The following is a 144,179-nucleotide window of genomic DNA, read 5'->3' on the forward strand; positions in this document are numbered from 1 at the left end:
GAAGCCGCTAAATGGATAAAGAAATATGGAAATTTCTTCATCCAGTTTCCGAGATTTACCTATCTTCGAGTAGGAGGATTTGAAGGTTATCCACACAAGCTACCCAGATATGTTGATGATAAGCTCATTTTAGTTGAGATTTGTCGGCAATTGGTTTTAGTTCAAAAGAAATGTAGAGATAGAAAGAATAAAGGGGTAGCCTTTCCCATTTGTCTCGGGCACTATAGATGTGAGTCAAGTTCAAGAGCAGATGAGACAGAAAAAGCTTTATCCAAGGTCAACTTGTATCCATATCAGATGAGGTTTCCTTTTGATAGTAAGGATTATGTCAAGAAGAGCTTAAAGTTAGGTCCTGGCTATTTTCATTTTCCTAATCTCGAAGACTTTTGGGAGGATTGCGAAGACGAGTTCGAGGTTAGAAAAAGAGATTGGACCAGGTTAACTTTGAAGCAAAAAAAAGATTTCAAGATGGATTGGACCATAGAAGGCATTGAAGATGATGGATCTGATTTGATTGATCCTATCTATTTTGAGCAAGTCCAGTCCCAGCCACTTCCTAGTTTGAATTGGGCAGATCCGGAAATGAGAGATGTCAAAGAAAGAACAAGTTTTGTAATCAAGAATTCTGAAGCCTGGATTAAGAAGAAGATTACTCAAATGACTGCTACCAGACCAACAAAGGAAACTCCAAGAAGGAAAGGAAGTCAGCTTGAGAGCTCTACGTCACTGCATTCTTCCCATACTCTAGCTAGGGATACTCCTTCTTACCAGAATACTCAAGGAAGTGATGGAGATGAAGACCCTCCAAGGAGGAACAATCTCAAAACACATGTGGTGATGAACCCCGACAAAAGAGGAAGAAATCCAGAGTAAAAGACATATAAGAAAATTCTATTGCAAGTCAAGTAAAGGATCAAGTTCCAGTGGAAATTCTGGATGACACAAGATTTGATGATGGAATGCATTGCATATCTCCCTCAGTTCCTATTGAATCCCTATGACAAGAAGCACAACAAAATACTTTAGTCATGGATTCATCATTTCCAAGCAATCCAAGAAATCAATTTGAAGAAATCAGAGAGGTGACAACAACACTAGTAGCAAGACAAGAAATCATCCAAGAGTCTACAGGAAATTCTTCTTTCCCATGGTTAGAACAAAGTCTGTTGAAGAAGAGGAAGGTAGAAAAGCTAGTGGTACCTGAATTTAGTAGCATATCTGATCTTTTTGGAAGAGCTGAAAAACTAAAGAAACTCAAAGTATCCTCAAGAATAAAGACTGGTCCAAATTCAAAGAATATGTGCTTAGAGATTGCTCAACCCATATCCGAGAAGGATACAAATGAGGCCACCTCTGTGGACTTTGTTGTGACAAAGATTGATATGGGACCTTCTTCTCATGAGTCTGATATTCAGAACTTTAATGTGATGGCAGCCAGAATGGTGGAGAGAAGTGAAAAGGATAAGCAATCCAAGGATCAATTGAAACAACAAGTGCACACTTTGTCTTCTTACTTGAGATCCGTAGTTGATACCCCCACTATGCCACTAAGTGTAGATCGCCAGCCAATTATATTTACACCAGAAGGAGTAATTGAAAGGAATGTTATGGATAATCTTCAAAAGTACCAAGCCTATGGAAAGGTAATTGAAGGTTGGGTAGAAAAGGTCAAAACTCTTGCATGTGATTTCCTAGTCCAAGCAAAATCTATCCATGATGAGGCCTTAATAAAGAAAAATACTATTGAGCAAGACTTGAAGAATGTCAAGAAAGAGGAAACAGCTTGGAAGGAAATTGTGAATGATTTCAAACAAATGATAGAAATTGGAATGGACACCCTTGCAACTGAGAAAATCATGCCTAGTAATGAAAAAGATTATCTAGAAATATGGATAGAAAGCATTAACTGGAAACTAGTGATCATAGATCAAGTTTCATCAGAATTAGAAAAGCTCATGCTTTTATGTGATCAAGTGTGTACCAAACTCCAAGGACAACTCACTACTCTTCTCCCAGATGTGACATTGATGGAAGATTTGCAGGTGTTACAGAATAGCTTCCAGAACATGGTAGATCAACAGCTTTTTAACAGGACAAATTTCAGTGAAAATACCATCGAAAGGTTGATTGATATTTACTATTCCTTGAGAACTTCTATGCCTCAGACACTCAGCATGGTGACAAAACTAAGTGGCATTCATAGAAACTTGAAGACATGGAAAATGAGGATAGCTAACATCCTAATTCCCAAAGGAAAATCTGTCACTTCGGCCATTCGGCTTTTCAGAATCTTCAGAGACAAAGGACCTGGACAACCTAATGTGCCTACAGAAGCAACAGCCTCATCGGCAATGCAAGGAGTTAGCTTAGAATAAGTGCAGAGTTGCACTTTGTATAGTCTCCATTTTTGTTGTGTTACTCGCATCATGTTTTTGTATTTCTTTGTAAATAACTCTCATGATCGAGTTTCCTTTCTCTCATCTCTATTTCTGTATTGTAATAAAAGATAATCTTGGCTCTTTTCATATGAGGTAGTTATCCTAAGTTCTCATTTTGGGTAGTTATTCTAAGTAGTTATTTTTCCCAAAGTTGAGGAAGTTATTTCAAGTAGTTGAGGAAGTTATAAAGTAGTTATAAAGGTGGTTACCACTTCACCTATATATACCTCATTATTATTCAATGGAGGGGATTCCACTTTTTCACAAGCTTTGTATAAGAGACTTGGATAGTGTTATTCAAGCAATTAAGCAATAGAGATCAATTTGGATGTGTGTTCAACTTATTCTCATGGGTTATTATCAATGTTCTTATGTTTAATTGATGATTACCTAATGCTTTCCCTTTAACATTGAATGTGAAGAAGATTATTTCAAGTTGTGGTATCTCAAACTAGATTATATGGAATTTATTTTAAACTAGATTCATACCTTGTATGGCATTCAATCTTTCTTTATTGTTCGTTCTTTAAATTTTTGAAAAATCCAAATACCCCCATTATACGAGGGAGCTGCCCCTCTCAAACGCAGAGAAGAATTACCATTTCTTTATGATTCTTCAACTGTTGTGAACGTTTTGTTGCTAATTCCAGGGCAAAACAGAGTTTTTCAAGAAAGTTTCTTAAAGCAACAAATCCGTTTACCAACACATATACATATAAATATACATATATGCATGTGTCAATAGGGTTATTTCCTAAATTATTCCATTGTTGGGTCATTTTCACATCTTATATATATATATGTACATATGTATGTATATATATATATATATATATATATATATATTTATATGTATATATATGTATATATGTGTATATATATGTATATATGTGTATATATATATGTAGATATATATATGTGTGTGTGTGTATATGTATATGTATATGTATGTTTATGTATATGTATATGTATATGTATGTATGTATATGTGTGTGTGTGTGTGTGTGTGTGTGTGTGTGTGTGTGTATCTATATATACATATACATATATATGTATGTATATATATGTACTATATATATATATGTATGTATATATATGTACATATATATACATATATATATACATGTATGTATGTATGTATATATGGACATAGATATATGTGTATGTATATATATATATATGTGTGTGTATATATATATATATGTACATATGTATATATGTATATGTATATGTATGTATATATATATATGTGTATATATATATATATATGTAGATATATGTGTGTGTGTATGTATATGCATATGTATAGGTATATGTATATGTATATGTATGTATATATATATATATATATATATATATATATATATATGTAGATATATATATGTATATATATGTACATACATGTATGTATATATATATATGTACATACATGTATGTATATATATGTGTGTGTGTGTGTGTGTGTGTGTGTGTGGGTGTGTGTGTGTGTGTATGTATGTATGTATGTACATATATCTATGTACATATATATGTATATTTATATGTACATATGTATGTATATATATATGTATATATGTATATGCATATGTATGTATATGTATATGTATATGTATATATGTGTGTATATATATGTAGATATATATGTGTGTGTGTGTATGTATATGTATATGTATATGTATATGTATGTATATGTATGTTTATGTTTATGTATATGTATATGTATATGTATATCTTTATATATGTATATGTGTATGTATATGTATGTGTGTGTGTGTGTGTGTGTGTGTGTGTGTGTGTGTGTGTGTGTGTGTGTGTGTAGATATATACATATACATATATGCACGTGTCAATATGGTTATTTCCTAAATTATTCCATTGTTGGGTCATTTTCACACCTTATCACTTAAGTTTACTTAGGGCTCTTTTAGGGAATTTTTACTTTGTCTCATATCATAAGAGTAAGACACCTTCCATAATCTTATGTTTTCCTATGTCTCGCCTCAATCTATATAACTAAGAGTCTCTCATACATTGAATATGAATTCTATTTATATTCTTTGATATGAATATATAAGTTATTCTTGTCATGTTGATCTTCTATGTACTTTGTGTTTTTCATTCGGCCTTTAGATCTTGGGTGGTTATCTTCATAGACAAACCTGACATGTTATCAAAGCTTATTGAGTGTCTTTGGTTAGTTTTTTAGGAGAACTTGAGTGTTATTGTATTTTTTTAAGCATTGAATATTATCTTCTCTTCTATCTTGGATGATCTAGAGAATAAAAAATATGTGATAGAAATATTAGATTTTGGGAGTTTTTATCGTGACTTTGTATTATAGGTATATTCAAGGGATTGGCAGAATGAATCAGAGCTCACCATTGTGTCTAGAGTGCTTGAGTAGGTCAGATTTCTATTTGTTTTATCTCAGTTGACATTAGACACCAAATTCACAAGGCTTTTAAGTTGGGAATTAATTGCTAGATCCAAAAGGTAGCCATGATTTTGAAGCGTTTTAGGTCAAATCTAACCTTGTCATCAAATATAGAAGGCCCAGGAACCTAAAGATTAATTGTCAATTTATCAATTTTAGAGAAATCTCTCTTTTGAGACAAAAAATTTACTTTTGATCCATATAATCTAACCCCTACAGAATTTGGTACAAATTTATAAATAATTTTTTTTTAAAAAATGTTCTACAAAGATTTTTTTCCAAATAAAAACTCCAAGGGTACCTAATAGGTACCCTACATGGACTCCTATCAAAACCCATACCATAAGGACCGACCTCCAGTGGTGTAGGCCCCATCTTAGAGACCACAACCCTTTCAAGAGTCTAGAAACCCCTATTAGGATCATGATCTCTTAAGACAGCTCAACTCCTCTTAAAGAAGTCATGGGGAGTGGCCATAGGGCCCATCCACTAAGCAAAAAAATAATATTTTTTATTTATATAAAAAAAAAACCCCATGTTACAACTCACCAAATTTGATGACTAATTCGGTAGTTTGACTAAATTTGATAGGCCTTGTCCAATTAGAAGATCCTTAACTAAACTCAATTGAGTTCTAGAATTGAAAAAATTTTAAGTTTACTTTGTGGAGACATATATTTAGCAATGACTTCATGCTTATGTCAACAAGTGAACTTTGAATTTTGCCCCCTTTTGGTAGGATTAAATTTTCAATCCAACTTTAGAGGCTCATAACTTGGACTCCAAAACTCTTTTTCTTTAGTATTTTTTCAATTTAGGTTATTCTTTTGCACTCTACATGGTGGTACAAATGGTTTCAGATTCCAATACATATATTTTAAGGAAATTATATATTTTCATACGTGTTGGTGAACAATTATAATTTTGGTAAGTTTTTGGGCTCCATTTAGGCTAATACAAACTCTTTTTCAAGTGTATTTTTTATAGAAGTGTATAATTTTTCAAGTACTTTATAGTGGTGTTATTTGTTTGTATCCATTGTGGTAAAAAAATTGACATTTTCATCATATAGCCTTATTTTGGCAATTATAAATCATTGCAGTAAAAGACCACTTTGTATTTTTTAGCAAGTGGTAATTGTAACTACCTTAAGTATAAAGTTTCAAATCATTTTCCTTTGAGGGGGGGGGGGGGCGCGCACGAGAGGGGGGTTATTTGATTGAATAATTTGGGGGGGTTGTTTTGTGTGGTTGTGTTCATTTCCTTTTTGAGTTACTACTTGTGCTCTCATAATCTTGGCCATGGGTTAACTTAATTCCCTCATTTGACTCCACATAATTATGCAACTTGTAAATCACATGCATGGAATGCTTCAATGAGTGAAGGATTAACTCAATGCATTGATGGAACCATTCTAGAACCAATTGATCTTAAATAGAAAATGAATTGGCTCATTAGAAGTACTATGATACTTGGATATCTACGTGCATATGTTTCTCTAGACCTTCTTTTTCACACTAATAAGTGTAAAATGCCTAAGGAGGCCTAGGAGTAAATTTCCATATTGTATGGCCAATTGATAAGGTTAGAGGATATCAAATTGATAGCGATCTCAATAATCTTGATAAAAAATTTGACAATATCTAATATTTTGTAACTAAAGCTAATGATAGTTTCACGGAAATTCCTTTAAAGTCCTCTACAAGTGTTGGCCAAAACTTGTGTCTTTTCTTCAACTTACTCTATTTTGATTAACAAAAGCCCTTGAGGATATTTTCATGCTTCCCACCTACATTCTATCTCTCATCAATAATTCATAGATGACATTTTATTATTGGGGGGAGTTTCTATAGTTGAGGCCACTAAATGGGTTAGGATTATCAAATATTATGCTTAAGTTTTTGGAAAAAAAATCAGCATTGAAAATAGTGTCATTTTTTTCCTAATTTTCCTTGTAACACTACAAAACAAAAATGCTAGATTTATCACATGTAATATCCAACAAATTCCTAATTCATACCTGGGTATACCTCTAACCCTTGAAAGTTAATAACTTTGTTTGGACTAATCTAATTGGAATAGTTCAAAAAATATTTCAACTTGGAAAGTGTTCTTTCAAGAAATGCAAGTAAACTCCAACTTCTTCAATCCTCTTTTCAAAGTACCTCTATTTACTTTCTTTCCCTCTTCAATATACCCAAGGTCATGGTTGATAAGTTAGAAAAAAAATACAGAAAAAATTCTCTAGTCAAGTACAAAATGAAAAATAGGGTCTAGATTTGGTGATCTGAGAGATCATCTATCCTTATAAACAAGATGGAGGTCTCAATATTAGAAAAACAAGATTAATGAATACGTTCCCTCTAACCAAATCCAATTGGAAACTATTAAAGAAAAAATATGAATGGTCTACCATTATGAAGCCTAAATATCTAAATAAAAAATACAATATCGCTCTTGTTCAATATCAATAATTGCTAAGAGGTTTTGATATTTGGAATAATCATGTGAAGACAAAAGTGACAATAAGTTTTGTTATGAGATGGAAAATTGGAAATGGTGAAAAGGTTAGATTCTAGGAAAAATCATGGATTATTGTTGTTTGTATGGAGCTCTAACCAATTTTTTTAACTATTCAAATTGGTCTAAACAAAAGATTAGGAAGCCTAGCAAAAGACTACCAAAATACTACTTCCAACCCTCCTTAGAGGATTGATCCAAATTGTTATGATCCTCCTCTCAACCTCACTACTTTTGAACTTCTCAAAGTTATTTCCAATCATAGGTTCTATAGACTACATTTAATGGATAACTTTCTTTGTTTGTACTCTCAAGATGGGGATTTCTCTATTAAGTCTAGTTATATTAATTTGGTTGTTCCTAAATTTTATGCCCATCTCAACTAGATGAAATGATGGTTAAAAATAAAAATTCTCCCATAGTTGGCTTCTTTTAAGGGACTATCTATCATTGAATTTTTTTACTATTAATAATCTTTGGAAAAGAGGCATGCAACAAGTGAATAGATGTTTTCTATATGAACAAAAAGGAGAAAGTATTGATCATCTCCCAATTCACTTTATTATGCCTAGAAAACCCAACAAAAAATCTTCAACAATTTCATTATCAATTGGGTTTGGCAAGATAATGTTAAAAGCATAATGGATAGTTGGGTCCACACTTTTTCCCACCCTCCACATTGTGGAAACATGGTGGTAGGTTTTTTTTTATTTCAATGAGGTCTCTCAAAAACAATACAATAACAAGATATTTAAAAGCAAACACAAAACTTGGGAATCCCTAGTCGATTCTATTCTCCATAACATTAAGGATAATATTAGAGAATTGATACCAAAAAAACCTAGAATAAACCCATCTAAGTTGGAAATAAGGATAGATCAAATGTGGGACATCCTAGAAAAAATTGCTAATGTTGATCCCCCATTAGTTAATCTCCCATAAATATACTATTTGGGCCCCCATTCTACAAATTGGTTCAAACTCAACTTTGATGGTTTGATTCGACTAAAGGAAACTTGGGCCAAGAAGGAGGGTGTGGAATTCTAAGAGATTCAAAGGGGTATGATGATATTTTTCTATGCTATCAATCTAAGGATTTGATCTTCAAACTATGTTGAGGTTGTGAGTGTCTTCCATGATTTTCAAATTTCCATAAATAAGGGTATAACTAAAGTGATAATAGAAGGGGACTCCAAAAATATAATTGATATTTTGACATCTAAAGAGAATCCTAGCTACTCTTATCAAGGGAAAATTAGAACTAATGCAATGTAAGAAGCGTCAAGTTCACCAAAATGTAAGGGAATGAAATAGGATTCAAATAGGGCTCACTAGTTTTTCCATGCAAACTAAGAATCATAGACCTATTTTGCTCTTACATTGGAAGGAAGATGATCCACTAGGCTCAAGATGGTTCAATTAAAAAGTGGATGCAACAATCCTTCGCTATGAGTTGAAATATGACTATGCAAATTGAAGAAAAGTTAATTAGGGTGAGGAATTGACCCTTTTTTGTGTGTATAGGATTGTAACAAACTGATAACCCGATTCTATAAAAGTATGTGGAATTACAAACTATAACTAACCTACAATCCAAATTTTAAGCAAAAGTGTAGGGACTCAATCAACCAACTTTCCCCACTCCGAGGACTCAATCGGCCGGGGTGACCCACTCCCATCAGTTTTGGCTCTGACGAATTATAGACTATAAATCTCTATCTAAGATTTTGCACCTCTTTCTGTAGCTTTACCACCTATTCCTACACACAAAAAAGAGAGGAAATTATTGGGAAGATAGGGGTTTGACTAAGTCAATTGTCGATTTTGGAATCAACCTTAACATTGAAATTGAAAGAAAAGTGTGTTGTTAGGTAGCAGAGGCTAGATCTTAAAATAGAAGTGTCTTATACCTATTAGACTTGTGCGAATATTGTTGTCATTGATGTCAAACTAGCTATCAAGTTTGGAGTAGATAGCCGAATACTATATGCAGTTAGTATGTGCATTTTTTTTTGTTATGGATAGATGTTATGATGCAATTAGATAGGAGGTGATATGATGAGGTAATCTTTGGAAGATCTTTGTTCCAGAATTTTGAGTTCTCATTAGTCATGGTATTAGTTGTTTTGGTCATGACAATAGTATCTCTTCAAGTTACATTTTATGGTATTCTTGGTATGCATGGAGTCTATATCTTTGGAAGATTGGAGATGTTATGCTTAATTTTGTAATAATGGGTCAATATCTTTGGGTATGAATGACCCTACCCCATTCCGGTAATATCAGTATATGCATTGGCAAATGAAGTATGAAAAAGGAAGTGTGTAGAGATCTTGCGGAGGCCAATGTGAGTGTCTTGTTTATGTTGGATAATGTGTTGGGATTGGTCGATACACTATTTTGTGTTTGTATCCTCTAGTGTGTGTGTGTGTGTGTGTGTGTGTGTGTGTGTGTGTGTGCACCGGAGGATACAAACACGAAATAGAGTATCGACCAAGCCCAACACATTATATATATGTAGTAGCATGTGTGTGGTAGAGAGAGTATGTTGAAAAAGAGATTAAGAAAGTATATGAGGTGTGTATGCGGAAGATAGAAATGAAGTAGAGTGTGTTGTGTGAGTTGTGAACAAGGAAGACATATAGTGTTATAGTGGTGTAGTAGTTCTTCACCGGATCTGCTACAAACAATTATACGGAGATCTTTAACCAGATATATTATAGGGTTTGTGAATTGTGAGCTTAATCTTAGAAGTGATCTCATGCATTTGAAGATGCAATCCTTTTTAGTTCAACCTTTTCTGTTGTAGTGAGCATTCCGACAGTGAGTCGTTATTTTATATCTTTACAATGAGCAATCCGATAGTGAGCCATTTTTGTAATCTGGCAGTGAGCCACTCCTTTGTGAACACCATATAAGTATTTATATTCTCCTGATAGTTAACACTCTCTGTGGTTTTTCCCATTTGGGTTTTGCACATATAAAATCTGGTGTTTCTCTTGTGGTTGTGTTCTTCATGATTATTCTACTTTTGCAATTTTATATCCGTTAAGTATGATAAATAAAGTTTTATATTTATGCAAAAGGTTAAAGAATTGATAAAATTTCCTTTTTATATATATCTGTGGGAATACTGGTTCAGCCCCCCCCCCTTAGTATTATACTCCGTTCAACCAAGTCAACAATTAGTATCAGAGCTTTGGTCCCTTGCTTGAAAGCTTAACCACTTGAGGGAGATCCTAAGATTTTCAGTTATATGAAGATCTGAAGACAACCCTTGAAGATTTGGAAAGTGTTGAATCAAAGAATGAAGAATTGAAAGAGAATTTGAAGATACCAAATGAATGTGTGTAGAAGTTGAAAGAGAAAATTCAGAAATTCAAACTGGGGCATAAGAAGGTTAACAATCAGATGAAGTGGGTGAATGAGACTATTAAAGATCTTATGCAGAAGATTGAGGAGAAAGACAAGACAGAGAAATCCTTGATATAAACAATCAAGAAGAAGTCTGAAGAATGTGAAAAGCTAGAGCAAGAGGTGAAGAATCTGAAAGCAGAAAATAAAATCCTTGATAGTAGGAAGCTCTTGGAAGATTTGATCAGCATGCAACAAGTTAACTTGGATTAGACTGGACTTGGCTTTCAACCTGGTATGTATTCGGATCAAAATGACAAAAAGGAAAACAAAGAAGTCAAAGCTGAAGTGGAGAAGAAGTCAGAAGATGAGAGAAAATCCCAGAATCAGAATTCTAATGCAAGAAGACCACCAATTCGATAGCCTAATGCAAAAAGGTACCCATCTTTTAATGGCTATTATTTTCAATCAAATAAATTTGGACATAAGGCAGTAAGTTGTAGAAGCATTTAGTGTTATAGTTGCAACAGGTTTGGTCATAAAGAAAATCATTGTAGAAACCATGGTATGACTCAAAATCATAATCTAGTTGAAGAAAACAACAAGAGTTACAACTTTCATGGATACTGTTATATTTGCAATAACTATGGACATAAGACTAATCAATGGAGACATAGATCACATCTGGTAGGATCAAAAAGCAAGGATATCAATTGTTTCAAATGAAAATCAATGTAGAAATGGAAATGTAGAGAAATCTATTGAGAAAAGTGTAATGAAGAATGGTGAATGAAAGAAGAAAGAAAATTTGGTCTGGAGAGAGAAGAGTGAGAACAAAGGAAGTGAGCCTAACGTATCAAAATCCGATGCAAGCACCTCTTCCTCCAGTAACTAAGTATAGTGCTTTGGGTCAGGGGGAGTTCCTTTTGAAAGAAAAATATTTTATCCTCCTTGTGTGAGTGGATCACATCATTGATTCAACATGACTATGCTTTAAGTGCTTTAAAGGTTGTCCAATAATCGAATAAATTTTGTTGACATCATCGATAAGATAGTTCTTGGCAGTAAAACCCTATGGGAAGTGTTTTTGGTAAGATAAGTATCAGCTTTTTGAATTCATGTTTTTATTATCATTTATTCGTGCTTAAGAATATTGCGAACAATAGAGGAGTAGCAGAATAAGAAAGTGGTGCAAGCAGTTATGAAAGGAAAAATGATTGTGTTCCTAGATGAATTTAACTCGGAGAAAATCAAAGCGGTTGAAGCTGGTTTGAGTGATGTTGAGTTGCAAAAAGTCAAAAGATTGGAAAGCAAAGGTCTAAATATTTGGACAAAATTTACTCAGTTTGATAATGTGAGGTTATTAGGATGATCATTAGCCATGTACGGAATGAAAACATTATGTTGGATAAACCCTACCCCATCTCAATGGAGGTTATCTCTATGATCACCGGTTTGTGTGATAATGTAGAAGTTCTGACAAAGAAGTCAATCTTGAACAAAGAAGTGGAGGCCCTAACCGGAAAGAAGGGTGATCAACAAACATTTTAATCATTAACACTATCATCAACGGGTTGTGGTGAGGTATGTAGCCTACAACATTTCTTACAAAATCTATTTTAGGAATAGGGAAGGAGCCACCTCGACAATTGCAGTATATATGGCACATATGCTTGCAATGGAAAATAAATCATTCAACTTGTGTGAATTGTTGAGAGCATTGTTGTTAGAGAATGTTAAGATGGCAAAAGAAAGAAATTATCCTTTCTGATTTGGTTCATTACTTGGGAGTTTGGTTATGTATTGTTTGGGATCCCTTCCAACAAAAGACAATATTATAAGGGAGTCTAGTGTTCTGATTGCAAGACATATATTTAGATATTTGAAAAGTTTGAATAATAAAGAGGAAGTCTATGATGCCTATTTCAAATCCTTTATGGACACGTGGAGTGTTGGTCCGATATATTTTGTTTCCCATTTTGGAGGCTCTTCCTTTGGAAAAAAGAAAAGAAGACAATTTGTTCCTGTCAGTATTTTGAAGTAAAAGAAAAGAAAAGTAGAGGATATTGTAGTGATTGAAGATCTGGAGTCTCCTGTAGTTGGAGGAGATTTAGTAGTTGCAGAGCAGGAAGCTAGAGAATTCGATGATGAATCTAATTTGCTGAAATTAGTAGACAACGTGGATGGAATCAAGAAAATTGGTGCAATGTGGATGACTTCAATTGATTCAGATAAAATTTAAAGCATTTTGTTGAATCATTTTATCTTGAATGACATGGGCATTGAGAATATCAATAATTTACTTCTAGAATCCTTGAATGAGGTTCTAAGGGAGAATTTCTCTGAGCACTCTATTGAGGGTAGAATATCTGAAGAAAAAAGATTTAGATATGCAAAATCTATTGAATGAATGTGTTGATGTGCAAAATATCTTATTAGCATGTATTGAGGAATTGAGGAACTGTATCCGCAGTGCTAGCAGAGTCTATAGGTATTGTATTTCTTGGCTGGCAGTTGTAGTGAAGCACAAAAGAAAAATTGATGCTATTGAAAATGAATTGATAGCTTTAGGCAAATCTTTTTATTTTTAGGATGATAAGGATGTGAGCAAAGGAAAAGAATCAACTTTCTTCAAGCTAAACTCTTATTCTTGCAAAGGCAAAAAGAAGACTTTGTGAACATATTTTGGAAGGTGAAGGATATTGTTGAGGCTAAATTGGAGCATTTTTTAGTGTTGCTTGGAAGTGTAGTTGAGTATGAGCATAACCCATTTGCTCTAGATAATTTTTCTCAAGTAGTTGATTTGTTGGTGGAATGCAGAAGCCTTTCAGTTAGCATTAAACTGGCCATAAATTCTTGGGAAGTTCTTCTTCCAGATTTGAAGGAGAAATACAAGCTTATCTTTCCAAAGAAGAACAGCTGAAGGTTCTTGTGTGGTATTCAGTTTTTGATATTTTTGCAGTTGTATATATTATGTCTTTTTCTTCCTTCTTTTTTTTCATCAAAGACATCCTTTGTCCTTGATGTCAAAAGGAGAAGGAATGTGGTTTCTTGGACTTGAGAAGATGCATAAGAAAGGAGGAGTTGTGTCATACATAGATATATTTTGGATATGTTTTTTCATCAATGATAAAGAGGGAGATTATTAGATTTGTGTGAATATTGTTGGCATTGATGTCAAACTAGCTATTTGGTTTGGATTGGACAATATATGTAGTTTTGTGTTATCCAGATTGGTCCGGATACTATATGTAGTCGGTATGTGCAGTTTGTTGTTATAGACAGATGTTATGATGCAGCTAGATAGGAGGTGATATGATGAGGTAATTTTTGTAAGATCTCCGTTCCATAATTTTGAGTTTACATTAGTCCTGATATCAATTATGAGTTTTGGTATTAGCTATTTTGGTCATGGCAGTAGTATCTCTTCAAGTTTTGTGTTGTGATATTTTTGGTATGTGTGGAGTCTATATCTTTAGAAGATTGACGATGTTATGCTTAATTTTGTAATAATGGATCAATATCTTTGGGTCAAGATGACCCTGTCCCATTTTGGTAATATCAGTACATGCATTAGCAAATGAAGTATGAAAAAGGAAGCACATAGAGATCTTGCAGAGGTCGACATGAATGTCTTGTTTATGTTGGATAATGTGTTGGGCTTGGCCAACACACTATTTCATATTTGTATCGTCCAGTATGTGTGTGTGTGTAGTAGCATGTGTGTGGTAGAGAGAGTATGTGTGAAAAAGAGATTGAGAAAGTATTCAAGGTGTGTATGCAGAAGATAGTAGTGAAGCAAAGTGTGTAGTATGAGTTGTGGACAATAAAGGTAGATAGTGTTGCAGTGGTGCAATAGTTCTTCACCGAATCTGCTGTAGGACAATTATACAAAGATCTTTAACCGGATCTACTATAGGGTTTGTGAATTGTAATCTGAGCTTAATCTTAGAATTGATCTCATGCATTTGGAGATGCAATCCTTTTCAGTTCAACCTCTTATTTTGTAGTGATCATTACAATAGTGAGCCATTATTTTGTATCTTTGCAGTGACCAATTTGATAGTGAGCCATTTTTTTAATCTAGCAATGAGCCACCCGATAGTGATCCACTCCTTTGTAAAAACCATATAACTAGTTATATTCTCCTAAGAGTTAACACTCTCTATGGTTTTTCCCATTTGGGTTTTCCACATATAAAACTCGGTATTTCTCTTGTGGTTGTGCTCTTCATGATTATTCTACTTTTGCAATTTTATATCTGTTAAGTATGATAGATGAAGTTTGATATTTCTGTGAAAGGTTAAAGTATTGCTAAATGTTTCTTTTTATATATATCTATGGGAATACTAATTAACCCACATCTCAGTATTCTAGTCCTTTCAACCAAGTCAATAATACCTTGATGATGCAAATGATTGTTAGATGATGATGATGAATGTTGATGCAATGTCATGACTCCACACAAAAGACCTACAAGGACTTCACAAAAGGCATTCTTGCATGAAGGTTGTTGAAGGTTGTCATAGTGAAGAATATGGTAGGATGAAATGCCTTGAATATTGAATTCTTGATCTTGAAATTGTCTTATGGGTTGATGTGAGATTCTTCTCCTTGTTTCTTACCCAAAATGAGGAGGATGCCTTGCTTATATACCTCTCAAGAAATTTGAGGTATAAAACTCATAGCAGGTCAACACGGGAAAAGATATCCTATCCAATCCAGTTGATCATTATGTGATTTCAATTTGGGGCCAAACTAAGGGGAGTGTGGCACCCTAAGTATCATGATCCCTCCAAAGCAGGCTCAAATTGGGAATGAGGTCCTAAATGAAGAGGAGATTCCATAATGATATGCTAAAATAGTTTGTGATGAGCGAAACCAGATGCAGGAGGTCATATATGCTAAAATAGTGCCTAGTTGAGCAAGAAATTACATAGGGATACAATTTATGACGCTAAAAATATAATAAAGGGGACACTTTACAATATCATTAACTTTGAGGATCACAAAGTTAAACATGCCTATAAAGAGCACGACTTGAGGAAGAACCTACTTGCAAATATGGGATCCCAAATTGATTTGATCATGATATGGAATGATATGAATTCTCTCCCAAATCATGTTAAAAATAATATTCAAAATGATATGAAATATTTTAAAGTGAGAAGAAGTGATGGAATGTCCTATTGATATGATTGATCAAACACTTCAATTTTTTCCTTATTATGAAATATTAGAGAAGGGGAATGATTATCCCTTCTCTAACTATCATGAGAAATTAAACAATACCCTTGCCTCATTTTTGTCACAAAGAAAAGAAGCTTCTAGATATCTACCTTACCTACCAATTTCCACCCTCATTATCTTGCCACAATCTTTTTGTAACCATGGGACGAGACCTTCTACAAATTTAGCTGAAAGACTGAAAAAGTATCCAAAGTGATCTTGAGCAATATAGACTACTCTTCAAAAAGAAAACCTCACATACTACATAGAAGCCATGAATTGTTATGAATGTTCTTTCAAAAAAAATTCCAATTTTTAGAAAGTTGGCATTATTTATAATTGTGGCATTTCCTTTCAAATCTCTATGGATATGATCACCACTATAATGATGCTATCTATACATAGTGTCAAGATTCCAAAAAAGGTCAAAAGTAATTATTGGGAGGTGATAAATATGTTCCTAAAATGTAGGGATAAATTGAATAGGTTACGTATCAACTTCAATAGCGATGATCTACTTGGCTTGTGGAAGAAGATAGTAGAGGTGTTGATGAGGTACAAAACCTTGGAGGACCGTATAAGTGATTCCATGCCTATATATTTTCAATACTAAATCGCCATTTTCATAATGTCAAATTGAAATTTTCTTTTTGTTTATTTTCTTTGATTTAAGAGTTTATCCAAAAGGCTCTAATCACTAGTAAAACCATGCCCCTTTAACAAAGGCTTATTTATTTTTTATCAACATACCTATGTTGTTCATCCCAACATCTATAATTCTTCCCTAATTCAAAAGAAAGAGGTTCTCACCCTTAAGAAATGAAAATTAAATATTTTTTCCCCTTATAAGAATCATAGTATCCCCCACGAGGATCTTGTCCCCATTGTATACCCATTTCTTTCCTTGTTTAGGGCCAAAAAAAATTTCTTTAAAAGACCCCTTGAAGGGTTTTTTCTTATCTATTTTTTATGATGATTCAATTCTTTCAAGCTCTTTGAGGTAATAATATACTCCAAATTCCCTCCAACTAGTTCTAGTCCATGTTTTATCCCTCCCTCTATAGATGTGCAAATTAAATATCCCTAATTGGAGTTATTTTGAAGTCTTTTTCAATAACTATCTGAGAGCACTCAATCTTGTAATCTTTTCATCCATCTCAAGGATGAATTAAACAACCTCTTCAAGGCACACAACATTCAAATTGATATTTTTAAGTGGAAACTAACTCAATGGAATATTGTCGATAAGAAGATTCACAAATTGGAAGCCCTTTCTTTGTCAAAGTCATCAGAGTGACATGATGAGAACATTGATGAAAAGATGTGGGATTTTTTCAAAGATGTTTCTACCTTGTTTGAAAAAGTTGTATTATCTAGATATGGAGGTGGAGAAAATTAAAAAAGTGACTAGGAGTATAAAAAATAAGATAAATTTAGAAGAAAAAAAGGTTGGGATTCTCAAAGCTAAGTAGAAAAATATCTATAAGAACATGCAGGAGATTGTTTCTTATTGCAAAAAGTCTATGAAAAACACAACTACTACACTCTAGGTGTTTCAATTAGAGCTTAAGAAGAGTAAAACCAAACATAGGAATTAAGAGAGTACATCTTAAGCTCTACCTTATAACTTTGTTGACAAATTCAACATCAAAAAGAAGAAAGACAAAGAGATAGTTTGAGTCCAATATATTATCCCCTAGTTTCTATTGAAGCCAAAAGTATGGTTCCCAAAGAACTACCTCTAGGGAGAATATGGACTTTTTGAATTAAAAATGATAGGCCACAAAAGGCTTAAAACTACTTGGTAATTCCTAGCTATTATCTACTATCCATCTATTGGTCTTTTGGCGATTGTTGGTCTTTCTTCCTTTTTTTGTTGCCTTTTACTTTGTCTAGTCTCACTCCTAGTGAGACTCATCCTACTAGCCTTCATGGATATTTTGTAATGGGTCTAGGCCTTTTCTCATGTTCATCTTAATCAAAACCGAAGGTAATGAATTAAGATCATAACTTAAAGAATGTACCATTAAACATAAATGTGCACAATTGGTCTTCAATTTATTAAGCAAGTTTCCTTCAAAATATGCAACACTATTTCTAGTTTCCAAACTGATCAGTTGGCTATGAGAAGGTTTACACTATATAATAATTTAATTTATTCATAGATATGTTGTTATTGGATAGATAAATTTAATCTCCATGGTTATTTTCAATCCACCCAAATCACAAGCTTTGGTGATTAGTCATCCAAAGTGAGAAAGAGTCTAATAAGAAACAAAAGAAATCAAAGTTAAAGCCATGAAAAGATAGAGCACAATCATCTTCTCTTTCACAAGAAGAGTATTTATCCTTTTATAAGAAATATAATTCACAAAAGGAGAGACAAATGACAATCACTTGTTGCAATGGAAAAATATTCATAGTAGTGGATACTTGACTCAAGTACTACACATCATATTAGTTTTGATTGAAATATTTTCCTTCCTTGGAGCATTATACATTCTGAGATATTCTTATAGGTGATGATACTTAGGCATAAATTTAAGAAAAATATTTAGTTAACATAGATAATGGATCAGTTAAAAAAAAATTGTGTTCCTAACTTATGTGTCAACCTTGTTTCAATCTATCAAATCACTCATATTGGTAGTGGTAAAAAATTTGAGTTTTCACGTGACTCAATTGTGATTAGAGATCTTAAGGTTGATTCCTTGGTTGCAATGAGGAAGGTTGACCATGAATCGTAGCTCTATGAATTATCCTACTTTGTACCTCAATTTCCTTGTATAGCATTATTGACTCATTTAGAGTTTTGATTAGTAAGTTATGAAATGAGTGGTTTGACCATCTTAACTATCACCATCTTTAATAGCCCGGTTTGTAGGGTATGGTTAAGGGACTCCCACATATCATTTTTTCAAATGGTGAGTATTCAAGTTGTGCAATGGAAAAATATTCAAAAGATAATTTTGATAAAGAGAGGTCTTGAAGGGCTCTAAAAGTCCTTATTTTGTTCATAGTGATCTAGTGGGTCCCTTCCAACCTTGTCTTTTAGCAAGTCCCACTATGTATGCACCTTCATTGGTGACTATTTTAGATATGTTTGGGTCTACTTTATTTTCCAAAAAAATGACTTCTTTCAAAGGTTACAAGATTTGAAGGTTTGTGTTGAAAAGAAATTCAAAAGTTATAAAAAAAAAATTCATTGACAATGGTTTGGAATATATGACCTTTTTTAAAAACAATTATGTATTCTTGATGGGATTGACCTTCAACATTCAACCACATACAAAACACATTAGAATAGTGTTTCCTAAAGGAAGAATAGGATCCTAAGTAAGATGGTTGTCTCAAGATTCATGATCATTCTCTTGCTCCAGAATATTGGGCTGAAACCATTAATTATGCTACACAAATTTAGAATTGAGTTCCCCACAAAGCATTAAAAGGTATGAATCATTTTAAAGTTTGGTGTGGTAGGAAACTAGTTGTGGATTATTTTTTAAGTTTTTGTCTCTCCTACTTGGGCATGCATTCCTTTAAATAAATGTAAGGATTCGGAACCTCAAAGGACTTGCATATTTTTTTGGTATACATGATTTATGAAAGGTATTAACTCTTGGATCTACAAATAGATGGAATATTTATTAAAAGGAGTGTCCATTTAGAGGGAATTTCTCTTAGATTTTCCTCTCATCTTGCTCATCCTTCATTTACAACAAACTCAAAAGATAGTGATTCATATGATTCTACTCCACGTCAAATGTCTTCTAGGGGTGGACAAATGTCTTCTAATTCCATGTTTTTCACAAAATTACTCAAAATAATTTAAGTAAATTCTCCTCATCTATCATATCTCAAACACTTGACTTTAAAAAATGTTTGATTTTCAACCATTGACTTGAACACTTTTAATCTTTCAAAAGCTTCATATTTCTCTTTCAAGAATGTAACCCATGCCATCTTAGAATAATCATCAATAACTAACATAAAATGCCTTTCTCCATTGAGTCCTCTTGTCCTTGTAGGTCCATAAAGGTCTGTGTGAATCAGCTCGAGAGGTTTGGAAGTATAATACTCCTTGTTCTTGAAACTCCTCTTTGTCTATTTTCTAAGTTGACATTCCCTGTACAAAGTATCAGTAGGTTTAACAATCCTTGGTAAATCTCTCACAACTTTAGTGTTACAAATCTTTATCATATTGCCAAAGTTGACATGTCCCATCCTTTTATACCATAACTGGGATTCATTGCTCCAAGTCAGAAAACATCTATTTCCACTTATGTCCTTTATATAGCAATCATTTCCACTTGTCTTGATGCCTTTTGCTTCCAACTTTCTAGTCCTTTCTTTTCTAATTACACATCGAGTATTACTAAATACAACTTCATAACTATTATTTCACATCTGACTAACACTCAATAAGCTATGTCTAAAACCTTCAACATAATAAACATCATCAGTCCTATGCTTACCATCAATCGAGATACTTCCTATCCCACAGATAGGTGCAAGTTCCTCTTGTGCAAATTTAATTGATCCACCATCACACTTCTTAAGATTAATGAACTTATCTTTGTCACCTGGCATGTGATTTGAACATCCAGGGTTAAAGATCTAGGCTCTTGGTTTCACATTTGCATGAAGTGCAGTCTTCTCACTATTTTTATTTCCTTCTGGTCTTCTGAAAATATCCTTATTCTTCTCCTCTATAGCCAAAAATAAATATTCTTCATTCAAGTCTTCACATTTTGCATCCTTTAATGACTGTGTCTCCATAGAACATAGTCCTTTCTTTCCTCTATCATTTGTCCTCTTCTTAAAGTCATGTTTTCTATATCCACTTTTCTTATCACAATTTTAAATCACATTTGGGTCTTTGCCTTAGTGTTTTCACCCCTCAACCTGATCGAAGACCTAATTATGCTCACACATGTCAAAAACACCATTCAACTCAAAGGTGCACCACATTGCCACCTTGATCCTGCCCCAAAATAGGGCAGAACTAGGGCATAGCACCATGGTTCTCCCTAAAGGGGACCTAAATTGGACCTCTTGACCCATCTCAAAGTTGAGTGGGAAACACCCCTCTATGTCAACTTATGTCAGAATATTAATTAATTCATCCTACTGGCAAGTATATAAGAGGGATTTCCCCTCTCATTTGATAAGGAAAAAGAGAAAAGAAGAAGAGGTCGTCAAGCATTCAAGAGATCAAGAATTCAAACATTCAAAAACAATTGAGCATTTTTAGTATTCCTTCAAGCTTTGGAGCAACAATAGAGTCAATATTTCAAGAATTGAAGAAGAGATCGTCATTCTAATTCATAAAGTCATAATTCCATGTGGAGGCAAACAAAACTTCACAAGGAGGTATATCATATCATTTTTAGTCAAATCAACATTCCCTTAAAGAGGATAATTTCTATTTTCAATCATTTTAATTACATTATTTCAACCACTTGGTTAATTCCAAAACTAAGGTTTGACCCAAAGGTAAACCCCTATTCCAAACACATTTCCCTCTCCTTTTGTGTGCAAGAAGCAGGTATGCAGTTGTACCTCTAGAATTAAGCTTTATTTGCAGAGACAAAAGAACCCCTTTCAATGCACAAAAATTTTAGAGGACCAAGAGGGTAGGTGTCTTGGTCCGAACAGATGGTTCCTGGTACTTTTGACAAATTTCATAGAGCAACTCCAAATCATCTTAAACTTCTCAGATCCAGGTGCATGACGAAATCGTGAATCTATAGCTCACCGTTTTCTCATATTTGTCTTCATTTCTAGCACTTAGTTTTAATTCAACTAGTCAACTTGTACAAAAGAGGTCAAACATATTCCATTTCAATCAATCTAATTAGTATTCAATCCTAATCTGATTAGTGACTGAATCTAGTGGATTTACCCTCACTTTTTGTGTAAGGAAACCTGTAGCCATCTTTATGAAAATTTCCACATAACCCATTATAGATTTCAACAAAATAATCACATAGAATCCACATGCAAAGAATAGACATAATACCCATGAAAATATGACACAAGATATATCTTGAGAAAACCCTCATGAGGGAAAAACCCAGCCTCCAAAAGCATCATCCACCATGCATTATCAACAATACAACTATGGAAAGCCCTTGAAAACCCAACCATAACCAAGCAATCCATGTCACCAATAATGAATCCACACATCCTATGCCATGCTTCCTCCTTCACAAATGCTAACCTGGCTAACTGACCAACCCAAACAACTACCCTTGCGGTTGCTTTTATTAACACAAGCTCCCACAAAACCACCAAGTGGTATTACATAGTAACCATGTGTACAAAACCATGTGACAATAAAATATAATATTTTTCCTACCTACCCTTTGTTGGCAACAAAAATGAGGGAAAAATGAGAGGGGGGGTGAATCAGTTTTCCCCAGATCTACAAACTTAATCACAAAAACAGATCTGATGAACTACAACAATAACAAAGATAAGCCAATTGATAACACAACACTCAACACCAAGATTTTGATACGGAAAACCCGGTTAAGGGAAAAACCACGGTGGGAACCTACCCATGATAAGATGATACTTTGTAGTAGTATGTCTACATATTATAATGGGGAATGCATGTGCATCCAGGCACACTGCCTAGAGATCACTGCTCAAAGGATAATAACCTGGAAGGATACAACCCTTAGGGAAGTCTCAATGACTTACAACAAGATTCAAACTACAATCCGAAAGAACTGAACTGCAATAATGGCATCTGCAAATGCATGTTGATAGTTCCAGTTAAGCTCAATTGTTTTCTTTGCAACACCAATCTTTGCTCAATACACTACATCGAAAGATGAATCCTTGTTCAAACATACACCACTCTTTGATAATACAGACACAACCTTGACACCTAAATTACATGACAATATCACCTATTTATACAATGCATCAACCTTGACAACAAGGTTGGCTAAACCCTCAACTCACAATTACAAAATTATATTACATGATATAAAGATTGGCCACCAGACCAATATAGTGATATAAATGATATAACATGGACCTAAATCAAATCTCTAAACACGCAACACCACCAAAAATCACACTAGGATCAGCCGCAACACACTACACCACCAAGAAAACTGCATAGCACGAAGAACGATACTAGCTCAACAAAATCACCAACAACTCACACAATGATCAATGCGGATCATCAGGACACAATTAGGAAACACCAGCAAGAATGTTAGAATCATCAGTAACAATTACGCCAACACCACTTATCAAATCTTCATCTGTCAATGTTTGAAACTCAAGAACACTCAAATAACAACAACTGTCACAAAGAAAGATAACTTGTGGAGCACCAAATCAAGAGCCATCTAAAAAGAAGATACACAAGACCATCATAAACAATCTCCCAAAGACTCAGCTCAAGATCTAATCACACCGGAATATATTTGAGGAAATTATGAACTCTACAAAGCACTGATTAGAAAAACAAATTGCAAAACTGGATCATATGCTATGATCAATTAAGCTTTCTGGATCACCAAAACCAATATAGAAGAATATAGTGATACTATAAATACTCCATATACCAAAGAAAAATATCAATAAACCAATGTGCAAGCACCAGAGTAATAAATCACAGGAATATGTTGACATCAATGGCAACAACATATCTTAGCAACAACAATGTCCAACAATCTCCCCCTTTTCCATTGATGGCAACATATGAATGTGAAAAACAATCAATGCAAAGAAAGAAAAATATCTCCAATAGACTCCCCCTAAGATCAAGCAGATAAAACAGTTTTTCAGATGCTTCTCTCCCTCTTTGACAGTAATGCCAAAGATAGAAAACCAAACTCTCCCCCCAAAAAATAGATAATCAATCCAATAGACTACTCTACCAGAGGAGCAACACCAACTCATCAATCTAGACAAAGAGATAATACTGTGAAGTCCACCAGATTGATGCAACTCAATGCATCTATTTCTCATCAAGAGGGGTGGATACCCCTAAATTGTCTCTCAAATAGACAAATGTATTTGCAAGCAAAGGCTTAGTGAAAATATCAACAGTCTATTCCTTTGTAGACACATATTCCAACTTCACTTACTCTTCACTAAATTTTTCTCTCATGTTTCATTGACACATGTTTAATTTTTGAATGTTGCACCAATTTCTTTGACATGTTAATAGCACTAGAATTATCATAGTTTATGATAGTAGGATCATCGTACAAAACTCTGATATCCTTCAATATTTGCTTCATCCAAACTCTTGAGTGCATCTACCAACAACAACAATGTACTCAGCTTCAGCAAGAGATAAGGATATTGAATCTTGTTTCTTACTAACACATGAAACTAATCTCTTACCCAGAAAGAAATCACCACCAAAGGTACTCTTCCGGTCATCAACATAACCAACCCAATCAACATCAGTGTAAGCACATAAGATGAAATCATCATTCCTTGGATACCACAAATCATAATCCATAGTCCCCTTCAAGTATTTGAATATTCTTTTTACAGTAGTGACATGACTCTCTTTTAGATCAGCTTGATATCTAGCAGCCATGCACACAACATGCATAATGTTCGACCTAGTCTAAGTAAGATATAGCAGTCCACCAGCCATAGATCTATAGAAGCTCTAATTAGCTTTCGGAGATTCATCATTCTTAGACAATTTGCAGCCAATCACCATAGGACTTCCAACCGGTTTGGAGTCATCTAATCCAAACTTCTTCAGAAAATCCTTCACATATTTAGTTTGAGACATAAAAATACCTTTTCCAGTTTGTGAAATCTACAAACCTAAGAAAAATTTCATCTCTCCTATCATAGACATCTCAAATTCTTTCTGCATATCACTGACAAACTTCATGCTCAAGTCATCATCTCCTTTAGAGAAAATATCATCAACAAAGACTTCAACAATCAAGATGTTATCATTCTCGATCTTAAAATATAGATTAGTGTCAGCAATCCCTTTATTCAATCTTAATTTCAACAAATACTTATCCAATCTAGCATACCAGACTCTAGGGGCTTGTTTCAATCCATAACTTGATCTTTCTTCAATTTACATATCATGTCTCCATCATTTGATAATGAAAATCCATTAGGTTGCTCAATGTAGACTTCTTCCTCAAGATCACCATTCAGAAAAGCAGAATTGACATCCATCTGATACACTTTGAAATCTTTATAGGCAACATATGCAAGCAACAGTCCAACAACTTCTAGTTTGGCTAGCAGAGCAAAAGTATCCTCATTATCAATTACTTCTTTATGTGAATATCTTTTATATACCAATATTGCTTTATTTCTGACAACTTCAACAGTTTCATTCAATTTATTCTTGAATACCGATTTAGTACCAATCACATTCTTATCTTTAGGTCTAAGCACAAGCTCCCATGTGTTATTCTTTTCAATCTGATTTAACTCTTCTTCCATAGCTCTCATCCAATTTTCATCTTTACAAGCCTCAACAACATCTTCAGGTTCAATTTTAGAAATCAAACATACCTCTTCAGTAACGAGCCTTCTTCTAGTCATCACACCTTTATTTTTATCTCCAATAATCTGATTTTCAGAAATATTCAATCTTACATACCTTGGAGTCTTCGGATTGTTCTGATTTTCAGGTTCCTGCACCTCTCCACCGGCAACAACAACATCCAGATTAAGTGTCTCTACCAGATCAATTTGCTTCAATTCTTCATTTTGAATAGGATTTAGAACAATGTGTTGACCATATCCACAAGCTCTGATTTCTTTTCCAAGGTTCTCATCCACCTTCACATTTACACTTTCCACTATCTTTCTCATTCTCTTATTGTAGCACTGGTAGGCTTTTCTGTTTGTTGAATATCCCAAGAAAATTCCTTTATCACTTCTTGCATCAAACTTTTCTATGTCATCATATCTCTCGATATAACATTTGCTACCAAACATTCTGAAACATCTCATAGTAGGAACATGACCAAACCAAAGCTCATAAGGAGTCTTACTGGTATCACCTTTAATATGAACTAGATTGAATGTGTAAACAACAATGCTAATAGCTTCTCTCTGATAGATCTTCGAAACATTCTCTTCAATCAGCATAGTTCTTGCAGCATCCAAAACAGTCTTGTTCTTCCTTTCAACAACTCCATTCTGTTGTGGGGTTCTAGGAGAAAATAATTATCTTCTAATCCTATGCTTCTCACAGAATGAATCAAACTCACCGGAAAAAAATTCTCCTCCCCTATCAGATCTCATAGATTTCACCTTCAATCCCGACTCGGTCTGAAACTTTTCTTTGAGTATCTTGAACTTGTCTAATGCTTCAGATTTCTCCTTCAAAAAGACAACCCACATCATCCTAGAATAATCATCAATTAGCCACATAAAATATCTATCACCCTACACACTTCTAACATTTATAGGTCCACATAGGTTAGTATGCACAAGATCTAGCAATCCATCAGATGTATACTACTTGCTCTTGAAATAAATTCTTGTTTGCTTACCCAATTGACATTCCTTACATACCAGATTAGCAAGTTTAATAACCTTAGGTAGATCTCTAATAGCTTGAGTAGAACTGATCTTAATCATTGAATAAAAGTTAACATGACACATTCTCCTATGCCACAACCAACTTTCATTAATCTAAGAAATCAAACAACTTTTTTCACCAGCATTCAAATGAAAAATATTACCTTCAGTCTTAGTTCCAGATGCAATCACTATACCAGATGCATTTAGGATCTTGCATTTACAATTATTGAATTGCAAATCATAACCTTTGTCGACCATCTGTCCAACACTCAAAAGATTATGTTTCAAAGCTTCAGTTCATACAAGACATTAGCAATGTTATGCTTACCATCAAAATAAATTGAACCTCTACCGTGGATCACACAAGCTTTGTCATCTCTAAATCTCACTATTCCACCATCATACCTTTCCATACTCATAATTTTTTTTTATCACCGGTCATATGATGTGAACTATTGGAATGCTTTGATACCAATTATTAGACAACATTGATACCGGGAGATAACTGAGAGGAGGGGGGGGGGTGAATCAATTATCTCACAAGTATAGCAATTAATTCAATTACAAACCTTATACTGGAGCACAACATAATGAAAGATATAACATTAAAGCACAACACATAACACCAATATTTTGATGTGGAAAACCTAGAAAGGGAAAAATCATGGTGGGAAGCCCTACTCGCAATCAAATGAATACTCTATAGTAGTATTCTGAACAATTACAATGGGGTCTGCACTTCCAGAAAGGCCAATAGCCTAGAGCACACTGCTCATCACAAAGGGAAGTCTCACTGACTTACATAAACATCAGACTACAATCCGGAGAGAAATGAACTCTGAAAGTAGCATCTACTAATGCTTGATACAGTTCCAATTAAGCATTGATGTCTACTCTACAATACAAAACCTTTCCAACCTTCACTGGAATGATATGACTCTATTCGCACATAATCCTTACTCTGATAATGTAAACATAACCATCCCATAACCATACCATCCATGAAAATCACATGAATAAGTCACCTATAATTACAGATCATCAACCTTATTGAAAAGGTTGGCTAAACCCTAAACCCATAAACCCATAATTACAAAAATTACATCACACAATACCACCGAACCAATATTATAATTTACATTACATAGCATGGACCTAATTCAAGTATCCAAACAATTATATCCGCCAGAAATTCCGCTAAGACCAAAATCCAACACGCTTCACCAACCGGTAGAAACCCTCAATGAAATAACAGAAAGTTTAACCGGATCCAAATAGGACCATCATAGCAACACGTCATCCAATGCATAGTCACCAAATACTCAGTTTATAGTCAAGAAACACCTTCAACATGATAGAAACCAATTCCATAAGCCAGACCCAAAATCCACTGACCAAATCACCAAATATTGCTTACTGGTAAAGCTAACCGGGAAATCTAGAAGCTAGTCAATAAAGCCAAAAGCTAACTGGTGCCAATAAATACCAAAAGAAATAGTAGCCAAAGAACCAAATCATGAACCAATAGAATATAGCAAGCATATAACCATCCAGAATAAGAATCCAAAATCGATTCTAGAAATCTGATCATACCGGATCAGAATTACAGCCGAAACCAAGAAGATCACCAAGACTAACTGGGATAGTCTCCAACCGAGATACAATGTTGACATTAATGAAAAAACTTAACCAAACCTAGCATATTGCCAACATGAACAACCATTGTCAATTACCCATTCATCTTTCTCTTCAACTTTAGCATCTAAATCTTTCTCCTCAATAGTGCAGCTTGTGGAATTAACAGGTACGGGTTTTTCTTCTTTAATAACAATAAATACAACATCATCTCCTTCTGATTCTTCATCTGTAACACCTTCATCAACAACATAATAGTAGTTATTCTGATGCTTATACTTCTGATTAGACTTGTAAGGCTTATCATACTTCTCATATCTATCATTTCTATCATGCTTATCAATTTTATCATGGCTATCATATTTAGCCATTCTTTCCGGGCATATAGAAGCAAAATGTTCTATTTTATTACAAGAGAAACATTTCAAAGACAATTTTCCATCATACTTACTAGCTCCCTTAGGAAATCTCTGGGAAATCAATGCTTCAAGCTCATCCAATTCTATTTCTTGCTCTTCCATCTCACTCATTTCTCTTTCATATCTGGATATTCTACATTCATCAAGATCATACTTTTTCTTCTGGATACAGATGCTCTAAATGTTGTCTCAAACTTTCCATGTGATTTGCCGAATTCGCTCAGCTCAAATGCAACAATCTTTCCAACCAACATATCTCTTGTTAACATAGTCACACTCTGGATCTCATCAATAGCAGCTACCTTATGTTTATAAGCAAGAGGAAAATATCTCATCACCTTAGCAACAATTTCATATTCTTCAAGGGTTTCATTGTCACATCTGATACCTAGGACAAGGTCATTCACCTTAGCCATAAAGGTATTTATGTTCTCATCTTCTCCCATCTTTAGTATCTCATAATTTTATTTCAAACTCTGAAACTTAGCAACATTCACTTATTTATCTCACAATATTGGTTCCCACTTTTTCATACATCCTGATTTTTGCTGAAATGATACATTTTTTAGAAAACATATTGATTTAAGCTTTAAGAGGTCCCATTTGAAGTAATTAATTGAAGAGAGTTCGATCAAAATTTCTTGGATAGAACCTATCTACTTCTAAATCATACTTGCAATGGAGTCTCATTTGCATCTATCAAATGTTGATAAAAAACCAATTTTACATTAGCTTTTGGGGGATCAAATGAATTCATTTAGATGTTTTGTTTTTTTAAGTATTTATCCCTTATTATAATATTTTCAAATAGTATAATTTTTAATATATTTAATTTTATTAATATATTTTTATTTTATTTCTTATGAATGTAGGGTTTTCACCGAACATGAAGTTCTTTGTTCAATGCTTATGGAAAAAATAGTAAACGTCACCCAAAAAATTCTGAAAAATATTTACGCACTAGGTATTGGAGTCCTCTTTCCAAAAAAATAATAATAATTAATTTTTGTTACATATACAACAAGTTATGTAATATCAAATGGACATATGTCAAAATTATAGTTAACTCGACTTCAAATCTTAATAAAATATGAAATATTGAAGATAATGTTACAAAACCAATTGAAAACACTATATATGGATGTTACAAAATCAAATTCGAAAGAATCATGTTCATATCTATTATAAAAAAAGTTATGCTATACAAAGTGAGTGTCACTCTTTAAAAATGTTGTTTTTTTGAAAAAAAACTAGTTTTCAAGGGAGATAGAAAAATGGAAGCAAATTGATTCCAAAAATTATAAAAAAATATTTTTAGAATCTACATACAAAATGATGCAAATCACTAGTTCATATCATCTACAAATTCCTTATGGTTTAGAAGTAATAGGTGTTTGAATATAAAGTTTTTTCTGAAAATGAATATTGCAGTGTCAAAGTTGGCAAAAAAATGTAACCCACTATTGTGGGTTCACTACTAGTACTATTACAAGGTCTCAATATTTTCCCAGATCTCATGTGCAATATGAAGTCCCATTACATTAGTCATCTCTGAATCAGTCAGGGTATTCAACAATTCTTCCTTCCCTCTAATATTATGTTCAACTTCCTTGATCTCATCAGTAGTAATCGGTCCATTCGGAGGAAGAAAATAGGCATTCTTTGTAATCTTCCAGTAATCTTCTCCAAGACATCTCAAGTGCACTTCCATCCGGTTCTTCCATATATCATAATTAATTTCATCAAATCTCAAACTCTTCTTCTTAAAGATAACACCTCCAGTTCTAGTTGGCATCCTAGATCTCCTCAAGTGGTTAAGTTTGTTATAGAGGATCAAGTTCTGATACCAATTGTTGGCAACAACAATGAGGAAAAACTGAGAGGGGGGGTGAATTAGTTTTCACCAAATCTACAAACTTAATCACAACAACAGATCTGATAAACTGCAACAATAACAAAGATAAATCAATTGATAACACAACACTCTACACCAATATTTTGATGTGGATTACCTGGTTAAGAGAAAAACCACAGTGGGAACCTTCCCACAATAAGATGATACTCTGTAGTAGTATGTGTAACTATTACAACGGGGAATGCACATGCATCCAAGAATGTTGCCTAGAGCTCACTGCTCAAAGGATAATGACCTGGAAGGCTACAACCCTCAAGGAAGTCTCACTGACTTAGACAAGATTCAGACTACAATCCAGAAGAAATGAATTATTGTAATAGCATCTTCAAATTCCTGATGACAGTTCCGGTTAAGCACAATTGTTTTCTCGGCAACACCAATCTCTTCTCAATACACTACACTGAATGATGAATCCTTGTTCGCACATACACCACTCTCTGATAATGCAGACACAACCTCGACACCTAAATTACATGACAATATCACCTATTTATACAATTCATCAACCTTGACAACAAGGTCGACTAAACCCTCAACTCACAATTACAAAATTACATTACATGATACAAAGATCGACCACCAAACCATATAATGATATACATTATATAACATGGAACTAAATCAAATCTCCAAGCACACAACACCACCAAAAATTATGCCAAGATCAATTGCAACACGCTACAACACCAAGAAAATTGCATAACACAAAGAATGACACCAATTCAACAAAATCACCAACAACTCGCACAACAATCAATGCAGATTCTCAGGAAAAATAGGACACAATTAGGAAACACCAGCAAGCACATTAGAATCATCAATAATAGCTGCACCAACACCATTTATCAAATCTTGATTTGTCAATGTCTGAAACTCAAGAACACTCAAACAACAACAACTATCACGAAGAAAGATAATTTTCTTAGCACCAAATCACAAACCATCTGAAATGAAGATACACAAGATCATCCCAAACAATCTCCCAAATAGTCAGCTCAAGATCTGATCACACCAAAATATACCAGAGGAAATTCTGAACTCTGCAAAGCACTGATCAGAAAAACAAACCGCAAAACCGAATCATATGCTATGATCAATTAAGCTTCCCGGATCACCAAAACCAATATAGAAGAATATAGTGATACTATATATACTCCATACACTAAAATAAAATCCCAATAAACCAATATGCAAGCATCAGAGCAATAAATCACAGGAATATGTTGACATCAATGACAACAACATATCCTAGCAGCAACAATGTCCAACACCCTTGACCCACATTTAATATTGGGTACTTCATCACAATTACATTCACCAATATTAAATAAATATAATATAATAATATCAATGTGTTAATATAACTAATCAAGTGGTTACAAGAATATTCCAAGAGAATCTCTACATGTTGCACATCCATCTAGATGCTCCTAGGTGCAAGAATACAATATAATATTACAATATAATTCCATGTCCACCTCACACAATAATAAAATAATACAAAAATGAAAGATTATTATGCAAGTTGTACAACACCATTTCCCCAATATTCTCCCACTTGTTGTATACATTATATAAGGGTCAAGAATTAATCCATCACACAAACAAGAGATTGATCTCTCCATGCACGTATACCATCATGGAATCCAAGTGATCCATCAAGATAACTGCAACAAGAAACAAAGTGACCACCATCTCATACATGAATGCTCCCACCCTCCATCATGTGCCACTGCCACTCGACATGAAAAGGCTATTCAAAGAGAAAGCCACACAACCTATCACAACAATTGATAAGTCCTACACCAACTGATATCCAAACATAAACACAAACCCAAAGGTATCCAATGCAAAGGTAGTTGTTTACATAGCTTAAATAACACCCACAACAAGTACTAACACATCAACTATATATGCCTCCAAGGCATACAAACCAAGTGAATAACATCTCATCAACATATGCAACATGTAACATGCAACCATAAGCCCCAAGTGCAATACCTGCCACGTATGTACACCAAGGAACTCCCACTACATATGTAATGTCAATATCAGAAATGAATCCACTAACAACATATCATAGAAGTGTAACTATGTAGTATCAAGAGCATCCACATCAATATGAACATCATGTAAACCAATAACTTGCAAGTACCACTCTCACACCATGTCTCCAACATTCTCCCATGTTCTTCACACCAACAAAAGAAAGAGATAAAGGAACCACTATGTCATATCCCACATAGAAACACATGAACATAAAACCAGTGAACACATAGCTCTAAACAACCTCCAGCTAATGTAATGTAAATACGAACATCTAGGAAGATAACCAAAACAAAGAGAGAAACATTGCAAATCAAATCCTGTAGTATGTCCTTCTACACACACCTCTAAATGTTAATTGTGTCAAGTATGATCTCCTCCATAAAACCCCACATGAAAAGCATAACAACACCCAAAAACCGTTCAATCCCTTGGACTAAACCTGTTGACAATTGACACTCTTTCGGTGGATTCTAGTGCATGAATAATGGATTAGGGTTGTCATTGATGGCAACTCTTCAAGGACATCCTATTTGATAGTTATGGATTTTAGTAACCAGTAGAGGAAGTGGTTCGGTAATCTATCACCAGATAGTAGAGCACTTTTGGTTCAGAATCATTGCAGTGGTTAGATCCATGCATGGGATGATAGGGCCTACATGTAGAAATCATTTAGACATCATTTGGTTGATTTGCATATGTTTTAGAGGTCCAGTCTAAGCCGACACCCGATTACACGTTACATTGCATATTGTGCTTGGCCGACTTGATGAATGTCTTATTCTATGATTACGGATATATATGACCAATGTAGAAGATCTTTTTGGTGATGATATGAGCGAGTGGTGATCGAAAAACCTATTTGGCACAATTTCACATGTGCATTCTTGATCTCATAGTTGACTGAGAAGCATAACAGAGCAGAGCTGCAAATGTGTTACAGTCAGACTTATTTCACTTAACTGGAACTCATCTAGGCATTGTTTGATGCTATTTTGGAGTTCAATCATTATAGTTATCATTGTAAATGATCTATAAGTCATTGAGACTTCCATATTGTAATTGAGCCTTTGGTTCTAGGCAGTGTGCTTGAATGCAAGTGCATTCCTCTCATGTAATATTTACGTACTCTTGATCATAGTATATGAATATTATGGATTCCAATCCCAACGTGGTTTTTCCCTTTCCAGGTTTCCACGTAAAAATCTTGGTGTTATGATTTTGTTGATGGTTATCTTGTGTTTCTACATTTTACTTTCTTGCATTTGCTTACAGGGGTTTGAGAATAAGTTTGAAAATGTATTTTACTGATAGAACAGTAATTCACCCCCACTCTCAGTGTTCCCTGATTGCAACAATCGGTGTCAGAGCCTAGTTCCTCTAAGGAAGCCTAGCTGCTTGAGGAAGGTCTGGGAGATTGAATCAATGGATTCTGGTTTGTAGAGACAACTTTGTGTGGCACTTGAGGATCTTGATGCAGCAAGAAATGAAATAAGTTCCTGAAAGAGAAACTTGAATGCGGCTGAAGACTTCATTAATGATTTGAAAGATCAAGTGAACACTTCAAGAGATAAGAGGAAAGAGGTGATGGACAAGCTGAAGGAGAAAGAAGAACAAAGAAAGGAAAATCAATATAAAGTTGATGAAATTAATAAGATTGCTAGAGAAAATGTTGTACTGAAGAATGAGATGCAATCCATTGTGATGAAGTTGACTAAGGAGATTGAAGATCGGAAGAAGAATGAAGAAAGTTTGACTCAATCATTGAAAGATAGATCAGATGAATGCTTCATACTCACCTATGAGAATGATCAGTTGAATCTTGCATTTACATAATCAAGGAATAATGGTCAAGAACTTGAAAGATAGATTGTTGCCCTATAAGATGAACTTGCTACTGTAAGTGAATACAAAGAAAAATTCAATGCTAGCTCAACAAGGCTTGATGAGATGCTGGAAAGTTAGAGACATTGAAAAGACATGAGAGGACTTAGATTTGAGAAAGGAGAATCCTCTAGATCTGGACAAAGAAATGCAAAGCCTAATCATAAGAAGAGCAAGAATCCTCTGGTAAGACAACCTAATGCCTATAAATTCAATGGTAGATGTTTTACTTGCAATAACTTTGGTCATATAGAAAATCAATGCAGAAGTAGAGTGAATAATGGAATGAATAATATGAACAATGGTCCTACGTTTACCGGTCAGTGTTTCATATGCAATAATTTTGGTCACAAGTCAAACATGTGCAGAGCGGTAATGAAAATTTTTCAGAATAAGAGCTGTTATGCTTGTGGGATGTTTGGACATATCTCTAACTAAAGCAGGATGAGACCAAATTAGATGAATTTCAGACCTATGCAGAGAAATGTTTTTTGTCGTGCATGCAACAAAACCAGTCACATTGCAAAGTATTGCAGAAGCAAAAACAATGATCTAGTAAACAAAGGCAAATCAGATGAGAAAGGCAAAGAAAAGGTAGAAGAGATCATGATCAAGCATGAGAAGATGTGGGTTAGAAAAGATGAATCTAAGGCAAACAGTGGATCTGTACCTGAATCCGATGCAAGATCTTCATCCAGTTGTTACTATTTACTAATTTGTCATTAGTTTTATGTCCAAAGTCATTCTATATACTCTAGTCAGTTAATACCACCGAAATATTCAGTCGGTAAGCACAGAGCAGTCGGTTACAGAAGTTACAAGTCACAAAGTCCAGTATGCACCGAGCAGTCTACCGAGTAACGTTCTATGTCTACCGAGCAACAAAGATGGTATACCGAGTTAATACACACCGAGTGAAACGTGTTACCAGATTCATTGAACCTAGACACATGGGAAATGTGTTACAAAGATCGAGGAACAAGAAACCGTTATCACATTGGAAATTGCACTTATAGATTTTGTATGATTTTGAGGTCATCTATCCAATGAAATAATTTGTATGGTTATTCATTTAATGATCATGTTTGTAAGATCGAAGCATGGACAAGATCACAGTTACAAGAGATCTATTTATACAGCATGAATTGAGGATTAAAATATGTGTGTGTGAAGCAAGACTTGTGTGAAAAGCAAAATCATGGGGAAGCACAGAATGTTATGATTGTTACAATTAACAGAGATACACAGAGGTCACCGAGAAGGATTTCAGAGAACGGTCAAGGAACAGAGTAAACAGAAGGGTTTACCGAGTTAATTTATGGATTGCTGAGGTATGCTATAAGCAAGGTAATATCATTTTGAGCACATAGAATTTGCTATAACATTTCAGATGTGAAGTTGCAGACATTTTGTAAAATTTTGATTGTAATATTTTGAGTTGTAAGAGAAACCTTTAACAGGGTAAAAGACTCTAACAAAGTCTATAAATTATAAAGTCTTTAACCAGGTACAACATTCAGAATAAGTGTTGTAAAATCCTTTAGCAAGGTAGATCTAAAGATCTTGATACTCCTAACAGGGTAATTTATCAGAAATAGCTAAACATGTAGCTCTAACTGAGCAACCTTTATTATTGCAGTAGTGAAGTTGTGGGTGTCATCCCCACCACAGTTTTTCTCTCTAACAAGGAGTTTCTACGTAACCAAAATATATGTGTTATGGAGTGAATCATGTATGATTGTTATTTATTTGTTTTAGCATTATATTATGTTACAACAATATTCAGTTTATGCTTAACAGTAAAGTTATTATTGAAGAAAGGATTTGAAGTGCTGATTCACCCCTCCCCTCTCAGTACATTAGCTTTCCATATTGGGCCTAACTAAGGCATTTGTCCTTAGGGGGTGACATCTTCATGCAAAATCTTGCAGAACCCCTAAAAAGAGATCTATGATTGACAAGATTGATTGTAGATGCTTGGAGATGATTATCTGGAATTCATCATGTAGATCTTGGAATCTGGTAGAATGGATTATGCTGAATAGGACATCCGGTTGAACTTTACAGTTTCATTTATTTCAACTTAAAGTTATGATTTGCAAAGTTAAAAAGGGAAAAATGTGAATCATTTCTCAAATTGTGAATGAAGAGTTGAAGCTACAGAGCGAGGCAAACCGGTTTTCAAGGTGATCAGAAAGCTTGAGTTGATCTGACAAGGAGTTCTTGTGCATTCGACAAGAAAAAAGGTATTTACCAAAGCATGTTCATCCTTTGAACCTAAATTTCTTGAAATGGCGTCTTCTTCTCACCTTTGATAGGAGAAGTTTCTGAGTGGGCAAGGCCGCAATTCAAAAGACATCCACTTAAGTTTGTTGAGGATGATCCCAATGGTGATTTTTCATTCATGCCATATGGAGTTTTGCACGTTGATGATGTCAAGGCATACATTCACTGCATGATTGAGGAAACCAAAAATAAAGATATCTTAACCCTGTATACTAAGCATATAATGGATGAAGTTGGAAATCCCAAACTAGAATAGCACAATTACAGAGGAAGGGTTTCACACAGTTTGTTCACTTTTTGACATTCAATGAGGATGAATGGGTAAGATACATTTTGAGCCATATCCATGATGAATTCATATGGCTTAATATACCCTACAAGATAACCAAGCAGGCCATTCATACAGTCACATGTTTGTATCAAACTGGTGGAAAACCTAATTTGAGGAAGGTAGCGAACCCAATCGCCACAAAGCTAACCGGTGCTCAATTTGACAGTAGATCAATGATGATTGATGATATCTTGGAGCAAGATGTTAAATTTGCATCAATGATCATTGCATACAAATTTTATCAATCTAGCAAATTGAATTCGGTCTCCGCTACTACGATATATGCAGCCTATTAGATGGTAAAGGAGGATATGCAATATGACTTGTGCACTGTTATTCTTGAAGAGATCCTAAGCAATCTGAAGAAAATCAAAATAGACAAGAAGAATATTTTCAAATTCGGTTCATTGATTGGTTGTCTAGCATTGTACTTCATGAATGAAATCCCTAGGATGGGCAGGGTCCAATGGGAATATGACTTACCGGTAGCCACTCAGATCAAACGAGGTTTGCAAAGATTGGGAAACAAAGAGAATCAGACAATTGCCCTTTTGAGTTTCTTCAAAACCTTCCAAGGTAGAATGAAGAATAGGGAAAGGATCCCTAAGGAAGTGGTAGACAAATATGCAAACACTATCTACTTCATGGTTGACAAGGATCAGTGCCATATGGAGGCAGTAGAACCAAGGACAATATGGATAATGCCAATGGGTTATGAGGTTGATGCTCAAACTCTTGAAGGCTATGCTTAACATCTTTTGAGCAAATTGGTTGACCCACAAGAAGAAAAAATTAGCACTTTCGAAGAAAAAGATATGGAATTGCATAAGAAATTCACTTAGTCTGAAAGGAAAAGAAAAGTAACAAAAATTGTCGAGGCTGTAGCTAAACAGATGGGTTTTACTAAAGAAGTTATCAAGAAGGCTAAGGAGAAGAAGGCTCAGATGGAAGCAAAGATGGAATCAAAGAAGCCTAAGATTGAGCTGGTTCCCTCCCAAGAAAAGCCTAAGGAGGCTAAGTCTTCTCCCACTCTGGTGAAGTCATCAACAACTCAAAGCTCATCTAGAAAGGGAGTGTTGAAGCAAAAGAAGAAGCCAAAAAGAACTTATGTAGTTGTATCTCCTGTTGCATTTGAGACTAAATAAGATGAGGAAGAAAAGAAAGCAAAGAAGAAAGGAGAATTTGTCAGAGTAATTAGAAAACCACAGTCCGGTGGTGAGCATAGAAAGAAAACAAAATCAGAAGCCTCTCTAACAGGCAGTCCTAAAAGAGGAAGGAGGCTAAGGAAAAAGTTTGATAAGGATATTGAATCTGGCAAGGTGGAAGATAAATACACCATCATTCCCCCATTGATTGCAAAAGACTTGATTGATGAAATAGTTAATGATTATAATATCAAGAATATTAGTGCATACTATGATAATTTTGATGAAAATGATCAGAGAGAATTTGAGGAAGATGTTGTGTTGCATTTGCATAACTTCAACAAGTCATTAATTGAGTTAGAACATAGTATTCCGAAAGATTTATATAACATTGTTGCTGGTAGAAGGCTAATAGCAAGCTGATTAGATAAGGAAATGAAAGAGCATGAATTGATAAATATTAGAGCTTGCATCTCTCAAGAAGAAATTGATAGACTCATGGATCTAGCCAATAAGAAGGAATTCCTTAGCAAAAACAGAGTAAACAAGCTTATGGTTGGCAAGGTTGAAGAAGTAAGAAAATAAACTGAAGAGAAATGGAAAAGGTTCCTAAAGAACAATTGGGTTCCAATCAACCCTGAATCTCAGAAGGAAGACACTTCTCATCTAGAAGACCAAGTTAATACAACCCTTGATGCAGAGGACAACTAAAATCCTTCGGTTGATCACCAAGAGATGGTGGACAGAAAAGATGAAGAGGCCCAATAGACACCAAAAGATGATACTGCACCAAGTGGTGACACCAGTGCATAGATTGAAGAGAAAGAAAAGGATAAATAAGAAGTTCATATAGAGAAAGAACCAGAAAAGGATGTAGGAAGAGATGAGGAAGATAAGGATAAAGTATAAGATAAGGCAAAAGAGGTAAATAAGGGAAAGCAGAAAATTGATGATCTCCTGGTAACCATGGCAATTGACACACCAAAGGAAAAAGGGAAAAGGATATTTTCACAAATTTCCATCAATTTTGATAGACCTCTTGACATTGGACGGATATCTCTAGCTGAAAGGCCGATGGTTGCTGCAGCAGTCCAGGCTCAAGCTAGTCAGGACTTGGTTAAATCAGAGACTAAGGACAAAAAGTTGATTGAGATGTCTATGAGTGTTTTACAAAAGGTGGTACCAGAACTGCAACTAGATCCAAATTCCAACCCCTTCGACAAGCTACTATAGTTAGTTAACAACATCAATACCAATTTTGAATCATTGGAAAAGGCAACCACCAAGAAAGTATTGGACAAATTCAAGGAGGTGTGCATGCAGACTTTCCAGAACATGATTGAAGATGACAAAGTAAAATTGAACAAAGGACTATAGACTGTCTTCGAGGCATTGAGTGAAGGAGGAAAGATATAAAATTCATGCCTTATACTGCCCAAATTCACCTCAAATATCGATAAGCAAATCAATGTTTTCCATGGCAAGCTTGCTAGTATATCTCAGTCATTTGATTCCAATGTAGCCCTTACCAACAACATAGAAGGTTAGGTGATAGCTCTAACTGATCAAATCTTGAGCCTAAAGTCAGAAAAGGATAGGATACTAAGGTGGGTTGGTGAACTCTTGAACCTTATTGCTCCCTAGATGGACACCATGTTGAACAACAAAGTTGATTGCATGAAGACAATGGTACAACCAATTTCATCAGAATTGAAAGATGTAGAGATATATGCCTATGTTTTCAATGCTTTCATCATAGTTTTGGACAACTTGAAGAATGGGTGGGATACCCACTAAGGATTTTTGAAGACCATTTTTGCAAATATCTTCAAGTATGTATAGTATATCCGGTATGTACCCTTGTATATAAGTTTTTGAGCAGCACACCAACTTTGGCATTATTGTCAAAGGGGGAGAGTAGAGTGAAAAATGTACAAAGAATGATACAAGTTTTTGAGTCTTTGGTCTAAGGGGGAGCCTTAGAAATTTTGACCTGGTATACAAGTTTCAATACTTAAGTCATTTTTCACGAGTGTTGCTATCAATGCCAAAGGGGAAGGTTGTTGGTGATTAACACTCTTCTAGTGGATTCTAGTGCATGAATAATGGATTAGGGTTTTAATTGATGGTAACTCTTCATGGAAATCCTATCCCGTACTTATGGATTTTGGTAACTAGTAGAGGAAGTGGTTCAGTAATCTGTCACCAAATAGCAGATCACTTTTGGTCTGGAATCGTTGGGTGATTGCGGTGGTTAGATTCATGCATGGGATGATAGGGCCAACATGTAGAAATCATTTAGACATCATTTGGTTGATCCACATATGTTTTAGAGGTTCGATCTAAGCCGACACCTGGTTACACGTTACATTGCATATTGTGCTTGGCCGACTTGATGAATGTCTTATTCTATGATTGCAGATATATATGACCAATGTAGAAGATATTTTTGGTGATGATATGAGTGAGTGGTGATTGAGAAACCTATTTGGCACAGTTTCACGTGTGTATTTTTGATCTGATAGCTATCTAAGAAGCAGACCAAAGCAGAGTTGCATAAGTGTTACACTCAGACTTATTGTACTTAACTAGAACTCATTTAGGCATTGGTTGATGCTATTTTGGAGTTCAATCATTATAGTTATCAGTGAAAATGATCTGTAAGTCAGTGAGACTTCCATATTATAATTTAACCTTTGGTTCTAGGCAGTGTTCCTGAATGCAAGTGCATTCCTCTCATGTAATATTTATGTACTCCTGATCATAGAATATGAATATTGTGGGTTCCAATCCCACCGTGGTTTTTCCCTTTCCGGGTTTCCATGTAAATGTAGTACCCCTTCTCAATCGGACTTATTAGACTGATATTTTGTTGCAGTTTACTTTTCAGTTGATACATTACTGCTAAACATTATTCAGACGTATTTGATATTATTTCATGTTTATCTGGATATGAGATGTATGAGTTATTTTCATTATTTCAGTACTGGTGATTTGTGGTATTTTATGGATTATTGCTATGTACTAACACTTTACTTTATCTATGCAATGTGTAATTATATGTTGCATGTCTGTGATTATATTGGATGCAAGGGGATGATTTTCTTTCACTCACTTTGGTGAGACATGGAAAGTCGTGACTCTCCTTCATCGGTGTGTGTGCCATGTATTCTATATTTATATACATGCATGTGTGATTCGATGATGCAAGATATTGCACATACAAGTACCGGGTAAGTATGGGGTATCATCTCCACCTGGCTTCACAGGTCTGAGCGTGCTTTATATGTCCGATGGGAGTGGAGGAGATAGTTGTTGACCCTAATTCATACCCTCAGTCTACTCTTGTGAGTGTCGTCAGTCGGTTGTCCATTCCTTTTGTTTGACCTTCGAGTCTTGTTGTGTGACTTTTTCGGAGTCTTCTTGTATTTTCCTCAATTTGCGTGCCACAGTGGGTTTGATTCTTTATTTAAGTTTAAGTTGTCATTTCATAGTTGGTATAAGCAAGTTAAGCATTATTATGCCTTTGTGTTATGAACTTAGCTTATTGAGTTAATTTATTAGATTTAAATCAATAATTGTTTTATTTTGGAAAAGTAACTATATTTAAATCAAATGGAAAAAGTAAAATATATAAAGTTACTTCTATTGCTTTTAGATTTAAAGAAAAACAAAAAATAGAGTTAAATTATTGATTTTTACTTTTGTTGAAAAAGTTAATTAAATTTCATAATGAGAGAAATGTATTTTTTTTTTAAAAGAAGAAATTCCCAATTACTTTTGAAGGAAAATAAAAAAAAAGTCAATTTGTTTATTTAAATGTTTTCATGAGAAAAATATTTCAACCTAAAAAGCTTAGGTTAAAATATTTTCCCTATTTATCCCTAAAAAAATATTTTTGGAAGAAAGGCTTGTTTTGGAGGAGGATGCTTGTTTTGAAGGAGGAAACTCTGGAAAATTGGTTGGAAGGAAGATTTTGATTTTGGTTTGAAATTTTGTTGAGGGATTGAAGCTCACAAATTTCTTCTTGGAAGCTCCATAGGTTGGTTGATCTCTACTTGTTTATTTTAAAAATTCATGCTTTCTTCCCAATTTCTGGATGTTGTAGAAAGAATTAATTAAATGATTGTTGTGTTATGGGTTTAGTTTCTATGAGGTTTATTGAAAAATCTCAGTCCATTTTGTTAAAAAAATGCAACTTCAAGCTCTTCCTAAGTTACTTCATGGAAAAAAATTGTGGTTTAAATTTCATTCTTTCATTTTGTTTATGCAACGAATTTGGTTCCTGGTAATTGTAATTTTTTTTAATTTTGTGAGATTGGTAGAATCATGCTGGCAAAATTTGCCAAGAATTTCCGTTATGTCTTCAATTGTTAAAAAAAAATTCTTCCTGGTAATTTTCAAATTGGGGAAAATTCTGAGTTTAATTATTCTTCTCCCATTCTTGTTTGGCAAAAAAAAAAATCCAATTGGGGGATGGCAATCAATTTAGTTCCCAGCCAATTTGATTTTGGGAATGAATTTGTGTGTTTTGTGAAGCTAATTTTTATCTTTGTTTTGTCTCAGAGATTTTATTTGCTGGCAAAATGCATTTACCAGTGAATTATTTTGATGTGTGAATTTTGTTCAATTTTAAAAGAAAAAAAGAAAAATTAAATTGAAGTTGTTTAATTATACTCTGTTGTTTGTCAATTCATGTTTGTATGAATTGATTTGTTTTAAAAAACAAAGAATTTTAATTTTTTTTAAAAAAAATTTAAAAAAATTGTGATCTTGGGGTGTGGCGAGGAGCTGGGCTCAACCCAGCCACTCACCCCCCAGCAGCTTGTTGCTCTCCCCAAATGTGGGGATAGCAGCAGCGCTGCTACCCCATATATGGGAACAACAACAACAGCTTGCTTGTTTTTTTTTTGTTTTGTTTTTTTAAATTTATTTTTATTTATTAAACAATTTAATTAATATTTAGTTTTAAAGAAGTTTTTTTTTTAATTATTTTTTTTAATATAAAAAAAAAAGTAAATAAATAATAAAATCGCAATAAATAGATTATTATGTAATTAAATATTTCTGTTTAATTGTGATTTTAAAATATGTTTTGTTGGGATATTAAATCTTTATTTTAATATATATTTTAAATGTGGTATATTTATATAATATATATTCGATGAATAGATATTTATGTATTTATATTATATTATTATATATATAATTAATTTGGAATTTAATTTATTTTATAGAAATCAGTCAATTCGGGTTAATTGTAAATTAATCATGATCAAATGATTAGGGGGTTAAATTTTAAATGTGGTTTCAATTAATCTTATTAGACATGTGACTTCATCCTTTCCTTATATTAATATAGATGTGATTTCATTATTTCTGAAAATCTTTATTGCACGTATTTTATGCTTTCGATTGCTTAAAGAAAGATTGCCTGTTTTAGGATCTTGTGTTAATAGTAATTGCAGTCAAGTTTAAATTTCGTTGCAATTTTAGTGAGTTGTCATTATGTCGTATGATGTATTCCCCCTTAGTTAGGTGTCGTTGTATAAACCCTGTGGATGTGAGCCATTGTGTGTTATGTTTCCAAATGGTCAATCTTGGGTTAGTGACTGTGAATCCTTCACCTGAGTTATGTCAGGATTAGATATGGCTGTCAGTTTCGTCATAGAGTTCTCATAGAGAGACCTTTCCTGTTAGTGTCCTAGGAGAGAGAGTGGCTTTCGAGAGGGGGCTGCACCTGAAGTAGATGGCAGGATAACCCCTCGGAAGTCAGATAATATGTGATAACCTAACAATTGATTAGGGAGTGGGTAGTTATTAAATTAATTAAGATATTGCACCCCGCACACGGTTGAGTGCTTGTATAGGCTCAAGATGTGTGGGAAGGCCTGGAATGGCAAACCTACCACCTTGTCTTCACGAAAGGTTGGTAGGGCCCGCATGATGCTTAGATGGACCTGGGGGTTCGGGAGAGGTTACCAGGATAACCCAGGATGGGGGTCGGGACCTATGGAGACCACCTAGGGTAACCATCTTAAGCCATGTGATGACACTCTCTCTTTAGGGTCACTAGTGTTTTGTGAGTTGAGTCACTTGAGTTCTCCGGAGTCATGTGTACTGTTGTACTTGTCTTATTTCTTGCTTGAGGGTCTTCTTCTTTCTTCTAGCACGGTGGGGTGGTTCCGTTATGGGATCACATGGTCAGGTGGTAGTGCCACTTCCCATCAGATATCTTTGTTCTTACCTTCTTGCGAGGATTGGCTTCACCGGTGTACCTTGGTTTGTGCTTCATGTATCAACTCATGTTCTTGATATTGTGCCTTTGAGACCCGTGTGGTCATTGTATCAGTAACTTTGTAACCATATGTACTTTATTTGTTCTATTGAAGCCATATAATTTATGGAATGTTGTAATTTAAAGTTCAATGGAATGTATGTTATTTCAGTTATCTTTCATCTTATGTATAAATGAATCATTGGAAGTATATATTTTGTAACTCTTTAAACCTATCTATTTGGAATCAGTTTTTGAGTTGAGTTAGTTAACCGTAATTATCTTTCCCTAATTTAGATGGATAATTGGATTAACATTGTGATGTAGATTTAATTCGAAGTAATCTTCGTTGGTAACCCTTTAGGATGTCAATGATAGACTTCCGCTTGTGTTATTATTATGCAATGTTATAATTAATGCATTTAACCTTTTTAAAAAAAAAAAATTATTTCACCCTTTAGTTGCCTAGTAGCGTTGTATTCCTTTAGGGTTTCTGGTGGGGCATTACATTTGGTATTAGAACCCATATTTGGTATTAGGTCTTAGTGTTTGAATTTCCCTTGCTTTATCCTTGCCGTAGATCTGAACCATTTTCTCTTTTGCAATATTGGTCATGGCTAGGAAAGCTAAGGGAGTTGGCCGTGTTGGTGGCCGCAATAGAGGTAGAGGTGGGGGATGGGGTCGAGGTTTAGACCGCCATAGTCCTTCACCACCACCCACTCATGTGAGTATAGATCAGGAGCAATCTATCCATCAGGATTATCAGCATGTAGGAGAGAAGGTTCCCAAAAGGGAAGAGCTGAGACAGATGTTCCAAGAGGTTCTAGCTAGGCTAGGCCCCAGGCCTGAGGGTGAGCAACCCATCCATGCTCAGGTTGGGGAGTCGCATCAACAGGTTCCATAGGAGAGAGAGAGAGAGAGGTCTCCTAGAAGGAGGGAGGTCCCAGTTGACCAAGACCCAGCTCCCATGGGTCACATTAGGGACTTGATGAGAACCAACCCTCCCTTCTTCGATGGTTGAGGCACAGGTCTCGAGGCAGAGACTTGGATGATCAACTTGGATAGGTGTTTCACTATGTTTCCATATAGTAGCAACACCAGAGCGAGATGTGCCATCGATGATTTTGCTTCAATCTGGTGAAGGTTAGAGGAGGAGAAGATCGGTCTGAGTATCAACACCATTTCTTGGGAGATATTCTTAGAGAGACTCAGGGCACGGTTTCTCTCACTGTAGTGGAGGCAGACTTGGGCAGACGAGTTCTACGCTTTGCGGCAGTTTGGTATGTCACTTGACCAGTTCGAGCATAGATTTTATGAGCTGAAACAGTATGTCGGGATTGGTCACGATGAGGCTATGATCGTGCAACATTTCTTGAGAGGTCTTAATGACTGTATCAGTGGAGGGGTTAGAGTCTTCGAGCCAGCTTCAGTTGAGGTAGTCATGGCGAAAGCCAAATTGGTTGAGAAGAACCTCAGCCGTGCGCATGGTGGACAGTCGGGGGTGCAGATAGGGAGTGTTCCTTTTAGTGGGAACAATGCTCGTGGGAATCAGTCCCAGTCAGTTGCACTGTCTAGGACTCCTCAGTTACCTGTTAAGGGAGGACAGCAGCAATAGCAGCAGCCGTAGAGACCGAAATATTTCTAGGGCCAGCAGAGTGGCAATTCTCAACATAGGAGAAACAGGAACTGGCAGAGGAGTAGACAGGGTTTTCTAGGACAGTCCTCTTAGAGTGCTTCTCAGGCCCCTAGCAGGGGAAGCTTTCAGCAGTCTAGTGGGTCGACTGGAGGTAGAGGACCAGGTAGAGGAGCTTGCTACTCTTGTGGGCAGTTTAGCCATATAGCCGCATAGTGTCCTCAACGTTCTCACTAGATGGGAAGTCAGAGGCCAGCTGCATCAGAGCCTATAGTAGGGGATACTGGTAGATCCCATAGAGTGTTTGCAACAGTGGATGACCGCCAGGCTGAGCATCAGAGGAATGTGATTGAGACCGCAGGTGTGTTGTGTGATATCCCTATCTTGGTGCTTTTTGACTTCGGTGCTTCGGATTCCTTTATTTCTTTGTCCAATGTGGAGCGGTGTGGACTTGCGTCTGCTAAGCAGGCGGATAGGTGGCAAGTAGAGTTGGCTACCGGGGTGCGCATGTTCGTAGATGCCTTTGTTCCTAGTTGTGAGTTGGACCTAGGACCCTTTGTGACTTTTTTTGACCTTCGAGTCATTCCTTTGGGATCCTATGGAGTAGTGTTGGGGATGGATTGGTTATCATCTCATAGTGCTCATGTGGACTATCGTCAGAAGACAGTAGAGTGTTTAGATGACCATGGTAGGAAAGTGGGGATCGTTGGAGTTCAGAGATCGATATCCTTGCATATGATTTCCGCTATGCAACTTAAGCGGTGTATGCGTAGAGGATGTCAGCTTTATGCAATAACTCTTGAGGATATGGATGAGGGAGAGAGTCAAGAAATCACTCTTGATGGTCACCCTATTCTTCAAGAGTATGCTGATGTGTTTCTGTTGGAGATTCCTGGTATGCCTCTGAAGTGAGACATAGACTTTCACATTGCCTTGGTTCCTGGTGCAGAACCTATTTCAAGAGCTCCATATCGGATGACTACTCAAGAGCTGAGTGATTTGAAGTTGCAAATGGAAGAATTGTTGACCAAGGGATTCATTCATCCTAGTGTCTCTCCTTGGGGTGCATCTGTTATCTTCGTTAAGAAGAAGGATGGTTCTCTTCGGTTATGCATTGATTACTGACAGCTGAATAAGGTAACCATCCAGAATCAATATCCATTGCCTCATATAGATGATCTTTTCGATCAGGTGAAGGGAGCCAAGGTGTTCTCTAAGATTGATCTAAAATCTGGGTATCATTAGTTGTGCATTCATGATGCAGACATTCATAAGATGGCGTTTCATACTCATTATGGTCACTATGAGTTCACAGTGGTTCCATTTGGGTTGACAAAAGCACCTTCAGTTTTCATGTGCCTCATGAATGGGGTTTTTCACACCTACCTGGATCATTTTGTCCTTGTGTTCTTGGATGATATATTGATTTATTCTAGATCTATGGAAGAGCATGAGGGTCACCTACAACAGGTATTGCAGTGCTTGAGGGAGAATCAGCTTTATGCCAATTTGGCGAAGTGTGATTTCTTCCAGACTGAGGTGAATTATCTTGGTCATGTGGTTTCAAGAGAGGGTGTATTGGTGGATCCTTCAAAGATCCAAGCTATAGTGGATTGGCCAGCACCGACCAATGTTTCAGAGGTTTGGAGTTTTATGGGTTTGGTTAGATATTACCGTCGCTTTGTTCAGGGTTTTTCCCGGATAGGTCATCCGATTACTTCTCTTCAGAGGAAAGGGAAGAAGTTTGTTTTGTCAGAGCAGTGTGAGGCAACGTTTCATACCTTGAAGGAACTCCTTGTCAGTGCTCTAGTTTTGGCAGTCCCTGATCCATCCAGAGATTTTATGGTATGCACAGATGCCTCTTTAGAATGTATAGGTACAATGCTTATGCAGGATGGACGTGCGATTGCCTATGAGTCTTGCAAACTCAAGGACCACGAGTTGAACTATCCAGTTCATGATTTGGAGTTGGCAGCTGTAGTGCATGCATTTGGTTAGATGGTGACAATTTATGTTAGGGCGTCGGTTTGAGTTGCATAGTGATCACCGCAGTTTGCAGTATATCTTCACACAACCGAACTTGAATGCTCGACAGTGAAGGTGGATGGAATTCCTCTATGAGTATGATTTTGAGGTTTGATATATTCAGGGGAAAGAGAACGTAGTGTCAGATGCTTTGAGTTGCAGGCGGCATGAAGTTTCAGCATTGTCCCTTGGAGTGGACTTGAGAGAGAGAATTCTTGGAGTCCTTCCTTAGGATTCTTGGTATCAGGATGTTAGAGCCATGTTGGAGTCTAGAAGGCCTTTAGAGGGTAGATTTTCTAGTTTTAGTCTTGAGGCGGATGGTCTTCTTTGTCATCTTGGCCGGATCTACGTACCTCCTTTGGAGGGTCTTCGCACTCTGATCATGACTGACGCCCATCGTGCACCGTATTCGGCACATCCAGGTGTCAAGAAGATGCACGCAGATCTTAGACAAATTTATCATTGGGCTAGCATGAAATGTGACATTTTTTATTTTGTGTCGAAGTGTTTGGAATGTCAGCGAGTGAAGGCGGAGCATCAGCACCCGGCAGGGCTTTTACGGCCTCATATAGTACCGGATTGGAAATGGGACATCATTTCCATGGATTTAATTGTTGGGTTGCCTGTTTCTTCACGTCGTCATGATGCCATCATGATCATTGTTGATAGGTTGATGAAGGTTGCTCATTTTGTTCCTATTCGAGCTTCCTATACGGCAGCAGTGGTGGCTCGGATGTTCTTGGAAGATGTAGTGAGATTGCATGGGATTCCAAGGCGGATCATTTCTGATAGAGATCATGTCTTTACCTCAGCATTGTGAACCTCACTTCAGCATGCTTTGGGGACTCAGTTGAACTTCAGTTCAACTTATCATCCAGAAATAGATGGTCAGACTAAACGTGTGAATCGGGTTTTAGAGGATATGCTTCGCATGTATGTTATGGACCAGCAATCGCGTTGGGAGGATTATATTTATCTAGTGGAGTTTTCTTATAACAATGGATATCATAGCTCCATAGGTATGTCTCCATTTTAGGCATTGTATGGTCATCCTTGCCGTACTCCTTTGAGTTGGAATTGGTTAGAGGACAAGGTGCTTATAGGATCGAATATTCTTCGAGAGATGGAGCAGCAGATTGAGAGGATTCGTGAGCATTTGACAGTTGTGCAGGATAGGCAGAAGAAGTATGTAGATGCTCATAGGGTAGATCATCAGTTTTCTGTTGGCGACCGTGTGTTTTTGAGAGTGCATCCGTGAAAGAGTCCGATTTGTTATGGAAAGGGTTCTAAGTTGGCGCCTCATTTTTTTGGCCCTTTTGAGATCCTTGAGAGGATAGGACTTGTTTCCTACCATCTTGCTTTGCCACCGAGTCTATCCTGCATCCACGATGTCTTTCATGTTTCAGTTCTTCAACCTTATCACCCTGATGTGACACATATTCTTGATTGGAACACTTTGCAGGTCGAGGATGAGCAACTTTCCATGGAGCTCGTGTGAATTCTTCAGCGTCGGGATTTGACCCTCAGGGGTCGCACCATCGACAAGGTAAGGGTCCTATGGGACCCAAATGATGAGACCTTGGTGACTTGGGAGGATGCAGTGAAGATGAGAGAACTCTATTCTTATCCGTTTTAGGCTTCCAAGAGTAAGCCTAGTTTTGGGGGGGAGAATGCAGTACCCCTTCTCGATCGGACTTATTAGACTGATATTTTGTTGCAATTTACTTTTCAGTTGATACATTACTGCTAAACATTATTCAGACGTATTTGATATTATTTCATGTTTATCTGGATATGAGATGTATGAGTTATTTTCATTATTTCAGTACTGGTGATTTGTGGTATTTTATGGATTATTGCTATGTACTTACACTTTACTTTATCTATGCAATGTGTAATTATATGTTGCGTGTTTGCGATTATATTGGATGCAAGGGGATGATTTTCCTTCACTCACTTCGGTCAGACAAGGAATGTCGTGATTCTCCTTCATCAGTGTGTGTGTCATGTATTCTATATTTATATACATGCATGTGTGATTCGATGATGCAGGATATCGCAGGTACAAGTACTGGGTAGGTATGGGGTATCGTCTCCACCTGGCTTCACAGGTATGAGCGTGCCTTATATGTCCGATGGGAGTGGAGGAGATAGTTGTTGACCCTAATTCATACCCTCAGTCTACTCTTGTGAGTGTCGTCAGTCGGTCGTCCATTCCTTTTGTTCGACCTTCGAGTCTTGTTGTGTGACTTTTTCGGAGTCTTCTTGTATTTTCCTCGATTTGCGTGCCATAGTGGGTTCGATTATTTATTTAAGTTTAAGTCATCATTTTATAGTTGGTATAAGCAAGTTAAGCATTATTATGCCTTTATGTTATGAACTTAGCTTATTGAGTTAATTTATTAGATTTAAATCAATAATTGTTTTATTTTGGAAAAGTAACTATATTTAAATCAAATGGAAAAAGTAAAATATATAAAGTTACTTCTATTGCTTTTAGATTTAAAGAAAAACAAAAAATAGAGTTAAATTATTGATTTTTACTTTTGTTGAAAAAGTTAATTAAATTTCATAATGAGATAAATGTTTTTTTTTTTTAAAAGAAGAAATTCCCAATTACTTTTGAAGGAAAATAAAAAAAAGTCAATTTGTTTATTTAAATGTTTTCATGAGAAAAATATTTCAACCTAAAAAGTTTAGGTTAAGATATTTTCCCTATTTATCCCTAAAAAAATATTTTTGGAAGAAAGGCTTGTTTTGGAGGAGGATGCTTGTTTTGAAGGAGGAAATTCTGGAAAATTGGTTGGAAGGAAGATTTTGATTTTGGTTTGAAATTTTGTTGAGGGATTGAAGCTCACAAATTTCTTCTTGGAAGCTCCATAGGTTGGTTGATCTCTACTTGTTTATTTTAAAAATTCATGCTTTCTTACCAATTTCTGGATGTTGTAGAAAAAATTAATTAAATGATTGTTGTGTTATGGGTTTAGTTTCTATGAGGTTTATTGAAAAATCTCAGTCCATTTTGTTAAAAAAATGCAACTTCAAGCTCTTCCTAAGTTACTTCATGGAAAAAAATTGTGGTTTAAATTCCATTCTTTCATTTTGTTTATGCAAAGAATTTAGTTCCTGGTAATTGTAATTTTTTTTAATTTTGTGAGATTGGTAGAATCATGCTGGCAAAATTTGCCAAGAATTTCCCTTATGTCTTCAATTGTTAAAAAAAAATTCTTCCTGGTAATTTTCAAATTGGGGAAAATTCTGAGTTTAATTATTCTTCTCCCATTCTTGTTTGGCAAAAAAAAAAATCCAATTGGGGCATGGCAATCAATTTAGTTCTCAGCCAATTTGATTTTGGGAATGAATTTGTGTGTTTTGTGAAGCTAATTTTTATCTCTATTTTGTCTCAGAGATTTTATTTGCTGGTAAAATGCATTTACCAGTGAATTATTTTGATGTGTGAATTTTGTTCAATTTTAAAAGAAAAAAAGAAAAATTAAATTGAAGTTGTGTAATTATACTTTGTTGTCAGAGAATTAATCTCTGTCAATTCATGTTTGTATAAATTGATTTGTTTTAAAAAACAAAGAATTTTAATTTAAAAAAAAAAAAATTTAAAATTTGTGATCTTGGGGTTGCGTGGCGGGGAGCTGGGCTCAACTAAGCAATGCACCCCCTAGTAGCAGCTTGCTACTACCACGTATATGGGGCAGCAACAAAGTTGTTGCCACATATACATGGTTGCAGCAGCTTGCTTGTTTTGTTTTTTTAAAATTTATTTTTATTTATTAAACAATTTAATTAATATTTAGTTTTAAAGAAGTTTTTTTTATTATTATTATTTTTTTTATATAAAAAAAATAATAATAATAAATAAATAATAAAATCACAATAAATAGATTATTATGTAATTAAATATTTATGTTTAATTGTGGTTTTAAAATATGTTTTGTTGGGATATTAAATCTTTATTTTAATATATATATTTTAAATGTGGTATATTTATATAATATATATTCGATGAATAGATATTTATGTATTTATATTATATTAATATATATATATATATAATTAATTTGGAATTTAATTTATTTTATAGAAATCAGTCAATTCGGGTTAATTGTAAATTAATCATGATCAAATGATTGGGGGGTTAAATTTTAAATGTGGTTTCAATTAATCTTATTAGACATGTGACTTCATCGTTTCCTTATATTAATATAGATGTGATTTCATTATTTTTGGAAATCTTTATTGCAAGTATTTTATACTTTCGACTGCTTAAAGAAAGATTGTCTTTTTTAGGATCTTGTGTTAATAGTAATTGCAGTCGAGTTTAAATTTTGTTGCAATTTTGGTGAGTTGTCATTATTGTTGGAATTATGTGAACCGACAGGGCATTACGTGAACCGACATGAAGACATAACCATATTGTATGTTGTCATTGATGTCAATATGAGACATGGTGTGAACCGGCATATGTGATAGGTGAAGAGAGAGGAACTGGTATATGTATGAACCAGTTTATATGCCAAAGTGAAGCAGCATATTTGTTCACGGTGAACCGGCATGTAGTTATGGGAACCGGCATGTAGTTATGGGAATCGGCACATGGAAGCATTGTATGACTACCGGTTGGTAGGTAGCTTCCACTTTAGGGTTTCCGGTTGGAGTACCTCAAGTCTGTGTGACTCAATCGGTGATCTTTGTGTGATGAGTTAGCAGTATGATGGAGGATAGAACGTGTTTCCACGTAAGCTCTGTGCGCGTGAAGGATCTTGCCTGAAGAAGACTATTCCTATCTACCTCAGGAATGAGCGAAGTCTATCAAATGGTGATAACGCATAAAGGGTTATCAGCCGCCATGAAATCGGTGGATAATAGATGATGGAGAATGTCTTGAGATCGATTCAAGATTGTTGCATTTAATGCAGTATGATTCAACGGACAAGGTCGAACCGTTTGAATTGCTTAACCTAACAGGTTTAGGGTTTAGGGTTTTTGCTACCGACCTATATGTTTCCTATAAGGTCGATGTTGTGTTTCTTTCTGAAGTTGTTGGCAAAAGTTGTGAGTGTGTATCCAAGAGAAGTGATACATGATTCTTGCCAGACCAAAGGAGAGAAGATATATCTGCAAAGTGAATGTGCAGAAGGTGAAGAGGAGCCTAAACGGATCTGCATTAGCATTTAGTGTTGTTAACGGATCATTGTAATTCCTGTTGATCTCTAACCACTTCAACATATGTAAAATCCCCTAACAAGGTAGCCTTAACTGGCTTGATTCAAAATCCCTTAAATCGGGTGGTCTTAACAGGCTTGATTAAAATCCCTTAACCGGGTAACTCGAGGCTAATGAGTTCTAAGAAGCTAGAGAGCTTAGGAGATCCTTTCAGCTATTGAGTTCTTGAAATCCTCTAACAAGGTGACCCTACCGGGTTTAACCCTAAACCGGGTATTCCCTTAATTGGGTGATCCCTAATAGGATCGGTTCCTACCAGAACCTATTGTAATGTCTTTAACTGGACAAGGCTCCTAACAGAGCAGACTTCTAAAGAGTTCAAAAAGCAGCTTGTGGGTATTCATCCCCACCGTGGTTTTTCCCAGTTGGGTTTCCATGTGAAAAATATGTGTGTCATGTGAAATGCTTTTGTCTTGTGATGCTTTGTTTTACCTGTTAAGCATATGAAGGTTCTATGTTTTATGCCTATCTATAAAACATATTGAACTCACTGTTGTGAAGATCTGATGGTCAAGTTTACCTATTTAAGCATGAGAATATAATGATATAGTAGTATTGAGCTAAGAGGGTAGCTTATTGAGTGACCGGTTCATGACTGAGTGAGATGTACTGGATGTTACCGGTTGCACTATGTTTTACCGATATCCTTGCTGTTCAGTCATTTGGGGTATTTGTTGTCAAACTGGTTTTGGACTGTATTTGTGTTTGTACTGATTCACCCCCCCTCTTAGTACCGGTTTGGTACTCATGGTTCATCATTGAGTTATCAATTGGTATCAGAGCACTCTAGGTCCTCTGTGTTGTAAGCTTAACCTCTTGAGGAAAAGATCCTAGTCAAATGATGAAGAGGGAAGGTCCAAAGTTTAATAGGGACAATTTTGGTATATGGAAAGATAGGATGAAGATATTCATCAAAAGCATGGGTGTTCAACACTGTAGTTATGTTGAAAATGTATATGTTGTTCCTACCGGTACTCTCACTGATGACCAAAAGAGAGAGATACAAGAAAATGGGCAAGTCATGGAAGCCCTCATCAGTAGTCTATCTGACATTGAGTTTATTGATGTTCAGGACAAGGCAAATCCCAAAGAGGTATGGGATGCTCTTGAAAATATCTATGGTGGTGATGAGCATGTAAAACAGGCTAAGGAAGAGAGCCTGAGAGGGAAGTTTGAAGACGTGCAGATGGTTGAAGGAGAGACCATTCAGCAGTATGGAATAAGAATCAAAATAGTTGTTGGAGAAATAAAGAGTGTAGGTGGCAAAATAGAAGATTCCACTATGGTAAGCAAAGTCCTGAGATCCCTGTTGCCAGTCTATGCAATAAGGGTTGCTGCTATTCAGGAGCTGAGATCAATAGACAAGTCTAAGGCATCCTTGGACTCCATCATAGCCAAGTTGACAGCCTATTAGCTGAATAGTTTTGATGACAGTGTTCAAAAGATAGAATCAGCTTTTAGAGCCTTTGCTATACCTTCCAGAAAAGGAAAAGAGACTAGCACTAGTGGGGAACCTAATCAGAGCAGAGAAATGAATGATGAAGAGTTTCTGATGGAATTTGAAGCACTTCTTGCTAGGAAATTCTCAAAAGGAACTAGTAAATACAAAGGTAAGCTACCTTTGAAATGTTTCTCTTGTAACCGGATAGGACATATTTCTATGAATTGTCCTAATAGTGACAACAAGGATAAACCGGAAAGGTTCAAGAAATTCAAAGGAGGAAACTGAAGAAACTGTTTTGTGGTAGTTGATGAAAGTGTCACAGATGAAGAATCAAAAGATGAAGAGAATGAAGACATTGTGTTTGTTGCTGTAAAGGAAGATGTGGCAGACAAGAAGGCTCTTGTCTCCCGGTTTGATGATTCCAATGAGTGGATCATTGACAGTGGTTGTTCTCACCATATGACTGGTGACCGGAGCAAGTTTCTATCCTTAGAGGAGTATGATGGTGGTGTGGTTCGCTTTGCCAATGATGCACCATGCATGGTCAAAGGCAGAGGGTCCATCTCTTTGAATGGAAAGAGTAGTGCTGACAATGTGTACTGGGTTGATGGTCTCAGACACAACCTTCTAAGTGTTGCCCAGCTAAATGATAGTGGCCTCACTCTGCAATTCAAGAATGGAGTTTGCATAATCAAAGGAAAAGATGGTAAATTGGTAGCCACCAGCATGCAGACTAAAGGTAACCTATTTCATCTAAATGCAAATTTATTACATGTCTTATGGCTAAGCTTGATGATAGCTGGATATGGCATAGGAGATTTTGCCATGTGAACTTTGACAACATTGTGAAGGCTAGTAAGATCAAGGCAGTTAGAGGGTTGCTGGTGCTGAGCAAACCGAATAATACCTTGTGTAGAGAATGTCAATTGGGGAAAATATCTTCCACAACCTAAAGGTAAATCTTTCACTGCTGACAACTTGCTTGATCTTGTGCATACTGATTTACGTGGTCCTATGAAAACTAGAAGTGTGCAAGGTGATAGGTACTTCATGATTCTCAATGATGACTACTCAAGAATGATGTGGGTCACATTCTTGAAAGACAAGTCTGAAGCTTTTGGGAAATTCAAAGCTTTTAGAGCATTAGTGGAGAAGGAAAGCGGTAAAAGGATCAAATGTCTCAGAACTGATCAAGGAGGGGAATTCACTTCCAGTGAATTCAACAAGTATTGTGAAGAATTTGGCATCAAGAGACAACTGTCTGCCCCCCGGACTCCACAGCAAAATGGCCTAGCAGAGAGGAATAACCGGACTGTGGTTGAAGCAGCTAGAACCATTTTTATCCAAGGAAAGGTAGCTCACACCTTTTGGAGAGAAGCGGTGAGCACTATAGTCTACACTATGAACCGTGTACTCATCAAAAGGGGTAAGGACAAAACTCCTTATGAGTATTGGACCGGTAAGACACTTGTGGTTAACTACTTTAAGGTATTTAGTAGCAAATGTTACATCAAGAGGAGTGAACATCAGGGCAAATTTGAAGCTAAATGTGATGAAGGAATATTTCTAGGATATTCCACCAAGAGTAAAGCTTTCAAGTGCTACAACAATAGGACTTAGAGAATTATGGAAAGCATCAATGTAAGAGTTGATGAATCCTCTGAGAAGACTGAGGAAACCGGCAGTGAGCAAGCTATAAATGAACCGGTTGCAACCTTCTGGGAACCGGTTGTTAGCCAACCAAGTACCAGTAACAGTGTCCCTGAACCGGTGAATGCTGATACTGGTGAAGATGAGGATGAAGAATAAAAGCAAGAAGAACCAGTTAAGACCATTCCTCGGTATGTCAAGTTGAATCATGATCCCAAGCAGATCATAGGTGATAAGGATGCAGAAATCCTTACTAGAAGAAAGATCAGAGAAAACTCATGTATGATCTTTGAATTTGAGCCTAAGTCATTCAAAGAGGCTCATAAAGATGAAGACTGGATCAAGGCAATGGAAGAGGAACTTGATTAGATAGAGAAAAATGGTACATGGTCCTTGGTACCCAGACCTGAGCATAAAAATGTCATTGGCAACAAATGGGTGTTCAGAAATAAGTTGAATGAGGATGGCACAATGATTAGGAATAAAGCCAAATTGGTATGCAAAGGATATGCTCAAGAAGAAGGAGAAGACTATGGAGAAACCTTTGCTCTTGTGGCCAGGTTGGAAGGAGTTCGTATGCTTCTTGCATATGCAGCTTTTAAGAGGTTCAAGGTATATCAAATGGATGTAAAATCTTCATTCCTAAATGGTGTACTTGAAGAGGAGGTGTATATTCAGCAACCAGATGGGTTTGCCCTAGCTGAAGACAGTGATAAGGTATGTAGGCTACATAAAGCATTATATGGTCTAAAGCAAGCACCTAGGGCATGGTATGAGTGCCTACATTCCCATCTTATGAAGATTGGATTTGAGAGAACAAGTGAAGATAGCAATATCTACTTGAAGTCTGAAGGAGATCAGATCCTGATCTGTGAAGTTTTTGTTGATGACATCATCTTTGGTGGAGATGACAAGATGAGTCATGAGTTTGTTGATGAGATGAAGAAAGAGTTTGAGATGTCACTCATAGGGGAGATTAAGTTCTTCATTGGACTACAGATCCAGCAGATGAAAGATGGAATCTTCATCACTCAGTCCAAATATGTCAAAGAGGTGTTGAAGATTTTTGGCATGGAAGATAGCAAACCGGTTGGTACACCGATGGTGACCAGTTACAAATTGACAAAAGAGGATGATTTCGCACTGGTTGATGAGAAGGAATACCGATCAATGATTGGTAAGTTGCATTATGTAGTGCATAACAAACCGGATATTGCACATGCAGTTGGCATTACTGCAAGATTCCAAAAGAGTCAAAGAGAATCTCACTTGATTTCAATCAAGCGGATTCTTAGGTATCTGAAGGGAACAGTTGACTATGGATTGTGGTACCCATACAACAATAATTTCAATCTAAAAGTGTTCACAGATGCTGATTGGGCAGGTAATGTGGATGATTGGAAAAGCACAACCGATGGTGCATTCTTTCTCAGTGGTAGATTGGTCTCATGGATGAGTAAAAAGAAGAGCTGTATCTCTCAGTCTACAGTGGAAGCCGAGTATGTTGTAGCTTTCATGAACTACACTCAGACAATCTGGATGAAGCATGTATTGGAAGGCTTCAAGATCCTTGTATCTGAACCGGTAAGTATATTCTATGATAACACAAGTGCTATCAATATATCAAAGAATCTGGTTTTACATTCTAGAACCAAGCATTTTGAGCTTAAGTATAATTTCTTGAGGGAAAAGGTTCAGAATAAAGAGATTGCATTGGAGCATGTGTCCAGTAAGGAGCAGTTAGTAGACATATTCACCAAGCCTCTCCCAAAGACAACATTTGTGCATTTGAGAGGTGAATTAGGGGTATTGCCCCTTCAGGAGGTGAACTAAAAGTGATTGTTCCACATCAGTCAGGTACTGGAAAGACAAATTTTTGGTTGATTGGTGTGTTGAAGGATGCTACTCTTCAGGGGGAGCAGCATGATGAAACAGTGATGAATGTACCTCCACTTTGGCATTGTTGTCAAAGGGGGAGAAGAAGTGAAGTGAAAAGATATCTACAACAAATGGGGAGAAGATGTGAAGCAGAGAAGAAATCTTTTTGTATATTGCCATCAATGCCAAAGGGGGAGATTGTTGGCATTATGTGAACTGGCATGGCATTACCTAAACCGACATGAAGACAATGATATTGTATGTTGTCATTGATATCAATATGAGACATGGTGTGAACCGGCACATGTGATAGGTGAAGAGAGAGGAACCGACATATGTATGAATCGGTTTATATGCCAAAGTGAAGCGGCATATTTGTTCAAGGTGAACCGGCATGTAGTTAGGGGAACCGACATGTAGTTATGAGAACCAACACATGGAAGCATTGTATGATTACCGGTTGGTAGGTAGCTTCCACTTCAGGGTTTCCGGTTGGAGTACCTCAAGTCTGTGTGACTCAATCGGTGATCTTTGTGTGATGAGTTAGTAGTATGATGGAGGACAAATCATGTTGCCACGTAATCTCTGTGCGCGTGAAGGATCTTGCATGAAGAAGACTATTCCTATCTACCTTAGGAATGAGAAAAGTCTGTCAAATGGTGATAACGCGTAAAGGGTTATCAGCCGCCATGAAATCAGTGGATAATGAACGATGGAGAATGTCTTGAGATCAACTCAAGATTGTTGCATTTAATGCGGTGTGATTCAACGGTCAAGATCGAACCGTTTGAATTGCTTAACCTAACAGGTTTAGGGTTTAGGGTTTTTGCTACTGACCTGTATGTTTCCTATAAGGTCGATGTTGTGTTTCTTTCTGAAGTTGTTGGCAAAAGTTGTGAGTGTGTATCCAAGAGAAGTGATACATGATTCTTGCCAGACCAAAGGAGAGAAGAGATATCTGCAAAGTGAATGTGTAGAAGGTGAAGAGGAGCCTAAACAGATCTGCATTAACATTTAGTGTTGTTAATAGATCATTGTAATTCCTGTTGATCTCTAACCACTTCAATAGTTGTAAAATCCCCTAACAGGGTAGCCTTAACTGGCTTGATTCAAAATCCCTTAAATCGGGTGGTCTTAACCGGCTTGATTAAAATCCCTTAACCGAGTAACTCGAGGCTAATGAGTTATGAGAAGCTAGAGAGCTTAGGAGATCCTTTCAGCTATTGAGTTCTTGAAATCCTCTAACAAGGTGACCCTACTGAGTTTAACCCTTAACCGGGTATCCCTTAACCGAGTGATCCCTAACAGGATCGGTTCCTACCAGAACCTATTGTAATTTCCTTAACTGGACAAGGCTCCTAACAGAGCAGACTTCTAAAGAGTTCAAAAAGCAACTTGTGGGTATTCATCCCCATCGTGGTTTTTCCCAGTTGGGTTTCCACGTGAAAAATATGTGTGTCATGTGAAATGCTTTTGTCTTGTGATGCTTTGTTTTACCTGTTAAGCATATGAAGGTTCTATGTTTTATGCCTGTCTATAAAACATATTGAACTCACTGTTGTGAAGATCTGATGTTTAAGTTTACCTGTTTAAGCATGAGAATATAATGATACGGTAGTATTGAGCTAAGAGGGTAGCTTATTGAGTGACCGGTTCATGACTGAGTGAGTTGTACTGGATGTTACCGGTTGCACTCTGTTTTACCAGTATCCCTGCTTGTCAGTCATTTGGGGTATTTGTTGTCAAACCAGTTTTGGATTGTATTTGTGTTTGTACTGATTCACCCCCTCTCTCAGTACTGGTTTGGTACTCGTGGTTCATCATTGAATTATCAATTATGTCATATGATGTATACCCCCTTAGTCAAGTGTCGTTGTATAAACCCTGTGGATGTGAGTCATTGTATTTTATGTTTCCAAATGGTCAATCCTGGGTTAGTGACTGTGAATCCTTCACCTAAGTTATGTCAGGATTAGATATGGCTGTCAGTTTCGCCATAGAGTTCTCATAGAGAGACCTTTCCTATTAGTGTCCTAGGAGAGAGAGTGGCTTTCGAGAGGGGGCCACACTCAAAGTGGATGGCAGGATAACCCCTTGAAAGTCAGATAATGAGTGATAACCTAACAATTGATTAGGGGGTGGGTAGTTATTAAATTAATTGAGATATTGCACCCCGCACACAGTTGAGTGCTTGTATAGGCTCAAGGTGTGTGGGAAGGCCTGAAATGGCAAACCTACCACCTTGTCTTCACAAAAGGTTGGTAGGGTCCACATGATGCTTAGATGGAGCCAGGGGTTCGGGAGAGGTTACCAGGATAACCTAGGATGGGGGTTGGGACCTATGGAGACCACCTAGGGTAACCATCTTAAGCCATGTAATGACACTCTCTCTTTAGGGTCACTAGTGTTTTGTGAGTTGAGTCACTTGAGTTTTACGGAGTCATGTGTACTATTGTACTTGTCTTATTGCTTGCTTGAGGGTCTTCTAATTTCTTCTAGCATGGTGGGGTGGTTCCATTATGGGATCACATGGTTAGGTGGTAGTGCCACTTCCCATCAGATATCTTTGTTCTTACCTTCTTGCGAGGATTGGCTTCGTCAGTGTACCTTGGTTCGTGCTTCATGTATCAGCTCATGTTCTTGATATTGTGCCTTTGAGTCCCGTGTGGTCATTGTATCAGTAACTTTGTAACCATATGTACTTTATTTGTTCTATTGAAGCCATGTAATTTATGAAATGTTGTAATTTAAAGTTCAATGGAATATATGTTATTTCAGTTATCTTTCATCTTATGTATAAATGAATCATTGGAAGTATATATTTTGTAACTCTTTAAACCTATCTATTTGGAATCAGTTTTTGAGTTAAGTTAATTAACCATAATTATCTTTCACTAATTTAGATGGATAATTGGAATAACATTGTGATGTATATTTAATTCGAAGTAATCTTCGTTGGTAACCCTTTAGGATGTCAATGATAGACTTCCGCTTGTGTTATTATTGTGCAATGTTATAATTAAGGTACTTAACCTTGAAAAAAAAAAACATTTCACCCTTTAGTTGCCTAGTAGCGTTGTATTCCTTTAGGGTTTCTGGCGGGGCATTACAGTAAAAATCTTGGTGTTATGATTTTTTGGTTGATTACCTTGTGGTTTTGCATTTTACTTTGTTGCATTTGCTTCCTGGGGTCTAAGAATAAGTTTTAAAATCTATTTACCAGTAGAACACTGATTCACGCCCCCCCCCCCCCCTCTTAGTGTTCCTTGATTCCAACAAAACCAACATATATTATGTAATCAACATGGATGTAAGCCTCTCATAGCCAAGAAGATCAAACTAATATCCATTCCCAATCCCAAGGGAATATGCCCAATAAACCATCTCCCAAACTCAATAAAAATGAATGCCATCATAATAATAACTCAAATGCACAAGGAGTTAACTAATGCAAAACATCTCTCAAACGGAATCCTCCAGAACTACCCATCTATCCATAGCTCAAGATCCATATATATGAAAGATAAGCATAAACATAATGCACCTAAAGGAACAATGGGAAATATCTCTCAAGTAGTAAACCACTGAGTAGACCAAGGGTGGGGAATGAGAATGCTCATCCAGGATATCCAAATCATCATGACTCATCTAAGAACAATATCCTGTCAAGTCTGTACTATCTAAATTCTCCTCAGTTTTCCTAATGAAACTATTAACCATCTCAACACATGTCTCTAATCACAAGAGAATAACAACATCACCTATGTTTCCATGTATCCATGAGTACCTATAACCAATCAATCCATTCCAAACTCCTAATGCAACATAGAATCACCATGAAGTAATCAAGCAAATGATCATGTACCCAATACAAAGAGAACTACCAAGATCAATATCAAAGATCGAATCGTAGAATCGGGAACATAACATGACAACATTATTTAACCATCTCATCCAAAGAGATAACATGCTCCATATGAACATATAAAATAACCATATTCCAAAACTCTAAGTATGCAATCAAGAGTGTACCATGACATAATATCAGCCATCCTATCAATCAAGGATAACATACCAATGAAAACATAAAATACACCTCAACCAAAGAACTCTGTGAGTCCTCCAAGATGTCCACATCCTCAAATATCATGAAGATCACCATCTCCTACAAGTGCACCCACAAATGTGAAAGACCCTTCTACAACAACAGGATCTAAGGCATCCTCCAAATATCTGCACACTAAGAAGATCATCCAACATCCAATGGTGAATGCACATAACTGCTACAAGATCCTACTAAACTATGATACCAAGTTCTCCATAGCATTTTGATAATCATCTCCTAAATCAAGATCATCCAGGTCTACACACATACAACTAAAATGTCAATAACATCAAGTAAACCATGAAATCCAAGCCAATAAGATACAACATCACCAACAAACAATCAGGAATCCAAATCAAATCATCATCAATAAAAGAACCTGCAAATCCAATCATGTCATGCCAAACTCCCCAAACACAAGGAACAACCATGGCATCATGATCACTTCCACGAAACAAGCATCTAACTCCCAATGTGTCCAGCCTATTAGCATCACATAGTCAACCATGTAGGTCCCCCATCATGACTGTACCTGGTAACGACATCTCTCCTCCTCAACATGATAACAAATCAATGAACCAATGATTAAGCCAAGCCACCAAATTTGAATATGCATAAACAATGAAAGATCTATGGACATAGACAACCCATATCCAAGTCATAGATACAATCCTATAAGTAAAGATGACTCATAATACTACACAACTTGTAGACCAACCAATGCAACATACATACCCAAACCAAAATAATATCCATGTCATCATAAGACAATATGAGATACAAAATTGAGTGTAAAATGACATCAAATCCAAATCTCCAATATGTAACAAGACATAAACTCATACTGTCACCATAGTCAAAAGAACCCATAAACAACTCAGATCAAAATATCAACAAATAAATCATGTCAAAACTACTTCAAATCTGAACCAAAGTGTAGTGTTCTCCAAGATATTTTTGTCAACTATTCGAAGTCCAAAATCCGACTCCGTATGCTCAACTTATGACCTCTAAAAGCCATAAAGGTAACTGTCACTTACATCTGACATTTCGCTACCCAAACAACATCTAGAAAAATTGATCATATTACAATGCAATACACAGAATCACTTTTCCAACGACTATAAGAAGTCAAAAATCTGACATCATATGACCAAGATATGCTCCATAGAAGAAAATAGCCAATTAGGCTAAAAATGCAAGCATTGACTCCAAATAAAAAAAATAAAAAAATTCCAATATGCCATATAAAATAATTTTACATTTTCTCAAAATAAAATAGGTCAGCCCCTGGCCTGACCCATCGGCATATTACATGGCATATACATAATTAAAAATGGCATATAAATATTCCAAAGTGTTTATACTAAAACACTTAATAAAACAAATTTTATTTTAATTTATTTTTAATGGCAGATTTTTAAAAATTGTTTGTTTAAAATATTTAAACTCCCAAACGGGAGCAACCTATGGGACGCCACGGTACCCACAACACTGTGGTCCCACACGGGAGAACTTTGTCGGTACCACTAGTGTCGGTGGTACCGTGTGGTACCACCACCCAGGGGGTTGATAAGCTTGCAGACCTACGGGTCTGCAGGTATTGTCGTATCCTGCAAAACTTGTGGGGGGAAGGGGGTGGTGGCCCACCCCTCACCAAAAATAATGTTTATTTTTTTAAAACTTTTTCAATCCCCCTGCAGATAATTAATTTCTTTTTTTTTTTTCTGGATTTTATAGGGATTATTTTTTAATTCTTACAGGATTTAAAAAAATAAAAATAAAAAATTTGCAAATTGGGATGAAATTTGACGGTCGTTGGGTTGAGACCCAAATATTTTGCATTTTTTTCAACTGCAGCCAAAATAGGTTGAACTATATATTATTTTTCATCTCTCAACCAATCTGAATCCATCCATAAGGTTCTTTTTGTCCCACGGGGCCATTTGTGAAAATTCACCCCCAAAACCCTCATATAGAATCATAACCAGGGAAACCCATTTGACCCGACATTTTGCCAACCACAAATCTACCAACAACCCATCATAACAGCAAACCCAAAAGCCTCAGATTTGCAATAAACAACCTGAAAAACCCTCATATCTTGTATTGTCTAACATTCTTTCATGCATTCATGGATTCAACACCTAGGGTTATAACATCGTAAAACCATATAGCTCTGATACCACTTGTAAGGAAAGTTGCAACCATCTTTATAACAATTTTCACATAACCCATTATAGATTTCAACAAAATAATCACATAGAATCCACATGCAGAGAATAGACAACATACTCATGAAACTATGACCCAAGATATATCTTGGGAAAACCCTCATGAGGGAAGAACCCAACCTTCAAAAGCATCATCCACCATGTTTATTAGTAATGTGTCCATTACAATACAACTATGGAAAGCCCTCAAAAAATCAGTCATAACCAAGCACTCCATGTGACTAAGCATTAATCCACACATCCCATGCCTTGCGTCCTCCTTCACAAATGCTAACTTGGCTAACTAACCAATCCACATAGAATCCACATGCAAAGAATAGACAATATACCCATGAAACTATGACACAAGATATATCTTGCGAAAACCCTCATGAGGGAAAAACCCAACCTCCAAAAGCATCATCTACCATGTATTATCATCAATGGGTCCATTACAATACAACTATGGAAAGCCCTCGAAATCCCAGCCATAACCAAGCACTCCATGTGACCAAGCATGAATCCACACATCCCATGCCATGCTTCTTCCTTCATAAATGCTAAACTGGCTAACTGACCAACCCAAACAACTACCCTTGTGGTTGCTTTTATAAACACAAGCTCCCACAAAACCACCAAGTGGTATTACATCAAAACCATGTGCCCAAAACCATGTGACAATAAAATATAATATTTTTCCTACCTACCCTTGACTCGCATTTAATATTGGATACTTCATCACAATTATATTCCCCAATATTAAATAAATACAATCTAATAATACCAATGTGTCAATACAACTCATCAAGTGGTTACAAGAATATTCCAAGGGAATCTCTACATGTTGCATGTCCATCTAGGTGCTCCTAAGTGCAACAATACAATATGATATTACAATATAATTCTATGTCCACCTCACACAATAATAAAATAATACAACAATGAAACATTATTATGCAAGGTGTAAAACATCATTTTCCCAACATTTTGAATGTAAATGTATCATCTCCCCCAAGCGAAAATAGGTGTTTTGTTGATTTCTCCTTCATTGCCTCAAAATACCAAGTCACCTAATTTTCCCCTTTTACATTTTGGTGAACCCGACTCCTTACACCCTTAATTCTGATTTTTGTTTTCAGATTTGAGTGTATGCAATTTAAAACTCAAATTTTCAATTACAAGTTTAATCTCCTTGCGATTTTCAAAAACTTAGAGGTTAAATTCACAAAAACCCTAATTTTTAGATTCTAAAATTGAGCTTGTGATTTGTCTAAATTGGATTGATTTTTTAGATCTGAGAACTCTTCAATTTTACAATTCAATTTTTCATTTACATGTCCAATTTTCAAAAAAATTAATATTTAGTGGTTAAATAAAAAAAACCCAGTTTTTAATTTTAAAATTGAAATTGTGGATTGTGTAGATCTCGAATTAATTTTTAAATTTGAATCCTTGTTTCAATTTCAAAATTCAGATTCCCACTTTACAACATTCAAATTTTTAAATTTCAATTTTTAAAATTAAGCGGTTTATGCAACAAACCCTCATTTTTAAATTTAAATTAATCTTGTGCAATTTCAAATTTGCCTTTAAGCATTTAATCAATTTTGAACAAAGAGAAAATTGATGTGAGGGAAAATGAATAGTTTAATCCAAATTAATATAAAAACATTCAAATAATATTCAAAATAACATAAAACAACTTTATACCTTCACAAAATCTTCACTTGTTCTTTGGATTGAGCCTTTGATTAAGTCAAGGATGCGTCTCTCTTCAACTTGATTGGATTTTCTCCTTTGATGGTGGATTTTGGATTTCTCTCCACTACACAACAAGATTGGATAATGCTTGATAGAGGGATGGATTGAATGATAATGGCTAAGTGTGGGATGATTTTGGCATTATGAGGGTGTGATTGATGGATTGCAAGACTCAAATGAGCAGCATGAGAATATGATGGAGGTGGATGATTTTTGAGGAGATGAGACTCCACTTTATAGATTTTAGGAGGCCAAAATAGAGGGCCAAGATCGATTTTGAGATGAAGGGATAGGATTGAAAGAAAGAGTGGGAGAGGATTGAGAGGACAAGGTGTGAGATTCAAAAGATATGTTTTAAAGGCATTTCTTGTCTCCACACCCCTCAAAGTACATGGGGAAGAGTTCCCCAAGTACATTGGGAAGAGAAAATGAATATAAAATTCCTTGGGGGAAGAGAGGAGGAATTAAAAACTCCAAAATAAGAGATTTATGGGAAGACAAAATGAGAAAAGAAATTAAAAATTCCTTGGGAAGAGGATGCATGGGGAGATTCAAAGAATTTGAATTTCCTTGAAAGGATCAAAGTTGACCCATCCCTAACCAGGGTGATTAGGGATGTGCGGATGATTAAGGTGATTGATTAGGTGGCTTAATGAGTGATTAGAGTGCAAGTGGGAAACTTAGGAGGATGTGACATGGGGAGAGAGAATAAGTCGAGTAATATAAAATTAAAGGATAATGATAAGGATGATTATAAAAAAATTAATTAGGCTAAGTGAGAATTAGAAGAAATGATTTGTAGGAATCACATTACTTAAGTTAATTAATTTGAATTAATTAACTAAGAGGAATTTAGAAGAATTAATTTGAAATGATTTAGAAGAATAAGGAATAATTATTTTTTATAAATTAATTATAATGTTGCAATAATAAAATTAACTAAATAATATTTACTTAATTTTAAGAGAAAGAGGACTAACACAATTAATTGAATTAATTATGTGGAAAGGCTTAAATTAATTTAATATTAATTTAATTAATTTTAGTTGTCTACAAATTTTAATTAGATCTAAAGCTTATAAAAGTTGGCCATTAACCTTAAGAGTGCCATTTTTTGTTTCTTTCTTTCAATTAATCATTTTATTAAACATCCTAAGTGTCTCCTATTTTGACTTTCATGACCTTATTTCGCATATCTAGACATCTCCAATTTCCATATCCTTCTGGAATTCACATTAAAATCACAAAATCTTACTTCTCTGAAAATTTGGTAAAAAGTTGGTCAGACCAAGTAGCTAGCTACCTGGTCTCAATTTTTTCTCCTGAAATTTTGGGAGCCTATTTTGGCTGTATTTTGCTATCCTATTCTAGAGATTTGTGAAATTTTATTAATTTTAGGTCGCCCTTGTTAGCAGCAACCAAGAAGGAGGACAGAGAGGGGTGGGGGTGAATCAGTCTTCACCGGAACATAAAACTTTAAGCACAATAACAAATCTAACAAACTGTAGCTATAAACAGATAAGCAAATTGACAACACAACACACAACATGAAGATTTTTTACGTGAAAAACATGTTTAAGGGAAAAACCACAGTGGGAACCTTCACACAGTAAGATGATACTCTACAGTAGTATGTGAAAATATTACAATGGGGAATGTGCATGCATCCAGATACACTTCCTAGAGCTCATTGCTCAAAAGATATTTACTTAGAAGGCTACAACCCTCAAGGAAATCTCACTAACTTACAATAAGATTTGGACTACAATCCTGAAGAAATGAACTAAAAGAATAGCATCTCCAAATGTCTAATTACAGTTCCGGTTAAGCAAAGTTATCTACTCTGCAACACCAATCTCACCTCAAAATCAACACCAAAGGATAAATACTTGTTCGCACATATGCCACTATCTGATAGTGCAAACACAATACCAACACCCAAATTATATGAATAACTCACCTATATATACAATTCATCAGCCTTGATAACAAGGTCGACTAAAACCTCAACCCTTAATTACAAAATTATATCACATGATACAAAGATCGACCACCAGACCAATATAATGATTTACATAGCATAGTATGGACCTAATTCAAATTCTCAAATGATCAACTCTACTGGAAATCATGCCAAGATCAACAGCAACACGCTACACCACCAAAGATACCGCATAACCCAAAAACTAATACCGGTTGATGAAAACCACCAAAAAATCACACAACAATCAATGTGGATCACCAAAACAAATAGGACATGATTAGGAAATACCAACAAGAACATTAGAATCATCCAGAATACTTTTGCCAACTCCATTTTTCAAATCTTCATCGGTCAACGTCTAGAAGCTCAAGAACACAACCAATCAGCAACTGTCACGAAGAAAGATAACTTGTGGAGCACCAAATCACCAACCATATGGAATGAAGATACACAAGACCAACCAAAAAAATATCCCAAAGTCTCAGCACAAGATCTGATCACACCGAAATATACTGGAGGAAATATCAACCTCTGCAAAACAGTGATCAACAAAACCAAACTACAAAACCAAATCAGAAAATCTTCCCAATCACACCAGAATAAACCACATAAATATGTTGACATCAATGAAACAACATATCTTAGCAGCAGTAATGATCAACCATATCCAATAATCTCCCCCTTTGGCATTGATGGCAACATATGAACGTGAAAAACAGTCAATGCAAATAAAGAAGATATCACCAGCAAACTTCCCCTAAGATCAAGATAGATAAATAAGTTTTTCACATGATCTTTCTCCCTCTTTGAGAGAAATTCCAAAGATCTCAAAAACAAATAACCAAACTCTCTACAAAACATAAACATGAATCTCTTTCCCAAAACACAAACTACTCCAACAGAGGAGCAACACCAACTCATCAATCTAGATAAAAGATAAAGCTCTGAAATCCACCAGATCGATGCAACTCAATGCAACTAGTTCTCATCAAGATGTGTGGATACCCCTAACTTGTCTCTCAAAAAGACAAATGTATCTGCAGGCAAAGGTTTAGTGAAAATGTTAGTTATTTGTTCTTTTGTAGATACATACTCCAACTTCACCTTCTCCTCACTGACTTGCTCTCTCAAGTAATGATATTTGATTGACACATGCTTGGTCTTCGAATGTTGCACTAGATTATTTGACATGTTGATAGCACTGGAATTATCACAGTAAATAATATTAGGCTCATCATGAATAACTATGATATCTTTCAACATTTGCTTCATCCAAACCACCTGAGTGCAATTACTAGCAGCAACAATGTACTCAGCTTCAATAGTAGATAAGGACACTGAATCTTGTTTCTTGCTAGCCCATGAAACCAACTTCTTACCAAAAAAGAATGCTCCACAAGTAGTGCTTTTCTAGTCATCTACATCACCAGCCCAATCAGCATCAGTGTAGGCATACAACACGAAATCATCAATCCTTGGATACCATAAACCATAATCCATAGTTCCCTTCAAATATCTGAATATCCTCTTAACAACAATGACACGACTCTCCTTCGGATCATCTTGATATCTAACAGCCATAGATACAACATGCATAGTGTCAAGCCTAGTCTAAGTAAGATATAACAGTCCACCAACCATAGATTTGTACAAACTCTGATTAGCTTTCAAAGATTCATCATTTTTAGACAATTTACAACCAGTCACCATAGGAGTTCCAACCGGTTTGGATTCATCTAATCCAAACTTCTTCAACAATTCCTTCACATACTTAGTTTGAGATATGAATATACATTTTCCTGTCTGTGCAATCTGGAAACCTAAGAAGAATTTCATCTCACCAGTCATAGACATCTCAAATTCTTTCTGCATATCACCGACAAACTTCATGCTCAATTCATCATCACCACCAAAGATAATATCGTCAACAAAGACTTCAACAATTAGGATGTTATCATTTTCAATCTTGAAATATAGATTATTGTCAGTAGTACCTTTAGTAAATCCCAATTTCAACAAGTATTTATCTAGTCTAGCATACTAAGCTCTAGGAGCTTGTTTCAGTCCATAAAGAGCTTTCTTCAACTTACATACCATGTCTCCATTATCCGACAGTGAAAATTATTTAGGTTGTTCAATGTAAGCCTCTTCCTCTAGATCACCATTCAAAAAGGTTGATTTGACATCCATCTAATAAACCTTTAAATCTTTATAAGCAACATAAGCAAGCAACAATCTAACAGCTTCAAGTCTGGCAACTGGAGAAAAAGTTTTCTCATAATCAATTCCTTATTGATGTGAGTATCCTTTGCAGACTAATCTAGCTTTATTTCTGACAACTTCACCGACTTCATTCAATTTGTTTTTTAAATACCCATTTAGTACCAATAACATTCTTATCCTCAAGTCTAGGCACAAGTTCCCAAGTAATATTCTTTTCAATCTGATGTAGTTCTTCTTCCATAGCTCCCATCCAATTTTCATCTTTACAAGCTTCAACAACATCTTTAGGTTCAACTTTAGAAATCAAACATACTTCTTCAGTAGCTAACCTTCTTCTAGTCATTACACCTTTATTCTTATCACCAATAATATGATTCTTAGAATGATTCAATCTTACATACCTTAGAGTCTTTTGTCTGTTCTGATTCTCAGGTTCCTGTACTTCTTCACCGACAACAACAACATCTGGATTAATAGTCTCTACCAGATCATTTTGCTTAGGTTCTTCGGGTTGAACAGGACCAAAAACAACATGTTGACCATCATCATAAATGCATGCTCTGATCTCCTTTCCAAGGTTCTCATCCACCTTCACATTTTCACTCTCAACTATCTTTCTTAGTCTCTTATTATAGCATTGGTAGGCTTTGCTCTTAGTTGAATATCCCAAGAAGATACCTTCATCACTTGTAGCATCAAATTTTCCTATATCCTCATCTCTCTTGATATAATATTTGCTACCAAATACTCTGAACTATCTTATAGTAGGAACATGACCAAACCAAAGCTCACAAGGGGTCTTACTGGTATCACCTTTGATGTGAACTATGTTGAATGTGTAAACAACAATGCTAATGGATTCTCTCCAATAGATCTTCAGAACATTTCCTTCGATCAATATAGTCCTTGTAACATCTAAAACAATTATGTTCTTCCTCTCAACAACTCCATTTTTTTGAGGGGTTCTAGGAGCAAACAATTGCCTTCTAATTCCATGCATCTCACAAAATGAATTCAACTCACTGAAACAAAATTCTCCACCTCTATCAGATCTCATACATTTCACCTTCAATCCGGACTCAATTTCCACCTTAGCTTTGAATATTTTGAATTTGTCAAATGCTTCTAATTTCTCCTTCAGAAAGACAACCCACATCATCCTGGAATAATCATCAATTAGCAGCATAAAACATCTATCACCTCGGACACTTCTAACATTTATAGGTCCACATAGGTCATATGCACAAGATCTAGCAGTCCATCAAATGTATATTGTTTGCTCTTGAAAAAAATTCTTGTTTGCTTACCCAACTAACATTCCTTACATATTGGATTAGTGGGCTTAACAATCTTAGGCAAATCTCTAACAACTTGTGTAGAACAAATCTTAATCATTGAATCAAAATTTACATGACACATTCTCCTATGCCTCAACCAACTCTCATCTATCTTAGAAATCAAAGAAATTTTCTCACCAACATTCAAATGAAAAATGTTACCTTCAGTCTTAGTCCCAGATGCAATCTCTATACCGGAGGTATTTAAGATCTTGCATTTACCATCCTTGAATTGTAGATCATAACCCTTATCAACTATATTTCCAACACTCAAAAGATTGTGCTTCAAACCTTTAACATACAAGACATCATCAGCATTATGCTTACCATCAAAAGAAATAGAACCTCTTCCATGGATTACACAAGCTTTGTCATCTCCAAATCTAACTATCCCACCATCATACCTTTCCATGCTCATAAATTTTCTTTTATCACCAGTCATATGATGCGAACAACCGCTGTCAATCACCCATTATCCTTTTCTTCTACCTCAGTTGCCAAATCTTTCTCCTCAACAGAAGAACTAGTGGAATCAATAGGTACATGTGTATCTTCTTTAATGGCAATAAACACAACTTCATCTCCTTCTGATTCATCATGAGTAACACCTTCATCTACAACATAATAATAGTTCTTCTGGTTCCTAAACCTCTAGTTAGACTTATAAGGCTTATCGTACTTCTCATGTTTCTCATATCTATCATTCCTATCATGCTTATCAAACTTATCATGCCCATCATACTTAGCTATTATCTTTGGGCATCGAGAAGCAAAATGTCCTATCTTATTGCAAGAAAAATATTTTAAAGGCAACTTTCCATCATACTTACCGGCACCTTTAAGAAATCTCCAAGCAATCAGTGCTCCAAGATCACAAAACTCTGTCTTTTGCTCTTCAATCTCTTTTCTCTCTCATATCTGGATATTCTGCACTCATCAGTATCATATTTATGTTTACCAAAAACAAATGCAAATGCTCTAAATGTTGTTTTAGACTTTCCATGTGATTCTCCAAACTCACTCAGCTCAAATGCAGCAAGCTTTCCAACCAACACATCTCTTGTCATTGTAGTCACACTTCGGATTTCATCAATAGTAGCAACCTTATGTTTATAAGTAGGAGGCAAAGATCTCAGCACCTTAGCAACAATTTCATCTTCCTTAATGCTTCCACTGGCACATCTGATACCTAAGACAAGGTCATTCACCTTAGCCATAAAAGAATGTATGTTTTCATCATCTTCCATCTTCAATGTCTCATATTTTCCTTACAAACTCTGCAACTTAGCAACTTTCACTTGTTTATCACCTTCATATAAGATCTCAAGCTTCTCCTAGATCTCATGTGCAGTCTGAAGTCCTATAACATTTGTCATTTTTGAATCGGTCAGGGCATTAAGCAATGCTTCCTTCGCAATGATGTTATATTTTACTTCCTTAAACTTATCTAGAGTAGATGGTCCATTCTGAGGAAGAACATAGACATTCTTTGTAATCTTCCAATAATCTTCTTCAAGGCATTTCAAGTGCACCTTCATCCATTTCTTCCATATAGTATAGTTGCTTCCATCAAACCTCAGATTGTCCTTCTTGAAAAGAATACCTTAAGCTGCCATCTCGGATCTCCTCAAGCAATTAAGCTTATACCAGAGGATCTAGCTCTGATACCAATTGTTAGTAGAAACCAAGAAGAAAGACTAAGAGAGGGGGGTGGGGGGGGAATCAATGTTCACCAAAACATAAATTTTAAAGCACAATAACAGCTCTAACAAACTACATCTATAAACAGATAAGCAAATTGAAAACACAACACACAACAATATTTTTGGCATGGAAAACCCAGTTAAGGGAAAAATCATGGTGGGAACCTACCCACAGTAAGATGATACTTTGTGGTAGTATGTGAAAATATTACAATGGGGAATGCACATGCATTTAGGCACACTTCCTAGAGCTCATTGCTCAAAATATATTTTCCTGGAAGGCTACAACCCTCAGGGAAGTATCATTGACTTACAAAAATATTTGGACAACAATCGTGAAGAAATGAACTGAAAGAATAACATCTCCAAATGCCTGATTATAGTTTTGGTTAAGCACAGTTGTCTGCTTTACAACACCAATCTCACCTCAAACTCAACACCGAAGGATAAATCACTTATTCGCACATACACCACTTTTTGATAATGCAAACACAATACCAACACCCAAATTACATGAATAACTCACCTATATATACAATTCATCAACCTTGATAACAAGGTCAGCAAAATCCTCAACCCTTAATTACAAAATGACATCACACGATACAACGATCAACCACTAGAGCAATATAATTATTTACATAGCATAGTATGGACCTTATCCAAATTTCTAAATGATCAACCCCAACAGAAATCATGCCAAGATCAACTACAACACGCTACACCACCAAAGATACCGCATAACACGAAAATCATGAAAACCACCAAAAAATTGCACAACGATCAATGCAAATCACCAAAACAAATAGGATACGACTAGGAAACACCAGAAAGCATGTTAGAATCATTCATAATAGTTACAACAACACCATTTTTCAAATCTTCATCGGTCAACGTCTAGAAGCTCAAGAACGCAACCAATCAAAAACTGTCACGAAGAAAGATAACTTCCAGAGCACCAAATCATGAACCAACTGAAATGAAGATACACAAGACCAACCAAAACAATATTCCAAAGTCTCGGCACAAGATCTAATCACACCAAAATATACTTGAGGAATACCAACCTCTGCAAAACAGTGATCAACAAAACCAAACTACAAAACCAAATCAGAAAATCTTCCCAATCACACCCGAATAAACCACGGGAATATGTTGACATCAATGACAACAACATATCCTAGCAGAATCAATGATCAACCATATCCAATAGCCCTAAGGTTGAAAACAATTCTGAATTTCAACATTTTCAATTTAAATTTTAAAATTAAGTGGTTAATCAAATACACGTTGATTTTTAAAATTAAATTGATTTCTGCAATATTTCAAGATTTCAAAAAATTTAAAATTAAGAGGTTAGTTTTGCACAACCCTAATTTTCAATTTAATCTTCCTTCCTTTCAATTTTCAATTTCAAAATTAAGAGGTTATTTTCATTAGGCCATAATTTTAAATTCAGTCACCTTTGGATAATTTTCGATTTCCTAGGAGATTGCATTATTTCTCTTTCAATTAGTTTGTTCATCTAACTGGGTAATCAATTTCCTAGAATTTTGCATTATTCAGTTGTTTTCCAACTTAGATTTCAAAATTCAAATTTTTAATTTCCCTTCCTTAGTGCATGAGTTTTACTACTATTAGTCCTACCTATAGTATCCCCGTAAGAAGAATTTATAGAATTAAGGCTTCTCAAGGTTTAATTACCGACGAAATGGAGCCTAATTTGGCTAACTTTTTCAATGAGGATATTGGTGCTTCTTCCAATCCTACAGATATCCCCATTTATCATCTTGATAATTCTCATGATGTGGAGGAATCATTAACTAGGGTATCCGTTGACCAATTGGAGAAGATGGACAATCAATTTGACAATCTTCAACAATGGATGAGTCAAGAATACCCAGAAAGTGAGGCTCTTCCATTGATTGAAGGATTAAAATGAATCATTCAAATTGATAAAAATGGTGTTGATATCTTGCGTGGTGTTGCTCATATTGTTGATTCTAACATCATGCCTATGAAGACTTGTGTTGAAAACCTAGGTTATACACAACCTCCTAGTCATGTTAATCATTCCATTCCTTTGACAACTACTATGACTAGTGTTCCTACCTTCACATCAAATGTCATGGATACCTCTACACAAAATGTCATACCTACAAATGTTAGTCATGGGGGAAATACCTCTTCTTTCATTCCTCCTACCATGAGTGTTCCCCTTGTTAGCCAATCACACAAACCACCTATAAATGTAAGTCAAGGGGGCAACTCCTTCAATCACAATTCCTTCATTCCTCCTATGAGTCTTCCATATGTTACCCAACCTTCTCCATTACCTATTTATCATAGTGTCCCACCTCCTTATTCTCAATCTCTTCCTTCATTCAACAATGTTATTACTATGGAGGGCCGCTCCACTAGGGTTCATACCTATCACTTTGTGCTTCTGAACCACTTTAGGCATGAGAAAGGGGTGTCTCTTCCTTATTACCTTTTCAGGTCCCTGTCGTGCTCGTTGAACAAGCATAGTAAGAACCCCTCTTCTCCTATGCTGCATTATGGTCTTATTTTGCTCATTTATGAGCATTGCAAGATTTTGGCGATTTGGGAAAACAAAAGGTTGTTGGTGTCCCCAGGAAAAAGCAAGAGGAAAAGTGTGGATTCTGGGCCCAGCAAGGAAGAGCAGAAATAGAGTAAAAAGGCTAAAAAAGGCTTTGCGGAGAAAAATATGGAAGACACGAATTTGGGCCATAGACATAAGGATGTGGAGGGTGATCCTGAGTATTCGGGAAAAGAAGGTAGTGATATGGAGACTGATGATACTGACAGGGAAGAGAGTTGGAAAGATGAGGAAGTGGGGGAAGAGGAAGGAGGAGAAGAGGAAGATATTGATCAGAACAGCTCAGTCAAGGAAACGTCCAGAATGGATAGTGGTAATGAGAAGGAAAAATAGGAAGAGGATGAGGGTAATAAGGAGGAAACTATCCACAGTGCGAGCCTTGGTGATCTCAACAACCAACCCATGGAGGAGTCAGATAACCAGAAAAAATAGGAGGACAAGGATATGGAAACAGAGTTGAACAAGGATAAGGAGGATACGAGAATGGAAAAGGATAGAGCTGGTGAAGAGATGAAAATTGGTATGCTTATCCTGGATAAGCTTAAGAACTAGTCTGATGCTCTTCTAGGTTTTGATAGATGGGTTTATGAAAGCATTAGCAAAATGGAAAAAAAGGATAAAAAACAAGAAGAGCAAGGATAGAAAGGTGAAAGCAACCTGGAGCAATGGAAAAAGGAAATGGACGAAAAGGTGGAGAAGCTGGAAGTTCAGATCAGCAAGCTGGAGGAAGGGAAGGCTGCCATGAAGAATTTCCTAATTTTGATTCCAGAGATCCTCAACTCTGCAACTAGGAACATGGAGGAAATAGCTAAATACCTTGATGGTCCCAACCCTACCAAGTCTATTGTGGACCTTAATGAAGAATTTGCTACTGAGGCTAGGAATGTAGAATGTGCTCCTGGAGGTGCAACTAAAAGGACTAGGGTGAGCTTGAAAAAGGCTGCATTGGCTTGTTCTAAGGAAATCCCTATTCTCAGGGAGAATATCAAAGAAATGCAAGGGATTGGCGAGAAATTGGCTAATGCCCTTAAAAACATAATGTAATTTTTATTTTTCTATTTTTGCTGGTAGCTGCTGGTTGTGTTGGACTTTTGTGCTGACTTTTGCCCAACACTTTGCTAGTTTTTTCGTTGTCTGTCCCATTTAGTTTCTTAATGCTTTTATCTTTTATGGTTCCTTTGTAAAGGGTTTCGGGGGCCCTTCAAAACCCAATTTTCGCATAATAAAAAACAATGTTATTCCTCCTTCTCAATTCAACGTGTCTAATTTCAATCCTTCTACTAAAGCTACAATCAATAGTCTAGCCCAAACAATGTCTTCCTTACAACAACAAATAGCTTCTATGAATCAATCTACGTAAAATGTGCCCACATTTGATGTAGTGAACCCATTATCCAATGACATTGTTAGAGTTGTCCCTCCTAAACATGTATAAGTCCCTCAATTGGAACTTTATAATGGAAAAGGTGATCCATTTACTCATGTTAAAATATTCCAAACTTAGTGTAGTGACTTTGCTCGTGATGAAAGATTGTTAGTAAAATTATTTACTAGAACATTAAGGGATAGAGCTTTGAAATGGTATTGTTCTTTGCCTCCTTATTCTATTGCTTCTTTTCAACAATTGGATAATTCTTTTATTCAACAATTTCACAATAACATTGGTCCTAAAGTTACTTTGACTGATTTGATGCATTGTAAACAAGGCGTTAAAGAAAAAGTGACTGATTTTATTGGCAGAAATAAGCATTTGTATTCTCGGATTTCTTTTCCTATGCCTAACCAAGATATTCAAAATATTTTTATTGCTAATTTACAAAAAGATATTAGGGATAAACTTCTCTTAACTGAGTTTACTTCCTTTTCATAGTTGTGCGCAGTACTTCACAATTATCAACTGATCGTGAGTCAATTGCAGCAATCTCCTTCCATGGCTCCGAGTGATAAGGGTGATAGTGTTCAACAACCATTTGCAAATTTCAAACCAAACAAATTATTCATCAAATTAAATGACAACAACAACAACAATCAACTGGTAGCCACTATAGGTGTGCCTCCTTAGTCTAAATACTTTAAAAGAGAAAAAGAATTTACTCCTTTGAATGAATCTTTGCATAGCATTATGTCTCAGTTAATACAAAGGAATGTGTTAAAACTTCCCCAAATCAAACCAATTGATCCATCTAAGAAAGCTTTACATTAGTTTGATGCTAAATCCTTTTGTCAACACCATCATCAGCTTGGTCATGATACTAAAAAAATATTTTTCATTGAGAAGTAAGATTTAAGAATTGATTGATAACAATACCATATTTGTGGAAGGTGTGAATGATAAAGGAAACAAATCCATAGATCCTCCTAATAAAAACCTTCAAATTTTCACTGATCCTTTGCCATCCCATTCCACTAATGTGATTGAGACTGATCATCTTGCTTTCTCTCCCGATGATGTTGGCCTTGAATCTAACAATCTAGTAAACCTTGTAGATCAGCAAGAACCTCCTAAGTACTTTTGCATCACATTTGATCCTAGTGAGACCATTAAAGCAGCCGATGGCCCATTATACATAAGTGTAAAAATCAAAGGTATACCTGCTAGAGGGGTTCTTATTGATCCTACTTGCATGGTTAATGTGATAACTGGAGAATTTCTTTATACTTTGCAATTGCATCAAGTGATATATGATGATACTGATGTGGTAGTTAGATTCTTTGGTGGCTTTTCTTATCCTGCTAATGGTTCTATCACACTTCCTATTGATGTCAACACTAAATGCTTAGATGTTCAATTTACTATCATTCCTACATCCGGTCAATTTTGTGTGAAGTTGGGACATCCTTGGCTCTCTTCCAATAAAGCAATCGCTTCTACTGTTCATAAGTGTTTGAAATTTCCTCATAATGGTAAAATCATAACTATCAATCATAGCATGTATCAACCTATAGTGAGGAATGGAGACATTTGTCTTGATTACTTTTGGTCTGAACGATTCTAGCCTCTTCAACCTAAAAGTAATTCTCTCTTTAGATCATATCAAAACTGGAAAAATGAAATAATTTTATCCTTGAGTAAACCTGGAAATCCAACACTTAGCCTTCCTCTTGATGACCATACACCCCATCTTGAGGATAAGATCATTCTTCCTCCTAAGGAAAGAAATAATCTTCTTCCAAATGAGACATCTAGTACTTCTCCTTCTAAGGATAAGATTATCTTTCCTCCTAAGGAAAGTGATATTATTTTTCCTAAGGAAGAATCTATTCCTTCTCCTATGAATGAGTCCACTCTTCCTCCCAAAGGTGGAAAATATCTTCCTCCTAAGGGTAGACCTATCCCTCCTCCTCATGTTGGACTCAGTCTCCTTCCTACTCCTCCCATTCCTTTTTGGTATGGCGTGGTTCCTCCTCCTTCATATTACAGAGAGAAATGATCGGCCTCTCCTATTGTCCAGCCTAAAATACATCAGCTCATCCATCCTTCCCTAAAAGAAGAGATCAAGCCTATACCTGATGAACCCAAACCTTCAGCCAAAACTAGATGAAACCATTATGTGAGAGAACGTCGATGGAGACATCGTGCTAGAGCTCGTGAAGTTGCTTCCCAAACCATTTCTTCTCCTAAAACACCAATTGTTGACATGATTCCATTTTCTCCTAAACAAGATGTTCAACCTAATTCTCCAAGATGCAAAATGCTTAAAATAAATGATGGTTTAAGTTCTACTCCTATTAGAAATCCTATAATCTTGATGAAGATGTAATGCCCATACCCTAGTCGGACTTTTAAAACCCGTTTAACCTTGATTGACTTCCTATGTGGCATTCTTGAATGGTAGATTAACCGATATGCAATGTGTAGTTTAGATAATATAAATAAATTGTGCATACTTATTATTGTGCTTTTGCATCGATTCTCGTGTAAATATAATTGTTTCCTAACCCTTGAGATAAATCTTGAGCTAACACCTTCATTGAATATGTATATGTATATGCATGCTTGTATGAATTCATGGGTGCAGGAGATTTCAGGTACAACACCGCTTAGGGCAAGGTTCATCTCCTTTGGAATTTGCAAGGTTGAGTATGCTCCTCCATCTTTTGAATTCGGATTTAGTGGTCATATAACTTTCGTCTTGCCTTAGCCATGGTTAGGTGAGCATCGTGTGTGGATTCATGGGGCTTGCTTTTCATTGGGATGCGTGTCGAGAGATTTGGAGGACTTCCTCAATTTGCGTGCCTTGCACGAGGTAAGTGAGGTTTGTTATCCTAAGTATTAAATTCAAAATTAATGAGTAGGCGTACACATTAGTAATTTAGAAATTTAAATGGGTAGCTTCCTTTATATGATTAATCATTGATTTAAGAGATTGCTTTAAATTATTATTGTAGCAAGCTTAAGGTATGTAACTGGGGTTAGTGTGCTCATTTACGCATTTGTAACATTTATGCATTTGTAGTTGAGAAATTTGAATAAACAAGACTCTTGCATTAGATTAGTCATTTATTTAAAAATGTCGCTTTATTATGTTGTAGCGAGTTAATTTAATAGTTAATTTTAATAACTACGATTTTAATGAGTTATGCGTTTTAGAAAGGAAAGATTTAAAAGTCATGTGGGAAATAGAAATAAATTATTCATTTTCGCATGTTGGAAGAGAAAGGGAAAATTGGATTATTTAAAAGGAAATTATTCTTTTTACTTGCAAATTTATACAGTGTAAAGGATCGATTTTTGAGATTTTAATTAATTTAAATATCTCATCCCTGTTAATAGTTCCGAAATATAAAAGTAGGTCTAAAATTAATATTGAGGAATTAAAAATTTAAAACTCAAATAGAAAAAGAAGCATTATAATTTTAATAAGGAAAACAAATAAGATGTATTAAATTATGTAAATGAATGACGTCCATTTTCATTTTCATTCATTTTATTTTAAAAATAAATGCCTAATTTCGAAATTGAAAATTAGGGCAAAATTAGGGTTTCTCTTTTTAACCTAGTTTTGTAAGCATTTTGGGGGTTACTTGGCTTGGGAGCTTTTTTTTTTGGGGGAGAAATGGGGGATTTGCATGGGAGTTGCAGGTGGAGCTCTTCATCAAAGAAATCTCTTCCCAGAATGCATTTGGAGGTAGGATTCCAATCTACCCGTTTGTTTATTGTTATGATTTCCATGAAATGTTGAAGAAAAGAAAAGAAAGAAATGTTTTTTTTTGACCATGAAGGTTCTTGAAGATTAGTTTTAGTTCCTTTTAAAAAAAAAATTGGTGGATCTTGAGACGAATTTCTGGTTCCTAAAGAAATTAGTGGCTTCAAACCAGATGTGGGGATACTTGTTCCATAATGAAGTTTTGGGGAAATCTGGAAATTGAATAGAAAAACACAAAACAAAATAAAAATTAAAAAAAAAAAAAAAAAAATGAATGAGGCAATAATGGAGGGATTTCGTTCTGGTTAAGTTTTTATGCCAAAAAAAAAGGGGTAAATTCGAACTGTGAATCGAATGAAGAAAAGAAAAGAAAAAAATTTTTAAACACAAAAAAAATTTAATGCAAAAAAATTTGGGGTTTCGGGGGGGGAGCCGAAGCTCGACCCGTCCCCTCCCCGCGCGCGCCGCTCGCAGTTACCTCGGCGCCCACACACAGTGGGGGCCGAAGGGGACTGCGTCTCCTTTGGAGGCCGCAGCCCCCTCCGACACCACTGTGTGGGGGAGCCGTAGGGACTACGTCCCCCATGGCGGACGCAGAGCCCCCGGGCTGCGCCCGCCATGGTGGCCGTAGCTCCCTGCGGTTAGGGCTCGCTTAGGGTTCGTCCGTCTTTTTTTTTAAAAAACTTTTAAAATGTTTTTGTTTGATTTTATCTCCACTCAGTATTTTATGTATGATTTAAAACTCGAGTTTTCGGGTTTTTCATGGTATTTTTTTTAAAATAAAAAAAGAGGGAGATGCTTGTTAGTATAATTGTATTTTGAGTAATATTTTGCATTTCAACAATGAGTTGGAAATTTTGATTTTAGTAAACAATGTTTTCTTTTAAATAGAAAAAAGAGGATAAATGTGTATATTAAAAATATATGCTAATATAGATATCCTCTATTTAGCATATATTGTTAATTACACATATAGATTTTGGGCTTTAGTATAGCCATGACTTTCATTGTAGTTTGTTTTAAAAAAAAAAAGAAAATCAAATGATAATTGATTATAAGATAGTGAGTAAATTTCATGAGGGTAGTGGACTTTAATTTCTTTTTGTTTATGTATGCAATAGAGGCTTAGTTTAGCTTGGAAATGATTTGTCCATTCCTCCATTTACTCTTAATATATTTTGCTCTTGTAGAAGAGGGTTGTTTTTTTGTTGTATCATTAAACAGGGGTTAGGTTATTGTTATGAAACCAACATGTCGTTAGTGTTTATTTAAGATATAATTTGTTTGTCTAGATGTTTAAGACAACTGGGAAAGATGTTGTAATTACCTGTTAACGCCAAAGTACGGCCCATTAGTAATTTAGTAGTCAATGCGTCTGTTATAGTAGCACGTCTTGCTAGGTTTGTTTGAAACCCGGACATTTGGGTTAATTGTGTTGGTCATAACCGATTTCGCCCCTAGTCAAGTAACGTCAGTCATTAGAACCTGTATTTGCTTGAATTGTCAGTTGGATCCACTTTAGAAGGGACCAATAATGTATATCCCGATTGAAGTGTCTGTTGTATATTGACTATATTTGCCTAAGTGGCAAGATGTAAAAGACCTATCAATTATGTATTCCTAACGATATAATACCAAAGGGGTCTTGCAGTTGAGCAGACCCGGAGATGTAGCCCATCAGGGGTGAACTCCGAGATCACATCTGTGTTATGCGATGTTTATGGCGTACTTTATTTATGTTTTAAATTATCATGAATGGTTGTATTCCTGCATAAGTGTATGGTGGAATTTTAATGTATTCAAATCTAAATGCATAGCATTATTCATATGGATACAAGTAGTTATTTAAGTTCATAAAACGTTGTGAAATATGAATATGGCAAAGTATTTAAATATTGTAATTAAAGTTGTGGAAAAAGAAATTTGATAATGTTAATTTAAATTGTAATAGTGGAAAGAATCTTGCTAGAATACTTTATTGGATTAACTTGTTATTAAGTATATATATGGAATGAATGTAAAAAAGGAAACAAAGTTAAAATTTATGTCACTATTCTTAGATTGAAATCTAAAAGATGAACATCATATAAATATCTATCTTTTTACCTTAGTAAATGAATCACACCATGTCAATTATGTTTCATTACATTGGATGAATTTGTTAAGTTATTTCACGTTTTAATCTTAACAATAATCCTCACCAGATGAATTGATAATCGTGTGGACTCAATTAGGTATTCATGTTGTATATTGGATGAAAATACTTAGTAATTTATGTTGTAATTATAATCAATAACCCTCATCAGATTATTTCTATAACTGGGTGAACTCAACTAGAAAACCCATATGTTAATCCTTATAAAAGGAATCCCTCATGTTTGCTAAAGATGAACTGAAAAGGAAGGGACTCAGTTAGTTGTTGATATATTAAATCTAGAAAAATAATCTCTCTCATATTATCTTCATTTAACAAAAAAAAGGGGTGATATGCAACAAGATAACTGTATTTTAATCCTAATAGAAGAATGTCACTATGATCTTAATTATCCTAATCTTGAAATGATAAATGTCATCTAGCTAACGATGCTTTAATTTAAAGGATGCTCTCGTGTGACCTAACGCATATCCATCTTAATGAAATTAGTCCATTTATTTGCATCATTAAAACTTCAAATGAATTCCTTGGCTACTCACATTATACCTTTCATAAAAGAATTTCAACTCATCAGTTGGCTACGCACGAAATCAAATGAAGGGACCTCACTCTATTAATTGTAGATGAACCTTAAGGAACGAATTCTTCTTATTAACCATACCTTTTAATATTTAAGGAAGATATCAAATGTGGGTGAATATTTTAAAATCAAATGAAGGAATCCTCGTTTAATTCATCGTAGTTTAACCTTAAATGAATGAATCTCATTAGGCATATTTTTAAACATTAAAGGATGAAATCAATAGTGAATGGATACCACAAACCCAATGAATGAACTTCACTATATTAAACGCATGAACCCTTTTTGGGAGACCTCTTAATGAAATTATGAAATTAAGTGCATTAATTAAATAACCTCTCAATGGCCTCCCAGCCACCAAAGTAAATGAACGCTTCCTAAAATTATAAGATGTCCAACCATTGAACACATATATAATCAAGATCTATGCATCATCTCGTATTTTTAATATCCAGTTTAATGGATCTAATGTCGCAAGTTGAGTTAGGTGTGAGGTTATGTAATCGCGTTGGGAAACTCCTTAGGATCGTTTTAGCCTTCCGCTGTGATATCTAAGTTGTCAGATAACTTCAAACTATCTTAATGTTGTAACTTTTCATTAACGCTCTTAATTATTATTAAAAAAAAAAAAATTTACACTCTATTTGAGTGTTTTTAACTTAAACCCTTAGGGGTTTCCTGGCGGGGCATTACAGAAGAAATAGGTGAAAATTTCATTAATGATGAAAATGTTGATCCTAATATTTTTGATGATGAATATGAATATGTTGATGTTGACAATTATTTATCGGCAAAATTTTCAAAAGCATTAATCCTAGCTCCTAGCAACAAACAAAGTGACTCATCATTAGAGCATGGTCCTTGTTAGGAACTTGTGACAAATCCATCTATTGTGCTCGATGTGACTCCTCTTGCATGTTGTCAACCTTCCCAAAATAATGATCAACAAGATCGGGGGGAGGATGACATGCTTGATTAGCTTCATTAGCACCATAGATTCTCTTTCTCTCTCCTCTTTTGCTTATTTGTGACATTTTTCTATTTGTTCCCCTATTCTTCTATTTGTTGTCCCTAGTGTTGTCTACTTGAGGATGATGCAAAACATTGAGATCTCTTTTTGTCTCTTCCATGTTGACTCAAAAAACAAATTTGTTCCCTTATTCCATGGTGGTTTCCTTTCTTTAGGGGATGAGGATAATTCTATGCACCCGCACACGCACACACATACATGATATACATAAGTTATCATAAAAAGCATACTGACTCCAAATTTAGGTGAATCCACCTTGTGTTTTGTGCTTTGTGTTCATTATACTTTGATTTGTCCTCTCTTGGGGGCTAAATTATTGTGATAACATGCTTGTATTTTTGGGTGTGTCCTACCTTAAAGAAATTGCTCTCGGAAAGGCATGTGCAATCGCTTTAACGTGGGGGCATACACTTTGCTCATGATTCTCTCTCTTACTTAAAGTTACTTAGAAAACTTTGTCTTTTCTTTATAATTTTTGGTGCTTTTTATTTTCATGACTCATAGTAAGAGAACCTTACTATTTGTAGTCATGGTTCTCTCTTTCTCTCTCATGATCTTCCCTTTTACCTTATCATTGAATTCGTAAGATCCTAAATTCCACTGGGGGCTTGGTGTATCTTGCCTCTTTGACGTGGTGAAAGTATTTCAATCTAAATTCATTATACTTTACCATGAGTATTTGCGTAAGCTGATACTCATCCTAAAGTGAGGACTAAATGTGGCATCCTAAAATTGCACCCCTCACAATTTTGATCACATTTGTGTCTTTGCCTTAGTGTTTGCACCCCCTGGCCTGATTGGAGACCTAATTATGCTCACTCATGTCAAAAACACCATTAATCTCAAAGGTGCACCACATTGCCACCTTGATCCTACCCCAAAATAGGGCAGGACTAGGGAGTGGCCCCATGGTCCTCCCTAAAGTGGACCTAAATGGGACCCCTTGACCCATCTCAGATTTGAGCAGGAAACACCCCTCTATGTTGGCTTATATCAAAAAATTAATTAATTCATCCCACTAGAAAGTATATAAGAGGGATTTCCCCTCTCATTTGATAAGGAAAAAGAGAAAAGAAGAAAAAGAAAAAATCAAGAGGTCTTCAAGCATTCAAGAGCAATTGAGCATTTTCAGTCTTCCTTCAAGCTTTGGAGTAACAATAGAGTCAATATTTCAAGCATTGAAGACGATCATCGTTCTAATTCATGAAGTCATAATTCCATGTGGAGGCAAGAAAAACTTCACAAGGAGGTATAAGCTTTTCATTTTTAGTCAATTCAGCATCCCCTCAAAAAGGAGGATTTCTACTTTTAGTCATTTTAATTACATTATTTCAACCACTTGGTTAATTCCAAAACCAGGGTTTGACCTAAAGGCAAACCCCTATTCCATACACATTTCTCTCTCCTTCTGTGTGCGGGAAGCAGGTGCGCAGTTGTACCTCTGGAATTAAGCTTTATTTGTAGAGACTAAAGAAGCCTTTTCAATGCATGAACAGTTCAGAGGACCAAGAGGGTGGGTATCTTGATCTAGACACATGGTCCCTGCTACTTTTGGCAAATTTTGTAGAGTAGCTCCGAATCATCTCAAACTTCTTAGATCTAGGTGCACGACAAAATCCCAAATTTGTAGCTCACTATTTTCTCGTATTTGTCTTCATTTCCAACAAGTTTTAATGCAAATAGTCAACTTACAAAAGAAGGTCAAACATATTCCATTTTAAGCAATCTACTTAGTATTCAGTCCTAATCTGATTAGTGACTGAATCTAGTGGATTTACCCCCTCTTTTCAATATAAAAGCATCATCTCCCCCAAGTGAAAATAGGCAATTTGGTGATTTCTCCTTCATTGTTGCAAATTGCCAAGTCACCTAATTTTTCCCTTTACAATATACACACACACACACACATACACACCTATGTGTGTGTGCGTCTATATGTATATAAGCATGTAATAACCAATTGTACCACAATTAAAGCATTTCAAGGGTAACTTACATTTGTATTTTTGGTACATTTCTTCAATCTTGTTATGAAGTTTGCTTCAATCTCTTCTAGATTCTCACTTTATTTAGATTCATCTTATGCTAGCCTTGAAACATTAAATGCAACTTCTCTCTTTTCTCTTTTTACTCAGTCTATCTTTGAAATCTCATAGGTAGATAGTGTTCCAATAAGGTGCTCAATTGAATACTTATCCAGATCATGGGCTTCTTCTATAACACACTTCTTAGGTTTGTAGGATCTAGGAAAAGTTAATAGAATATTCCTTATAACATCCCCTTCTTCAAGATATCAACCGACAACTCTAATAGCATCTTCAATATTGTTTACCCTATGTATGTATTTCTCAACACCTTCATCTTAGACCATTCTTATATGCTCATACTTTTATTTCAGATTCATCAACCTAGCTTGCTTTGTCTTCGAATATCCTTCATAGGCTTGACATAATTTGTTCCAAATTTCCTTAGCTTCTTTCAATCCTTTAACTTTTCCAAACATTGCATCACTCAAGCAACTAAATATTATTGCTCTATCTTTTGCATTAGTCTCATGATTCTTGACTTCATCCAGAGTCTAAGGTCCTTTTTGTGGAGGCTTATAATTGGGCTTCACAATATCTCATATTCCATTCTTCAAAGTCTCCAAATAAGATTCCATCATATTCTACTAGTAAGGAAAATTTGTGCCATCAAACAATGGAGCCTTAAGATGTAGTTCATGTGTCATTCCAGATCTATCTCAAGTAGTTAAGATTTATAAAGAGGAACCTTACTCTAATACCAATTGTTCAACCCAATGAAAGATTGAGAGGGGGGTAAATTAGTTCAGAACTTCAAAAAAGATTAATTATAGACAACATTCAACCATACAAAAACACTACTGAAAAAAATCACTAATCATCAATACATTAACACCATATTTTACATGGAAAACCCAAACTAGAAAAAACCATGGTGAGAATCTAACTCACAATATGAATAAAAATGATTACAAAGTTGGTAAAAGCCCTGCATCACAATGAAATATTGTGATCCCTGTTGATAGGGAGATTTCACGTTTGATTTCTTGAAGGTTTATTGCCCAAGCTTTGGGCCTCCCGCCACACATTGAACCCCCACATTGGAGTACGCCCATTACTTGGTTTGTCTGGTGGACCCTACCTTAGCTGGTGATTGGTAATCATGATGCAAATGTGTTAAATCCTCAATGTTCATTGTCCAATGAGGAGGTAATGTATGGAGAGATAAGGTTCAGGAGGTATAAGGAGAATTTTGGAGTGATAAGGGAAATAGAGAGATAAGGAGGACTTTATGTAGGTTTCACAAATATGAGTTTGGAGGTTTTAATGCCTCAGCTAATAATGTATCCATGGAGAGAGGGTCCCCCAACTATGACCCTCGCTAGTTAGAAAATCTAGTATAAAAAAAGACATTACCAATAAAAAAATGATTACAAAGTTTTTGGCTCACTGTTAAGGAGAAACAACACTTGATGGACTTGCAAAACTAAGGCACACAACCTTAGGAAAGATACAAGATAAGGACTTGCTTGACTAAGGCTCACTGCTTCAGAGCAAGATACAAAAAATACTACTAGAAGACTCATTGTCATTCAACAACAAAAGAAATTTTAGAACTAATATGAGAAGGATCTCTTGAACATGAAATAGTCCTTGAAAAATAGAATCAAGTGACCAATATCATGACAAATAACTCTAAACTCTATCTCTGTCTATACACACCATCTTCACGAATATATCACCTTCAAAGCTCTTCACAAACTCACTTTCGCCTATTCACAAACTCAAATCTACTTGCATATCATTCGCATATAGTTCTCATAAATTCACACACATTACACACTTAACTCATCCATCTGAACCTCTTAAATATGAGATAGAACATCAAAAACCTAATTGAGGGTTAGCCAAGATATAATTAACATACACAAAATAAGCTACTCGGACCAAAAATAGTCAAGGCAGTCCACTCTAGGAGAAAGAGGGGACCCAAATACATCATGAAACATCCTTCCAATATAGATCCAAAGATCCACACATTCTAACAAATCCTCCAAAGTCGAAACTATATGTAATGTGTGGATAGGAATTAAATCTTGTCAAACAATCAACCAAAAACATATCCATATGGATATCCACACACCAAGGTGAGACTCATAACAATTATCCAATTTATCATCCAAAGCATATCTAGACCAAATACATGACCCAAAATAGCATAATCCAAACGGGCACACCAAACCAAAACATAATTGAATGTATAACACACAAATCAACATAACTTTCTTGTGAAACAAAAACATAACAAGAGAATCATATTGAGAACACTATAAGAACCACTTGACCACATCCAATGAACCATAACATAAAATTCAACATATCTAAAGGCCACCAAAGACTTTCCAGACCAATTTGATAGACACACTTCTTATCAGGAAGCAATAACAACTAATTTCTACAAACCATAAACTAGAAAATCAATCTATTATGTTAATGAGACATTAAAAACTTTATCCTGCATATTGTCACAACCAAGACAAAAATATTACAACCAACTGTAACACCAACACAAGATACATTTGAACCAAAATCCATCTGAACAAGTAAGTTTGACATCAATGACAACCACACAAACTCATATTTCCAACAATGTGCATGAAAATAAATAACTGAAACAAAAAAAAAATCCACACAAGTACACTAAAATTTTTACATAGAAAACCCAATCTGGAAAAAAAAAATGGTGAGAATCAAACTCACAATATATTTAATAAGTGTTTATAATGATTTAGGTCACATTCTAGGGGGCTTACTACTCCGAACTTGCAAGGTAAGATGCACAACCTTAGGGAAAGATACAAAAGAGAGACTTGCACAACTGAAAGAAGAAGAAGAAGAAGAAGAAGAAGAAGAAGAAGAAGAAGAAAGAAGAACATCTATCAAAAGAAGAAGAAAGAGGAAAGAAGAACATCTATCAAAAGAAGAAGAACATCTTTTTGTCTTTTCCAAAAAACAAAACTATCTCATGTAGCCATCTCTTTGTCTTCACCGCAAGAATAACTAAGAGTGAAGATCATGAACCCTAGATCTCATAGCACCATTACCATCTTTATAGATATCAAAGGAATTAGCCAACTCATTAAGTTGACTTGATAAATTCTATCTCATCCTTAAATCTTTGTAGCATCATGACATCTCAAGCAATAACGACATAACCATGCAACATTATCAACCACTTTTATGAAAATTTCCAAATTAAGTTTAAGATTCTCATGCTCCCTTACACATTTTTCTATCATCTTGTCTGCTAGGTTTATCTTAGTACATGTTTCATATGAATTACCACTATCATCATCAACTGAAGCCACGTGCTCAATCAACATTTCCACCAACACTTCTAGAAGTAAGTCTGAAACATCACTAGGAACAAGATTGTTCTAGAGAAGATAAGAAACAAATGCTTGTTCAATAACATCCTGATCATATGTAGGAACTATAAGATACAAGTTACCAATATCCTTTAGACCATTAGGTCATCTAATTAAATCAATTACTTTATCAACCTCAAGAGAAATTTCCCCAAAAGAAGCAAGGGAAGCAACAAAAATTTCTTCATTCACAACACCTTCTTGCACACTAGCCTTTTTCTAGTTCACCTTCATCACTTTCCAGCACTATAGTGTCCATACTTTCCTTCTCAATCGGACTCATAAGCTCATATTTTAATAATTTAGAAATAGAGGAAGAGGCCTCTGGAGATAACTTCCTAGTCCTTTTTACTTTTGTAACATCTCCTTTTGAATACACACTGACATCATCAACTCTCTTAACACTAGATTTTCCCATTATCTCATCAAAAGTTTTGAATATTTTTGCACTCATATCTTTAGGTAATTAAAGAAGAATCTCAGCAGTACCCATGCATTTATCCTCAGATGCTTCATAGGGAAGCTTGTTGGAATCAAGGAACACTGAGAGGGGGCATGAATCAATGTTCTACCGGTTAACAAATTTTTTGATTTAACTTTAAACCACCGGAAGCATAAGCATGAAACTAAAATGCAGAAACAAAAAACAACCAACTACAAAATAATAACACCAAGATTTTTACATGGAAACCCATGGTGGGATTTGAACCCACAATATTATTCCACTATGGCCAGTAGCAAAACAATATTACAAAGGAGAATGCACATGCATTCAGGCACACTGCCTAGAGCTCACTGCTCAATACAAAAATAGGGCTAAAACCTTGGAGGAAGGCACATTGCCTAACAACTATTTACAAAAGATTACAATAAGAAATGAACTGGTAAATAGCATCTGAATATGCTAGGAATCAGTTACGGTTAAGTGCAAATGATCCACTGTCACTAATTTGCTTGTCTGCTTTGTTCTACTCTGTTCTCCTCACTAGATCAATTGAGATAAAAAAAATGCGCAAGAGAAACTGTGCTCAATCATACCAAAAACAATTTCACACATATAAATTCATTCAAAAAGATCACCCAACACCAACTTATATATCTGTACCACCAAAATTGCTCTCCCACAAGTCAACTTCACAAAATATCAAAACATGAAACATGTAACTTCAAGTCGGCTCAAATTTTCATCAAAAATTTGCGCCGGACCTAAAACGCACGATCACACACTTCCTATAGGTCTTTCCAATCACCTCAAACATATTACCAATCACTGGAATTAACTAAGAAAATTTGGATACATGCTACATCAACAAATATGAAGAATAATATGCTTTGTTGTTCTATAGGATACCCGATCTTTAATTACATGCTAGAATCAATACCAGAGGGTTAATTAGCATGATTATTATCTCTAGATACTTTATCAATCAATCCTGATCATCAAACACAAAATCTACTTCACCGGATGTGAGATCAACCTCAGGAACTGTAAAGAGAGTGTTACCGGGTAGACTGATTACATAAGACATACTCCAGATCACCGGTTAGCCAAAAATTCATACTGGATCAAGACAACTGACTGAGTTGCCATCAATGACAACTCCTAAGAATCTGCATGTATCGAGCATCACCAATATTCACCAGAGCATCACGGGAGCATCAAATGCTAACAATCTCCCCCTTTGGCATTGATGGCAACACGGGTGAAAAATGCCAAAAAACTGAAAAACCATCAAAAATATTTGACTCCCCCTAAACTGCATACACCATTTTCCACTGCACTCTCTCTTCCCCTTTGACATCAATGGCAAAGGGTGGGAATCCACCAAAAAGCTTATGTACAAATGAATGAATGAATCACATGAATTTGAAGATGTCTGAGAAAGTCACCTTCAAGGAATCAAATATTGTGTCCATCCTCTCAGAAAACATTCCAAAACATTAATAAAGGTGTTGTACATGAATGCATTAATTTGCAAACTTGGAAGATCAGATGGCATAGATTTATTTAGAGCATTGATTGTATCTTGTTGAGCTCCTAGCAGGATATCTATCCGGGGAGTGATTAAGCTTCTCAATTCCCCAGCTCTACTCAACATCATGTCCTTATCATGATACCAACCCTTTATTTCATTGGTGAATCCCAAAATTTGCACCTCAAGGGTGCTAGGATGGACCGATTGAGGTGAAAAAGAATGTCCTATACTATCAAGCTTACCCTCAATATCCCTAATCTGTCAATCAATGTCTGCTATAAATTTGGGTAAAACCATACATGACTTGAAAAAATTTCCGCCTTCATCTAATGCCTCCTCTACACTCTTCATAGCAGCTTTTAGACTTTCTCTATCACTTTCAACTGATAACAAAATTTGTTTCAACCGCATTTCATTGAATTTCTTCTGTACAAATTCATTGGCCGCTTTTTCAAAAGAATCAAATTGTGTATTTACAGTATCCAAAATATTTCTTAGGTTACCAAATGGAGAATAACAAGGATCCTGAGCAAAACTTGGTAAAATCTTCTACAAAATTTCAGTGGCATAAGAGATAATGTATTTGTCCTTGCACTGAGATTTCAGAAGATATTCACTAGCCTTAATTTAAGCCTGTGTAGAAATTTTCAAATCCTACAGAGGTGACAAAGTGCTCAGATCAACTGGACCGTGTGAAAAGCCATCATCAATAATAATTTGCTTCTCCTTATTAGAGACAGAGGTTGCGGTCACGGTCACCGAAGCTTTCTCTTTGGGCTGATCGCTCTTCTCCATTTCCTTTTCATTTCCTACACTTTCTCCATTTTCATTTTTGGCTACCTCCTCAAATATCATCTCTATAAGTACTTCAATCTCAGGTGGGTCCTAAGTAGCTTCACCAGAGAATTTTCATGCTAGATCATCAATAGGAGCTTCTACATGTACTTGCTCAATCTGCTCAAAAGATGGTTGATCCATCTGATTACCAGACACTTCTATATGTACTTTCGAGATGGAAGTATCTTTAGGTATGTTTTCTTTCAGTTGAGTATCAGTCCCTTTATTCACTTCAAAATTTAGTTCAGTCAAAAACTCCTTTATTATCTTCTCAGTCTCTTGAGCGACCTCATCTATTTTACCTGGCATAATTTTGCTTATTCTCTTTTTGCTCCTGAATTTATCTTTTATTAATTGTAATATTCTATTAATTTATTCTCTAGAAGCAACCTAACATGAGTTAACCAAAACATATTCCTGCATCTCCTCATCCTTCTGGAAAGAGGTGTGTCTCCTAGCATCCAAAATACTATACAAGTCCTTTGGTAACTTAGATGATAACTCAATTAAGTCTCTACTAAAGTTATTCATATAATGAACAACTGCTTCTTCTAATTCTCTTCTTTCATTATCATCTGCATTCTCATAGTATAAAGCAAGATCTTTCAAGTTGCCATCTTTAATGATTTCATTTTTTAAATCTTCTAAGGACTTAGGAGGAATTATCTTGACACTACCAGATTCTAAGGCTTCATCAACCTTTGATTTTTTCCTTCTGCTCCCTCTGGCTCTTTCAGATGACTCTCCTTGATTCTTGGCCCTCTTTGATGGAGGGGCATCAACGGATGGTTTCCTTACTACCCGAGCATAGGTAGTGGTCTTCTTGACTTCCTTGACCTCCTCATCTAATTCAATCTCTTCCTTAGAAATAATATATTGCCTTGAAGGCTTGTCTTTTCTCCTCTTCTCCACTCCACCAATAGATACTATTGGTTTGGGCTTAGGTGGAGGTACTAGTTTCTTCACACAGAATACAAGTACGAATTTACTAGGCTTTGGTTGCATGGAGTATGAAGGTGTCAGAGTGGGTTGAGGTTTAATCACATCCTCTTCTCTCAAGATATTATGAGCTCTGGCTCTTTCCACTATCTCTTTAGTCAGACCCATCTTTTCTCCCACTGCTTCTACATCCTTTCTGATCTTTCTTTTCTGGGTAGGTTTGGAGAAATTCTAATGTAGACTTAGGTCTTTTTCCCTGAAAGTGTCAAATCTTTCTTCTTTCTTATCAATGGAATGACTCAACATATGTTGAGCATAGGCATCAATGGTAGCACCATCAACTTCATAACCCATTGGAAGAATCCACACAATCCTTGGTTCAATGGCTTCCATTAGACATTGGTCTTTATCAGCCATGAAGCAAATTGTTTTCTCATACTTCTCCATTATCTCTTTTGGGATTCTTTATCTTCTCTTCATTGTGGTTTGAAAAGTTTTGAAATAACCCCACAGAGCAGATATCCTCATTGTGCCATCACCAATCCCCATAATCCCTTCCTTGATTTGCATAGCAATTAGCTTGTCATAGGCCCATTGGACCTTCCCTTGAGTACTGGGGATTTCATTCATGAAATATAGAGACAAACAGATAATAAGGGTGCCAAACTTAAAGGTGTGCTTCTTGTCTTGTTTAATTTTCTTCAAATTTCTCATCAACTCATTCAAGACAATCATACATAAATCATACCTCTTATCTTCCTTCAACATCAGATAGGAAGAGTATATTGTTGTACCAAAGATAGAGTTTTTTATGCTTGACTGGTATACTTTATATCCAACCACCATTGATGCAAACTTGACATCATGCTCCAAAATGTCATTGATCATCATCGCTCTGCTATCAAATTGACAACTAGTGGTGGCAATCACAGTGTTGTTTGATATTTTCCTTAATCTAGGAACTTCACCGAATGCGCTCAAACAAGTCACGACCTGGATTGCTTGCTTAATGATCTTGTAAGGCTTATCCAGCCACATAAATTTATCATGAATTATGTTGAGTGCATACCGAATCCATTCTTTCTCATCAAATGTTGGAAAGTGTATGAACTGAGAGAAACCCTTGACCAACAAATATTGATATTCTAGCTTGAGATTCCCCAAGCTGTCCGCCAGACGATTGTTGTACAAGGTCAACATGTTAGCACTACCGAGTTCTTCAAGATCACAGTGGATATATGCCCTAATTTCCTCATTATGAAGAACGTTGTAGGGTACAAAATAAAACGCTCCTTCTAGATCATCCTCGACTAATTTGAAAGGATGTTTCTTGAAAATGGATCGAGCCCTATCCTTGATTTCCACAACTAGTGGGGTAGCAATTCCATATACTGATGCCATTGATAACTTAGGGTTTATAGAAACTAATAGCTTCAAATAGATAAATACCTCAATTCACAACCAAGCAAAAGAATTTGCTTTAGGATCGTTGTAATCGTTGTTTAGATCGCCAAACTACTTTGCTCTACTGCTCTGCACTTTCACTTGATTGTATTGTGAAGAATAAAGATTTGTAATGCCTTTTTAACCTTTGAAAACCTAATTCTGCATTGTTACTAATCAAATGAATATTTAGGTGGAGAAATCCTTTTGGAAAAAAACTCCCTAATGATACTCTCCCTCCCTTCTTTGAGGGTGATAGAATCTCTTGCATCCACTTAGGCATATGAAGGTAGTTCGACATAACCTTTACCATACATGGTCTCCATATATCAACATTAATTGTTAAATTAACATCATTTATTTTATAAATTCATCGAATAGAAGTTCTCAATAATCCTCAATTATTCAACATAATATCTCTAATTATGCAATTAAGCCAAAAATGAAAATGTTCATGAAGGAGCGATGTAACAGCTAAGACATGGACATGGGGCCGTAAAAGGCTACAAGGCTTAACACAATCAATAGCTTAGGGCCATATCAATCTTCCTTGTCTCAAGATTTTATGACTTGTATCCCTTAACCCCTATCATTGTAGTTGATGAAGATAAAATTTTCCACTTTTAAATCCAACTTAGACTTTTCCTCCTTAGGCATATGCAAACATGAATCAAAACTAAAAGCTCTATGATAACAAAAAGAGGGATTCTTTCCTATCCAATCCTATTTTTAAATTTATTCAATACATATAGATACAATATATTTATTGGAAATATAACAAGTAATATTATCTTATTATGACCAAAAAATCTTATCTAGGTTAGCTCCATTGAGTATACTCCCAATCATTTCCATTAATGCCATGTTCATTCTTTCTGCAACTCAAATTTGTTGATGGTGTACTAACCTGTCTTTTAACCAATTGTACCATTATTCTTACCAAATTTTCCACCATTATTTGTTCTCAAAATATTGGCCTTCTTCTCCAAGTGTTTCTCCACAAGATCCTTAAACTCACCTTCTAGAGAACTCAAATTTCTATCTTAGAAAGAATGCCCACATTTTTTAGATAAACCATCAATAAATGATACATCATAAATAGAGATTTTTTTAGTGATGGTATACCAACAAGATCAAAAACATCACTATGAATCATCTCCAAAATCTCATTGTATCTATTAAAACTAAGATTTAATTTAACACATTTTTTCTATATATCTAATGTTCAAAAAATTAAAATTTATAGAAGAATCTTCAAACCTTTAATACTATTTCACTTTTTTCATCTAATATTTCATGCCATAATTTTGAATTTTTTATGAGTGTAGCTTTTTTTTACCTTGGTAAAATCTTGAATTTTTCAAGTCCAATTTTTTGAGTGATACCTTTAATTTTTTCCTTGTTAACAACTTGAGGTAATGCCTAGGCAATACCTTTAAATTTCTTCTTTCCAAATATTAAATGTATCATCCAGGTGATACCTCAAAATTTATTCCATCAATAAATTAAGCTATCACTTAGGTGATATTTTGATTTCTCATATACCTAGAATATTGAGGTATTACTTAGGTGATAGCTTGGGATCATTCCAAACCACGAGATTTCAACTAGATGATACCTTAGGGTTTCCCAAGCCTATAAAGTATCTCTTAGCTCATACTACTAAACAAATTTCCAAAAATTATTTCATGGGTGATACATTACTAAAGGATTTCCCTACTACAACTTCTAAAAGCCATAATTTCATGTCTCCTTTTTCAAGATACGATAGAAGATTAAAATTGGAGGAATCACAGAAATTTGTGAGGGATTGAGTGTCAAAGATTCCTTTTAACAAGAGATTTGTTAAGGGTTAGAGATTGAAGATACCAATTTACTAGTGCCAAGATGGAAGATGGTAGCAACTTCAAAAGCATCAAGGTTCATGGCTGGATGTAATATTGCATTTTTTAAACAAATCATATTGCTAGCTTTGTAAAATTCTTAATTAAAATTTCAAGTGACGACTTGAAAGCAAGAAGCTCATGTTTCCTAGATTTGATTAACATAAGTACTCATTGATGCAATGTTACAATTTTTAAACAAATTGTAAGACCACTAGCTTCATAAAATTTTGACTAAAATTCATGGCAATGGTTGATTATAAATGATGTAGGAGCATCATCGATAATGGATTTTATATTTGGAATTGACAACTTTTGGGATCTTAGATGGGTATTAAATGGGGCAGTGCCTATTTTAAAAAAACAAATTGCACTATTAGCTGGTGTAGGATAGTGAGCAAAGGTGATTAGGCCCCTTGGACCTATTAGTGCCCCTACACCATACTCCCGGGGTGACAAAATATTAAGTCCCCTTTGAGATGAGGTCTTATATTTCAACCCCATTCTTCTTGATGTCCATCTATGTCACCCATGTTGCATCTTCCTCTAGTAGGTTCTCCCATTTGACCAAGTACTCTTTGTAAGTCTTTCTTCTTGTCTTCATTGTCTCCCTGTTGTCAGAAATGCATTCCAACTTCACAGGTTGGCTTGGTGGGAGTTCCTTGGTCCTATCAGCAGTGCCTTGGTCTTCTTCATTCACTTCAGAATATTCCTTCTCAGGAGGTTTGTAAGGGTATAGAACAGAGACATTGAAGATGGGTGAAATGGCTACCCCTTGTGGTAATTATATTTCATCAGCATGTATGCTAAACTTGTGAACAATCCGGTAGGGTCCTATTTTCTTCATCATTAATTTGGTATACTTCCCCTTGGGAAGTCTCTCCTTATTTAGGTGTGCCATCACCAAATCTCCAATCTTGAATTGCAGGTCTCGCTTCTTCTTGTCTACCTTGTCCTTGTACTTCTCAACATTGCTTTGAAGGGTCTCTTTCACTTGTTGATGTATGTCCTTCATGATTGCAACAAAATATTCTTCTTGAACACTCCTTTTATCAACACCATACAAATCTCTAAGTTCAAGAATACCCCTGGGATGTAGGCCATAAACCACTTCAAAATGGCTTATCCCTGTGCTCCTATTCACCAAGTCATTATATGCATATTCTACTTGATTGATTATCATGTCCCATGCTTGACCATGTTCCTTGGTTAGACACTTGAGGAGGTTGCCCAATGACCTGTTGACAACTTCAGTTTGACCATATGTTTGGGGATGGTATGTAGAACTAAAGGACAAATCAGTACCAAGTCTCTTCCACAATGTTCTCCAAACATTTCCTACAAAATTTCAATCCCTATTCGAAACAATGTTAAGAGGCAATCCATGGATTCTTACAACTTCTTTAAAGAATATACTTGCTATATGAGAAGCATCATAGGTGCATTTGCATGGTAGGAAGTGGGTCATCTTGCTAAACATGTCCACAACAACAAAAACACTATCATAACCTGCCTTGGTTTTTGGCAAGCCCAATACAAAGTCGATGCTAACACTCTCCCATGGTCTACTAGGGATTGGAAGGGGTTGGTACAACCCTGCATTAGATGAGGACCCCTTTTCTCTTTGAAAAACACCACACCTCTCCACAAACTTTCTAACATCAATCTACATCATTGGCCAATAATAAAATCTCCTCACTTGGTCTAAGGTCTTATCAAGACCAAAGTTCCCCCCTAAACTCCCACTATGTTTTTCCTTCACAATATTCTCCCTCATAGAACATTTAGGGACACATAGATAACTTCCCTTAAACAACAAATCATTTTGCAACATATATTCAAAGAATTCACTATGATATGAATCAGAAATTTTTTTGCAAACCTCATATATCTCATGAAAATATTCATCATCTTTATACATACTCTTGAGTGAGTCAATTCCCATGCTTTGTAGCTGAACCTCTTGCACCCCAAATATCCTCCTGTTGAGTGCATCTACCACCTTATCAGCCTACCCCTTCTTGTGTTTAATGGTGAAGGTATATGCTTGCAATTGCTCCACCCATTTCATGTGTTTATGGTTCAGCTTCTCCTACCCATTCAAAAAACTCAAAGCATGATTGTCAATGTACCCAATAAATTCTTTAGGTAGGAGGTAATTCCTCCACTTCTTCAAAGCCTTCACCATGGCATACAACTCCAAGTCATAGGTAGAGTAATTTCATTTGGCTTCGTTGAGCTTTTCACTAAAAAAATCTACTGGCCTACCCTCCTGAATTAGGACAACCTCTATTGCCAAGTTACTAGCATCACATTCAATGGTAAACATCTTATTGAAATAAAGCAAAACCAATATGGTTTGTTGATACACCTTCTTCTTTAAGTATTCAAACACCCTATTTGTTGCTTCAATCCAAGAAAACTTACATTTCTGTCCTCCCTTGATGGTGTCCAAGATGGGTGCACATATGTGACTAAAATTCTTAATGAATTTCTTGTAGAAGGTGGCTAACCCATGAAAACTTCTTACCTCCTACTGACCTTGGGGTTGGCTGTGACAAAATAACCTCCACCTTTTCAGGGTCCATCTTCAAACTCCCCTTTGAGATCACAAAGCCTAGGTACACACAATCTCTTCTTCCATGAAGACACACTTCTCGATGTTGATCATCAACGTTTCCTCATGAAGTCTCCTTAGGACCATGTCCAAATGTTCTAGGTGCTCCTCCTTTTATCTTCTGAACACAAGTATGTCATCAAGGTAAACAACAACAAACTTACCAATAAAATCTTTCAACACTTCATTCATAAGGCGCATAAAGGTGCTTGGAGCATTGGACAGCCCAAAGGGCATAACCAACCACTCGTAGAGGCCTTCATTTGTTTTAAAGGCAGTCTTCCATTCATCTCCCTACCCAATCTTGATTTTATGGTAGCCACTTTTGAGATCAATCTTAGAATAGTAACATACTCCTAAACAATCCATTAGGTCTTCAATCCGGGGCATTGGGAACCTATACCTTATAGTGATCCATTTAATTACCCTAGAATCAATACAAAGCCTCCACTTACCATCTTTCTTAGTGCTAGGACTATTGGTACAACACACGGGATAAGGCTCTTCCTCACTAACCCCTTATTCAATAGTTCTTGTACTTGTCTAGCAATCTCTTCATTTTGAAAGGGGGTCATTTTGTAGGCAGGCTTGTTTGGTAGTGTAGCCCCTAGTATGAGACCAATTTGATGACTTATATCCCTAATTGGAGGTGTGGAATTAGGAATTTATTCAACAACTATCCCTTTGTACTTCTCCAACAACTTCAACACATCCTTAGTAGTATCTTCTTGCTTGCTAGCAGGTAGATCTGATCCACTTGTTGGCTTCAAAATCAAAGCATATCCTTGATTACCTCCCACTTTCAAAAATTCTAGAAAATATTTCTCACTCACCATCATCACACTAAGACCCTCATTAGCAGGTTTGTCATCTTCTAGGAGTGGTAACAAGCTATATGTGGCTCCATCTTTTTGGATGGCGTAGGCATTATTTTCTCCATCATGTTTGGCTTTCCTATCAAACTGCCAAGGTCTCCCTAGAAGGAGGTGGCATGCATCCATTGGGAGCATGTCACACAAGAGTTTTTCCTTGTAGGCTCCTATGTTGAAATCAACCCATGTTTGTTCAGCAACCAACACCTACTGCCCCTTATTCAACCATGAGACTTTATATGGGTTAGCATAAGGAATCCTCCTCAACTTCAATTTCCAAACCATTTATATTGAAACCAAATTATCTGTAGAACCTGATTCTACGATCACCTTACAAACTTTACCTCGCACTTTGCAATTGGTTCTAAATAATGTCTTTCTTTGGGGTGGCTCCTTGTTGATCGGTACCTTGAGAAATGTCCTCCTAAACATTAAGTAATCTCCTACTTCTGCAGCAACATTAACTGAGGGTGAGTTCACACTCTCTTCATCCTCCTACACCAAATCGTTTCTCCTCTCTCCTCCATGAGAGTTAGAATTCTTCTTCTCCGGGCACCTAGTGGCAGTATGTCCCACTTGGTTGTAGTTCAAATACCTACCGTTGAAAGGGTTTGGACCTCTGCCTGGTCCACCAAATCTCCCTCTTCCATTAGGCCTCCTTCCTCTATAGCTTCCCCTGCTACTGGAATCCCCACTTTTCTCACTATGGATGGACTCCCCTTGAGACCTTTGAGATTGGATTTTATCCCCAAAATTACCTCTCCCTCTAAAACTTCTACCTCTTCCTCTACCTTGCTGATCATTCTTCCTCTTCAATGTTTCTTCTACCTTCAATGCTACTTGGAAACACTCAACCATGGTCTTGGGAACAAGGAGGATGATTTCATCTTGGATATTAAACCTCAATCCATTAATGTATCTAGCCACCTTTTCTCTTTCATTCTCCACATGTCCAAACCTCATGTTGATTTTGTGAAACTCCTCGGTGTAGGCAGCCACATCCATGTCTTTTTGTTTCAAGTTTTGCATCCTTCTAAATACTTGAACTTCATAATCAGCAAGTAGGAATTATCCTTTCAGTTTGTTCACCATCCTATCCCATGAATTAATCATGGATTTGTTTTGCTTCACCCTTTCTCCTTGGGTGTAGTTCCACCAAACCAAGGCAAAACCCCTCAACTTTGTTTTGGAAACCTTCACCTTCTTATCTTCAAGTACCTCCCTATACTCAAAGTAATTATTCAAGGCATCAATTCATTCTATCAACTCCTAAGCATCCATCTTGCCTTCATACATAGGAAGCTCCATTTTTACATCAAAATAATCTCCTTTTACTAATTTCAAAGCATTGATGAACCTTATTTCTTCAGGAGGGATCTCCTCTTCCTGAGGTCTTGCAGAAGGAGTCTCACCTTCACCTTCTCCTCCTTCTTCTTCTTCTTCAAGGTCACTATCACTCTCCACCCCTATCTCTCCTTCTCTCTTTGGCCTTCAATGCTTCTACCTCTTCTCTTGCGGATTTCAATTTCCTAGCCACTGTAGATCCGGCTTTTGGAGGCATATTGCTCACTCAAAATCACTTACCCTTCACACACTAATACCTTCCCTTACCAAACCAAATGTGGATCTAATACCACTATGATGCAGAGGGTATGATACAACAAGGTGGCAAGTTCACAACACTAGGGTGTCTCCCTATCAACCCCTAGACAAACATCAACATGATCAGACCATAATCTATGGTTCTTTCTCAAATTCAATAACACACACCCATTACTCAATATGGGGTTTGAACATCAACTTAGAGCCAGAATCACATGGGCACTTAGAGACATCATTTATCCTATTTTGAGACTCAAACACACTCAAAACAACCATTAGATAGAGTTCAAAAACTCTTGGAATGTCACTTTCTTCATTAACCCCTCCTAGTCCTTGTAGCCCTACCTAATGAGTAATTGGAGCTTAACTTCCAAAAATCCCAAGAAAGGACACACAAAAAAGTGATTTTTTGAAACCCTTTTGGGACTTCTAACACTATACAAAGCTAACCTTTATGACCCTTAATGCAGTTATGTCAACCAATGTTGCACTCTGAAACCTAATAGGGCTAATTAGGCGTATTTCCCAAAGCATCTACCAAAGAATGGATGCAAATAACTAGTCCAACACTTGGAACAAAATCCCCTAATCTCAAACCAACAAAATCCACCACTTCTAAGTTCCCAAACCTCTTAAATTTGCCCTCTGTCCAAAATCTCAATCTTGTTGTAGACTTGTCACATGGAGATGCCAGGTCAAACCCATCTGCCATTCTCACCAACCACCATGGATACCTCTAAAACTACTTGAATCCTAAAATAAATTGTAAAATATAACATTCCCTAAGAGATTAGGAATTTTGACTCAAGGAATGTTAGATTTTGTCCATTTTTATCCAGAACCTTAGGTAAGATGAGGGTTTCAGACTCATTCCTCTTAAAAACACTCTAACTTGCACAAAACACAATGAAAATTCACCAAATCACATGAAAATTAAAATTAATTAACAATGTTATCTAAAAATGACCCTTTCAAACCATCACCAATCCGTACCAAGCCGTACAAATTGACTATTACACAGATTTTGCAAAAAATCAAAGGTAGCTTTATTAGGTTTCTTTAAATTTTCAACAACCAACACATGCCTCAACCACCTAAGGCATAAATATCCTTCATACCACCTTCCCAACTACTCCCAACCATAATTTGAACCACCTATCCATTGGGAGGGAAGTTGTCATTAGTTTAACAATTTTGTGGTCAAGTTGCACAAGCAACTTTCGACAACTTTTACACTTTTTGCATCTAATACATTAGATAGCACAATTGCCTCCTAAAACTTTTCCTACATGCCAAAAATGGCTTACAATGAGATTACAAATTATTCCCCTATCATTCCCACACCTTGGGTAATGGTTGACTACCTTTGACCAATTGGCCTTGAGGCCTTACAAAGAACTTCATTATGGACTCAAGGTCCTTATTACAATTTTAAAACATGATATGAACAAAATGAAAGTTGATTAGGCCCCTTGGACCTATTGGTGCCCCTGCATCAAACAGGGACAAATATTTAATTTATTTTCAGAGGTGTTTCAATCTATTTTTGGCAAAATTTGTGTGGGTTAATGGACTTGGTTAGCCTCTTATTACACCCTTATCATTATTCTTTATTTAAGTTGTCTTTTGTTTTTAGTGTAGACATGAAATGGTGGGCTGATATTAAATAAGAAGTTGTTGTTACTATTCTCTTAGTCTAAGGTAGGATAAGAGTCAGAGCAATTTTTGGTAAAGTAAGGAGAGAGAGTTTGTTGCATGAAAAGAATTTAAATCCTAAATGATAGCTAGTGTAATGTCTCTTGGATGGTTATCATTTTGGTATTGTTTGAAAGGAAAATTTGAAGTCATATTATTGTGGAAGGAACTATGAGTTTGGTGAGTAGTTTGTGTGGGTGTTTTTTTTGTTATATTTTCTCTTCAATTTACCGAGTCATGTTGGAGGAGAGAGGGGAGTGGAAATTAAAAAAAAATGAGTGTTGGTACTAGGAGTTAACAATCTAGCAATTATATATTCCAGTATTATTGTAAAATCTATGAATCTTTTATTTAGTTTGTGTTACTTATTCTCGTAATCTCTTTTGATTTTTAGGTGAGTTGCTTGAATCAAGAACTCTTCATTAGGGTATTGATTTAGGTTTGAATCCATTGGTATCAGAGAAAGGTGATCCTTGGATTGAGCATGTGAGAAGAGAACTGCTAGTGCTGAAAAGGATATGCAAATGAATTGCAGGTGGGGTGCTAGTAGACGACATGGGAGAGTTAAAGCATCTAGAACTGTAAATTTCTTAAGGAATGAGAGAGATATTAGCAAGATTGGTTGCAATAGAGACAACTCAAAGAAGGGGAGTTCATCTTGAAGATGTAATTGATTGAGAAGAAGTGACTCAAAAAAATCAAGTATATGAAGAAGTGGTGGATGCTACAAAGACCAAATTTCTTAACACCATTACAAAGATTGGAGGTACACCTATATTAGATACACCCTATTACAATACAAAGCTTGAATGGTGAAGAACTCGTAGATGGTTAGATATTTTGACTATAAATATATAGAAGAATCCAAGAAGGTAAAATTTTATTTTACAAGGTTAAAAGGCCATGTAATTTTATGGTAGGACTATGTACAAACTAAAAGACAAAAAAAAGGGAAGAGAAAATTATAAGTTGGACTAAAATGGTGTCAAATTTGAACACCAAATTCTTACCTATAGATTATCAATTGGATTTATTTAAAAGGTTATAAAACTTAAGACAAAGAAAAGAAAATGTAAAGGAATATATTGAAGAGTTCTACAAACTCACTATAAGGGCTCGACATGTAGATGACCCAAAAAAGATAGCAAGGTATGTGAATGGATTGCATTTAAATATTCAAGATGAAATTAGTATGTTTAACTTTAGAAGCATAGAAGAAGCCTATCAAAGTGCTTTAAAGGTAGAAGAGAAGTTATCTATAAGGCAAAAAAATAGTTCAAGAGGAAGAGGAAGGTCCACTGTTGGAAAAGAACAAGCAAATAATATAAAGGAACAACAAACATGTGACAAAGAAATTGGGCATAGGGCATTTGAATGTCCTCAAGTACAACAAGGCAATAGTAAAGAGTGTAGCTAGAAATCATGTTGTACAAGTAGATGCAAAAAATGTTGCATCACCTTAGCATATAGAAGAACCAAAACAAGGAGAAGCATTAATGTTCAAAAGAGTGTTATTAAAATTAGAGAAAGAAAAGCAAGACCCTAAACAAAGAAGTTTATTTAAGATTGTGTGCAAATCATGTGGAAAGTGTTGCAAGGTAATTGTAGACAACAATAGTATAGATAATTTGGTGTCATAAGAAATGGTGGAGAAGCTAAAATTGAAAAGGCTAGAGCATCCCAATCCCTACAAAGTTTCTTGGTTGCAAAGAGGTCATCAACTCTAGGTAAGTGAACAAAGTTTGGTTAGTTTTCAAATTGGAAATTACAAAGATGAAGTTATGTGCTATATAATGCTCATGGATGCTTGTAAAATTCTTTTGGGTAGACCCTAACAATTTGATAGAGAAGCTATGCATGATGGAAGAAAAAATACATACACTATTGTTAAGGATGGAAATAAATTTACTCTAAGCTCATTGAAGGAAAAATTTGAAATAGAAAGTAGTCCTATTGTGTGTTTGAGCATGGAGAAACAATTGTTGAAGGCAACAAAAGAGTTTAGGAGTAATCCATATGAAGTAGATGATGGCAAGGAGAGGAGTGATGTTGAAGGCAAGCATAAAATTTTCAAAGAGGTGAAAGAATGCTCGAGAGGACACTAATTATGTTGACTTCAAGAGTAAAATTCAATAAAATTTAATAGGAGATTTGGTATTTGCTCATATACCGAATGGGAGATTTATGAAAGGGATTCATGATGAGTTGCAATGGAAGGTATTAGGATCGTGTGAGGTCCTTAAGAAATTTGCAACAGATGTTTATGAAATAAGGCTTCTAGGAGGAGTAAATATTTCACCAATTTTTAAAGCAAAGGAGGAGTAAATATTATTATGAGTGTTCAGTTGTACAAATGGATAAGCAAATTAAGAAGGCCACAATGAAAGTAGATAAGGAATGCAACATAATGATGAAAAGTCAAATGGATGAAGAAATTATTTGGATCAAAGACAAAGATGGTTGTCCCAAATTCTCCAAATGTTCAAAGTATGAAACTTATGGAGCATTTCTTTTTACCAAGTGAGTTTAATGCAAGAGCATCACCAATAATGGATTCTTATTTTAGAATTTGATTGCTTTTGGGATGTCATATGGGAAATAGATGGTGCAGTGCCTATTTTTAACCTTTTTTTTCACTATTGGCTAATGTAGGATAGGGAGATATTTAATTTGTTTCTAGAGGTGTTTCAATCTATTCTTGGAAAAATTTGTGTGGGGTCATGGACTTGGTAAACATCTTGTTATAGCCTTATCATTTTTCTTTATTTAAATCAAGTTTTGTTTTTAGTGGAGAGGTGAAACAATAGGTTGATAAAAAAGAAAAGAAAGAAGTTGTTATTATTCTCTTAGCCCGAGGTAGAATAAGATTGAGTAACTTTTGGTAAAATTAAGGAGAGATAGTTTTTTGTGTGAAAATAATTTAGTTCATGAGTAATAGCTAGTGTAAAGTCTCTTGGATGGTAGTCATTTTGGTGATGTTTGGAAGAAAAATCTATAGTTGTATTATTGTGGAAGGAACTATGAGTTTGGGTGAGCAGTCTATGTGGGTATTTTGTTTGTTATATTTTCTCTTCAATTTAGTGAGACATTTTGTAGAAGAGGGGGTGGAAATTCAAATAATATGAGTGTTGGTGTTGGTTAACTAGTTAATAGTCTAACAATTATATTTTTTATTATTACTGTAAAATCTATGAATCTTTATTCAATACAATATTTATTTAGTTTTTGTTACTTGTCCTTGTAATCTCTTTTGATCTTTAGGCAAGTTGTTTGAATCAACAACCCTTCATTGGAGTCTTGATTCAGGTCTGCATCAATAATTTTCATGGGAAACCTGTTGGACATTGTTGTTGCTAGGATGTGTTATTGTCATTGATGTCAACATATTCCTGTGATTTATTGCTCTGGTGATTGCAGATTGGTTTATTGGGATCATGTTTCGATGTACGGAGTATTTCTAGTGTCATTATATCTTTCTGTATTGGTTTCAATGATACGGGAATCTTAATTGATCAAATCATATGATACGGTTTGCAATTTTGTTTTTCTGATTAGTGATTTGCAGAGTTTAGTATTTTCTCTAGTATATTCCGATGTGATTAGATCTTGAGATGAGACTTTGGGAGATTGTTTAGGATGTTCATGTGTATCTTCTTTTCAAATGGTTTGTAATTTGGTGCTTTGCAAGTTATCTTTCTTCGTGACAGTTGTTGTTGTTTGAGTGTTCTAATTGAGTTTCAGACGTTGACAGATGAAGATTTGATAAGTGGTGTTGGTGCAGCTGATACTAATGATCCTAATGTGCTTGCTAGTGTTTCCTAATTGTGTCCTATTTGTTTTTATGATTTGCATTGATCATTATGCGTTGTTGGTGATTTTGTTGATCCAGTGATGTTCTTCGTGTTATGTGGTACTCCTGGTGGTGTAGTATGTTGTGCTTGATCTTGGCATGATTTCTGGTGATGTTTCGTGTTTGGAGATTTGATTTAGGTCCATTTTATATCATGTATATCATTATATTGGTCCAATGGTTGATCTTTGTATCGTGTAATGTAATTTTGTAATTATGAGTTGAGAGTTTAGCCGACCTTGTTGTCAAGGTTGATGAATTTTATAAATAGGTGATTTAGTCATGTAATTTAGGTGTTGAGGTTGTATCTGCATTATCAGAGAGTGGTGTATGTGCGAGCAAGGATTCATCTTTTGGTGTAGTGTATTGAGCAGAGATTGGTTAAGGGCAAACAAATGTGCTTACCCGAAATTGTCATCAGGGATTAGTAAATGTTATTATTGTAGTTCATTTCTTCTAGATTATAGTCTGAATCTTGTTGTAAGTCAATGAGACTTCCCTAAGGGTTGTTGTCTTCCGAGTTATTGTATTTTGAGCAAGTGAGCTCTAGGAAATGTGCTTGAATGCTGGTACATTCCCCATTGTAATATTTTCACATACTACTGCAGAGTATCATCTTATTGTGGATAGGTTCCCATTGTGGTTTTTCCCTTAACTGGGTTTTCCACATCAAAATTTTCATGTTGTGTGTTGTATTACCAATTTTCCTATCTTTGTTGTTGTTGCAGTTTATTAGATTTGAATTTGTGCTTAAGTTTGTAAATCTGGTGAAAACTGATTCACCCCCCCCCCCTTCTCAATTTTCCTTCATTGTTTTTACCAACAATTGGTATCAGAGCTAGATCCTCTAGAAGAAGCTTAACCACTTGAGGAGATCCGGGATGGAAACTAGAGGTGTTATATTTAAGGAGAGTCTGAGATTTGATTAAAGTAATTATGCTATATGGAAGAACCAGATGGAGGTGCACTTTAAATGTCATGGAGAAGATTACTGGAAGATTAAAAAGAATGCCTATTCTTGTGTAGGGAAAAAAAAGCGAGACTAGGACAATGTACCCTAATCCTAACTTTTGACACACATTGCGGAATACGAAAGAGCCTAGAGATATCGCACGGTTGGCTACTTCTTTTGGTGAAAGAGAGAGCCACGGGATATCTATTAGGATTTCTATTCCCTTGTTGAAGTTGAAAAGCTAAAATGATACAAGTTCAAACCCTAACCTCAAAATGTAAGTATGAACTAGTAACCAATTTGCAGAATTGAGATTAAACAATGAACAGCTGTAAATGTAAGGATAAAATAGGAATGCAGATATGTACCCGGAGTCGGAATCGGACTGAAAATGTTCGGGACAGGGGTGCGGGCGCCACTGTCCTGAAAACTGCACCAGAAACCACTGTTTTGCACCCTGAAACACTGTCTGGAAACTGCCGGAAAGCTGTCTGTCCGGAGGACCAGGGCGCCCAGCGCCTCTGTCCCAGGGACCAGGGCGCCTCTGTGTCCCGCGGCGGCGTCCGAATCCCGAAACCTGCAATAATATCTGAAAAGGGGGAAGGGCGGCTATATAGGGTTTTGCCTTAGTCAAACCCCCGCTTCGGTGATTTCCACCTCCACGAATAGCCAAGTTGTTTTGTAAAATGTATTGTGTGTGCAGACCTAGTGTGTGTGCAAGGTCCAAAATGCAAGAAAGCAAACTAGAGCAACCTAGAAAGTAAACCCTAATTGCTTGTAAATGATAATGCAAATGCTCTAAATCAAGATGCAATGTGATCTAAAGCATGAACAAATGATATATCAAAGCTTATGTAAGGACATGAAAACAATATGAAATCATACCCAACCCTCAAGGGAGGAGTACAAGCCAATCTTCAGTCGGTAATCTCCTATTGTTCTTCAATGTCTTCCAAGCCCTAATTGGATGAATGAATGAATTTGATAGATGCTTGATAGAATGATGTTTAGTGTTGTTGAAGTCTTCAAAGATCTGCTCTTTCCCTGCATATGAAGTTCCTGGAAACAAAAATCGGATCCCTTCAAATGAGGAAAGAGAGCTTTTATGTATGAAACCCTAGGTCATAAATGCGTATTTTGGCCAACCTAGAGATTGAATATCCCACCAATTTCTTGGGGTTAAGCTTTATTTTATGATTGGATCGTGCTCCCAAAATTTTGGGAAAAATGTCCGGGACCATGTTGCATGGGCGCCATGGTCCCGACAACTTTTCACCAAATTTTCAGGGCCGTCGGATATGATGATTTTAGAGAGAATCCCGAAGTTACAGGTGATTTCGAGATGTTTTGACCCCGAAACCAAGCCCCCAAGTTCGAAATAGGACTTAATTAGGGTTTTTGATTAAGTGGTGTGTTGGAGGAATAAAATGCGAAGGGCGCGCTTTAGTGAAAGGGCCCAACTTTATGATGTAGAGCATGATGAAGTAAGACCTTAGACCTAATTAATTTGATCAATTAAGTGCTTAAGGAGAAATGCAATGCAGAATGCAAAATGCACTAAGGCAGGTGCTAAACTAGGTGCGAAATTGTACCACCCTAGCGAGTGCGTACAATTTACGACGCTACATTTAGCCCCCACTTTAGCGGTCATATGAGTACTACGTGCATATGCAAGCTAAAGTACAGAAAAGTAAACATTATTTGAAAAGGATATATCCATAAGTCATCGGACGAAGCCCCCAGCGGTATCTGCAGTACACAGTTAGGAACCGCACCCTACAAAACAAACGTTAGATCACAAAATCACCTAATGCTTACTAGGGAAAGTGATGAAATCTGTGAGTAGCTATATGCCCCCCCCTGTTTCGACTTGCTTATTTAGGGAGGTGAAACAGGGTAGCATGTTTACTTGCATCAAATTATGTAATAGAGTGTTGATGAGGGGTGTTCACTAAATAGGCTTCATCAGAGCACTTTTTGGAACATCCCGAGAGTAGGAGAAGGAAAATACGATTCCAACGCAACAAACGGCTCGAAAATCGCATCTCCCAAACCCAAGTTATGATAAAATGAATGATAGGGGAAAATTAGGGTTTCGAGAAGTAAGAATAAGGAAACAAGAGTATATACTTCGAAAGTGACACTTGTATTCGTCACTTTGTCGATTTCAGGATACTATTTAGCGGAGCGGAGCCCACATAGCCATCATCATGCCTTCACGATGACCGGAGCATCTCACGAGGATCGAGATCCTGCACCAGGCCGTGATCGACGACGAGCCACTGGACGAGGTGAGTTGACTGAACATTTGACTTTTGATTTCTCGCATGTTTGACTTTTTCGTGATCGAATGCGGACCTTGAACGCCGATCGGGGCCCACCTAGGGCGCCCTGGTCCCTGAGGGGCGCCCTGGTCCCCCCAGGGTGCCATGGTCCCTGACAGGGGCGCCATGGTCCCTGCAGGGCGCCATGGTCCCTGACAGGGCGCCATGGTCCCCTCAGGGCGCCATGGTCCCCAATCAGGGCGCCATGGTCCCCAATCAGGGCCTGGCGAGGGTTACAAGGCAAGCATTCAATGTTCAACAGTTTGCATTTGCGATTTCGATGATTGAGTACTAATTTTGGTCATGTTTTCGTTTTGCAGGGTCTCCCATACATGAGAGAGCACATAGCGGGACACATTCTTCGCACTTTGCGAGACCAGATTCCACGGCTGACTCAGTCAAAGAGAGACACCTTATCGATAGTAGGATTGTGGTACATGATTCTTATGTCGGCCATTCGATTTCATCCCACGATGTTGATGGCACTGATGGAGAGATGGGATCCTGACACCTGTACCTTTCACCTTCCGGTAGGAGAGTTGACAGTCACACTCGAGGATGTGTACCGTATACTGCGTCTTCCTATCAGAGGAGCGACAGTCACATATGCGACTGATCGGGTAGCAGAGGATCATCAGAGGGAGCAGATGTACTGCATAGGGAGAGTCATGCCGAGCGAGACGAGAGGTCGTATCATGGTCAGCTAGCTCTTACATCCTACAGGGGAGGTACCACTTCTGAGACGCCTCATGATAGCCATCATAGCACTAGCCGTCTGCCCTAATGGGCGAGGGACACACATGCATGGGGGCCTCACATGGTGTATCAGAGGGATGGAGAGACATAGGAGAGTTTATGCATGGGGTCAGAGTATGCTTGCACATCTCTATCACGACCTTGAGGAGTATGTATTCGGACAAGGTTGTAGTTTGATGACATGCACACTTCTGCAGGTGTGGATCTTAGAGCACTTCACATGCACCAGGCCCGTCGGCTATCCACTGAGTATAGCGAGCGAGCGACCTAGGGTGTTCGCTTATCCACTGACCAGCGAGTGGAGATTTGGGGATTTGTTGTATTGGAGAGTGATTATTGATAGACTGACAGTCGAGGTGACAGTGTGGAGACCTTACCTACGGATGCACAGATGGGATGGTATGGAGAGACAGTTAGCATGTCTACAGAGGAACCGCCTACTGCGGGGGCGATATGCACACATCATAGTCCCTTTCTACTTTGACCGAGTACGGAGGCAGTTCGGACTAGAGCAGTGTGTTCCAGCCGATGTGCCCATCTATACTCGACACTCACGGGTCCTTCCCAGACCTAGAGCAGTAGTGAGACCGACGGTGGATGATATCGAGACGACAGACTTAGAGGGATCAGATCAGGATGTAGTCACTGACTATTCTGCAGAGCCTGGAGCACAGCGTAGATATGTTTCATGGTTCATGAGATCATATCCAGGTCCTATCTTTCCACCAGATCATCCGACAGGCTATCCAGGCCCATGGAGACATGGAGACCGAGACGAGGATGAGGGATCCAGGTCAGAGGAGCCAAAGGAGGGAGAGGATCATGAGGAGGCGGGAGATCCTGATCCACCTACAGGCGATCAGCCTAGTGACGAGGAGGAGGAGGATGAGGATGCAGATAGAGAGGAGGATGAGGAGGATGCAGGTGATGATGTGGATGAGGACGAGGATGATGATGATGAGGAGGAGGATAGAGATGATGAGGAGGAGTCAGATGCAGCTCCCCACCATTCAGGAGACGATACCATAGCTCTGGATCCACCTCTTATTCCCCAACAGGGGGAACAGGAGGCGATACGGAGACCTATCACCAATACCGTCCAGTCTCCACCCATCGTGGATAGAGTATACGAGCGAGGGGAGCCTAGCGGTTCTCAGTCACAGATACTACCATATCATGATCCCTACTGGCGCGAGGGAGATCCAGGTATAGTAGGTGTATATTGATTGATTAATGCTTTGATGATATAGAATGGTACTAACAAAGATCTATTCTACTGCCACAGCTAATGTGCAGGAATGGCGTTCTTTGATTCAGCAGGCAATGACAGACATCTCCATGACAGCACAGATCCCTAGTTCCTCACAGATTGCCTACAGGCCTCAGGGGAACGCGGGTCGACATGAGGATTTGTTTTTCCCATTCCAATTACAGGTAGATATATGGAGGGAGAGAGAGAGAATCCTATCAGAGGATCTCCGTCAGGCGCGTCAGAGAGAGGGAGTCCTATCGGAGGATCTCCATCAGGCACGGCAGAGAGAGAGAGTCCTATCAGAGGATCTCCATCAGGCGGGGCAGAGAGAGAGAGTCCTATCAGAGGACCTCCAGCAGGTGCGGCGAGATCTAGTAGCAGCCCAGACCGAGGCTACCACCTATCGTGCGATCCTCATGGATAGGGATCGTAGGAGTTCCTCTCGGAGTCACTCACGATCTGTATCACGCTACACACCCATGGGTCCACCTCCACGGCCAGATCAGGAGGGAGCATCCAGTTGACACTCTCCAGCCACTAGCCCTAGGGATAGGAGATGATTGTATGATGTAAGAGAGAGGTCACATTTTGGATATACAGTGACCCATGTTTGTACACGATCCACATATATGTATATATACATGCTTCTCGTTTTGTCTCAAATGTGTTATCTTTAATGCCTAAAACAATGTATATTTTGTTTTGATTAAATCTAATACATTTGGTTAATGTTCATGTATGTTCAGGATTTAATTTCTATGTGATTGATTTCTCAATGCTCCATGATTAAATTGATACATGTGTGACTTAATTAAAATATTTAATCAAGTACAACATTGATGATAAGGAAGAAATATGCATTAAGTCTAAGAATCATATAACTAATGTGATTTAATTTTGAACTTTAAACACAACATGATACGATTCTACTTAACACACATAAAGACACTGTATAATATGCTAGCATTATGAAAATGTAAACCTTTTACAATTTACATTAATGAATTCAAGACAAACTATAAAGTAAGAAGAAATGCTTGTCAGGAACGAAGCAATATAGATCATAAAATTTAATTCTATTTTGCTTTTAATTAAGAAACACTAACATATTATCCAATGTTGAAGAAGATAGATAAGAAGTGAAGAATTTAAGCATAATATCTACGCAAGTGCATAGCATTGATAGGTTCTTTAAGAGGCGTACCGTCTACATCCGCTATTTTGTAAGCACCTGATCCATAATCCTCAATGACGATATATGGTCCAAGCCAATTAGGACTAAATTTTCCCTTTTCGGTCGGCAGGGCATTCACATTGCGCCGATTCTCATAAAGGACTAAATCACCTACTGAGAAGGAACGTTGAATAACCTTATCATTATAGCTTCGCTATAGAGTTTTGTGATACGCTTGAATATGCTCAAGAGCGTTTATACGCTGTTCATCAAGCATCTCAAGCTGTTGAAGTCGTTGTTCTCTATAGGAGTCATCATCTACTATACCTTTAAGAGAAACCCTAAGTGATGGAATTTCTAACTCTAAGGGCATAATAGCGTCAGCACCATAAACAAGATTATAAGGAGTAGTTCCCGTAGCAATTCGTACACTCGTTCGGTAAGCCCAAAGAGCATAGATTAGCTGGTTACTCCAATCCTTACCATGCTTATTTACGGTTTTACGAAGAATTTGCTCAATTATCTTATTGGATGATTCGGCTTGACCATTTGACTGAGGGTAATACGGTGTAGAAAATCGATGTTTGATATAATACTTCTCAAGGAATTTCTTCACATCCTTGTTTTTAAACGATGTTCCATTATCTGAGATAATAGTGGAAGGTATCCCAAATCGAGAAATAATGTTTTCTAGAAGAAATTGACAAATCACTTCAGCAGTAGTTGAGCGAAGGGGAATAGCCTCTACCCACTTTGTAAAGTAATCTGTTGCGGTTATAATGAAGGTGTGTCCTTGAGATGAAGGAGGAGAGATTTTTCCAATAAGATCCAAACCCCATGCGGAGAAGGGCCAAGAAGCTACTTGAGAGCGAAGTTCTTGGGCAGGAGCATGAATCAGGTTATTGTGTTGTTGACATTGGTGACATTTCTTAACAAATGAAAAGGAATCCTTCTGCATAGTTTGCCAATAGTATCCCATACGAAGCAACCTATGAACCAGGGATTTGCCCCCAAAATGCCCCCCACAGGCACCCGAATGTGCCTCTTCAAGGGCAATAGGGATTTCTGACTTGTTAAGACAACGAAGAAGAAGACCATCATAACCCCTTCGATAAAGGACATTGGAAAGGATGATATACCTAGCAGACAGCTTGCGGATTCTAGCCCTAGTGTTCCTATTAGCAGAATTAGGGAAGGTACCATCGGTCAAATATCGTACGATATGCGAGAACCATTCATCCGAATCTACAAAGTCACAACATGTTACCAAACTAGAATCATCTTCAATAGCTGGAGAAATAAGATTGTGAATAACGAAGTTAAGATCGACCAAAGGGTCCTCTAAAGATACTAACGAAGCCACACATGCCATTGCATCCGCATGTCGATTATCTTTTCGAGGAACAGGTTCCATGGTATAAGAATCGAAATTTTGTAATAAAGATATAGCAAGGTCTTTATATTGTGATAATTTGTCTTGTTTTGCTTGATATATTCCTGTTACTTGTCTTATAATCAATTGCGAATCTCCATAGATATGTATGTGTTTTATATTAAGAGCTAAGGCTGCTTTTATTCCTGCTATAAGAGCCTCATACTCAGCAATGTTATTGGTGCACAGGAAATTTAGACGATATGACAAGGGAATAGGTTTCTTTGTAGGAGAAATCAGAACAACACCTGCCCCCGATCCCGTACGACACTTAGAGCCATCAAAGAATAACTCCCAAGTTTCATCTTTCTCTATAGAAAGAATGAAGTCATCAGGAAAGGACTCAGGGTTGGGGAAGAAAAAAGGTGAAGGAGCCTCAACTAAGTGATCAGTCAACGCTTGTCCTTTAATTGCTCTTTGTGAAACAAATTTAAGGTCAAATTCAGTTAACATCATAACCCACTTAGCGAGACGTCTTGATAAATCAGTCTTAGAGAAAAGATGCTTCAACGGATCAAACTTAACCATGACGTGGACTTCTGAATTTAAAAGATAATGTCTCAATTTCTGAGTCGCAAACACCACAGCCAAGCATTGTCTTTCTATCACAGAATACCGGGTCTCATAATCGAGTAAGGTACGACTTATGTAATACACCGGACACTCCTTACCATCTTTATCATGTTGTGCTAACAATGCTGCGAGAGCATGAGAAGAAGCAGCTGTATACAGGATAAAGGGTTTAGAAGGTTCGGCAGGCTGAAGAATAGGAGGACTAGTCAAATACACTTTTAAATCTTCAAATGCTTGTTGACAATCCTCATTCCACTGAAAAGTGATATCCTTTTTAAGAAGTTGAGTAAAAGGAAAGGTATGATCCGCAAGTTGAGACACAAACCTACGAATAGCTTGAATCTTTCCTTGTAAGCTTTTAAGTTGAGAAACATTTCGAGGAGGTGGCATGTTAACAATAGCATCTATTTTCTTAGTGTCCACCTCAATCCCATGATGCGAAACTATGAATCCTAATAGTTTTCCACTATCCACACCAAAAACACATTTTCGGGGATTCAAGCGCATGTGATATTTACGAATTCTTTCAAAGATTTGACGAAGGACTTTAACATGATCCATGCAAAGAAAGGATTTAGCCAAAATATCATCAACATAATCTTCTAAAATCTTATGCATATAATCATGAAAGATAAGGGTCATCGCTCGTTGATAAGTTGCACCGGCGTTTTTTAGTCCAAAAGGCATCATTATCCAACAAAACGTACCCCAAGGAGTGGTGAAAGCGGTTTTGTATTGATCTTGAGGGTTAATGAAAATTTGATTATAGCCTGAAAAACCATCCATCAAGGATAAGAGGGCATGTCCTGCCGTAGAATCAACTATCATATCAATGTTTGGAAGAGGGAAATCATCTTTTAAAGAAGCCTTATTTAGATCCCGAAAGTCGGTACACATTCTTATTTTGTTATCTGGTTTAGCCACAGCGACAATGTTTGAAATCCAGGGGGAATAGTCAATAGAGCGGATAAATCCAGCCTCCAATAACTTTTCAATCTCAACTTTAACAAGCAGAGCTATCTTAGGATTCATTTTTTGAATCTTTTGTTTCACGGGCTTAGCATCAGGTACTAAGACGATATTATGAGTAACAATCTTAGGATCTATACCAGGCATGTCAGAATATGCCCAAGCAAAGATCTCAGGGAATTCATGCAATAGCTCTTCATATTGTTTCTGTTCCTCTTCATCCAAACATTTTCCAATTTTAATGATTTTCTCTTTATTGCAAGGATCCATCTTAACCTCAAGGGTATCACTTATGAGAAGATTACTTTGTTGAGGAGTATCCTTTAACTGAGGGAATTCTTTCACAATCTTATCATTATCAATCTCTTTTCCAAAATAAGCTTCAGTGTTCAAACAATAAGGGAGTCCCCTATTGTGATGATAACGAGGAAGAGTGTCATAGGCTCCCAAGAACTCAGCTAAAGCATCGTCGGTAGGGAAGATATCTAGAGCACAATCACCCGAAGAATCCTCATCAATATACTCAGGGTGTTGTATTGATAAAGATGTAGAGATAGCATTAACACTAATGCATGGTCTTTTAGAGGCTTTAGTACGTCTGCAGGGATTATAACCAAGACCAAAGGCATAATTGTGAAAATTAGTCTCTAGGGGAACTCTAATCCCTTGTTCATTAGCACCACAACCTTTTCCATGATATCCATGCTTAGCAAAAATGCGAAAACCACGACCAGAGCGATCAGCCATTTCAGGAAAAGAAGGTGGTTTTTCATAAGACAAAGAATCAAACTCTTCATAGTTATAGATGTGAGAAGAGGAAGTTTGAGAAGCGGCCACAAAATTATTACTCATAGCTTCAGGCAGGGTTGATTGTCTTTTAGTTTCTTCTTTCTGTTCAACTTTGTGATTTTCAGCTTCTTCCTTCTTTTCAACTTTAAGTTCTTTAGAAGGAACCTTATATTCACCTACAAAAGTAGGGTTAAAATCAAGAGATCCCCAATCATCTTCTACGAGAACCTTCTCAGGATCAAAATCCTTTTTATGTGTAGTTTCAAGCCGAGAAGGATCTTCCTTAGGAATTCCAGATTCATCCCAAGGGTTTTGATCATCGGAAAGCGAAGACTCATCGATAGGTTTCTTGTTTAAAGAGTCATCACTAGACGAGGATGGCTTAGAAGAATCTCCTTTAGATGTTTGTAGACAAGCTTGAAAATTAGTATCTCCCATCAAAGTATATGTCTTATTGTTATAGATGAATTTAACTTGTCTATGCAATGTAGAGGGGACAGCTTGCATGCTGTGAATCCAAGGCCTCCCTAATAACAAGTTGTATGTTAAATTTCCCGGCATAACATGGATAGGAGTAGGCAAAGTAACAGGTCCCACTGTGAGAGGTAAGGTGATAATACCCAATGAAGTCTTAGCCACATTGTCAAAGCCACGAATAGAACGAGAGTCAGGCTCCATAAGAGATGTATCCACATTCATCTTATGCAATAGATTGATGCTACACACATTAAGGCCAGAGCCATTATCTACTAGTGTTCGTCTTATAGCAGTGTCTTTCATGACAACCACAATCATCAAGGGGTCATATTGTTGTTGGACTTCACTAGTAGGCAACTCATCTTGCGAAACACAATTTGAGGTTTAGGATTCATCACAGAGTTAACAAAAGATGCTATATTACTAGATGTATTCGGTGGAGGAACATTCAAATCTTTCAAGGCATCTTGCAACATTCCATGATAAGCGGAAGAAGTTTGAATCAAATCCCAAAGGGATATCTTAGCAGGGGTAGCTTTGAGCTGTTCTATGAGATCATATTCCTTACCCATAACTTGCGAAATACGGGGAGCTTGAGGAAGAATTGGTTGAGGATTAGGAAGCGAAACTGGAATAACAGGAGGAGGATTAGGTTGCTTATTATTTCTGGTATGATAAGTATGGGCAACCGCATGATAACTCTCTCTAGTTATTTGCTTAGCATAATTGTAAGGACTTGTAGGTTGTCTTCCTTGTACAGTAATGATTGGTTTATTCGGAGTACAAAAGGAATCATGATCATATCTCCCTTGAACAGTAATGAGAGGAGTCTTAGGAATTTGAAAGGTGGGAGAAGGATAAGCACCTTGGACTTCAAAGAGAGGCTTGTTATATTCATTCAAATTTATCATGTTAACCAACTTAGAGGTCTTGTTTTTGTTTATAGGTTTCGACAAAGCCACCAAGTCATCAAGAGCATCATCCAACAAAGCATAATCATATCGGTTAAAGGGTTTGTCTTTTGATTCAAAAGGAGACATCTCCTCATAGAGGGGATTATTGAAAACAACCATGTTACTAGATTCAGGAGAAGAGTGGATAGGAATGTATCCTTGAGAGGAATCATTCAACTTATCTTTCTCATCACACCTAAATGGCATAGTAACAAGGTTTATCAGTTTTTGGTAAAATGAAGGTTTAGCATCCTTAGGGTTTAAAAACTCATCTAAAGCTTCATCTAATTCATCTTGGCTATACTCATAATAATCATCAAATGCATGAACATTTTGCAAATAAAAATCTGACATTTTGAAAAGATTGCATACAATTGAAACACACAATGCAAAGAAACACAAGTTCTCTTTCTTTTTTTTTTTCTTTTTTTCTCTTTTAATGAAAAACACACTAAATCTAGATCTAGATCTAACAAATACAATGCAAGAGGAAGCAATGATAGATTCACGTCGAGTTCACCAAAATGTGTAGGGAAAAAAAAGCGAGACTAGGACAATGTACCCTAATCCTAACTTTTGACACACATTGCGGAATACGAAAGAGCCTAGAGATATCGCACGGTTGGCTACTTCTTTTGGTGAAAGAGAGAGCCACGGGATATCTATTAGGATTTCTATTCCCTTGTTGAAGTTGAAAAGCTAAAATGATACAAGTTCAAACCCTAACCTCAAAATGTAAGTATGAACTAGTAACCAATTTGCAGAATTGAGATTAAACAATGAACAGCTGTAAATGTAAGGATAAAATAGGAATGCAGATATGTACCCGGAGTCAGAATCGGACTGAAAATGTTCGGGACAGGGGTGCGGGCGCCACTGTCCTGAAAACTGCACCAGAAACCACTGTTTTGCACCCTGAAACACTGTCTGGAAACTGCCGGAAAGCTGTCTGTCCGGAGGACCAGGGCGCCCAGCGCCTCTGTCCCAGGGACCAGGGCGCCCAGCGCCCCTGTCCTGGCAGGACCAGGGCGCCCAGTGCCCCTGTCCCGGTCTTCTGAGCTGCAATTGCACACAGAGTTCTATCTTTGTCTCCTCTTTCCGGATCTGTGTCCCGCGGCGGCGTCCGAATCCCGAAACCTGCAATAATATCTGAAAAGGGGGAAGGGCGGCTATATAGGGTTTTGCCTTAGTCAAACCCCCGCTTCGGTGATTTCCACCTCCACGAATAGCCAAGTTGTTTTGTAAAATGTATTGTGTGTGCAGACCTAGTGTGTGTGCAAGGTCCAAAATGCAAGAAAGCAAACTAGAGCAACCTAGAAAGTAAACCCTAATTGCTTGTAAATGATAATGCAAATGCTCTAAATCAAGATGCAATGTGATCTAAAGCATGAACAAATGATATATCAAAGCTTATGTAAGGACATGAAAACAATATGAAATCATACCCAACCCTCAAGGGAGGAGTACAAGCCAATCTTCAGTCGGTAATCTCCTATTGTTCTTCAATGTCTTCCAAGCCCTAATTGGATGAATGAATGAATTTGATAGATGCTTGATAGAATGATGTTTAGTGTTGTTGAAGTCTTCAAAGATCTGCTCTTTCCCTGCATATGAAGTTCCTGGAAACAAAAATCGGATCCCTTCAAATGAGGAAAGAGAGCTTTTATGTATGAAACCCTAGGTCGTAAATGCGTATTTTGGCCAACCTAGAGATTGAATATCCCACCAATTTCTTGGGGTTAAGCTTTATTTTATGATTGGATCGTGCTCCCAAAATTTTGGGAAAAATGTCCGGGACCATGTTGCATGGGCGCCATGGTCCCGACAACTTTTCACCAAATTTTCAGGGCCGTCGGATATGATGATTTTAGAGAGAATCCCGAAGTTACAGGTGATTTCGAGATGTTTTGACCCCGAAACCAAGCCCCCAAGTTCGAAATAGGACTTAATTAGGGTTTTTGATTAAGTGGTGTGTTGGAGGAATAAAATGCGAAGGGCGCGCTTTAGTGAAAGGGCCCAACTTTATGATGTAGAGCATGATGAAGTAAGACCTTAGACCTAATTAATTTGATCAATTAAGTGCTTAAGGAGAAATGCAATGCAGAATGCAAAATGCACTAAGGCGGGTGCTAAACTAGGTGCGAAATTGTACCACCCTAGCGAGTGCGTACAATTTACGACGCTACAATTCTGTTCCTCCGAATGGACCAATTACTACATATGAGATCAAAGAAGTTGAACATAATATTAGAGCTAAGGAAGCATTGTTGAACGCCCTGACTGATTCAGAGATGACTAATGTAATGGGACTTCAGAATGCACATGAGATTTGGGAGAATCGTGAGACCTTGTATGCAGGAGATAAAATGGTAAAAGTTGCTAAGTTGTAGAGTTTGAAAGGGAAGTATGAAATGTTGAAGATGGGATAAGATGAGAACATAAACACATGTATGGCTAAGGTGAATGACCTTGTCCTAGGTATCAGATGTGCTCATGGAACCCTTGAAGAAGATGATTTTTTTGCTAAGGTGCTGAGATATTTGCCTCCTGCTTACAAACATAAGGTAGTTTCTATTGATGAGATCCGGAGTGTGACTACATTAACAAGAGATATGTTGGTTGGAAAGATTGTTGCATTTGAACTAAGCGAATTTGATGAATCACATGGAAAGTTTGAGACAACATTTAGAGCATCAATATCCAAAAAGAAGAAGTATGATCTTGATGAGTGCATAATATCCAGATATGAAAGAGAGAGAAGAGAGATGGAAGAGCAAGAAAGAGAATTGGATGATCTTGAATCATTGATTGCTCGGAGATTGCCTAAGGGAGTTGGTAAGTGTGATGGAAAATTGCCTCTGAAATGTTTCTCTTGCAATAAGATAGGACATTTTGCTTCTAGATGCCCGGAGAGAATGTCTAAGTATGATAGGCATGATAAATTTGATAAGAATGATAGGAATGATAGATATGAGAAGCATGATAAGTATGATAAGCCTTACAAGCCTAACCAGAAGTATAAGTATTAGAAGAACTATTATTAAGTTGTTGATGAAGGTGTTACAAATGAAGAATCAAAAGGAGATGAAGTTGTGTTTATTGCCATTAAAGAAGATGGACCGGTACCTATTGATTCCACAAGTTGTACTATCGAGGAGAAAGCTTTGGCTGCTAAAGTTGAAGAGAAAGATGAATGGGTGATTGACAGCGGTTGTTCACGTCATATTGTATACACCTAAAAATTGGCTATGAGAAATTAAATAAATATTTTATATTTATTTAATAATTATTCTTCTATTAAATAGTTAATTCGAAAAGATTAATTTGTTTAATTCATTTCATGTCTTTCTATTAATCAATATTTTATTAATTAATTCATCTATCTTATTCCTCTAATTAATTAAATATCTAATATTTAATTATTCCTTCTAACCAAGTTAATTAAATATCTAATATTTAATTATTCCTTCTAACCAAGTTAATTAAATATCTAATGTTTAATTATCTCTTCCAAGCAATTAAATATCTAATATTTAATTGTTATTCTCCTATCCTATAGTCTCAAATATTAAATAATTCTTAAATCATTTAATATCTCTTTTCCAACTCATCCTCCATCTCCACTTCATCTTCCCTTTGCCAACTCATCAAACATGTGGCTAAGGAAATTAATATTTCTTAAATATTAATTTATCATTTATCCTCAACCTCCAAACTTAATGAAAATTGTGTACGTACACATATTTCATAACCATTTCTTATATTCTCTCCAACACCCCTACATCTTAGAAGGACTTGAGTCCACTTGTCCTCTCATGCCTAAATTTCCTCCAACCATCCCTAGATTCCCTCAGTCAACAACCCAGTCAAGGTGAGATGAGTGACACTTGTCTTCTCCTTCCCCCTTTCTCTCAACCTTCACCTTTGCTCATAGCCATCCAAATATGTAGATCTGATCAGGACCGTTGATCTGAGCCACATCATCTAATCCTCTCAAAGTCTATAAAATCAAGAGCTTCAGATGAGAGAGAGTTAGACTTCAAGAGACTGCAAGTGCATTTTGCAAGCCAAGTCTTATGCATCCATGAGTTTTTGAAGCAAATAGAAAATAGAAAATAGAAAATATCATTTAGCAATTATCATTTAGCATAATCATTTTTAGCATAATCATGTAGCCTTGCATATCATAGTATCAGTTAACTACAAGTTATCAGTCCATTCTTCATATGCCATCTTGGAAGCTAACAATGCATTGTCTGAGAGCACACCATCTGCAACCAGGAACAGTGGAGTTAGGACACAATAGGACATAAGCCATGAAGGGAAAAATAATGTTTTATTTTAATATGTATTTCATGTAGTTTCATTGGTTGAATTTGGATTTCCTGTAGCATTTCCATTTGTATTTTGTGAAACTAACTTATTACAGGTAACATTCTGAGAATGAAATTCAAGCTCACACACATATGACCAGTGATAAAAGCAAATTTGTGAGTATGGAAATGTATGATGGTGGAATAGTGAGATTTGAAGATGACAAAGCCTATGTGATCCATGGAAGAGGTTCTATTTTCTTTGATGGTAAACATAACACTGATGATGTCTTGTATGTTGAAGGTTTGAAGCATAATCTTTTCAATGTTGGACAAATGGTAGACAAAAGCTATGATTTACAATTCAAGAATGAAAAATACAAGATTTTAAATGCCTTCGATATAGAGATTGCATCTGGAACTAAGACTAGAGGTAATATCTTTCATTTGAATGCTAGTGAGAAAAGTTGTTTGATTGCTCAGATTGATGAAAGTTGGTTGTGGCATAGGAGAATGTGTCATGTTAATTTTGACTCAATGATTAAGATCAGTTATATTCAAGTTGTTAGAGACTCGCCTAAAATTGTTAAGCCTGCTAATCCGATATGTAAAGAATGTCAAATGGGTAAGCAAACAAGAATTTCTTTTAAGAGTAAGCAGTATACATCTGATGGATTGCTAGATCTTGTGCATACTGACCTATGTGGACCTACAAACATTAGAAGTGTACAAGGAGACAAATATTTTATGTTACTGATTAATGATTATTCCAAGATGATGTGGGTTGTCTTTTTTAAGGAAAAATCAGAAGCATTGGACAAATTCAAGATATTCAAAGAAAAGGTTGAGATAGAGACGGAACAGAAGGTGAAATGTTTGAGATCTGACAGAGGAGGATAATTTTGTTCTGCTGAGTTTGATTCATTCTGTGATAAGCATGTGATTAGAAGACAATTATTTGTTCCTAGAACCCCACAACAGAATGGAGTTGTTGAAAGGAAGAACATAACTATCTTGGATGATGCAAGGACTATATTGATTAAAGGGAATGTTTTGAAGATCTATTGGAGAGAAGTTGTTAGCACTAATGTTTACACATTCAACCGATTACATATAAAATGTGATACCGGTAAGACTCCTTATGAGCTATGGTTTGTTCATGTTCCTAATGTGAGTTATCAGTCTATTCTTCATATGCCATCTTGGAAGCCAACAGTGCATTGTCTGAGAGCACACCATCTGCAACCAGGAATAGTGGAGTTATGACACAATGGGACATAAGCCATGAAGGTAAAAATAATGTTTTATTTTAATATGTATTTCATGCAGTTTCATTGGTTGAATTTGGATTTCCTGTAGCATTTCCATTTGTATTTTGTGAAACTAACTTATTACAGGTAACATTCTGAGAATGAAATTCAAGCTCACACACATATGACCAGTGATAAAAGCAAATTTGTGAGTATGGAAAGGTATGATGGTGGAATAGTGAGATTTGAAGATGACAAAGCCTATGTGATCCATGGAAGAGGTTCTATTTTCTTTGATGGTAAACATAACACTAATGATGTCTTGTATGTTGAAGGTTTGAAGCATAATCTTTTCAGTGTTGGACAGATGGTAGACAAAAGCTATGATTTACAATTCAAGAATGAAAAAATACAAGATTTTAAATGCCTTCGGTATAGAGATTGCATCTCGAACTAAGACTAGAGGTAATATCTTTCATTTGAATGCTAGTGAGAAAAGTTGTTTGATTGCTCAGATTGATGAAAGTTGGTTGTGGCATAGGAGAATGTGTCATGTTAATTTTGACTCAATGATTAAGATCAGTTATATTCAAGTTGTTAGAGATTCGCCTAAAATTGTTAAGCCTGCTAATCTAATATGTAAAGAATGTCAAATGGGTAAGCAAACAAGAATTTCTTTTAAGAGTAAGCAGTATACATCTGATGGATTGCTAGATCTTGTGCATATTGACCTATGTGGACCTACAAACATTAGAAGTGTACAAGGAGACAAATATTTTATGTTACTGATTAATGATTATTCCAAGATGATGTGGGTTGTCTTTTTTAAGGAAAAATCAGAAGCATTGGACAAATTCAAGATATTCAAAGAAAAGGTTGAGATAGAGACATGATAGAAGGTGAAATGTTTGAGATCTGACAGATGAGGATAATTTTGTTCTGCTGAGTTTGATTCATTATGTGATAAGCATGTGATTAGAAGACAATTATTTGTTCCTAGAACCCCACAATAGGATGGAGTTGTTGAAAGGAAGAACATAACTATCTTGGACGATGCAAGGACTATGTTGATTAAAGGGAATGTTTTGAAGATCTATTGGAGAGAAGTTGTTAGCACTAATGTTTACACATTCAACTGATTACATATAAAATGTGATACTGGTAAGACTCCTTATGAGCTATGGTTTGGTCATGTTCCTAATGTGAGATATTTCAAAATCTTTGGAAGCAAATGTTATAACAAGAGAGATGATGACATAGGAAAGTTTGATGTAAGAAGTGATAAAGGAATTTTCCTAGGATATTCAACAAAGAGAAAAGCCTACCGGTGCTACAATAAGAGACTGAGAAAAATAGTGAAAAGTGCAAATGTGAAGGTTGATGAGAACTTTGGAAAAGAGATCAGAGCTTGTGGATATGATGATGGTCAACATATTGTTCTAGCTCCTATTAAGACTGAAGAATTGAAGCAGAATGATCTGGTAGAGACTGCCAATCTGGATGTTTTTGTTGCCAGTGGAGAGTTGTAGGAACCTAAAAATCAAAATAATCAAAAGACTCCAAGGTATGTAAGATTGAATCATTTTGAAAATTATATTATCGGTGATAAAAATAAAGGTGTGATGACTAGAAGAAGTTGCTTAAAAGGTATGTTTGATTTCTAAAATTGAACCTAAAGATGTTGTTGAAGCCTGTAAAGATGAAATTTGGATAAGGGCTATGGAAGAATAATTGAATCAGATTGAAAAGAATAACAAATGGGAACTTGTGCCTAGACCTAAAGATAAAAATGTTATTGGTACTAAATGGGTATTTGGGAGAAAATTGAATGAATTCGGTGAAGTTGTCAGAAATAAAGCAAGATTGGTTTGCAAAGGATATTCATAGAAGGAAGGAATTCATTATGAGAAGACTTTTGCTCCGGTAGCCAGACTTGAAGTTGTTAGACTATTGCTTGCATATGTTGCCTATAAAGATTTTAAGGTGTATCAGATGGATGTGAAGTCAACCTTTTTGAATGGTGATCTTGAGGAAGAAGTCTACATTGAACAACCTGGTGGATTTTCATTATCAGATGATGGAGACATGGTATGCAAACTGAAGAAAGCTCTTTATGGATTGAAACAAGCCCCTAGAGCCTGGTATGCTAGATTGGATAAACACTTGTTGAAATTAGGATTTAATAAAGGTATTGTTGATAGTAATCTATATTTCAAGATTGAGAATGATAACATTTTGATTGTTGAAGTCTTTGTTGATGATATTATCTTTGGAGGAGATGATGACTTGAGTATGAAGTTTGTCGGTGATATGCAGAAAGAATTTGAGATGTCTATGATAGGAGAGATGAAACTTTTCTTAGGTTTGTAGATTTCACAAACTGGAAAAGGTATTTTTAAATCTCAAACTAAATATGTGAAGGAATTGTTGAAAAAATTTGCATTGGAAGACTCTAAACCGGTTGGAACTCCTATGGTGATTGGTTGCAAATTATCCAAAAATGATGAATCTTAGAAAGCTAATCAGACTCTGTATGTACAGATCTATGGTTGGTGGACTACTATATCTTACTTAGACTAGACCGGACATTATGTATGTTGTGTGCATGGCTGTTAGATATCAGTCTAATCTAAAAGAGAGTCATGTCACTGATGTAAAGAGGATATTCAGATACTTGAAAGGGACTGTAGATTATGGTTTGTGGTATCCGAGGAATGATGATTTCATGTTATGTGCTTATACTGATGTTGATTGGGTTGATGATGTTGATAACCGGAAGAGTACCTCTGATGGTGCATTATTTTTTAGGAAGAAATTGGTTTCATGGGCTAGTAAGAAACAAGATTCAGTGTTCTTATCTATTATTGAAGTTGAGTACATTGTTGTTGTTGGTAGCTACACTTAAGTAGTTTGGATGAAGCAAATGTTGAAGGATATCAGAGTTATCTATGATGAGCCTACTATCATATATAGTGATAATTTCAGTGCCATTAATATGTCAAAGAATCTGGTGCAACATTCAAAGACTAAACACGTATCAATCAAATATCATTTCTTGAGAGAAAAGGTTAGTAAAGAGGAAGTGAAGCTGGAGTATATGTCTACAAAGGAATAGATTGCTGATATCTTCACTAAGCCTTTGCCTGTAGATACATTTGTCTATTTGAGAGACAGGTTAGGGGTATCCACCCCTCTCAACGAGAGATAGATGCCTTGAGTTGCATTGATCCGATGGACTTCCCAGTCTTATCTTTTTGTTTGGATTGATGAGTTGATGTTGCTCCTCTGGTGGAGTAGTTTGTTTGTGGTTGGATTGGTTATCATGATTTTTTTTATCAAAGGGGGAGAGTGAGTTTGGTTTTCTGTTTTGAAGATCTTTGGCATTGATGTCAAAGGGGGAGAGAAAGCATGTGAAAAATTGTTTGATCTACTTGATCTTCGGGGGAGTTTGTTGGAGATGTTTTCTTTCTTTGCATTGATTGTTTTTCACATTCATATGTTGCCATCAATGCCAAAGGGGGAGATTGTTGGACATTGTTGCTGCTAGGATATGTTGTTGTCATTGATGTCAACATATTCCTATGATTTATTGCTTCGATGATTGCAGATTGGTTTATTGGGATCATGTTTCGGTGTATGGAGTATTTCTAATGTCATTATATATTTCTATATTGGTTTCAGTAATCCGGGAAGCTTAATTGATCATATCATATGATCCAGTTTGTAGTTTTGTTTTTCTAATCAGTGCTTTGCAGAGTTCAATATTTCCTTCAGTATATTCTGGTGTGATCAGATCTTAAGCTGAGACTTTGGGAGATTATTTGGGATGTTCATGTGTATCTTTAGTTCAGATGGTTCATGATTTGGTGCTCCGCGAGCTATCTTTATTCGTGATAGTTTCTATTATTTGAGTGTTCTTGAATTTCAGACGTTGACATATGAAGATTTGATAAGTGGTGTTGGTGCAACTGTTACTAATGATTCTAACGTGTTTTTTGGTGTTTCTTAATTGTTTCCTATTTGGTTTGATGATCTGCATTGATTGTTGTGTGAGTTGTTGGTGATTTTGCGGATCCGGTGATGTTCTTCATGTTATGTGGTATTCCCGATGGTGTAGTGTGTTGTGGTAGATCTTGGCGTGATTTTCGGTGGTGTTTCATGTTTGGAGATTTGATTTAGGTCCATGTTATATCACGTATATCATTATATTGATCTGGAGGTCAATCTTTGTATCGTGTAATGTAATTTTGTAATTATGAGTTGAGGGTTTAGCTGACCTTGTTGTCAAGGTTGATGAATTGTATAAATAGGTGATTTAGTCATGTAATTTAGGTGTTGAGGTTGTTTCTGCATTATCAAAGAGTGGTGTATGTGCGAACAAGGATTCATCTTTCGGTGTGGTGTATTGAGTAGAGATTGGTGAAGGGAAGACAAATGTGCTTAACCAGAACTATCATCAAGCATTAGCAGATGCTATTATTGCAGTTCATTCCTTCTAGATTGTAGTCTGAATCTTGTTGTAAGTCAGTGAGACTTCCCTGAGGGTTGTTGCCTTTTGAGTTATTGTATTTTAAGCAAGTGAGCTCTAGAACACCTAATTATAATCCCATCTATATAACCATAGCCTCATTAGTTTAAATTGTGTTATAATCAAGCAAAGGATGACTTATGAAAGATTTTCCTTGGGAATTGGCCAAGTTTCTTTCAAAGGCACCTATGTTCGAAGAACCGGGAACAAAGCAACCATCCGCTTCTCTTGATTTTAAGGAGGAAGCTCTTGTTTTCTAAAATTGGTTAAAATAATGCCCATTTTCTCATAGATTAATTTTGTGTTGATATCAAGACTACACCTTTGAATATCTTTTAGCTGTATATTTAATTTCTAGCCACCATAGACACAAGGACAAAACTATTTCAAATGCAACTCTATTACCTTTTGACAAAAATTACCTTTTAGGTTTATATTTAATTTTTTACCACCAAAGACAATCAACACTTAATCTTTTACCACCAAAGACAATCAGGCTCAGCTCTAGCAATAGGAAAGGACAAGACCATTTCAAATGCAACACCTAACACCTTTTAACAAATATTACCTTTTAAGTGTATACTTAATTGTTTACCCACCCCAAACACAATTATCAGCTCAACTCTAGCAACTGACAAGTACAAGATGCAAAAGTTCTCACGCAATTGAATCGAGAAACTAATTATAATTAGCATCATGGATTGTGGAAATCTAATAGATATAATTAAGTACAAGACCATTTCAAATACCAACTCCAACAAATTCTGATAATAATTACCTTCTAGTGTATATTAATTTTTTTACCCATCACAGATGTAGAATTGGCAAGGACATGAATACTTCAAACTGGCCACAAATATGGATATAGCCACAAAATGTGACAAGTCAAACCCTTCGGCAACACCTACCCGTCCTTTCCTCTAGGGACAAATCAAGTCGAGATGCACCCTAGCTCAATTAAGAACTAGCTACTCAATCATGCTAGTGACTATTGGCATTGTGTTGTCATTGATGTCAACCAATATGGGATGCCTACTGGTATGAGATATGTATGTGCAACATTGTTAGGGAGGAGTACATGTTGAGATATCTTTGATATCACCTTGTGTTATAGGAAACCAGTAAGGTAAGGAAGAGAATGTCATTCAGATGGATGACCACTGGTGTCACTGGTACACATGTTAGTGCCTGAGTTGTGTGGATGGAATGGTAAGGTTACCAGTACCAGTACAGTGTATCACCAATAATGAGAGTATGTCAACTGATAAGTGAAGTGTTGACAATGGGAAGGATGCTTGGATATTGTTTGTGATGAAGAGGCAGAATGTTACCTAAATCACATCAACACCAGAGGAGAAGAATGAACAAGTCACCGGTATGTTGTAAGGTTGCAGAACAACAGGACTCCCACCGGATGAACATGCAATCACCATGTGAAGAGATGACTGATAGTGAATGTGCCCACACCTGATCACATGTGCATGTTTGAAGATGTGTTGCACAAATAGGGAAGTCACATGAGTGCATTGCAAGATGCAGATGACATAGGTGTCACTCCACCGGTAAGTGGAGCTTATTTCCTATTATACAAAATGTGCATTATAGTTCTATGAGATAAGGAAGAAGAAGTAAAGGCAAGTGTTTGAAGGCTTACACCGGATCTACCGGTGAAACAAAGGAATGCCTTGAGTGCATGCAATCAGGGTTATCCACTGGACTGGAAGAGAAGGCATGTTGGGTTGCCTATGTAGTTGAAGTATGTTGGGTTTGTCTCCTTGACAAACTAGTTGAAATATGGTCTGAGCTGATCAGAGAGAAGGCATGGCTGAGTAGATGTAGTCAGAGGAGAATGGTCAGATTGAAGATGGAGTCTGTTGAAAGTTGATGACATGGTGTCATCAAGAGTGTTTACCGGTATGTAAGTCCACCGGTAATATGGACAAGGTGCAGATGCAGAATACCTCCCACCTAATGAGGATGAGCATGTTATGGATAGACATGTCTAACGACTGGTTGAGGTGTACCACCGATAGTTCAGCAAAGGGCAGACATGAAGTTTAACGAGTAAAGTATGAAACACTGACAAGGTTAGTAAACCAGTAGAAAAGAAGAATCGGTTGAGTGTTTGGTCAGTGATCTTATCAGAACCGACACATCGATCCAAGCTGGCAGTTGGTTGACATGGATGCCACGTGGTGTCAAGGTGGCGGACTTGCATGTAGCGGTAGATGGAGTGTACACTGACGAGGTAGTTGCAGAGTTCGTCGACATTAATGGTAGATCCCGTAAATCATGGGATGTGTTGCAGACTATTATAGAGGTTTGCGGCTCGAGGTATGGAGGACAACTGAGAGCCAGCTCAAAATGATTGAGGAGATCGAGGCAACTAAAGGAAACTGCAAGACAATCTTGGTGATTGACCAAGGAATCAGCTGACAAAGAAAAAAGTAGATTGCCAAAGATAGAAGGCGTGATCAAGAAAGCGTGTTAATGGAAGTGATGAGAAAACAACTGTCTTGGCGATCAGATTGGATTTGGTTTGCCTCGAGGTTGATGACGAAACCCTAACCGCCCATGTTTTTGAATTGGCTTTTGGCGGGGAAACCAGGTTATATTTAAGGAAGCCAAAATCATTGAAGGTTGTTGTTGGATAGAGGAAGATAGAGTTGTTACAAAGTGTGTGAGTGTTGCATAAGAGAACTAGATTAGTCAGAGAGAAAATAACTAAGGATAGCAGTGACTGAGGGTGTGAAGGTTAAATCGGTGATAGGGTTTAATAGAGGGTTAACCGGTATGGTTTGAGAAAATGGTATAGCAACAAGAGTGCATCCGAAGAGATAATTGGTAGGAGTTTGTACTGACAGGTAGATAGTTGAGAAGACTGAAGAGAAGAGAAGCAAGGAGGAGATCTGTTAGAGCAGAAGAAGAGCAGAGGTGAACCAGTAGAGTTTATCGGCAATGTAGCAGCAGATGAGAGAAGGAGAAGAGTGAACCGGTAGAGTTTATCAGCAATGCAGCAGCAGATGAGAGCAGCAGAAGAGTGAACCGGTGTAGTAGAGAAGGTGTCTCATTAGCAGAAGGAAGTTGTGTGCAGAGGTTGCAAAACTCTTTTGTAACCAGGATATTAACTTTGTTTTTTATGTTATCATTGAGATCACTAAGTTGTAGCTCGGTGCAGGGGTTGTAGCTCCTTTGGGTTGTAGCCCATAAACAAGTTAGGGGTTGGTTCTCCTTGGGTTGGTGCACTATATTAGGGGTTGATGCTCCTTGGGTTGGTGCCCTAAATCAGGGGTTGTAGCCCTAAACATTGTTACCCATTTCATTGTGACGTTGGATTGGAGCAGTAGACTCCAGCAGCATTGCTCACCGAGGTTTTTCCCATCTCGGGTTTTCCTCGTACATACTGGTGTTATGTGATGTCCTTGTGTATGAATGCATTTGTGTTTTGTCTCCTCTCTAACTGGTAAGTCTGCATTCAACTAGATTTGTTAATCGGTACACTTCCATAGGGATAGTTAAAGAGAAAAGTTTGACAACCACTTATTCACCCCCCTCTCAGTGGTGCATTGTGTCTAACAATTGGTATCAGAGCATAGGTACCCTGTATATCAAGATTTCTCTCACTTGGGTAAATTCTGGCTTAAGGACACAATGGTTTGTTTAGTGTCAATCCCTGCTCCAGTGTTTGATAGCTCAAACTATTCTATTTGGAGTTGTAGAATGGAAGTCTACATGTCCTCTCAAGGCTTTGATGTATGGATGTCGGTTGTTAATGGTCTCCCTAGAAATGTTTGTCCTCCCACCGGCTCTGAAGAAGAAAGAAGATGCATGTGCAATGAAGAATCCATGAAGGCAATATTCAGTGGGCTCATCGGTGATGTTTATTCACAAGTGGATAAGTGTAGATCGGCAAAGAGTCTATGGGATAGACTAAAGAAAATTTATGGAAATGAACCCTGCACCACTGGATCAGTTTGTGGAAGTGAGAAGAACAATGTTGCAGACACATTCACAGATGATAGGGGCGGATCAAATTGTTGCAGTAGCAATGGTGATAATGAGACTCATCTCTTCATAGGTCCATGAGACAGATATTAGGAATCGCACATCAAATGAGGATAATGCAGATAGATCTCATTGGTATGGTGTGTTTGGCAATGATAATGAAGAAGATGAAGAAGAAGGAGATAAGGCAGATAGATCTAGCCAGCAAGATCTATTTGATAGTGAAGGTGAAGAAGAAGAGGAAGCAAAAGCTGATCTTGAAGGTGAGCTTGTGAATTCTCTAGAAGAACTCAGTAGAGTAAGAAAGGAATACAAACTATTCAAGAATGCTGCTATAGTGGAGCAGAACCAGTTGTCTAAATGCCTTGAAGAATCTGAGAAATGCATCTCAGAGTTGAAGTCTCAAGAAGAAGGCACCAAGGAGTGTCAATGTAATGATCTAGCATCTGTGCTAGAAGCTAAAGATAAAGAATATCTGCTGCCGGTTGGAGAAATGGAGATTCTTCGAAGTGACCTTGAGAAATGTCAGGATGAACTCAAGGTAAGAATCTGGTTTGATGGCAGTAGTGATGCCTTGGACACAATGTTGAAGAAGAAAAAGCATGCCAAGGACACTGAAGGTTTAGGAAGTGGTGTTGGTGAATTCTCTACCAACAAGAATGTCCCCCACAATGACATTTTGTTTGTCTCCTCAAATGGAGAAAACAAGGGACAGACCTTCACAGTTAAAAATGCTCCCCAGAAGAAGGTTGACCTAAATACAACCGGTGAAGACTGGCAGACAAGAATGAAGACCGATGTTGCAAGAAGAAAGAACACTGTAGATCCCAAAGGAAAAGGGAATATGGGAGAAGACAACTTCTCCGGAAGCAGGAACATGAGAAGACAGCAAAGAAGACCTCCTACCAGCAGAGGTCAAAGGAATGCTACTACCCATAGGACAAATCAAGTGTGGGAGAAGAAGAGACCAGAAGGAAGGGTTGCACAGAATGGACAACCAAGGATCCATCCTCAAGGAAGGAGAAATGGAGAAGCTAGACAGGTAAGATCTCTCCATGCATGGTAGAATAAATTTGTAAGTCATATGCCATCCTTTACCAGTTATTGCTTTGCATGTAATGCTTATGGCCATAGGGCAGAGGAATGTAGAAAGAGATCTAGAGAGAATAATATAGGATCTCATAGACATCATGCATATGATAAAAATGTATCCAAGAGTAGATACATGCATGTCTCTTCTCCCAGTTATGCTAGAAAGAATCCATTTGATGTCCCTAATAATGCAAATGTTGTATGTTATAACTGCAATGAATTTGGCCATAGAGAGTTTGAATGTAGGAAGAGGAACTTGCAGTCACATGGAGGCCTGTATAGAAACTTTTCTCTACAAAAAAGTGGATACGGAGAATATGGAAGTCAGAGACCTACATGGAACCAAAGGAGAAATGTCCCTGCAGGAGCAAGAGGTCCATCGGTTTCAATTGCTAGTCACAACAACATGCCTAGGAGAATATGGTCAAACCGGTATGTCAAGAGATTCCCCAATCATGAAATTGGGATGTATGTTGTGTGCTACTATAGCACTACTTCCAGTTGTGATGCAGAATCAGGAATGGAAGGACCCATCAGTAGAAGGTGGCAAGACCTGCTCCCAAGTCTGAAAATGGGAAGAAGATTGAGACCAAGCAATTATGGAGGAAGAAGACCATGGACCGACACTGTGCATTCATTGCACATGTGATATCTCCTAAGGCTTAAAGGACATGCAGGATCTTAGGGGGAGTAATACACTGAACTTATCATTCACCCCCTCAGGAAAGAAGGATACTTGGAAGAACAAGTTGTTGTCGGTATGAAGGATGAAAATAAAATGATAAGTGTGTGTAGATGATGTCTTGACGACACACCAATAGATGAAAGTTGGATCACTACTACACGTGTCAATAAATGGAGATTAACAATTGGTATGAGATACAAGGTGACACAAAATGTCAGGAGTCACAGGAAGGTGCTCCGGTAGTGATAGTGGACCGGTACAGGAAACCTATATGTGTAGGATGTTACCGACATGAATGCTAACAGGTACTTGCAGGTTATGTAAGACAATGAGGTTGGAGATCAGTGCAATAGCCCCTGTAGCATGAAATGTGAAGTTATGTCTCTAGTGGTGTTGATGAAGACTTGAATGACATATGTTGGCCCGGTGGTTAATCATGCAGGTAGGCATATTTTTGGGCTAACCAGTTTAATTTATGGCATGGTGATGCCATTGTATGACATTGTGTGGATTCAGGAACATGTCATAAGTTGTGGTGGATATGATGGAGCTAAAGATCATCAGATGATCACATATGCACAGTTCAACCGATATATGGAGTTGATTGGAGTCTCAGTATTGGACCTGACCAAAGATGTGGACCTGAGATGTATGACTCAGGGGGAGTTCAAGTGCTTATGATGTCGAGCCGACATGCTTGAACTTGTAAAGATACTAACTACCCAAACTACAGATGATGGAAATTGCAGTAGGTATACCTAGGAGAATTTCATGGCTATGAGTATCTGTCGGTCATTTGTTTGGTTGTATTCATAGTACAATCGCATTTGATTCTAAGAAATTTGGGATCAAACGGGAGGTGATGCAAGTTGACTGGCAGGTGAGTAGTATTCACTGACACATCCTTCTGCAGTTGAGTGTTTTAACAAATGTTATCCAATTTGCATACTCAATTAGTGTCAGTTGATGGTTGAGTCCTCAATCTCAAGTGTCGTGACTTGAGAAAATGTAACAAGTCGTATCAAAGGAGGAATTGCATCCAATAAAGATAAAGGGGGAGAAAGATTATGTCAGTGACCGGTATACACAAGGAGAAATGATATTCTGGCAGTGCCCTTTGCCATTATTGTCAAAGGGGGAGACAGATTCTATAGTATACTGCATACTACATGAGTGAGAATCCATTGGATCATACAAAGTGGAAGAGAGATTATGTAGTATGTCGGATACTACATGAGTTGACATCAATGCCAAAGGGGGAGATTGTTGGCATTGTGTTGTCATTGATGTCAACCGATATGGGATGCCTACTAGTATGAGAGATATATGTGCAACACTGTTAGGGAGGAGTATAGGTTGAGATATCTTTGATATCACCTTGTGTTGCAGGACACCAGTAAGGTAAGGAAGAGAGTGTCATTCAGATGGATAACCACTGGTGTCACTAGTACACATGTTAGTGCTTGACTTGTGTGGATGGAATGGTAAGGTTACCTGTACCGACACAATGTATCACCAGTAAGGAGAGTATGTCAACTGATAAGTGAAGTGTTGACAATGGGCAGGATGCTTGGATGTTGTTTGTGATGAAGAGGCAGAATGTTACCTAAATCACATCAACATCGGAGGAGAAGAATGAACAGGTCACCTGTATGTTGTAAGGTTGCAGAACAGCATGACTCCCACCGAATGAAGATGCAGTCACCATGTAAAGAGATGACTGACAGTGAATGTGCCCACACCTGATCACATGTGCATGTTTGAAGATGTGTTGCACAAACAGGGAAGTCGCAGGAGTGCATTACAGGATGCAGATGACATAGGTGTCACTCCACCGGTAAGTGGAGCTTATTTCCTATTATGCAAAATATGCATTATAGTTCTGTGAGATAAGGAAGAGGAGGTAAAGGCAAGTGTTTGAAGGCTCACATCGGATCTACTGGTGAAACAAAGGAATGCCTTGAGTGCATGAAATCAGGATTATGCACTGGACCGAAAGAGAAGGCATGTTGGGATGCATGTGTAGTTAAAGTATGTTGGGTTTGTCTCCTTGACAAACTGGTTGAAATATGGACCGAGCTGATCAAGGAGAAGGCATGGCTGAGAAGATGCAGTCAGAGGAGAATGGTAGGATTGAAGATGGAGTCTGTTGAAAGTTGATGGCATGGTGTCATCAAGAGTGTTTACAGGTAATATGGACAATGTGCAGATGCAGAAGACTTCCCACCTAATGAGGATGAGCATGCTATGGATAGACATGTCTAGCGACCGGTTGAGGTGTACCATCGGCAGTTCAGCAAAGGGCAAACATGAAGGTTAACCGGTAAAGTATGAGATACCGGCAAGGTTAGTAAACTTACAGAAAAGAAGAACCGGTTGAGTGTTTGGTCGGTGATCCTGTCGGAACCGACACACTGATCCAAGATGACAGTTGGTCGACATGGATGCCACGTGGTGTCAAGGTGGCGGACTTGCATGCAGCGGTGGATGGTGTGTGCACCAACGAGGCAGTTGCAGAGTTGGTCGACATTAATGGTAGATCCCGTAAATCATGGGATGTGTTGCAGGCTATTATAGAGGTTTGCAGCCCGAGGTCTGGAGGACAACTGAGAGCCAACTCAGAATGATTGAGGAGATCGAGGCAGCTGAAGGAAACCGCAAGACAATCTTAGTGATTGACCAAGAAGTCAGTTGACAGAGCAAAAAGCAAATTGCCAAAGATAGGTGTGATCAAGAAGGCGTGTTAATGGCGGTGATGAGAAAACAGTTGTCTTGGCGATCAGATCGGATAAGATCTGATTGGATTTGGTTTGCCTCGAGGTTGATGAGGAAACCCTAACCGCCCATGTTTTTGAATTGGCTTTTGGCGGGAAAACCAGGTTATAAATAAGGAAGCCAAAATCATTGAAGGTTGTTGCTAGAGGAAGATAGAGTTGATGCGAAGTGTGTGAATGTTGCATAAGAGAGCTAGATCAATCAGAGAGAAAATAACTAAGGATAGCAATGACTGATGGTGTGAAGGTTAAATCGGTGATAGGGTTTAACAGAGGGTTAACCGGTATGGTTTGAGCAACCGGTATAGCAGCTAGAATGCATCTGAAGAGATAACCGATATGAGTTTGTACCGGCAAGTAGATAGTTGAGAAGACTGAAGAGAAGAGCAGCAAGGAGGAGATATGGTAGAGAAGAAGAAGAGCAGAGGTGAACCCGTAGAGTTTACCGGCAATGCAGCAGCAAATGAGAGCAGCAGAAGAGTGAACCGGTGTAGCAAAGAAGATGTCTCATCGGCAAAAGGAAGTTGTGTGCAGAGGTTGCAAAACTCTTTTGTAACCAGGATATTAACTTTGTTTTTTATGTTATCATTGAGATCACTGTGTTGTAGCTCGGTGCAGGGGTTGTAGCTCATTTGGGTTGTAGCCCATAAACAAGTTAGGGGTTGATGCTCCTTGGGTTGGTGCCCTAAATTAGGGGTTGATGCTCCTTGGGTTGGTGCCCTAAATCAGGGGTTGGTGCTCCTTGGATTGGTGCCGTGAATCAGGGGTTGTAACTCCTTGGGTTGCAGCCCTAGACATTCTAACCGATTTCATTGTGAGGTTGGATAGGAGCAGTAGACTTCAGTAGCATTGCTCACCGAGGTTCTTTCCATCTTGGGTTTTCCTCGTACATACTGGTGTTATGTGATGTCCCTGTGTATGAATGCATTTGTGTTTTGTCTCCTCTCTAACCGGTAAGTCTACATTCAGCTAGATCTATTATATATATGACACTTAATTTTTTTAATAAACCATAAAAAATTATAGTATGTAATATATATCATATAATATTATAATTTATAATATTGATGAAAATATATAGTAGTTTCTAATTTTAAAATATTTTAATATAAATTTTTAGGATATTTCTATTTTTTCATATGAACTTAGAAACTTGTCATAATTGAAATAATACAATATAATTTAGAAACTTAGTAAATTTAATTTTTTAGATATATTTAATAAGATTGTCATAGAAACTTGTCATAAATTATAAAATTTTAAAATTTTGACATTTATTATTAGTAAATTAGTAATTATTAATTGATTATTTAATGTTAATATATAATTGTATTAATTTAGAAACTTGATAAATTTAAGATTTTTGCATATATTACTAATTTATCATCGTTTTCTAATTCTTTATATTCTTTTTATATATATGAAATGAATAAAGAGAGGACAATGATTTTCATTTCTTTTTAAGAATCTATATTTTCGTGTGGCTTCAATCTTCTCTATTTATATTTTTTGTCAGTTAAAATTTATCTTAAAATGTCAAATGAAAGGCATTGAGATGACTAAACCCTCATCAAAAATCCATCTAACAGGTGGGGGTGGCCATCAAATTCCAGGCCTGCTAGCGACCATATTCAAATGACAGAATTCTATTGACTCAAGAAAATGGTAGTATCTTCACGGCTACTTTGGAGAGGCTTTTTAAGGAGGAGAAAACTACATTTCATGGTCTCAATAGTCACATGTTAACAAATTTGATCCATGCAACTCTCACAAAGTGCAAAAGAATTAAAAACAAAAAAATTGAGGCGAATTGTATTTCAATGAATGCATGGTCTAATGAGGAATGCAAGATGGATAGGAGAATTTTAAGAGAGTCAAATAAAAAAGAGATAGACATCAAAACTTACAAACATATTTTAAAGAAAAAGAAAGCTGATTTTATGATCACTAGGAGAGAAGAGCTAGTTTTTCTTGGCAAAAATAATCCCAAGCTTTTCTAGAAAGAGCTTTAGCCAAGAAAGAAGCAAACTGAAAATAATATCACAGCTACACAATGGTTTGATTATGCAAGGCAGCTTTATGAACATGATTTGGAGGTGGCCCCCCCACCCTTGATCAACATTACTACAAATATTTTCATCGTGCAAGAGATCAAGTTGGGTATTAAGAAGTTAGGTGTTGGCAAAGCTAAACACTTAGTAGAGCTTCCAGCAAAGTATCTCAAGTGGGGCATGAAAACGCTTGCACCTCATATTACAAAAATATTTGGCAACATCATCCTTCAAGGGTTTCCTAAAGATTGGACAACTAGTTTTGTTATACCTCTTTTAAAACGTGGTGATATTAATAACCCCCCCTCAACTATAGGACAATAATGATCAATCCTTTGTTTGCAAAATTATTTGGAAGCGTGATAGAAAATAGAATCAGCGAATGGACAGAAGAAAATCATAAATGTGCAAAAGGTCAAGTTGGTTTCAGGCACAGTTGACCACGGTATTACTTTGAGACACATCATTGAAAAAGTTTGGGAGAAAAAGGAATAAGTCTTTTGTTGCTTTGTTAATTTCAAAAAAGCTTTTGACATGATCCCTAGAGATAAGCTTTTGCACAGAATGGAGGAACTTGGTATTCCTCTTCACCTTAGGGTTGTTGTTCATAGGCTTTATGAGGAGGTTCAAATGAAAATCAGAACTTCTGCGGGCCTTTCAAATAGCTTTAGGAGTGATATTGGGGTCAAACAAGGGTGCCCTCTATCTCTTACCTTGTTTGGCTTTATATTGACAAGCTTGAAGAGTGGTTAAACATGTAGAATGGTGAGGGTATTTAGTTGGGTGAATTTGTGATAAGGTTGCTCCTTTATGTGAATGGCCTCATTTTGATTGCTAAATCTGCCTTTGGTTTGCAAGAGCATTTGTTTTATCTTGAGCATTTTTACAACATAGTGGGAATGCAAGTTAACATCAACAAGACGAAAGTCGTGGTTTTCTCAAATAGAAGAAAACAAAATTAGCATAAGTTTTACTTTGAAGGCGGCATTCTTGAAGAAGTTACAGATTACAAATACCTTGGAATTGATTTCAACAAAAATCTTAGTTGGAAAAGCTACAGGAAGAAAAGAACTTTAGGAGGTTGGAAAGCTTTTTATGCTCTTCAAAATAAATGCAGGTAGGCGGAGCTATGGGACTTGAAAACCATTCAAACTCTTTTGCCTTTTGGTGCTACCAGTTGTCCTTTATGGGTGTGAAGTTTGGGCCAGTAGTACATCAATTTCTCAATGAAGGCAAATTGAGAGAATTCAATAAACGTTTAATCACAAACAAGTTCAAAATTAACAGTATAGTACCGTATGATATCATGTTAAGTGAAACGGATGCTGCCCCTATTGAAGTAATTGCTATGGTTTGTCTCATTAGTTATTTAAAAAGAACAGAGTGAATGGGAGAAGGTAGATGGCCTACAATTGTCATTAATGACATATTGTGCAAAAGAAAGAAGACGTGGATGCAACAAAACATCAAATGGATGAAGAAATGGAACATTTATTTAAATTCATGCCCCACAAATAACAAAGAGATAAAGGCCTTCATTATGGATTGGGCTAAGAAGAAAGAAACAATATTATATCAATGAGTTCAACCCCACTTATGATCATCTTCAAAAAGTTTACATAGGAGCTGATTTATCATGGATAACTTAAATTCTTATTGTTCAGCTTAGAACCAACTCTCATCAACTTCGATGCAAGACTACACGGTGGAAAAGGTCAAAAGAGACTTGGGAAAAAAGAGTTTGCAAGTTTTGCAACTTCGAGAATGTGGAGACTGAAAAGCATTTCGTCTTAGAGTGTGATGCACTTAAAGACAGCAGGGATAAATTTGTCAATATCTTAACCACTAGCATGTGGTATAATTTATTCAGCAAGGAGTATATCGAGAAGCTAGGAGCACTCATCATCATTTTGCATAGGCAAATATCTTATCTGCAGAAGTCATTTTTGATTGGACAGGCTTTCCCATAGGCTATCCTTTAGCCTCATGGATGTTAAAATTCGTTTTTCTTTCTTTCTTTCACTTGAAGTGTGAAATAGGTATATGGATGATATCTAAAGAAGAGTGGGAAAAGAGAATACACCTATTTTACAATACATGAGCAGGTATAGGCAAAGCAATATTTTGTCATGGAATGCCCAACATACAATGAACATCCTTACTAGTAATGAAGATATTCTGAAAACGAACAATTTAAACACTTTGCTTGAGAAAACAAGTTGCACAAAACAACAAACCTATTGATCAAAATTCACAATAGAAGAGCATATCTAAAGATGAGGTTACACAAATTGTACAAGGCTTTGGTGCCCTGTTTTCTATTTTAATCTCATGGACATTATTAAAGAAAATTCATTCGTTCATTCAATCAGAGTCAAAAACCATTTACCACAAAAAATCAAACCTATCAATCAAAATTCACAATAGATGAGCATATCTAAAGAGGAGGTTACACAAATTGTACAAGGCTTTGGTGCCCTGTTTTCTATTTTAATCTCATGAACATTATTAAAAAAAAAGCATTCATTCATTCAATCAGAGTCAAAAACCATTTCCCACACAATCAAAAGAGGCAACCTTTTCCTCAATTATACTTAAATTTCATTCATACTTACATTTATCAAATCAAACCAAAAAAAAAAAAAAAATTCCATTTTCTTTTTCTGGATTGTCTTCCTAACACATTATTAAGTTGTTTTCAGCTGTATACAACTTAACACATACATAAAAAATGATTCTTTGTAATTTACTTTGCATTGTATCCAACTAGTACCTCTGCCAACTAGTTAAAACATATCTATTAATACCTTTTACCTAAATTATTTCGCGTTCCATGAATTTGAAGCATGAAAAAAAATTAAGTCAAAACAAATGTCAACAAAGACGAGGACATGAAAAATGATCAGTTTCCATTAAATTTAAAACTTGAGTTACGTAGCTACTAAAATATGTACCAAAAGTTAGCAGCAAGCTGGAAGTTTTGACAAAATACATTCGAAAAGTAGCCTGGTTCATACATTATCAAGCAGCCACCGTCATAATACGCCCATTTGACGGTTTAATATTATCTTGGGACCTTGATGATGCCTTTCTTATCGGCATCATGCTGTTGATTTGCTTTTTGCTTTTTGATTTAACTTGGGCCCCCTTGGACTTAGGTCCTGCAGTAGTATCTTCTTTCGCTTTTAACTGTTGCCCCTTGTCGCTCCCATCCTGCTGCTTCTCCTGTTCTTCCACATCAGAATTTTGTAACGGCTTCTTACCAGATTTCTTAGGCTCTTGCTTCCCATCTTTTGCTTTAGACATCTTAGACTTTTTAGACAACTTGTCATTTCCTTCAACCGATTCATTTGAAACCTCTTCTTCTTCAACCGATTCATCTGAGGCCTCTTCCTCATCTTCTGAGGATCTTTTTCGTTTCCCAGACACAGACAACTCTTGGACAGACAACTCCTGAACAGCGTCTGTATC

At 36.5% G+C, this 144,179-nt stretch overlaps 1 protein-coding gene across 1 annotated transcript in view; it reads right to left on the minus strand.

The window, feature by feature from the left end:
- Positions 1 to 143,600: 143,600 nt before the first annotated feature.
- LOC131029827 (B3 domain-containing protein Os06g0194400) overlaps positions 143,601 to 144,179 on the minus strand; it is a 6,314-nt gene continuing 5,735 nt past the window's right edge. The window contains exon 7 of the mRNA XM_057960477.2: positions 143,601 to 144,179. This exon is cut by the window's right edge and continues 57 nt beyond it. Coding sequence (XP_057816460.2) covers positions 143,730 to 144,179 — 450 coding nt within the window. The 3' untranslated portion in view covers positions 143,601 to 143,729.

This window comes from Cryptomeria japonica, chromosome 6 (genome assembly GCF_030272615.1).
Source record: "Cryptomeria japonica chromosome 6, Sugi_1.0, whole genome shotgun sequence".
In the NCBI taxonomy this organism is placed as follows: domain Eukaryota; kingdom Viridiplantae; phylum Streptophyta; class Pinopsida; order Cupressales; family Cupressaceae; genus Cryptomeria; species Cryptomeria japonica.